Consider the following 144,179-nt stretch of genomic DNA (forward strand, 5'->3'; position numbering starts at 1 on the left):
CGCCCTCCCCCACCCTCTCACGACTTTTCCCCACCCGTCCTTTCAGAGCGTTGGTCACCTACGTCTACAAATCCTACACACTGCATTTCCATCATCCTGCTACTTCTGGGTGGAGGAAAGGGGTCATTTCTTTCTCCGAATCCCGATTTAGGTAAAGTAGCAATCCTGTCTTTTTGCTGCAGGAGACGGGGCGAGGACCTCTCTCCCAGCTCAGGGTCAAAGTGCTAATGTTCAGGCTGAGTCATATGAGCGGCCTATTGACCTGGCACGGTTTAAGCACGCAACTGACAATGGACACAGGAAGTCCGACAACCAATCAGAGCGTAAATATGTGCGAGCATCTTTTTTTCAGGGATAGGTCATTGCCAAGTCCGACCCAGCGGAGGGGCACGACCCGGCTTGAGCAACCAACTCTCAGACTGCGCGGCCAGCCTGGTCCGCAGACCCCAGCAGCGCGGCTGCGAGCGTGTCCCCGTTTCCGCTCGGGCGTCGCTGATTGGACGGACAGGCGGTGGGCGCAGCCAATCCGGAGTGGCATCCGCGTCTCCTCCCCGCCCCTGGGCGTCCCGGGGAGTTGGCCCTGAGGCCGGGCACCAGTGTCGGGGAACAGGCTCGTGGGGTCTGCGGCAAGAGCCCGGGGCTGCGGACACCGGCGCTCAGGCCATGGCCTCCCCTGGGCTTCCCCAGCCCCCCACCGAGGACGCGCCCTGGCCTCTGCGCCTCCTGCACGCGCCCCCGGGGCTGCTGCGGCTGGACCCCACGGGCGGCGCGCTGCTGCTGCTCGTCCTCGCCGCGCTGCTGGGCTGGAGCTGGCTGTGGCGGTTCCCTGAGCGGGGCATCCCCCCGGGGCCCGCGCCCTGGCCCGTGGTGGGCAACTTCGGCTTCGTACTGCTGCCGCCTTTTCTCCGAAGGAAGAGCTGGCCGTATCGCCGGGCGAGAACCGGAGAAATGAATACCTCGGGCCAGGGGGTGCAGTGGCTCCTGACCGACCTGGGCCGTGTGTACGGCAACATCTTTAGCTTCTTCATCGGCCACTACCTGGTGGTGGTCCTCAACGACTTCCACAGCGTGCGGGAGGCGCTGGTGCAGCAGGCCGAGGTCTTCAGCGACCGCCCGCGGGTGCCGCTCACCTCCATCATGACCAAGGGGAAGGGTGAGCTGGGCCGCGCCTTGGGGGTCACGGGCCGTGTGAACGCGCGGATGGGGCTGCAGGTGCGCGGAGGCTGTGGGTTCTGGGCCCCTGCGGCCGCGCACCTGGTCCGCCTCACACCCAGAGGTGGAGGGAGGCGCGCCTCCCACTCCCGGTGCCTTTGAGATCCCTTCCGTCCAGCTGTGATAGGCTCCATCCGCCCCAGGAGTATTCACTCCTTCCCAGAACAAGGCCTCACTCTTCAGGCTGTGTTCCCGACGAGAACCTTTGGCCTGGTTAAAAAGAGAGAGGGATATTTACACCGTTGGCCGTCTACCGTTGGCCATCTGAGTGCAAGAATTTAATGTGGTTATTTTCCCATAAGATAGGAGCCAATTGACAAACCTAATACATAAGGTTCAGAGCCTCACTGATTCCTGCTTATGGAAGTCTAAGTTGGGCAGTTTTGAGGGTTGGTAAACACCTTATCTGCTGCTGTCGAATATCACAGTTGCCCTTTGTTTATCAGTGTTCCCTTTGTTGTATTGGCCGGCACGGGTCCCAGACTATTTTTCCATCTGTGCCAATCCTGTCCTTAACTCAGGTGTTAATTTCAATGTCTTTCCTGCAGGGAGGTTTGGTTTTGTATTTTTTTCACCTCTCTTCTGCTGCAGGTAAGTTAGGCTCCCTTGTTAGAACTTGTTTAATTGCAAAAGAACTTTTCCTTCGCTGCAGTTATCAGTCCTGAGGCCTCAGAATTTTGTAACCTTGGGCTCAAAGGTGTGTCCTCACCACTAGACTGACATCTAGGAGGACAGAGTACTTCCTTATCCTTCCAAGCACACAGTAGCGTAGTAGTGTAGTGTGTGTGTGTGCTCAGTCGTGTCTGTAGCCCACCAGGCTCCTCTGTCCGTGGAATTTTTCAGATAAGAACGCTGGAGTGGGTTGCCATTCCCTTCTCCAGGGAATCTCCTGACCCAGGGGTTGAACACCTTGTCTCTTGCATCTCCTGCATTGGCAGGCAGATACTTTAGCATTGTGCCACCTGAAAGTAGGAGTCAATAACTGTTAAGGAAGCTTCTTGGAATGTGGCATAAAGAGATTCAGGCTTCTTAGACCCTGATGAAGCCAGATTTTTGCATCAGGATTTTAAATGAATAGTAAAGATGACCTTAATATTTTAATGTTTAAAACATTAATTTTGATATTACTGAAAAATAAACTACACACATCATAGCCCATACCTCACCCTCCCCACGTCTTCACACAGCCTGCTGCTTCTACCTGGATTTCTCTTCTGATCTCATGGCCACCTGGAGAACTGCCTGCTTTTCTTCTCTCTCTCTCTCTTTTTTTTTTTTTTTAGTGTGGTGAAGTACAGATAGCATAAAATTTACCATCTTAATCATTTTTAAGCATACAGTTCAGCGGCATTAAGTCATTAACATTGTTTGTGAAACCATCACTGCTATCTCCAGAGCTGTCTTCATCTTTCAAAACTGGAACTTTATACCCATTAAACAAACACTAAACACCCGCTAAACATTAAAGTCTCTAACCTCTGGCAACCACCATTCTATTTTCCATCCTAGGTAATTTATTTAAGTGGAATCATGCAGTATTTATCCTTTTGTGACTGATATATTTCACCTCATCTAATGTTTTAAGGTTCACCCGTTTTGTGGCATGTGTGAGAATTTTCTTCCTTTTTAAGAGTGACACCTGTTCCATTTAATGTTTGCGCTGCACTTTGTTTATCCATTTCTCCTTGATGGAATATTGGGTACTTCTGTCTTTAGACTATTGTGAAAATTGCTGCTTTGAACATGGTATATCTACAAATAACTGCTCAAAGTCCTGCTATCAGTTCTTTTGGGTGTAAATCCAGAAGTGGAATTGCTTGATCATAGGTAACTCTATGTTTAATTTTTGAGTAACTGCCATACCATTTTTCGTAGCAGCTGCACCATTTTCCATTCCTACCGGCAATAACCAGTTTCTCCACATCCTCACCAATACTTGTGCTCTGTTTTCTCATACCTGCTTAAATGTCTCCTCTCTGAGAATATGTTCTATGGCATATTTCTCTACCCTCCCAGGCAGAGGTGAGTTACTCTTTTCTCTGTGATACCACTGTTTTCATTTAAACTCTCATCCCATTCCCTACCAGTCAGTCAATAAGTCTTGTCAGTTCCTACTGCAGCAGATACGTCCATGTGCTGTATCCATTCACTTTTCCCCATCTCCATCTTATCCAAGCTACAATCAGTTCTCATCTCTTACTGCAGAAACCTCTTAACTAGCCTGCTTGCTTCTGCTCCGATCATTCATATATAAAGCAATCAAAGGGATCTCTTAAAAAACATGAATCAGAACAAATCATGTCACTCTGCCACTGAAACCAATTGCTTCTGACCCCGTTCTTGACCTGTATGCCCTAAAGGATCTGGCGTCTGTTTGCCTTTTGGACTTCATCTTTTTCTACTCTCCCTTTGCTTGTTCATTTCAAGTACAGTGTCTGTTCTGGATACCCTAAGCTGATTCCTGGCAAGTTGGTGACTGCCTCAGGCTACTGGGTTTTGTTACTCTTGGACCTGGAGTAGCTTTTTACTTGGCTGACTCTTTCTCATCTCTTAGGTCAAATGTCACCTTTCACTCCTGTTTTAGACATTGACCAATGTCATAACTTAATCTCATTCATATTTCCCTAAACTCATTCATTAAACCTTTTGAAAGCATTTAGCCTATTACCAACCGCACCTACCTCCAGAATGTGACCTCTTTGAGGGTAAAGATTTAGGTCATCTTCTCAACCACTGTACCCCCACTAATTGGCACACAGTAGGTAGTCAAGAAATGAATGAATGCATGCACCCAAGCACCTATTGTTGTACTTACCACATTGTATTGTCACTGTTGATGCTTGCCTGTCTTTTCCTCCTGATTTTTTAAAGGTAAGAATTAGATTTTCTTCGTTGAGGTCCTTCTTGGTGGATGTATAGTTTGGTCAATAATCCATAATAAGGCAGTTTTTTTTTAATTGGAAGATAATTGCTTTATAATACTGTGCTGGTTTCTGCCATACATCACCGTGATTCAGTCACAGGTATACATATGTCCTCTCCCTCTTAAACCTCCCTCCCATCTCCCCCCTCATCCCACCCCTCTAGATTGTCACAGAGCACTGGGTTGAGCTCCATATGTCACCAGCAAATTCCCACTGGCTATCTGTTTTACATATGGTAATGAATATGTTTCCATGCTACTCTCTCAATTCATCCCACCCTCTCGCTCCCACACTGTGTCCCCAAGTCTGTTCTCTATGTCTGTGTCCCCATTGCTGCCCTGCAAATAGGTTCATCAGTACCATCTTTCTAGATTCCAAATAGACAATATTTGTCATTCTCTTTCTGACTTACTTCACTCTGTACAATAGGCTTTGTCTCTTGGAGGAATTAATACTTTAAGTGAAGCACCAAATTATCCCGGACTCTCAAGACGTTCCTAAATAAGGAGGGATCTAATAACAAGCTGTGATTTGACTAATACTTAAAAACTGCTTTATTATATATAATAAGGCAGTTATTGTTATATGTAATATAATAAGGCAGTTATTATACATAAATACATTGTAAGGCTGTTATTATTATACATAATAAGGTAGTTATATATAATAAGGTGGTTGTTATTACATATATAAGGCAGTTGTTATATATAACAAGGCAGTTTTTAAGTATCAGTTGGATCACAGCTTGTTATTAGATCCCTCCTTATTTAGGAAAGTCTTGGGTGCCCAGGATGATTTGCTTTAATCTAAAAGTGTTAATTCCCCCAAGACACAGTTAGGACTTCTCAGGTGATGCTGCTCTGGTGTTCTGGTGGACACATGTTGGGCAAATGTGCTGGAAGAAATTTCTGTTGCTAGTGAAGGTGATTGACAGGAGACGGTAAAGCAAGAACCATATGTAACAAGGGAAATGCTTATGGATTTTACTTGGAATAAACAGTAGGCCATCTGCATAGGGATATGTAGACAGTCAAGGAATCTTTTAATGGAATTGTTTCAAGGGCGAAGAATAAAATGGGAGAAGGTGAATTTTTCTCAAGATGCCCATCAAGGGACAAAGGAGCAGATGAGTTCTGGGTTGACTTCATAGATCTAGAAGTGGATGGCATGGTCAGCTTGCAGGAGATCGGCCACAGGAGTGAAAGGCTGAGAGACTCAGCTCAGCAAGACTTGAGGAGTGCCCAGGCAATCCTCTCTCCCTTTGGTGCTCAATCCCTTCAGTGTTTTTTCCAACGCAACATTATACAATGTGAAATTGTCCAGAAGGAGGATGTGTAGGCCATAAGAGAAGGTGATAGTAGGAACTGGAGACCAATAGTGTTATTAAATGTTTCTTACAAGATGTTTTTTAAAGAATTTTGCTACTAAAGTTGGTGAGACTAGCAGAGAAGGAATGTTTCATGAACAGTGATGTGCTGGAAATTGTTCACTTAACACATTGTCAACGAATTCTAGCATGTAGGGAAGTTATTTATTTGAGTTTTTCAAATGATTGTGCTTAGACAAGTTGATGTTCTTTTTAAGCATAAAAACTATAGTCAGCTAGATTGGCCGTAAAGATGTTCTACATTAGCTATGCCCATCAAACCTACTGATCCATCTGATTCTGTTCCTGAGCAGGAATAGTTAATAAAGCTACAAAGTCAGGTTAAGAGGTACAAACTACTAGGTAGGAAATAAATAAGCTACAAGGGTATATTGTACATCACAAGGAATATAGCCAATGTTTATAATAATGTTAAATAGAGTATAATTTAAAAATACCGAATCATCTTGTATACCTGAGACTAGTTTTGTATACCTGAAATTAATATAATATTGTAGGTCAACTCTATTTCAAATTTTAAAAAGTTTATTAAGTCAGAGCCAAGGCTACCCAAGAAGTACTTTACTTACCAGAATGGCATAGTTTGAAAACCTCAAGGCAAAACTAATAAATGTAAATTATTCCAAAGTGGTATCACCATGGAATACCTGACTGAAACATTTGAGTCCTTCTCCAGCATTTTTCAAGTTATAACTAGAGAATAGAGGGTTTTAGAAGGTCTTTTCCCTCTAGCGGTGAAAATGGGAGAAGGGGCATCTCAGGGTAGCTCCTGATTCTTGGAGGAGCTGGTTCACAGTAAGAAAGAAGAAAGTCAGGCAGGCAGAAAGAAGTGAAAGTGGGTGTGGAGAGAAGGAGTTCTGTGACATTTAGTCCTCTCTGAGGTGGTGATACCCACCTCTTTTTGCTTTTTGATTCCATCCACAGCCTACTTGGCCTTTTTGCCAAACTAACTTGAGGGTATGTTTTGTCATTTCCAAACCAGAGTCCTCAGTTGCTTTGGAGTAATTTTTATTTTTCAGTGTTTTTTATCCCCCTTGAGATGAAGTCTTTGTAGACAACCATTGTATACGTAATGGAAATGTCAAAAAAAAAAAAAAAGAATGGAGGCGTCAGCAATTGGAAGATGTGCCTGAACCTCTTCCACTCTCAGGCTCTAAGCCATTCTGGCTTCCCGACCAGGGTATTTCACAGGGTTTGAAACCCTGATGCCATTAATTCTGTCCATGCCTCTCATCCCTGGCATTCTCAGACACTGTCTCCTTGATCACCTCTTACGTCTTGCACTTCATAACTGTCAAAGTGTTAGTTGCTCAGTCATGTCTGACTTTTGCAACCCTGTGGACTGTAGCCCCCCAGGCTCCTCTATCCCTGGAATTCTCCAGGTAAGAATACTGGAGTGGGTTGCCATTTCCTACTCCAGGGGATCTTACTAACCCAGGGATCAAACCCGGGTCTCCTGCATTTGAGGCAGATTCTTTACCATCTGAGCTACAGGGGAAGTCCTCATACCTGTTAAGTTGTTGTCAATACCCAGTGCCCAAGTACCAGCCTCTCTTGAGAGGGTTCCCTCCTTTTCCCTGCCTTATCTAAACCTGAATTTTTCCCTAAAGATAATCCAGCCCCTCTTTAACTTTCCCCAAGTTCTTTATTTTTCTAAAATGTGCCTTCATATACATCCTTATTTACAAATGAAGTATCACTCAGATGTCCTGAGAAGTGCTGCTTTCACTCAGCTGACGGGGTGCTCTTTCCTCTGTCTACATTAAGACCTCAATAGCTTCCGACATACAACATTTAATACAATGTATCCCAACAGTGGAACATTCAGTATAGTCCAAAATATAGCGTCCAATCCTGTACAGTCCAACAATGCAACATTCAATACCATACATACAAATTATGCAACTTTAGTGCGACCCACCATACAACATTCAATATGCTATGCAACTTCAGTAGAGTCCCGTGTAAAACAGTATATTAGAGTTGTTGATTTATCCAGTTCCTCGAAAAACTGAAAGCATCTTGAGAACAGCGACTGTGTCTTTTAAATCCATATGCCCTTAATAGCTGGCACATAGGGGACTCTAAATAAATATTGGAAAAACTAACAGAGGGCATTTTGCTAGATAAAATGTTTCTAAAATCCAAATGTATGGATTTAAACATGAGTTTAAAGGTGAGAGTTTGAAAGATGATGAGTAGGTGACACAGACTGAGGACCTAACAAAAGAATACAATCCCTTGAGAAATAGGACAGACCGGAGATGTCATGTGTGACATCTTAAATTAGATGGTAGTTAAAATTAGGATAAAATCCTGAAGTTAGAGTCAGAGACTGTATGTTTCCAAGAAAAGAGAAGGGAGCCCAATAACACAGCCTCTGAATGCTGACAGCAGCAAAAGGTTAGGGCATGGTTAAAGACAGGAAGTGTGACTAAGCTGTGGTTCCCTAGAAGATAGTTTATAGGGCTTTAGTAAACAAAGAGAGTCTAGTTTCAGGAATAGTTAATGTATTTTTATTCCTTTTTTGTCTTGAAAATCACACACTACACCAGAGGGACTTTTCACAGAAGCACTTACTCCATCCATGATGAAATGTACCACAACATCTGAAGACAAAAAGCAGAGACAGGATTGGCAAATGACTTCAAAGAGTGGTGGGTGACCACCCTGAAGTTTCTACAGAGGGAGGTACTAGTGGAGTGTGATACAGTTCTTCCTAAGGAATCTCAGAAAGGCTCGGGAATCGGAAGTACCAGTGATCACAGGAGATAGGGATGAGCCAGAGAGCTGAAAACAGCAACTGCTTGAAGTGCATATAAACTATAGTTAGACCAGTTCCTTATCACCACCACCTTCCCTGCAGAAAATAGAAAATAGATGCTTTTGAAGAACTTTGGATTTTAGTGACCTCTTGGTCAGCCAGTGATTTGAAGTAGGGAGGGGAACGAGGGCAGAGAGGTATGACCTTGTACCATGCAAGATGAAAATCTGCCACAATGAGGAGCCTGTGCGCTGCAACTAGAGAGTCGCCCCCACTTGCTGCAACTAGAGACAGCCGGGGTGCAGAAACGAAGACCTAGCACACCCCAAAACTACAGAAATAAAGAGTAAGGAAGGCGTTACATGATGATAAGAGGAACCCTTTTTTTAACCAGGAAGATAAAATATTTCTAAATTTGAATGTAGCTGACAGTGTTGTCTGGCATGTATTAATATATGTACCTGATATATGTACAACATAGATACATAAATTTTTTGTGCATTTTAATTATATATTTTAATTCTTAAAATATTTTTATATACATATATATAGATACATAGATAGACACATAACAAAAACTTACATAATTGTAAGAAGAAATTGACAAGTACTGTTAGAGCAAAATATTTTAACGTTAAGTATTTGAATAGTTGAGAGATCAGGCAGATAAAAATTTGGTAAGGATAAAGAAGATTTGATTCTAACAGTTATCTAGCATTCTTTGTTGGAAAGGACCATACAGGGGCATGCTTAGTGTATTTATCACCTGTAGTGGGTCATTTCTTAGTGCTCTCGTCCTTCATATGAAAGAAAGATTTAATAAGGTCATGTAACAATATGCAAAAATCACTATCTTTTCAGTTTCTTCTTTAGTTTCAAAATGACAATTTTAAAATGCTGAATTTCAGTTGTATTGGATACATGTATATGTATGGCTGAGTCCCTTTGGCTGTTCACCAGAGATTATCACAACATTGTTAATTGGCTATACTCCAATATAAAATTAAAAGTTTTTTAAAAATTTCAAAAAAAAGAGGACCTTATTGCTTATATAAAAATTCTTCCCTACTTTATTTGGAGATTTATTAAAATTGATCACATACTAGTCTATAAAAAGCTAGCCTCATCGATGTAAAAAATCAGCATAAGCCAGTTAACCTAGGTGGCAAAAGAGAATTATAATAGAACAAAAAGTTTATACTTCAAATGCACTGCAGACAATGCTTGTGGACTGCAGCTAAAGCAGACCTCAAAGGCAACTGTAGAGTCTTGAAAAGTGAACGTGTTAGTCTCTCAATAGTGTCAGACTCTGCAACTCCGTGGACTGTAGCCCAAGGCTCCTCTGTCCATGGATTCTCCAGGCGAGAATACTGGAGTGGGTAGCCATTCCCCTCTCCAGGGGATCTTCCCAGCCCAGGGCTGTCTCCTGCATTGGCGTGCAGATTGTTTACACTGACCCACCAGGGAAGCCCTTGTGGAGCCTTCACTATCCTTTATCAGGATGAAGGTCTGAAAATTAGTGGGCTTCCCTGGTGGCTCAGTGATAAAGAAGCTGCATGCCAATACAGGAAACGTGGGTTTGATCACTGGGTCGGGAAGATCCCCTGGAGAAGGAAATGGCAATACACTCCAGTATTCTTGCCTGGGAAATCCCATGGACAGAGGAGCCTGGTGGGCTACAGTCCATGGGGTCCCAAAGAGTTGGACACGACTTAGTGACTAAACAACAGCAACAAAATACAGTAAAGCAGCCTAGAAAGGCTGGAAATGGAGCTGCCTGTATATGGCAAATGCATGACAGAGGCCGTGTTGTAGGTCAGTCGGGAAAAGGAGGAGCTGTTCCACAAATGGTGCTTGATTATCAAAATAGGGGGTAAAGTGGATTCCCTCTTCACAACAAGTAGGAATACCTAACATAAGTATAAACTCCAGGTAGGCTATAGAGACTTAAATGTGCAAAAGCAAAATGTTAGAATTTTACAAGAAAATAGTTGTATTTATGAACCTGTGGTAGGAAGAGATTTTTAAAATAAGATACACGGCACAAACCACTAAGAAAAGGTTGGTAAATGCAACTACCCTCATATTTAAAACTTGTTTATCAAGTAATAGCATGAAAACATGAAAAAAGCAATTCACGTGATAGAAGGCAATATCTGCTTTGCATGTAGAATATGTAAGAAAAAGAAAATTGCACAGTTTGTAAGTACAAGTCACAGAATAGGAAACTTGGGCAATAGCCATATGAGAAGCTGTTCCAACTCACTGTAACAATCAGGGACATGCAAATAAAAATCAGATGAGATGCATTTCAGCCCTCTGATTGGCAAAAATAAAATGTTGATAATTGCCAAGTGATGGCAACTATATGACAAGCGATCATTAATATACTTCTGGTAGGCACACTTTTGGGGTCTTCCCCGCTTTGGAGAGGAGTTTGGCCATATCTAGTCACATTGAAGGTGAATGTATTTTATGACACATCAGTGTACTCTTAGCAATGTTTTCAAAATTCTGATGGAGGGGGAAAGGTACAATTAATACATTTGTTAAAAGTCTTTAGAAATTTCTCTCTGATGTAGCCTTTCTCAGGAAACTACTAGAGAATGGGCTTCAACAAAATACAGGAGTGAAAGAAGAAAAAGACATAGATTCCAGGGAAATGGGTTCAGCACAGGAGGGTCCAAAAAAATTTCTGTGCTGCACTACAACACTTCAGTTGTGTTCAATTCTTTGCAACCCCAGGGACTGTAGCCCACCAGGCTCCTCTGTCCATGAGATTCTGCAGGCAAGAAAACTGGAATGGGTTGCCATGCCCTCTTTGAGGGGATCTTCCCGACCCAGGGATCAAACCCATGTCTCATTATGTCTCCTGCTTTGGCAGGCAGGTTCTTTACCACTAGCACCACCTGGGAAGCCCCTAAAAAAATTCTAGATGATGACAAATGGAAGTCATAAAACACCTAAACAAAAGGCCTTGAAAGAATATCATATTTGAGCAGATGTGTGGAAGATTCCAGGAAGGAAAATGAACCTGATAAATCATTCAAAACGTTTGACCATATGGCTGTTTTTTTTTTTTTTAATTGAGAATAATTTTACATAGACAGTCTTAACCACTGAGAGAGGTCTTTCATTCTCAGCTGTATTCACAGCATCCCAATGTCTGGTACATAGTAGGCATTCAGAAATATTTGTTAAGCATGTCCTTGAAGTTAGCAGGAATGAAGTAGATGAAAAATGGGAAGGAAGGAGGAGAGCTGGCTGAAACAATAAAGCACACCATGGAAAAGAGGAGGATGAAGTAAGTGACGGGAAGCAAGGAATGTTTGAGAACAATTTGATACAACATCTGAGAGCAATTCTGTTGGGTTTGATGGTGAAAGATGTAAAACATAAGTGAGAATCAGATAAGATGTAGTTGTGAATGTCCTAGAGTACAGATGTTTTTAAATTAGGGCTGTTTGCAACAATAGACATTTTAGATTACTTGCCAGTTCTTTGATCCAAGCTTTGATGAGGACTGTTCTAATTCAGTTGGGTCATTGATTTATTCAGCTAATACTTAACAAGCTCCTCCTCTGTATGTAGCACTATGCCAGAAGTTTGGCTTTTAATGATGAGCAAACTCAGATATTGTCCCTGCCCTCATGTGCACTCTTATGTGCTGCTTCTTCTGTTCAGAATGTTTAGAATATGGGTGTACCTAGCTTGAGATATTTTCTAAGTCTGGGTTCACTTTAAGAAAATAAGATTTTGAAATTTATGTAACTCTAGAAATCGAAACTTGTTTTCTCTTATTTCACCAGTTGTAATAATAAGCTTTTTAGCAAAGTTTTCTAATGAAATTAGATATGATTTTTGTTATTAGAAACATACACTATCTGGATAACTAAATTTTGCCAGTTGTTCTTCTTGACTGGTGGTCCTTATCTGTACGTATATGAGCTTTGCACAAGTGACTGGAGAAATACAAGTCCACTTCATGGTTGGCCCTCTTCAGTATTAATTGTCAAGCTTTGCTGTCTCTCACCTTCTTTCCTTGGTTTCCTTTTGCAGGGATTGTATTTGCACATTATGGTCCAGTCTGGAGACAACAGAGGAAGTTCTCTCATTCAACTCTTCGTCATTTTGGCTTGGGAAAGCTGAGCTTGGAGCCCAAGATCATTGAGGAGTTCAGATATGTGAAAGAGGAAATTCAGAAGCATGGAGAAGCCCCCTTCAATCCTTTCCCCATCGTCAACAATGCTGTCTCTAACATCATTTGCTCTTTGTGCTTTGGTCGGCGCTTTGATTACACCAACAGTGAATTTAAGAAAATGCTTAATTTTATGTCACGAGCATTAGAAATTTGTCTGAACACCCAGCTCCTCCTGGTCAACATATGCTCCTGGCTTTATTACCTTCCTTTTGGACCATTTAAGGAATTAAGACAGATTGAAAAGGATTTAACCATTTTCCTTAAAAAAATCATCAAAGACCATCGAGAGTCTTTGGATGTAGAGAACCCTCAGGACTTCATAGACATGTATCTTCTCCATGTGGAGGAGGAGAAGAAAAATAATAGCAATAGTGGTTTTGATGAAGATTACTTATTTTATATCATTGGCGATCTCTTCATTGCTGGCACTGATACCACAACTAACTCTTTGCTTTGGTGCCTCCTGTATATGTCACTGCACCCCAACATTCAAGGTAATAAACAGATGTTTCCTTTATTCATGGCAAAACCAGGATATTTAAATCAGGATCAACAACCTTGGTGATCCTGTGGCTCCTATCAATAAGCAACGTCTTCAGGCTGGAAAACAAAATGGAAATGCTTGCATCTCATAGGGAATTGGTAAGGTGTTAACAATGAAACTCCAAGATTCTAGACAGTGGCTCTATGGTCACAGCTTGCACGCATCTGCTTTAAATCTGATTCTGTGTGAAATCTAGGATGAAGAAAGAACTTTAGAGAAGATTCTTTTAGAGTTGAAGAGTATCATAATCATCTGAACCCATCCATCTTTTTTGAAAATGAGACCAGAGGCCCAGAGTTCTGTGATTTTCACATGGTCACAGAGCTAGTTCCACCACATCAATACTAGTAGGTAGTGAATATCAGTGGAAGTTCACAGTGGAAGGACGGGGAAGAAGTGTATTCATTTTCCATTGCTCCTACAACAAATAACCACACACTTAGTGACTTAACACAAATTTGTTATATTAGAGTTCTGTACATTAGAAGTCTGACACTGTCTCAGTGAGCTAAAATCAAAACATTGGCAGGGCTGCGTGCCTTGCTGGACACTCTGGAGGAGAATCCATCTCCTTGCCATTTCTAGCTTCCTTGGCTGGGCCCCCTTGCTCCCATCTTTGAAGCCAGCAATCTTGTATCCCTCTGGCCATTTTTTGTAGTCACATCTCCCTCTGACTCTAAACTCAACTGGGAAAAGTTCTCCAGTTTTAAAACCCATGTAATTAGACTGGGCACGCCAAGAAAATCCACCATCATCTCCCCAGCTCAAGGTCCTTCATTTAATCAAGGTCCCTTTACCATATAAGATAGCATATTCACAGGTTCTAAGGGATTATGGACATCTTGGGGGACCGTTTTCTGCCTACTATAGATGGGATTTTGCCTACCTACATTCATTAACTATTGATGAGTAGCAAATTATCCCAAAATTTAGCATCTTAAAAGAACCACCATTATGTCACATAGTTTCTGAGGATCAGGAGTTTGGAGCAGCTGAGCCTGGGTGTTCTGCATAGAATTTCTTACAAAATTATCATCAAGTTGTTGGCTGGGGTGACAAATACCTGTAGACTTGACTAGGACTGAAGGATCCTCTATCAAGATTGTTCATCCACATGACAGCTGGTGGGCCTTACCCTTCAGACCTTGACTTGGCTGCCAGCTTCTCCCAGAGTGAATGACCCGAGAGTGAGTGGTCCAGACAAAAGCCATAGTGGTCAACTCTAACCCCAGCTCAGAATGGTCATACCATTACTTCTCCCTATTCTGTTGGTCACAGAGACCAGTTTGGTATCAAGTGGGAGGGGACGGCACAAAGATGTGACCACTAAGAGGTGGGGTCACTGGGGGTCATGTTGAGCTGTCACACGTTGTCACAGGTTTAGCTTAGAGAACTGGCTTAGAGAGCCAATTCAAAGTTGATATGAGAGAGTGATTCAGGCGGGTCCTGAATCCAATGCACCTTCCCCTGGGCCCCTCTATCTGCTCTGCCGTGCTCCGTTAAGAGACCCAGGCTGGTACGGTGTCCCTGGGACCAGCTGCCTCTACTGGGATATCTGACCGGTGCTTCGCTTCACGGAGGCTAGGTCAGGTTCTCCTGCCCACTTCCCAGCTGTGTGGGTGTGGTGATGGGAAGTGTGCATGGGAGGGCAGTCTCTCTTGGCTTATCCTTTGGATTCTGCTTTCCTCTTGTTTTTGTACAGAAAAGGTTCATGAAGAAATTGCAAGGGTCATTGGTGCTGAGCGCGCCCCCTCCCTCACTGACAAGGCGCGGATGCCCTACACAGAAGCCACCATCATGGAGGTGCAGAGGCTGAGCACCGTAGTGCCGCTCTCCATCCCTCACATGACCTCAGAGAAAACAGGCGAGTCCAGGGCCCTTGAGGGGAACCCAGCCCCCTCTCCCAGAGGACCTGAGGTGCGGGTGCGGCGCGGGTTTGGCACTGTCATGGGTGATCAGATGTCCAGGGGATGCTTCAGCCCCACTGTCCCTGTTTGCTGTCCTGGCCGGCGTTCCAGCACTGCCTCCTGGTAAACAGCTCTCCAGCCTTCAAAGCATGCTCAGGTACACTGGTCAGGCAAATTGTGCTGCCACTTAAGGTGGCCGTATTGGCAGATACAATAATTAACAAAGGTCCCTCTCGGTCCTGCTGTTCTTGGCGGTCCAAAGAGCTAGCCTAAATTTGGAATTAAGGAGTTCTGCTGGGAGTTACCCTGCATCGTTTTTTAACAGTTCTGCAACTGAAGCACAAATGGTGAAGGATTAGAAGAGCCCATCTGATTCTGAGGGCACACGTTTCAGCCTCTCACCTGTAGTCACATACACGCACTCAGACTCTGTAAAGGTCCTTCATAGCCAGGGGTTGTCCTCTGGAGACAGCCTGTGATGAAATGGGCTTACATCTACCTAGAAGACAATTGCAGGAGGCAATCACTTATAAATGACATTGGATCACTCAACAGTTTCCTTGGTGGAAATTAGATACGAAGTGTGTGTGGCATCTTTGGGGCATTGCTTAAAGCACATATGATCTTGTCAGCCGGTAAGAGCCAGTGCTGATGTCCTACATATCCCTTTAGTTTTCCTTCATTGCATTGTTGTGTGGACATAAAAGACTCTGTGAGCTGTAAAATTACATATAAGAATTGTTGTTGTCTGAAGTGAAGCGAAAGTCGCTCAGTCATGTCTGACTCTTTGCGACCCCATGGACTGTAGCCTGCCAGGCTCCTCCTGTCCATGGAATTCTCCAGACAAGAATGGAGTTGGTAACTATTCCCTTCTCCAGGGGATATTCCCGACCCAGGGATCAAACACAGGTCTCCTGCATTGCAGGTGGATTCTTTACCATCTGAGTTTAGTTGCTAAGTTATGTCCGACTCTTGGTGACCCCATGGAGTGTGGCTGCCAGGCTCCTCTGTCCATGGGATTCTCCAGTCAAGAATACAGGACTGGGTTGCCATGCCCTCCTCCAGGGGATCTTCCCAACCCAGGGATCAAACCTTTGTCTCCTGCATTGGCAGGTGGGTTCTTTACCACTGAGCCACCAGGGAGGAATTTATAATTTATTTGAAATGCCACATGATTTCTATTTTAATGTTTCTCTGAATTATAATTTTTAATGGTTTGATTGAATTAATTCAACATGCATCAGAGCAGCTCCTGTGCTGTCTTAGGCTGGGTCCAGGGACCATGTGGAGATAATGACAGTTAATAAGGTCTTTTCCCCTGCCCTCAAAGTACCTGAAAGTTTACTCTCAGAAGTTTGCTGCTGTTGCTGCTGCTAAGTCACTTCAGTCGTGTCCGACTCTGTGTGACCCCATAGACGCCAGTCCACCAGGCTCCCACGTCCCTGGGATTCTCCAGGCAAGAACACTGGAGTGGGTTGCCATTTCCCTCTCCAATGCATGAAAGTGAAAAGTGAAAGTGAAGTCGCTCAGTCATGTCCGACTCTTAGCGACCCCATCGACTGCAGTCTACCAGGCTCCTCCTTCCATGGGATTTTCCAGGCAAGAGGACTGGAGTGGGTTGCCATTGCCGTCTCCGTTCAGAAGGTTAAGAACCTAGATATGTAACTAGCTCTTTTTTTCAAACAGTGATGTTTACCGGGAGCTATTAGTAAAAGCATGTTGAATGATTCTGTGGTTTTGTTCTGTTTTAGTGCTCCAAGGGTATACCATTCCTAAAGGCACGATAATATTACCCAACCTATGGTCAGTACATAGAGACCCAGCCATCTGGGAGAAACCAAATGATTTCTACCCTGATCGATTTCTGGATGATCAAGGACAACTTCTTAAAAAGGAAACGTTTATTCCTTTTGGCATAGGTCAGTTAAACTTTTATTTTCTTAATGGTATAATTAAGAAAGAAGTAGAACCAGAAGAATCTTTCATTATTTCATGATATTGTTTTAAAAATGTGTCTTTCTTGACAAGCCAATATACGAGAGAAATAATTTAGATAATGCATCTCCACTATGTTCAGTTCGTATTTTAAAAAATGAAAGCAGTTGATTTTAAATTGTTAAATGTGACTAGACATCTTCCTTTTTGAGTTGTCCAGGTGATTGTTTAAGTCCCAGAGACCTATTAGAGCTAAGGGCAGCTTTCGACCTGCCTGAATGGTGGGTGAGAGGGTGGGATCTCTGATCTCAGCAGTTTACTCTTTTAGGTTCCTAGATGAGGGCAAGGAGGCTTCTTTCTATAGAAAAGGAATGCTCCAGAGATTCTCATGTGATGTCTCTTCTCTTTAATCTTCCAGGTAAGAGCAGGGAAAGAGATAAGTAGGTATGGAGGAGACGAGCTAGCCTGCCTTGTTCGCTCCGTCTCCAGTTTCCATCCAGGATGAGCATAGATTTTTGTGAGTAGGAGTTAGCTAAAATGTGAACTTGGTAAAAATTCTGATCCACATAGACTCTGGGAAGCCCTGGGTTATGTGTGGCAATTTTATTTCAAACCTCTCTGTGTCTGCCTTTAAAACACTCAATTTAGAGTTTTCGTATAAATGTATCCCTTTTGAGGTAGGAAAAGGGGTGGTCTTGTAATCCCTTTTTTCTGGTCTCATTTTTAGGGAAGCGGGTGTGTATGGGAGAGCAGCTGGCAAAGATGGAGCTGTTCCTGATGTTCGTCAGCCTAATGCAGAGTTTCACGTTTGTTTTGCCTAAGGACTCAAAGCCAATCCTGACTGGGAAATATGGTCTAACTTTAGCCCCACATCCATTTAATATAATCATTTCAAAGAGATAACCTCTCCATGAAGAGATGGTGCAGAGAATGTAAATACACATCCTTCTAAACAGATTCTTCTGTAATTGACAGTGGATCTGGCAACTCTGAAGATCTAGGTTGGGCTCAGACTAGAGAGAGATTGGAAAGAGGGGCTTGTGGGACTTTTCCTTTTGGGGGGCGCATTCCTCTGCAGGAAACTTCAGCCATTTCAATAATGCATGTGACTTGGGGGATGGCGACCAAAGTAGTGGATGGGGAAGCAGAGGATACGGATTTTTATGCCCAGCGGGCTCCACCAGTGGGCATTTCATCTCATCTCTCAGTGCCTCAGTCTTTCCACACGGAAGGTGGAGGTAACGAAACCTGCCTTATATCTTGGCATGCATGTGTGCATGCTAAGTCACTCCAGTTGTCTCCGACTCTGTGATCCTATGGACTGTAGCCCACCAGGCCCCTGTGTCCATGAGATTCTCCAGACAAGAATACTGGAATGGGTTGCCATTCCCGTCTCCAGGGGATCTTCCAGACCCATGGATTGAACCTGGGTCTCCTTCAGCTCCTGCATTGCAGGCAGATTCTTTACCACTGAGCTACTGCAGACACTCATCTCGGCTTGAATGATGGTCAAATGCCCCATATCTTTTCTGACATCGCTAAGATGTCTGGAGAACAAATTCGGGAGAAGGAAGACCTACCTGTTTAAGACCCATGGCAACATGAAAGTGGTGTTCAGACTTTTAATACTTCATCAGAGAAGGATGTGGGCTTGAGTGACAATGAATTAGAACTTATCTTGGAACAGAGCTTATGTCAGTTTTAGGGGACTTGTTATCGTTACCCTTTTATGATTTTAGTTTTTACTTTTTGTAGACATAGGATGAAGAGAACCCTTGTTCAGTATGTTGAGGAATGGATATGGTCTGAATGTATATGTCTGCCTTCTATTTCAACTACATGAAGAGTGAGCCTAGATGAAAAAGTGGCTTCATGGCAGGATTCCTTTCTGCTGTGTTTACCCACAAGGATGTAGCTCTAGCTTTTGACTTGAGCCCTGAATAGTGAGCTCAGGAATTTTGATACTGGGATTTATAAGGGAAGGATTCAAGCTGTACTGAATGTTCCTTTCCTGTTCTTCCTTCCTGCCACTAGACCTAACATATCTCATCCTTGAAGACTCGCAAAGACAGGAAGGCATTCTTTTGCTTATTAAGATAACTAAATTGTTTCTTAATAAATAAGCTCTTTCTGAAAGAGCAGTTCTCGAAAAAGGTAATGACCTCTTTCAGGAGGTGTTTGGAAATATGGGGTTGTGTTTTCAGTTATCACAATCATGGGGGTGCTACTGGCCTTTTTTGCTGCCACGAAGCCAGGATGATAAATGTCTGAGCAGTCCTTGACAATGAAGAGCAGACCTGTCCACGGAGAACATGCTCCAAAAGTGGACAGGACTTTCCTTTATTCTCCCATTATACTCTGTATATAGAAGGAATCGTGATACAATATGAGCAGCTGTACTTTCTGAACCTTCCTCATTCTGGCACCATACTTTATGCTTCAGTTGAATACTTATGTAATTCTTACAGACTGTCCAGTAACAGGATGATATTTTGTAGCTGATGAAGGTCAAGCTTAGAAAAGTTAAGGACTTCCTGCTGTTATTAATAAGAAGTACCACTGTTTGTTTCAAACCTACCAGTCTATAACAGGAGAGTTCTTCCTGTACCACTTCTTAGTACCGCCTTGACTAGATCCATTGCAGCCTATCTCTCTGCATTTTCAACATGGATAAATGAAATACATGCCAATCTTTAGGTGCCTTGAGCATCTTTTGTTAATTAAAAAAGAAAAACTAATGAATGAAATGCCTAGCCACTTAGTGTGAATGGAGAGTTTGTTGTGCGGATCTTGGATGGATTGTGTGGATTGCCCTGCGTTGTGAGCAGGGCAGTTTGTTCCTCATTTGGAATTGCATATGCTTTGGAATTGTACTATTAACTTTGCAATAGCAAATGTATTACTCCTCGATTTATAAATACATTTTCAGTATTCCCTAAACAGTTTGCAGCTAATTTGAGAAAAAACTATTCTGTGAGAAATCAGATGTTTATTAAACTTTAAAACATAATGCCTTAAACTGTAGCACTTGAAAAACATCTGTTTATGGCAAATCACTGCAAAGACTGTTAGTGCTTTCCAATGTGTTGATGTTCTACGATTTTGTACTTTATGATTTACTTGAAGTGTAAAAAGAATAGTACTTTGTTTTATAAGTCTGCCTGATACCTACTTTTAGCCCTCATCATGAACATAATTTTTGATGTTTTTATTAAACTTTTAACTGAAACTGTGTCACTTCTGGGTTTTTGGGGGTTTATTTCAGTTGCTAAGCAAAATTCTCTTTTACCAGATGTCAAGTTAGGAAGTGCAAGAGGGACAGACCTCCAGAAAGAAAGAGATGGCCACATATAAGCATGATCTCTAGGCAGAAGGATACTTCTTTTAAAATATGCTCTCTTTTACACCGTTACTCTCAGGGCTGTCTTAAAGCCCATGTTTCTTACTTCCCACATCAAAATCCAGCATGATTTGAAGGATGGACGAATCTGTACAAGCCCCTGGTGGCAAAGTATCAAGTGCTTGTCTCGATTACACTTCTTAGCTCAGGAAGACGAGTTTTTAAAATATCCCACCCTATGGATTTTTCCTCTAGATGAGCCCACTGCCAACCTTTTTCCATGGCCAAGTCTTCCTCCTATAGGTTACAGCTCAGAGGTCACCTCCTCAGGCTCAGCTTCCACTAAAGTCCAATCTAAAGTGGCCTTTCCCGAGAACTCTGCTATAGACTGAATGTTTGTGTCCCTCGCCAAGAATTCATTAGTTGAAATCTGATCCCCAGTGTGATGATATTTGGAGGTAGAATCTTTGGCAGGTGATTATGTCATGAGAGTGGAGCCCTCATGAATGATTAGGGTCCTTATAAGAGCCTGAGAACTGCCTGACCCCTTCTGTTAAATCAGAACAGAGTGCAAAGACAGCCATCCATGAACCAGGAAGCAGGCGCTCACCCGACACTGAATCTGCAGATGCCTTGAGTTTGGACTTCTAGCCTCCAGGAAGGGCTTCCCTGGTGGCTCAGTGGTAAGGAATCTGCCTATCAATGTAGGAGACGCAGGTTTGATCCCTGGGTCAGAAAGATCCCCTAGAGAAGGAAATGGCAACCTACTTCAGCATTCTTGCCTGGGAAATCCCATGGATAGAGGACCCTGGTGGGCCACAGTCCACCGTGTCACAAGAGAGTCAGACACGACTTAGCGACTAAACTACAGCCTCCAGAACCATGAGAAATAAATTTATCTGTAAGAATCTCAAGTCTATGGTGTTTTGTTATAATACCATAAATATATAAAATACTCCCTGATTTATCACTCAGTTTATTTCCTCCAGAGACGACCTCATTATTTACAATTACCCTGTTTATTAAAATCCTCAGTTTCCATCATCTCTTCCACCTCTGGCCAGAGGACCATTGATGCAAAAGTTTTCAGTTTTGATGAAGTCCAGTCTATTTTTTTCTTTTGTTGCCTGTGTCTTCAGTGTCATATCCAAGAAATCATTGCCAAATCTAATGTCATGAGGCTTTTCCCCTGTTTTCTTCTAAGAGTTTTATAATTTTAGCTTTTATGTGTAGGTCTTTGATCCATTTTGAATTGATTTTTGTATATGGTGTAAGGTAAGGGTCTAACTTTAGTGCATGTGGATAACAATTTTCCCAACACTATTTATTGAAAAGGCTGTCTTCTCCAATTAATGATCTTGATACTTTTGTCCAAAATTGTTTGACCATATACACAAGGATTTATTTATTGGTGGATACTTTTTTTTCTTTCTTTCTTTCATTGTCTTTTTATTTTGGCTGCACAGCGAAGCATGCGGGATCCTAATTTCCTGACCAGCGATGGAACCTGCATCCACTGCATTGGAAGTGTGGGGTCTTAGCCACTGGACCACTAGGGAAGTCACTGGATAGTACTTTGAAAGTAATGAATCACTAAACAGTTTTGCACTAACACCAGAATGTTCAGATGAATCAGTGAAACAAAATAGCACATCCTCTACATATAAAAGTGGCATCACGCTGTTCAGTCAGTCGTGTCCAACTCTTTGCGACTTCATGGACTGCAGCACACCAGGCTCACCTGTCCTTCACTGTCTCCTGAAGTTTGCTCAAATTCATGCCCATTGTGTCAATGATGCCATCCAACCATCTCATCCTCTGTTGCCCCCTTCTCTTCCTGCCCTCAATCTTTCCTAGTATCAGGGTCTTTTCCAATGAGCCGGCTCTTTGCATCAGGTGGCCAAAGTATTGGAGCTTCAGCGTCAGTCCTTTCAATGAATATCAGGGTTGATTTCCTTTGGGATTCACTGGTTTGATCTCTTTGCTATCCAAGGGACTCTTCAAGAGTCTCCTCTGGCATCACATTATGAAAGAACAAAATATTTTAAAAAAACACACACAAAAAACAGTGCTAGGGTAATTGGCTGTTGCTGTGTGCGCGCTCAGTCGTGTCCACTCTTTGTGACCCCGTGGACTGTAGCTCGCCAGGCTCCTCTGACCATGGAATTTTCCAGGCGAGAATACTGGACTGGGTTGCTGTTTCCTTCTCCAGGGAATCAAACACGCATCTCTTGCATTTCCTGCATTGTCAGGTGGATTCATTACCACTGGTGCAACCTGGGAAAGGCAATTGGTTAATTACTTAGAAAATTAAACAACTCTTCCCTCTTTTCCAAACACCCAAATTAATCCCAAGAGGTCTAATAAGTAAACATAATACATTTGTATGCATTTCTGAAATATGTTATATGGGAATGGGAAGCGACTTTTCCAAGCATAAAAAAGTTATGGACATTTTGAAACACAGAATTTAAGGTCAAATCTTGTTTCATCTACATTATCCCACTTCCCACCCGCCTCATTCTGTACTGATTTATTAAGAAGCAAATCTCAGATACATCACACGAGCATATTCATAATGTAAAATATGTCTTGCAAGGATGGCTCATCTCGAGTTGTTGTATTTCAGAGAAATATTGACAAGGGGTATAGGTGCTGCAGTGGTAAAGAATCCACTTGCCAATGCAGGAGACACAGGTCCAATCCCTGGGTCAGGAAGATCCCCTGGAGAAGGAAATAGCAACTTACTCCAGTATTCTTGCCTGGAAAATTCCACAGATAGAGGAGCCTAGCAGGCTACAGCCCACCGGGTTGCAAAGAGTCAGACATGATTGAGCACAGCACAGCACAAATATACTGACAAAATAGCCCTAGAAAATATTTTAGAATGTCAAACAGACCAGAAGAATATGGTTATTTTTCTCAAATATGTTTAAATTACTAATGCAACAATGAAAAGAATACTACTAAATGACCTATATTGTATAGTTCCTTCTTATTCAGATTTACTATTCAGTTTTGTTTCTTTAGGTTGTGCCTCATTTAAAAGAAAATTTTCCACAATTATACCAGTTTGGCATTTCTAATACATGACACTAATGATGGACGTTCCGCCACTGAAAACTCTTCTCTGTTATACCCCACTTGGCAGCGTTTGTTCTCACTGTGCTTTTTTTCCCAGTCTGAGTTTGTTGAGCGATCCTCTTCCTACTTGAAATGCAAAGACTTGTAGTGAGTTGTTGATTATTATAGTTTCTGAAAGATACCTTCCAAGGATATTTGGCCCTTTCTATGGTTTCCTTGTATACAAACTCATGCTCATGGGAAAGCTGGTGCTTCAACATAAAAACAAATTAAAACTTCAATAAAGCTGTTATTGTAAAGAGGAAGAGAAAGAGACAGGAACAGTCTAGAGGCATGCCATATGTGACTCTAGACTGGACTAAGTACTAGAAGAAAAAGAACTATAGAGGACATTACTGGATCAATTAGCTAAACTGGATTACAGGTGCCCAAATGGATAGAAATGTTGTATCAATATTAAATTTACTAAAGTTGATAACTATCGTTATGTAAGAGAATCACCCTATCCCTAGGAAACATGCACTGAAATATTATAAAGGACCATGATGTATGTAACTTACCTTTAAATGGTTCAGAAATTATTCATCATATGTATATAAAATACCTATTATAGGTAAATAAATATAGACAGTTGATAAGATAAAGCAATTTGATAAAACATTAGCAATAGGTAAATATGGGTAAGAGGTATATGGGTTTCTATCCACTATTCTTGCAACTTTTCTATAAGTTCAATTATTTCTAAACAAAAAAACTGAAAAGAACATGATTGTGATTATGATTCTCATAAAAACATCCACTCTGATCTGGCTCCTGCCTACCTTCCTTCACCCGAAAGTTCCCTGGGCTTTTGTTATTCATTCTGCATTAACTGTATTTCTAGACCACTCTCTATGCTTCGTTCCTGTACAGGCTACATATACATTTTTCTGTCTGAAATGTGCTTATAACGTCTTCTCTGCTTGAAAACCTTCTAATTATCCTCACCACTCTGCTGTAACACATCCATCATGATGAAGTAGGTTAAGACACCGGTTATAAGCAACAGTTTTGCACTCGGGTAGCCTGGAGCTCAACACCTGTCTCTGTACTCTCTCCCTATCACACATCAGGCAAGTTATTTTCTGCTCTAAGCTTCAGTTGTCCCAGATGTGAAACATATACATTATGAAATATACATATACATTATGAGTATAATTAGGTATTATTATATATAATTAGATGAATATAGTGAATGAATATAAATAAACATATACATTATGAAACAGTAACATTAGATGGGAGTGAATGAGAAGATACACATCACATGCTTGGCACAGAGCCTGGCAAATTAAGCATTCGTTAAATGCTTGTTTTACCCTTGCTTCCTCCTCTTCAATAAAATAATAAATAAATACCTGGCTCTGAAGATCTCAGAAGTATAGTTAGTCAAAATATATTTTACCCTTCAACTCATTTATAAATATTAGGATCTTTATATCAGATAGTTTCCAATTTATAAGCTAGGAAATCGACTTGGTTCTTTGTGGCTAGGATTTAAAGTATTTGAGAAGGAGTAGAAGGAAATAAGTGAGTTTAGAGTAGTGAGGCCAGGATTTGAGAAGTTAGGTCATTATCCTGTGGACAAAGTTTTTAAAAGGATGGGAGTGCAGTGATCCAGTTTATAACTTGAGAAATCAGTCTAAGAAAAATGTGAAACGTTAACTGGGAGGAAGAGACCTTAGTTTCATTAAGGCATGTTAGGAATGGGCTCAGCCTCTACTCGGGAGACAGTGTGAATAAATGCAGAGGGGGCCAAAAGGGAGGACTCCTGGATGAAATCAATGAGGTGGAATTGATGACATCTGACCAACCAACATGGTGGTGAGGGGGAAGGAAAATACTCTTGGTTGATGATCAGGGTCATCATGAACTGAGATGATGAATGCAAGAGGAGGCAACAAGCATTGTGGGAGGAGAAAAATAATAGGTTCAAATTTGGTAAGTTACAGTGAAGTAGCTGAGGGGTTTCCCAGTAGAGGTGATCAGTAGACACTTACCAATGGATGTTTCCATTTGAAAAGCATTGAGTCCACGTGCTGGAAATCAGGATGGTATAAAACACATGGCCGTGTAGAGTGTTCAGGTGTAAATACTGGAATCACTGTGCAAAACTTAATAGCACTGGGGCTAATTAGCAGGAAGGTCTAAAAAAGTTAATCTGCTTAACCTTAATGATTACATCAGTATAACAGTTAAAGCTCCAAATCTAGACATACAGATGTGTTACTGGAGCCCACTCCCCAATTTCTTTCCCCTTTAGCAGCAGCAGCACTTTCTAAGGAGTATGACATTATGAAAGGAGTGACATTAGAATGGATTCAAATCCGAGCCTAGCCAGTGATTAATCTGAGTTACATTTAACAAATGACTTAATCACTCAGAACCTCAGTTTCTTCACCTTTGGAGTTGGATAGCAGTGGTAACCTTAGGGTTGCTATGAAGGGAGGGAAAAAAACACAGTGGTCAAGAACATGAGTCCTTAAAACAGACTGTCTTGGGGTTGAATTCTAATGTGCCATTCATTAGCTGTGTGACTTCAGTTAAGTTTCTGACCCTCTCTGGGCCTCAGTTTCCTTACCTGTAAAAAGGGATACCCTTTCCTTTGCTGTTTCTGAATTAATCGGTGACCGGGCCCATGCTTCCCAATCTACCACTCTTCCTGCAGAGAGAAATGAAGCACTCCCCCAAGAACAGGGTGAAGGTGCAAGTCAAGGACCACAGAAATTGTTACCAGGTGCCCAAAAGCCCAAGGCTGCACTTAGGAAAAGAATTGCAGTTCTGGCGAAAAGAAGAATGACTCTATTATAACTGTCATCTGATCAGGACTGGGCAGGAATAGAGGTCAGTGTGGCCTTCCTGGTTCAGAAGAGCGTAAATGAGGGTTAGATTCTGAGTATGTAACAGCTGGAAAGGCACCTGTCCAGTACTTTCTTTTCAAAGATGAGGACCTGAAGCTCAGGAAGGTTGTCTGCAGATGGTCATACTCCATACCAGGGACTGAGCAGGACTCCTGACTCTCACTCCAGTGCTCCTTTCTTCACATAATACAGACGGCCTCAGATTTGCTAAAAAATACTGTGTGGTTGTTCTTTCTTTTCTGAAGAAAGGAAATCAGAGATCTGAAAACGGACCAATCACCCAGGCATTATGTTTTACATTACACACAGTAAAGCACTTCCCAGGTGGCGCTAGTGGTAAAGAAACTGCCTGCTTGTGAGATCCATGAATTCCATCCATGTGGGGAAGATCCCCTGGAGGAGGGCATGGCAGCCCACTCCAGTATTCTTGCCTGGAGAATTCCATGGTCAGAGGAGACTGGTGGGCTACAGTCCATAGGATCACAAAGAGTTGGACTGAAGCGACTTAGCATTCATACTCATTAAAAAAATGTATGTTGTGATGACAATATAATTAGAATATGTTTGGCTTAGCATTAGACACAACTTTGAAATGAGAACGAAAATCCACTGACAGAATCATCTGTGCATCCTCCTATTCTACCATCCTAGCTTCACCCCCAAACGTATCTAATTTCTCATCCTTTTCACATGGGCAATATTTTTTTACATTTCTACCTTTACATGTGCTGCTTCCTGTGCCTGGAATGCTTTTTTCTTCATAAATTAACTCATCTGTTCAAGTTATTAGGTTTTCTGTGTAATCTACTCATTCCAATTCTAGTCTTGTTGGTTTTTGCAAGAGGAGTCTGGCAGGCTACAGTCAATAGGGTCGCAGACTCCGACACGACTGAGCAACTAACACACACACACACACACACACACACACACACACACACACACACACACACACACACTCTCTCTCTCTCTCTCTCTCTCTCTCTCTCTCTCTATAGCACTTAACAGACTTTATCTGGATGTGACAGTGTCTTCAGCCAATAATGATCTCCTTAAAAATGTCCCAAGCCTAATGGAGTGCTCAACACAAGCACTTCTCCCGTATTTTTACATAATTAGAAATAGAAATAAGATGAAAGCAAAGGAATGGTGAACAAGGGATTCACTATGTAAGTTACTTCCAATAGGAAGAGGCCGACTTTGGATGGCGGGTTGGTGAATCCTCATAAAATATTTCAAAATAAAATTTAAGAATGCCGTATTACTAAGGCACAGTAACTAAAAATTACTCATGCGAGAAGACTGGCCTATTGTTATCAGTTACACTACAAAGGTTGCTCTTTGACTAAACTGTCCACACGTTCGTTCCCTGCATTGATAAAGATGTAAAGTTGAAACGGGGAATTAAAGGTTAAACCTCTCTTTCGCTTAGTGGGCCTGATTTTTACATTCAAACTCGTGTGTCAGTAGACATTGCTTTGGGTGTGAGCACTTTGTTTCCTTCCGTTTTTAGCAGGAACAATACGCACTGGGTTAGAATATTCCCTAGACTTGGTTATTTGGTGACGTGAACGGAAGGTGCTCATTTTTGGTCTCCCCAACACCACTGCCAAATAGCACGTATTTACTCGGCGCCGAGTTATACACTAGGACTAACAGCGAGGATTCAACAAGGCAACACCACCGACTTCCCTTTACAAGCGGCCCGTGGCTTTTCCGAGGAAACGCTTGCCCTGGGCCGGTGCCCGAGCGCTAATCACCCCTCCGCGCCTGGCCTGGCGGCGGTGACTTAGTCCAGGTTCTCGGGTTTTCCAGAGGAGGGCGGCTGCCCGAACCAGCCTAACTGGGCTTGGACGCCGCGCTCGGACGTTCGAACGCCGTCCCTGGGGCCTCGGCCAATGGGGAAAGCGGGCCGCGAGGCCACGCCCCGCCGTCGATGACGTCACGACGACGCCCAGGGCGCGCGGGCTCCTGGGCGCCTGGGCCTCCGCCCCCTGACGTCAGCTAGCAGCTCTTTCTTGGGCTCTGTGCAGGTTGCTTCTCCGCCAGGTCTTGTGCCTGTTGCTGCCTTCGCCTTCTGCACCATGGCTTTCGTAACCAGGCAGTTCGTGCGCTCCATGTCCTCCTCCTCCACCGCCGCGGCCTCGGCGAAGAAAATCCTCGTCAAGCACGTGACGGTCATCGGCGGTGGGTTGATGGGCGCCGGCATTGCCCAGGTGGGCCGTCCGCGGGCACCAATGCCCGCTCGCTTTTCTGCCCGTCCTGACAGGAAGGCGCTGGCGGGCCGTGACACGGAGTGGGGTGTCCGGCCCGAGGCCAGCGCCCACGGAGACTCGGGGAGTCTTCATCGCGACCCTCCCACGTGTAGTTTGAAATTTCTGGGCCTGTGAGTCTCCACTCCTCCGAAGGTCTAGTGTCTTTGGGCCGAGCCTGTTTCTGGGGTTTGCTTCTCGAGACCCGGACTGCGATCAGTTTTAATTTTATCAGTTATTCTGCAGTCGTTAGTTAGAGCAGTTTTTTGCTCTCCTAAATGGTCTTCTTTCTCCCCTCCGAATGTTTCCTTTGCTTGCTGAAAAGAATAGTAGTCAGCACTTCTGTAGCATTTTGTAAAGTTACCTAATCGGAGCATATGAGGCCCTGAGACTTCACTAACAGCTGCACGAGATGTCTTTGACCCAGTGCCCTCTGGCGCTGGGGAGACTGGGGGAGCGGGCGACTGAGGGCTCTGAAGAAGCCTTTAATCTCGCTGCATCTGCAGGACTCTGCCCGGTTCCAGCTGGGCTGTGATTCAGGGTCAGGTGTGCAGTTACTACCTAGGTCCTGGGTTGGGAAGATCCCCTGGAGGAGGAAATGGCAATCCACTCCAGGATTCTTGCCTGGAGAATTCCATGGACAGAGGAGCCTGGCGGGTTGCAGTCCATGGGGTCACAAAGAGTCGGACACGACTGAGCACGCGCGCGCACACACACGCTGTGATACTTGTATTTTTACTTATTGATATTTAGCGGTTATTTTCCAGATCGGATCAGGTAGCCGTGATTTTCATAGCTTAGCTGATAATATTCTCAGCATTTCAGCGCTTTGCTACTTGTATTGTGGGCGGGGAGGCATTTATCTAATTTTTCTTGGAGGAGTACTCAAGTTAAGTGGCTATGATCATGAAAGAGTTTAATTTTTTTGTTTTTTTTAGTGTCTGTTTCTAGCCACAGCGTCTGTTTTCTGTGCTTCCTTTTTAGAAAAATATTTTATTATTATTACTATATACCTTAAACTTTCCTACACTGCAGGTTTTTTGCAACATATTAATTTGATAGCAATTTCTCCTGAAATCTGTATTTCATTAATTTTTTACCCTGAGACGCTCCTATTTCTTCTCAGATCACCCTGTTTATTGTGTACATGCCTGGTGCTGGGTTATGGAATCTTTATTATATGTGAGGTGGGAGGGGTAAGTCCCTTTAACCTTGAAAGTTCCACACTTTACATACTACATGATACTCAAGAGAAAGTTTAGGTTGAGTGCATTTGTATTTCCCTGCTCCACCCAAATCTCCCAATGCCATGAGAGAGAGAGATTTATCATGGGCAGGTATTTGCTTAAAAACCTGTAAACAGCATCTTAGTGGCAAGATATTAGAGTCTAAGCTCCCAATAACAATACAGGAAAGGGGTTAGAAACTATAGTTGATGGTCCCTTCAAGACATCAGTGGAAGAGGTTTAGAAGCTAAGTTGAGTGTCACTTCAGCTTTTGTACAAATTCAAGTTGCTCAGTTCTTGGAATGTTGTATCCATTACTGGCCAAAAAAGAGTGTTATGTTGTACAAAAATGCACACAGGTAGAACCTAAAATTATAAGTATGATGTTGGAGCTTTCATCTGAGAAAGAAGGGAGGAGCTTGACACTGACGCAGTTCAGACTGTGGATCACATTCTTGCACGGTTGGACCAAGGTGCGCCTTTTGCAAACCTAAGGTGTTAAAAAAGAAAGCTATTTACCCCTCAGAATGGAGGTATAATGAAACTGTCACTCAAGAAGTTGATAAAGACCAAAGATTTAAGTAATTCTGTCCTTACATAACAAGGTTTAAAAGAGCCTCGGCCACTGTGGGTGGCAGTTTTAATCCTGTGGAGGGGAACCACCCTTTCCTGAAGGATATCTCTGTGCCACTTTCTGCCCGTTGGTTGGCTTTGATCTGTTTTTGCACTCTACCCTAGATCATGCTGTTTGAGGCGGTGTTGCCTCATTTTTTATGCTCCTTGACCTACAGCTTTTGGTACTGGGTAAATCTGTTTTGCTTATTTAGTGCCATAGACTTATTAGTTGACATATCTTGACTGTAGATTGTATTCAGTTCACTGTGGGGAGCTGGGATGGCGTGCTGGCCTGCCTCACGTTGGCTGTATGGACATGGGAAACGTGCTTCTGTGCCTTATTTTACTAATCTCTAGGGTAGGACCAGCCTCCTAGGAGAGTGGAGAGGGTTAAATGGATTAGCACACATCAAGCACTTAGCCCAGTGGCATTTAGTAGGAACTTGAATGTTAGCTGTCTTGAGGGTTATTACCTTTATAGTGTTACCCTTGTTCTTTTGCCATTGTCCCCTCGCACCATTCCCATCTCTGATCTTGCTGCTGTTGTAGGACTGTAACCTTAAGATGGAAAGTGTTGGTTGTGATTCTGTCCCTTCTTGCTTGATCTTCAAGGTGAATGCCAGTTGGCAATGTAGTTTGTTCAGGGACCTCTGAAGAGAGGGGAGGCATTTTTTATTGTCCTCAGTAAAGCTTTAAAAGCATAAGCACAAAGTAACACCTAAATTACGCCCTTAATTTGCATTTAGCTTCATTCTCCAGAACTCTTTCTGAAGTAGTTTAAATTTTAATCAAGGTGTAGTTCTATTTACATTTTTAATACTTTAAAAATGTCGTTTCTGGCATGTGTTCCAGTTCATGTTGAGTAGGATGAAAAAAAAAAAAAACAACCCTAGATTTTGTGGGAGCCTGACACATTTCTCAAGCAATTAAGCAATTTAAGACAAGTGAGTTCTGTGTTTAATAATACGTAGTTGATCAGAGCACAGACCATATGTATATTTGTTTTGTCCAAGAGTACTTTGCCTGTCATTTTTTTTTTTTGCTTGTTTTAAATTAAAAAAAAACAAACTGATTCATAGTTAATATTTAAGTAAGGTTAACTTGTTTTGTGTGTTCACACATTATTCTTACTTGGGTCTCATTGCCAATTTATCTTCAGCTGGATACTTAGGCCAGCAAAGAAGCTTCCACCAGTAATTGACCCTCGAGTAGGGGATGGGTTGTTTTTTGCTTTTTAAAGAAGGGAAAAAAGAAAGTTATTAGCTGTGCATTTCTTCAATTTGTAGAATGAGTTTAAGCTTTGCTTCCTGAATTGCCTTTTTTTAACATAAGGAGCTCAGAGAGTTTATGGCTTTCATTTAGTTACTGGTGGGCAGCCAGTGGGATTTCTGGGAATGGCATTTCAGGAGTGGACTTCTTGGCTTTCTGGTTTACCTTCATTTTAGTATGCCATACTTTGAGGAAGAGAGAGTTTGCATCTTGAAGGGGATTGGAGCTGGGTTTGCACCCAAAGATTTTTTTTTTGGTCCCTCTTAAAGAGCAAAAAGTGCACACTTTTTCCGGGGAGAACTCCTTAGGCTGTTAAAACAGGATGGGGTTGGGGGAGCCGTATTCTAAACTACAGATATGTTTCCCTGACATTGTATTGCTGAGGGCTCAAGTAGGTTAGAAGTCTTCTCTCTCGGCTCTGCATTGGTTCGCCCATCTCTTTTTCCTGCCCCCCCCCCCAACTCTGAATTTTCTGATGCTGGATAGAAGAACGATCAGAATTGCTTTGTGTTATTCAGCTGTACGTTTCCCCTGTTGCCTCAGTGAGTTTGCCTCTGTTGAAATTTGCTTGAAAGCAGCGCAGGGGCCTAAGAGAAGTTTTAAGATCTCAGGAGACTGGCACCACCATTAAGTTGTAAGCTGTCCTTTGGGACTCAGACTTCTTTATGGAGGGAATAGTTTTATTCCCAGGTATTAACTTCGTCCTCAGGCACATGGGGTGGGTGTGTCCTGAAGTTCTTCCCTCACTTCCTGTGTTGTCACACTGTTCTTTATTGGGCTGTTCTCTGATCTCCGTGATGTACTGGTGACAGTAAAATCAGCTTCTGTTGGCATGTTAGTCTTTGGACTTGGAGTGTGGCTGGGGATACTCTAGAAGAGATAGGCCTGACAGGCAGAAAAGTGAATGCCACGCGGAACATGTTTGGACATTGTGGAGCAGAAATGGTACCTCAGTCAGGTTTTGGGTTTTCTCTGACGTGTCCTGGATGCACCTCACAATTATTTGCCCCTTTCTTGAGTTTCTAATTTTAGTTCCCCGCCCTCCGTCTTCTCCCCAGTTCTGCCTTAGGCACATACCTCACTGCCTGGCTCTCCTGGGTCCACAGGCAGGTGATGCTTCTGGTTGCTGTGCTGTAGCTTCCTCCAGGTTATGCTGAAATGTGTGATGGTTTCTGCTGAGTGTGGTTGAAAGTGAGCAAGCTGTAAGGTGCCTGCTGGAGTTGGGTTCCAGCCCTTCTGCTCCTGGCTGCGGGAATCTTTAGCGAGTCTCTTAGCCTCTCCCCGCTTCTTCCCTTATCAACAGATAATGTTACTTGTCTTAGTGTTCTGAGGGTGGAAATGAGCTAAGAGCTGTGCTAGTGTGTTCAGTGGAAGCTGTTTAATAATTGTTAGCTGCTTTTATGTAGTGTAGATCCATCAGCTCTGATCTGGTGATGACTTCTCTTATTTTAGATTCTTTTAGCAATGCTTGAAGATCTGATCGTGAGCTTGTGAGAGTTCAGACAATTCGAAAGATTTTAAGACTAATTGTGTGGGTTGTTGAGAGATAATCTTAGTGCTTTCTTTACTTGTATTTGGTTATTACAGTAAGTTCATACTCATAGAGCATTTAAATCAGCCTGGCACTTAAAAACCACTACAAATGTGTGGTCTTTTTTGTGCACTTTTTTCCTGTTCTAAGTACTTTAATGTCTCTGTCATTTCATGTGACCATTATAATAATCATCCTAGCAGAGCTGTCACCTGGGCCCAAGGGTCAGAGGCAGAGCTGAGGCTGGAACTCAGGTCTTTCACACGGTTCTGCTGGCTGGAGATTCCTGTGGCTGAGATGACCACAGTCCTACCTGTACCTTTTGGCCTCTACTGTCTTTTGGGGAGAAGTGTGGCCTCCATGGGCAAGGGGCTCTGTGTGTGTCTGGAGTCAACAGTTAGCAGCTTGTCCTTTCTTCAGCTCCAGGTTCAGCTGATCATCTCCATCCTCTGCTACCATCTTTCTGCCCATAATAGACTCAGGCTCCCCTGGCATGACTTCTTTGTTCTCTCCAGCTTTTCCAGAGAGCTTCCTCCCTCTGTGATTGCCACTGTTGACTTTGTGGCCACCTCATGCCCTCTGAAGACGGGGTTCCTGTCGGAATGTCTACCATTTTGCAGAAGGCTCTGAGGAGTGCTCCTGCCTCTGTTCTTTCCCTTCTAATTCCTAGAACAAGGATTGATTCCTGAATTGTTGAGGAAGCATCTTAATTGGTTCATTTCAGCAGAATCTAATAGAGGAAAAAACCCTCATCCTAATAACCATTGCCATATTAATCTTCCTGGAGAATAGTTAGGATTTGCAGCTCTCTTCTCTACTCAGAAAATGTCCATTCTGACAACGTCCTTCTGAGATTCTTAATATAACAGAGCTGGTTGATGCCACTGATGTGTCCATCTATCCCATCTCCTTTCCAGAATTTGTGGGAGATGGGAGTAGAGAGTCCAGGAAGAGAAGTTATTTTTTCTCTCCATCACCAAACCCAGATGCTTATTGAATTTTTTAAAAAATTGTGTATTTAACAGACTCATTTAAAAAATGGAGGCACATTCCTTTGGCTTTTTAGAAATACTTTTTTAGGTATAAAAATCTAAGTTAAAAAAAGAGGCCAACCAATGAACTTAATGGTTTTTAGTATAAACCAGCTGTGGTGGTGGTTGAACACTTCAACAGAAGGCCTTTTTCTGATTGTTAAAGTCAGTGAACACAGCTTGTATTGATGGCAAAGTTCAAGGCATTGCATAACCAGAGATAATCATGAACCCAGACTTGCCAGCTCTGGGAGATAAAACTGATTTATGACTTTTTTCCTCCCTGGATCAAGTCCTGAGAACTCAAGGGCAGGTCTTAATGCAGAGGTGCAGCAGCCTCAGGGGGAGCAGTGACTCAGTGTACTTATTCTGGGTGAACACCTCCTCTGGGTATCAAGAAGTCAGAATTTGGTTGTGGCAGAGGGTACATACAGCTCAGTGGTTTTCAGAGAGAATGTAATGTTGAAATGCAGCCCTCCTGTAGTGTAAGAGCACTTGAAACCCCTCACTGGACCAGTTGCTGCAATTCTCACAAATTGATCACTCAAGTAATAATTCAGAGAAGGGGCTTCAAATCTCGTGGTATGTTTGCAAAAATATAGAAATCCAGTACGCTTCTGCTTGGCATGTTTCCTTGGCCCTGTGACTGGAGTACTCGGGCATTTTGACAAATGTGCTATTTACTGGGCCTATTTTTATAGCTCTGAAGCATCCTTGTCCAAAAATATTTCTCTTTGGCTAAGCCTGCTTTCCACCAAAGCTAGAGAAGTCGTGGAGTTGAGGACATAGCCTTCAAATACATTTTTTTTTTCCATTGCAGACTTCTTGTCTTGGAGGTCTTGTAGTCACTATCATATAAAACTAGAGTCCTCAGTAGATCTTCAGTGGGTTGATTCAGATTCTTGGCACTCAAGTTAAAGTGCCAGGGAAAGTCCTCCTTATTTATTGAAAGTATATCTATGGGAGATGAAAAAAGATCGCTTCTTTTTGTGATCTACTCTTCCACTGCCATCTCCTCGGGAAGTTGGGAATAATTCATTGATTAATTTGGGAAAAATGAGTGTGATTGGTTTCCTTGCATCCAAGACATGTGAAATTCTTTTCTAAGTAAGAACCTTCAATAATGTAACTTTAAAAATCAGGTGTGAATCATCAGTATCACTCTTATCAGCAGTGTTGATAAGCTGATACAAACCACCCCCAGACCTCTTAATGTTACAAGGCAACACTGTGAAGCAGTAGCTTTCACGCCTGGACCAGGGGTCACTGTGATGCGGGAACTTCAGCAGAGCTACTCGGGCTGATTCTAGACCTGCTGGAATCAGCCCTCACAGCACTGTGCTATCCAGAGTCATGGTCCTGTCTTTTGATACACACGTGTGCATGTTTCTCTTGGGTGAAACTGCTGGATTACAAAATATGAATATATTCAACTTCAGTAGGTAATGCTGAACCGTTTTCCAAAGTGGTTATATCAGTTTAGAGTTCTACCATCAGGGTCGGAAGGTCCTCCTTGCTCTGTAGGATTATGTTGTTGTTCCTTTAGTCATTCTAGTAGTTTAGTGGTATTTCATTGTATTTTTATTGGAATTTCCTTTTTACTAATGAGGTGAACCCCTTTTCATATGTTTATTGGCCATATATATTCTTATATAATGTCTTATTAGATTTCATTCCTATTTTAGTATTGTGTTGTACATTTTCCCCTAATTGATTTGTAGGAAATGTTTATGAATTCTGATTATGAATTCTTATATGTATTTCAGATATCTTCAATTTCCTGCATTGACTTTAATTTTCTTTGTGGTTACCATAAGGCTAACATATAGTAACTTGTATGTGTAACAGTCTGTATTTGATTTAATAACAACTTAAGTTTGACCCTATTCTGAAGCTCAACATTAATAACCCTCCTTGGTTTATGTTTTTGATGTCACATTTCACACTTTTTTATCTTGTGTATCCCTTAACTATTCTATTCCAGTAGAACTATTCGAAACCCTAAAGAATGATGCCATCATGGTGTTGCATTCAATATGTCAGCCAATCTGGAAGACCTAACAGAGGCCACAGGACTGGACCTTTTCTTATCCCAATTCCCAAGAAGGGTGGTACTGAAGAATGTGCTAACCATTGGACAATTGCACTCATCTCTCATGCTAGTAAGGTCATGCTTAAAATCTTGCATGCTAGGCTTCAGCATTATGTGAACCAAGAACTTCCACATGTCCATGCTGGGTTTAGAAAAGGAAGAGGAACTAGAGGTCAAGTTGCCAACATTTGCTAGATCATAGAGAAACCTAGGAAATTCCAGAAAAACATCTACCTCTGTTTCATTGACTGTGCTAAAGCCTTTGTGTGGATCATAAAAAACTGTGGAACGCTCTTAAAGAGATGGGAATACCAGCGCATCTTATCTGTCTCCTGAGAAATCTGTACTGTCAAGAAGCAACAGTTAGAACGCTGTATGGAACAGCTGATTGGTTCAAGATTGAAAAAGGAGTACGACAGGGCTGTCTGCTGTCAACCTGTTTTGTTTAACCTATATGCTGAGCACATCATGAGAAATGCTGAACGGAATGAGTTACAAGCTGGAATCAAGATAGGCAGAGAAATATCAACAACCTCAGATATGCGGCTGATACCACTCTGGCTGAAAGTGAAGAGGAACTCAAGAGCCTCTTGATGAGGGTGAAGGAGGAGAGTGAAAGAGCCAGCTTAAAACTAAATATTAAAAAAGCTAAGATCGTGGCATCCCGCCTCATTGCTTCATGGCAAATAGAAGGGGAAAAGGTGGAGGTAGTGACAAATTTCCTCTTCTTGTGCTCTAAAATCACTGCAGATGGTGACTGCAGCCATGAAATCAGAAAACAACTGCTTCTTGGCGGGAAAGTGATGACAAACCTAGACAGTGTGTTGAAAAGCAGACACATTACTCTGCTGACAGAGGTCCATATAGTCAAGGCTATAGTCTTCCCAGTGGTCACGTAGGGTTGTGAGAACTGGACTGTAAAGAAGGCAGATTACCAAAGAATTGATGCCTTCGAACTGGGGTGCTGGAGAAGACTCCTAAGAGCCCCTTGGACAACAAGGAGATCAAACCAGTCAGCCTTAAGGGAAATCAACCCTGAATACTCGTTGGAAGGACTGATGCTGAAGCTAAAGCTCCAGTGTCTTGGTCACCTGATGTGAACAGGTGACTCATTGGAAAAGTCCCTGATGCTGGGAAAAATTGAGGGGAGAAGGAGAAGAGGGCGTCAGAGGATGAGATGACTGGATGGCATCACTGATGCAGTGGACATAACTTGGGCAAACTCTGGGACATGGTGAGGGACAGGGAGGCCTGGCGTGCTGCAGTCCATGGGGTCGCACAGAGTTGGATACGATTGGGTGACTGAACAACAACAATAACCCCTGAACTAATTACAGTAATCATAGCTTTTCTTTTTAACTGCTTTTTTGTCTTTTAACATTCATACTAGCTTTGTAAATGATTAATCTACTACCTTTGTTATATATGTTTACCTTCCTAGTGAGATTTATTCTTTCATATGTGTTCTTGTTACTAATTGGTGCCCTTTCTTTTCAGCTTAAAGTCCCACTAACATTTCTTGTAATACAGATTTAGTAGTGAGGAAGTCCTTCACTCTGAGCTTTGCCAGGAGGATGTTCTTGGTTGTAAGTTTTTGCTTTTGTTTTCAGTACTTTGAATACAGTGTTTCTGCTGTTGGTCTTATTGGGAATTCCCTTGTGTGTAGCAAGTTGGTTTTCTCCTGATGCTTTTAATATTTTACAATATTAATCTTTGTCTTTGACTTTTGACATTTTAATTACAGTGTGTCTTGGTGTGGGTCTCATTTAGTCAGAATCCAGGAGGAGGGGCTTCCCTGGTAGCTCAGCTGGAAAGGAATCCGCCTGCAATGCAGGAGACCTTGGTTCGATTCCTGTGTCGGGAAGTTCCCCTGGAGAAGGGATAGGCTACCCACTCCAGGATTCTTGGGCTTCCCTGGTGGCTCAGACAGTGAAGAATCTGCCCTCAATGTGGGAGACCTTGGTTCGATTCCTGGGTTGGGAAGATCCCCTGGAGAAGGAAATGGCAACCCACTCCAGTATTCCTGCCTAGAGAATCCTCATGGACAGAGGTGCCTGGTGGGCTACAGTCCATAGGGTTGCAGAGGTCGGACACGACCGAGGGACTGGGCGCTAGGCACAGGAGTGGGGGAGGTGGCCCTGGAACGGGTGGTCGTAACCCAGCGTGGTGGTGCAGCGGTGAGGGTGTGTGGGCTGTTGCTGGAACACGGAGGACTCCTTGTTTGGGACTCAGAGGGTCTTGGGGGTGGCAATGTTTAGTTAATGAGGGGAAGTTGGGGAGAAGGAATGGACAGTACAGAGGCCTGGAGGTGAGAGGTGATAGCAGATGTAGGCACCTACACGCCTTGCGGTGGTCTCTGGCAACAGTGAGAACAACAACAACAACATACAGGAAAACTTACTTTAAAATTGTACAGTTCAGTGACATTTAAGTACATGCCTGTTAAATAATAATTTCCCATCTCTCCCTCCCCCAGCTCTTGGCAGCCATCTTTCTACTTTCAGTCTCAATGAATTTGTTCTGGATTTTTCGTATGAGAGAAATCACTCAGTATTTGTCCTTTTGTGACTGCTTTGTTTCATCTGAAAATCTTAAAGTTTCATCTGTGTTGTAGCATGTGCCAGAATTTCTTTCCTTTTTGAGGAATAATATTACAGCGGGATACTTTTACTGGAGTCATATTCCATTGCATGTCTGTAGCACATTTTATTTGCCCGTTCATCCATCAGTGGACACTTGGGCTGCTCCCACCTTTTGGTTTTTGGGGATGCTGCCGTGAACATGGTCTGCAACCATGTTAGAGTCTTGCTGGTCTGCAGCTATGTTAGAGTCTTGCTTCGAAGTCTGTGTTAGAGTTCTTTTGGATATATATCCAGAAGTGGAATTCCTGGATAATATGGTAATTATTTTTAGTATTTTGAGGAACTCTTATAGCACAGTCCACAGGGGCTGCATCAGCAGTGTGCAGGAGTTCCAGTTTCTCCATATGTTTGCTAACACTTATTTTATGTTTTTTGTTTTTGTTCCTTTTTTTTTTTTTTTAAATAATAGCCATCATAGTAGGTCCAAATAGATCAGAGGTTTGTTTTTTTTTTAATTTTAATTTTTTAAAAAAAATTTTAATTGGAGGCTAATTACTTTACAGAGCAGAGGTTTTTAACACTATACTCTGATGGACTTTAGGGTTAGGAGTTCAGTGCAGTTCCTGGGTGGTTCCCAAACCCCTCTCCCCTGACCTATGCTTTATGTATTGCTCTTCTGCATACCTTCTTAGGAGGAATAATTTCATGGCTAAAAAGCCTGAGAACTGTTGCACTGGTTTCCTGCTCTGGTGGTTGATGATCTCTGTTATCTGTAGCTACTAAAGCTGAACAGTAAATGCTTTCCCTCTCCGATCTTGCAGTAGTTGAGACACTAAGGTGCCTCTCACTCTCTCCCCACTGTGATAGAGAAGAAAGCGGCATTGGAGGGAAAGCTGTGTTGTGTGTCTGCGGCCATCCCTGACCTGGCTCACACGTGTCCCTCACAGATGACGGACACACACAGGGTCTGCAGGTCTCTTTGCCCACAGCCCCTTGGATAAATGGTATAGGACACATTGACATGCTGGAGGAAATTAAGCATAAATCCAGTTTTGAAAGTACAGAGGTGGTCATGTTACACGGCAGTTGCCCTCTAGTTCCCCTTTGGCCTGGCATCTCCACCACCAGTGCCAGAAAATGGTTGGTCTGCCCACCAAAATAATAGAGATTTTTTGTGTTTTTTTTTTTTAATGTGGTAATTGACTAAAGAATCCAGTTGTTATTTTTTTTTCTATTCTTTTTTGTGTGTGATTTTTCATAATTATGTTAATAACTTGATTGTGTAAAATTTGTTATAAAGGGTTTCTAGTAGCAAAACCAGTCATGATTTCTTGAGAACTTATTCCTGAGATAATTCACAAATTGAAGATTTTAAAAACTAGATCTGTTATTCATGCATTCTTTTCACGAAGATTAAGTGTACCTTTGTGCTAGGCATTGAAGCGGGTGAGAGGTAATGTGTGGTTGCTGCTCGAGTTGCTCACCATCCAGAGGAGGTACAGGTATGAACAGCTAACTGTCATGAAGGCACAGATGACCTGCTTATCGTATCTGGGGTGTCACCTGATACAGATGAAAGTTTCAGTGGGTTAAATACCTTACCTTAAGATACAGTCTTTAGACACTGAAAATATGATGTTATAGATACATAGGATATATCTTCTTAGGTAAGGAAAAAGGGACATTAAAAAGTATATGTTTAAAGAAAGGCATATGCATGTAACTGCACATATATGTATATGAAATTTGCATTACTGGAAATTTTGGTTGGACTGAAGTTCAGCGTATGACAGAACTGCCCTATGTTGGGCTTTGTGGTAACAGCTACTTTGGATTCTGAAGAAGTGGACGATGTGGCAGGTCTTTTGAAAAGGTTTCTAGCTATTATTCAGTATTTTGAGTTCATCATCAAAACCTGATGGTAGTTAACTTTTCCATATCTAATTTATCTTTCACAGCTGGAATTTCTCTTACATCCTCATTGGTTTATGACCTTTATTCTAAAATTTGTGAGATTTTTGCAACTTGAAATTGCTTACAACCATTTGTTTCTTATTTCTCTCTTATATTCATGTCCTGGGGTTTGGACTGCTGTTAACATCACTAAGTGATCATTGGTAGCTGTGACTCTCACCAGCTCCACACTGTTTTGTTTTTTTTTTTTCTTTCTATATTTAGGGTCCTGCAGGAAGGACCTGCTGTATCTGTAAATCAGTAGAGGCACAAAGGAGTGACTGCCTGTGCTCGAGGTTGACAGAGCTTTCACCGAGGGAGAGAGGGCCTCTTTGTCCGATTATGGGTTGGCATCCGTGAGGCGGAGGCGCTTCCTGGTGGAGGGAACCTCGGGGCAGGGTGGTGGAGCCGGGAAGCAGCCCACGGAGCAGTGTGACGGGGCTGGGGGAGGGCACAGGCTTGGGTCACTCTGCTCTCCGCACCTGGTATTGAGCAGTTAGTTACCGGACAAGCACCGTGTGCAGGTGATGAGTGGCAGGGGCCGCAAGGACCAGATCAGTGCCTGCCACTAAGAGAGTCAGATCTAAGAACAGAGGCCACATGGCACCGTGGACTTTGGCGTCAGGCAGCCTGGTGACAGCAGTAAAAACCTAGCTCTAAGGTTTAAAACAAGAAAAAGGACATGCGTGTGGAGAGGGTAGCTTTTGAAATGGGCCTTAAATGATGAATAGAACTTCTTTGGATGTAATTAGGGCGGAAGTTAAGAAAAAAAAGTGTTGTCCAGCAACGCTTGTGACCCTCAGGATAGTGGTAACATTAATGGAGTCAAGAGAACTGGCTTTAGGGTCACGAGGTATTGACTGCAGGCTTCCCAGGTGGCTCAGTGGTACCGAACCCGCCTGCCAATGTAGGAGACGTAAGAGACACAGGTTCGATCCCTGGGTCGGGAAGATCCCCTGGAGGAGGGCCTGGTAACCCACTTCAGTATTCTTGCCTGGAGAATCCCATGGACAGTTGAGCCTGGCGGGCTACAGTCCATGGGGTCACAGAGCGGACACGCCTGAAGCAACCTAGCACGCCCGCACGTGGTACGGACTGTAGCTTAGGACAGAATGTGCTGCTTTCACAGCTAGCTGGAATCATGAGAATGAGTAAGGTTCCAGAAAGAAAAGGTGTAAAGCCAGAGGAGAATACTGAAGGCAGAACCTTGAGAGATTCCTTTGAGAAGATTGAGAGAATTAATATGGCTAAAAGGAACAGATAGAGATAAGAAATTGGAGAATTTAAAACAGGGGGGCTTAGTTGGCAGTGTGTAGTGCTGTGGGAAAGTAGAAGATGAGGCCGAAGAACAGGCATTGACTTTAACACTTAGAGGACCATTGATGCGTTCTTGCATCCCGTAGTGCTGGAGCTCCACATACAGCTGGGTCCCCCGGTAATTACAGGACTTCTGTAGTGAAGCAAAGTTCAGCTTCAGGTGGCTGACGAAGTTTGTGGGTGTTCCCCCTGCTTTTTAAACCTTCTTTTTAAATGAAGAGGGATCCTAACCTGTTTGTAAAAATGTAGGGACAGGGACACAGAAAAGAAAACCTGGAAATGAAAACTAGAAAGGGGGCAAGTCGTGAGATCCAAAGATGTAATTTTAAAGACGAAGTAAAATCGTTTCCTTTAGAGGCAGTACCTGGATCTATTATTAGGCCTTGGACTCTTACAGAAGGAAGAAGGGGCCTGCCTAGAATAAAATCATTAAGCTGTTGTGATATCCTGGGCACTGTTCTGGGTGCCTAGCATATCACATGTTCTTTAACTCTTAATGCTCTCAGCAATTCAACTGTGTTAACTCTCTTAATCCTCTCAACAAGTATTAACTCTTTTGATCCTCTCAGCAACTCTTCTGCTCCAATTTTAGATGAGGAGACAGCCTATGAGAGTTAAGGAATTTTTCTGTCTCACAGTTGGTAGACAGGCTCCAGAGTCTGGCTCTAGCCCAGTTCAGAGCTGTTTCAGACCGTTCCCCTCGGACCCAGCCATGCCTTGGCTCCCCTTGGAGGCAGCATGTGAGCTCGGGATACAGGCAGGCCTAGCTTCAAAGCCCCTCACATCCAGACTTTGTTCGCTTACTGTTACAGGGCCTCCTCCGAAGGCTATTATGAAGACCGGACAGGATAATTTGTGAGGAGTGAAAGCTGCTGAGAGCAGGGGATTTGTTTTGTTCATCACTTTATCCCGGGACCTGAAACAGGCACCGCGTGGTTTTGAGTCGAGAGGAGGCGGCAGTAGTGAAGGGAATGAATGCAGAGCTGTGCCCTGCGTGCTGCCATAAGGGGGTTCCTCTCTACCCCAGGGGAGCTCAGGTGTTGGGGTGGTGGGGCAAGAGTGCTCACCTCAGAGAAGCCAAAGTTTTTGTGTGGCCCTTGGTCATTTGGTATAAATCATTTTCTAATAATCTGCATTTTCACCCAAACTATTTGAAGGCTTCCCCCACTGTCCAGATTGTTTGTATATCCCAGTACAATTACTTGGCTTCCAAGAAAAACACAGCACTTCTTGTTATGTTTTTTCTGGCTTTAGCCTTCAAACCAGCATGTGGCTGAAGCTATGAGTGAAGATCTAACTACTGGCCATGCTTAAGGTTGCATCTGCTTATTGCGCCAGTCTGGGATGTAGTCATGCAGCTTTCAGGTCTGACATGGATTGCATGGGGCCGAGGGACAGGCTGCCTGCATGCTCACTCTATCTTGATGATAGCCCATTAGAAACAGCAGTAGGGAGGAATACCAACCCCACTTGGAGTAGATGAATAAAATCAGAACACTGGACTCATGCCATGGAAATGTCAGGTATCTGCCACATACCAGGCAGTGGGCTCCCTGTGGTTTGTTTGTTCATTTACTTATTCAGCAGATATACATTGAGTGCCTGCCGAAAGGTTGTTGTTGCGCCATGAAAGACGCTGGGATTCTTGGCCTCTGGAGGAGAAGAATTCTCTCCGGGGCCAGTGACAAGGCTTGATCGCTCAGAGCTTTTGTGTAATAAAGGTTTATTAAAGTATAAAAGAGATAGAGAAAGCTTCTGACATAGACATCAGAAGGGGGCAGAGAGAGTGCCCTGCTGCTAGTCTTGAGCCGGACTTTATACAGCTACTAGCAGGCTGCTAGTTGGAGAAAGGAAGCGTCTCAGAACTCAGAGACTGGCACCAGCCCTCACCCGCAGCACGCCTTTTGGCATAACACTGGCACCGGGCGAGTTGTCCGGGGCCATTAGGCAACGGTAAACACATAGTTCATTAACATAGCTTAAGACATATTTCCATAGGAAAAATGCATTGGTTAGCTCAAGGTTTGAGAAAAGTTAAGGGCAGGTGGAACCACATGTTGTCATGGCAACACAGAAGAAACCTGTTTTTAAATTTGTGTAGAGAGGGGGAAAAAATCTAACACTTGTTTGTTTCTTCCTACTGCTTAAGAGAGAGGGAAAAAATTGTCTGACACTTGCAGCCTATTTCCTCTGTTTGGAGACCCCTGGTCTTCCTGCCTATTACCCTCTCACCACCATGCACCAGGCACTGGGTTTGTGAAGATGAATAGGACAGGAAGTTACCCTCAAGATGTTGCCAACCTTGTGTCTCCTGGGTATGTCTGCAAACAAATGATTGTAAGGGAAGTTCTTTAGGTTGGATGGGGTTGCTGTCTGCAGATGGGTAGAATGAAAATACTGCTTTCATTGAAATTACTTGAAGTGCTAAAATGGTAGTTTATTGCTATGCAGCCAAGAACTTCATCCTAAAATGGATAATATTTCAAGAATTTAAATTTATCTTCTTCATCTGTATTTCCTCCATTCAGTCTTAATTGTATCCCCTTTGGGTGAGGTTTTGTTGTTGTTGTAGTTTTTTTGGCCACGCCATGCAGCTTGTGAGATCTTAGTTCCCTGACCAGGGTTTGAACAAAGGCCATGGCAGTGAAATCTACCTGGAGTCCTAACCGCTGGACTGCCAGGAAATTCCTCACCAGCCATCTCTACTTTGGGTTTAAGCTAGAGTATCTTTTTCTGCCTGTGGAATAGCAATACTATAAGATTTTCTTCGTATTTTATTGAAGCCTTATGAGTAAATCAAGATAAGGAAAGCTAAAGTAGAAAGTGTTCAGAGGGATAACCATTTAGAGCATGCAGTTATTGCTTTCTCAGTAGTCTAGGCATTTTGAAGATCCCAAAATTGTAGAAAATGTTCAAGGCAACAGAGGGAAATTTAGGAAAAACAGTTAAACTAAGTTCCTACAAGAGCAGCCTCTGTAAAGACCATTGAGGCGCTGTGGGGCTGAGGGACGTTTTGCAGAGTGAGGCTGTGATCAGTGACACGCTGGGAAGGTCTGTCTGCTACCTTTCTGAGACTTGGCCCCTCCTTGCACCTCCTGTATATTCTGGTTGATATGGGAAAGTAAACAGACATTTTACGCACACAGTAACTTTGACATGGATCATTTGACATGTGCACTTTGTTCTTCTAGAACATTGCCTAGAAGGCTTTGATTTAATAGCTATTTTTGCTGGTGTCTGCATACTGTATCACCTCCAGTGTGCTTATGCAGACGCGGGATGAAGAAAAGCAATGACTGAATTGCCCAGTGTCTTGTTATGGGTCGAAGTGGGGGTGGGGGAGCCAGGGGTGTTTATCAGAGGACTTCGGATAAGTCCTCATTTAGGCTGAAAATACTCTTGGCCACGGATTTTCCCAGTTGAATTTTAGTGTTCTTGTAAGTCTGTCTTGGTTCACTTGAATTTTTGAGGGTTGCTTCATCTCTTGGTTTGGTTCTGTTTGCAGTTTTTAAAAAAAGCAATCTTAAGCGGATAGCGTTATAGCTTATCTGCAACATAACCAAAGATGCCCTGTGACTGTCACAGTCAAACATGATACTAACTCTGCAAGTGGCTTTCTAGGGAGATGGCGTGATCCCACCTCCCTCACTGACTCCGCTCCACCTCTTTAAGCTTAATACCTTATTCCTTGGGAAAATGGCGTCTTCCAGGTGTACCCCTCCTTCTGGGTACAGAAGGTGTACCCAGCCTTCTGAGATCTGATTCCTGACAGAGTTCTTCACCATGTGGCTTTTATTTTCTTTGACTTCCAACATACGGAGCTTTGTATTCTTGGGTGTTCCCCACCCCCCGCCCCCACCCTGTGTTTTCTCAATGGGATTTTAAAGTTTCAAAACAAAAGGACACTGCTTTAACTTTCTCTTTTTATTTCTTTGGCCACTCTCTGTAGCTTCTGAGATCTTAGCTCTTGAACCTGGGATCGAACATGTGCCTTCTGCAGTGGAAGCACAGAGTCCTAGCCACTGAACCACCAGCGAATCCCTCTGCTGTCTTTCTTTGCCTCTGTTGCCTTCAGCTTTTTCTCTTGTTCCAAATGTGCTTGAATTTTCCTCCCCAATCCCCTGAGGGCAAAAAAGGCTGAGTGATGCTGGAAGTGGACATGAGGGAAAGCGTACTGGGACTGGGCAGGGGGGAATCTGAGGAATCCTGTCTGGCTTATTCAAAGCATGAGCTAGGGCAGAGGTTAAGAGGAACAAGGTGAAAATCACCTGTGTTATTCCAGAGGGACTGTCGCACAGAGGATCTGAGACAAGAATAGAAGGTCCCCAAGCCAGCACCTCTGCTTGCCCCCTTGTGGGGGAAAGTACTCCACTGGTGGTCATCACTCCTCCTTTCAGCTGTTGCGCCTCAGGGGTGCCTGTCTCGGAGCAGTTCAGTTTCACCATTAGATGCATCTGAAATCTGAGATTTGTTTTCTTAGTTTCTATGTCAGGGTTCCCCACCAAATTCACCCCTCTTCTCCAGCTTTGGTGACCTTCTCACCTCTCTCAGTGTTAGGTGCTCAGTCCTGTCTGACTGTTTGCGACCCCATGGGCTGTAGCCCGCCAGGCTCCTCTGTCCATGGAATTCTCCATACAAGAACACCTGAGAGGGCTACCATTCCCTTCTCCAGGGGGTCTTCCTAACACGGGGTCTCCCACATTGCAGGCGGATTCCTTAACATCTGAGCCACCTGGGAAGCCCAGCACTGGCATATAGTCATCGTCATGGCTATAATTTATTATAGCAGAAGGACACAGAGCAGAATCAGCAGAGGGGAGAGTCACACGGGCCAAGGTCTGGAGGAAAGCAGGGACCAGCTTCTTGAGTCCTCTCCTGCTGATGCCCACACAGGACACACTTCATTCCTCCAGCAGCCAGTTATGATGGGTCCTGTGAATGTCTGCCGGGGTGCTCATCAGAGATCCAGAGCCAAGAGTTTTTATTGGGGCCGGTCACACAGGCCCCCTCTGCCTGGCCAGTGCCAAAATTTCAGACTCTCAGAAGGAAAGCAGATGTGAGTGTAAGCCACATTGTGCAAACAATTTAGGTACGTCGAGCGTGGACCCTCTCCAAATGTCCGTCTCCAGACACCAGTGTGTGACTGTGGGCCCATCTCTTAATCTTCTTGTAAGGTTGTTTTGAGAGTTGTTGTCACCCATGTTAAGGATTGAAAGCAGTGCCTGAGAAGAAGTGTGTGTTTAATTACTGTTGGCTTATTATTGTGTTTATGTGGTATTTTCAGTCGAATAGTGCTAGAGTTCATGTAGAGTATGAAACTCTACCAGGTTTTGTTTGTTTGTTTTGGCTGCACTGCGCAGCTTGCAGGATCTTAGTTACCCAACTAAGAACTGAACCCAGGCCCCGGCAGTGAGAGTGCCAAGTCTGACCACTGGCCTGCAGAGAATTCCTATCTACTAATTTTTTTTTTTTTAAATTTTGTGTTTTCTTGCTTTTTTTTTTTTCTTGTTCTAGGTTGCTGCAGCAACTGGCCACACAGTAGTGTTGGTGGACCAAACAGAGGACATCCTGGCAAAATCTAGAAAGGGAATTGAGGAAAGTCTTCGGAAAGTGGCCAAGAAGAAGTTTGCAGAAAACCCCAAGGTGATTTTTTGTCATCAGTATCTTCAATACCAGTTCTCTGACCACTTCACATTTGTGAAGGGGTTCTGGCCTTTGCTTGCTTTTTAAATGTTTGAATTGAAACTTGAGGCCAATAAAACAGGCCTGACTTTAGGCCAGTATAATAGCATAATCACTAAATAGGATAACAGAACAGGAGAAATAAATAGCCACGTTGTTGGTTCTTTTCACCTTGTGGCTATTGTGAATAGTGCCGTAGTGAACACGAGTGTACTGTCTGCTCAAGTCCCTCTTTTCAGTTCTTTCAGGTATCTACCTAGCAGTGTGATCACTGGGTCATACAGCAGTCCTAGGCTTAGCTTTTTGGGGAACCACCGTACTGTCTTCCTCAATGGCTGGACCATCTTACATTCCTACAAGTAATGTACAGAGGTTCCAATTTCTCCACATCCTGACCTACAATTATTATTGTTATTTTTGTAAATCATGGGAGGTGTGAAGTGGTATCTCATTGTGATTTGGGTTTGCATCTTCTTAAAATCTAGTCATATTTTAAAATCAGAGGAGCAGGGGAGGAGACCATTTTATTTTCTCCCTAAAGAAGTCTGAGCAGAATGTATCACAGCAGATTAAGATCTCCTTCACATGTCCTCACTGTCCTTAGTGATTGTGATAGAGAGGAGCTTGCTGTGACAGGGTCTGGTCGGGTGGGATTTGAAGAGGGCTGAGGGAAGCAAGGACAGAGTGAGTGGGATCCAGATGACCCGCGCTCTCACTTGTTCACTCCGCACACCTCTGCCAGTTGTCCCTCTTTGGGCCGAGGCTCTGGGCCCCACCCTGAGGGTAAAAAGGTGGCATCTGTTCTCAACATGATTTGCTCCTGACTGGTCACTCCTCAGGAGTCTGGTCTCCTGGTGTTTCCCACCTCTGCCAGGGACGTGCCTGAAGGGTCAGCTTCCGCTTGCTGAGTTGACATAAACTGTATTCATCCAGCTCTCCACTGACAAGGACAGTTGCCACTGACTACAAGTGGCTGTCGAGCACTTTACCTGCGGCTAGTCCAAACCGAGGTAGACATCAGATTTCAAAGACTGAGTAGAAAAAGAACACAAGACATCTCTATACTGATTACATGTTGAAATGATAGTAGCTTAGATATCTTAGGGTTAAATAAAATTAATTTGACCTGTTTTCACATGTTAAAATGCAACTGATAGAAATTTAAAATCAGCGATCATCTTGTATTACATTTCTGTTGATCAGCTCTGATAGTTTTTTTTTTTTAACTTTTTATCTTATACTGGAATATGGCCGATTAACAATGTTGTGATAGTTTGTGGTGGCCATCAAAGGGCCTCAGCCACACATATACATGTATCTACTTTCCCCTAAACTCCTCTCCTACCCAGGCTGCCACATAACATTGGAACAGCTCTGAGAATTGTTTATTCCTTGATAATTTTGGATGCCTTTGCTGGACCGTTTTGAATCCTCATGGGCAAATTATATCTTGAAGTAAAATGGCAGCTAATAAGGGGACCACCTGTTTCTGCCCTGATTGAGATCTGTTTGTGGAAACCTGGAGGTACAAATGAGGAAAAGACAGGACTGCACGCTCTTCTAGGGCAGAGGCTATGTCTGGTGTGTGCTCTTGAACCACCAGTTGCTGGCACATGATGGGTGATTATTAGTTGATAAACAACTGCTGAGTCAGGCAGCTCTTCCCTGCCTCCTACTAGAGGGGAATAGTCAGCACCACCTCTCAGACTTGTGGATGGGGCTGAGATCCACTTTTACCCTTTTCTGGAAGACAGATCACAGGCTTCCAAGAAGCCCGTCATGGAACAGTACATGGCTGTCTACACAGAGCAGATAGGACAGGCCAGCACCAATGCTGTGAACAAACAGCTCAGTGACCTGAGCAGAGCCGGCTAAGAGCCTAAAAGGTTATGACTGACACACGGCAGTGTGCTGACCAGCACTTGAGGTCGTTCACAGACTGGTTCTTGCCCTAGGGTCCAGAAGTACATTGAGATGCCATCTACTCTAAGAAGATACGTAGACAGTTTTATTTCTCGGAATTTCAGAGCATGTTCAGGTTGTCTGGGGTATTCTGGCCTATCCTCGCCCTCCTGCTTCCTCCCTCCTTTGCAGCGCATCAACCATTTTCCATTGAGCCCAGTGACTGTTCTCTTCTCCTTCCTCCACGGCACTAGGGTGCTGACGAGTTTGTGGCGAAGACCCTGAGCAGCATATCGACCAGCACGGATGCAGCGTCCGTGGTCCACAGCACAGACTTGGTGGTGGAGGCCATTGTAGAGAATCTGCAGGTGAAGAACGAGCTGTTCAAGAGGCTGGACAAGTTTGCCGCCGAGTACGTGATCTCTGGGAGACCTCGTTGGTCCTGGGGGCTCCCTTCCTGGTGCTTGGGCTTTCCTCCTGGGAAGGAGTCTCCTGACACTAAGACTTCTTTTTATTACTCTACAGCTGTTTCCAACACTGTTTCCATTGTTCTCCATCCTCCACCCCCAGTTTGCTTCCTGAGGTGTGGGCTGCCCTGAATCTGATCCTTGTCCCCAAAGGAGGGTAGAGTTTTTCCCACGTGAATTGGAGGGTCCATCCAGGGACAGGTCTTGGTCTCTTGCAGCGTCTGTGTCATGGCCCCTCCCAGGCCAGAGGATGGAGGCGCTCGGTCATGTCCTTAAACGTCTGTGAGCAACATCAGAGCAATTTGGTGTGTCCCCTCTTTTGGATGAAACCAACAGAACAATGTAATTCAAGGAAATACCTTCTGTTTCCATGGTTTTCCAGGATCCTCTTGCTTTGAGCCTTCTGTGGGTTAAGTCAAAACTGTTGGGATCCTTTAAGGAGCACAGAGTTGTTACCCAGCTTCCTGGCAAAGGGTGGGCGAGGAGAGCTAGCCTCGTGCAGGTCAGACACAGGGCCCCTGGCTCAGGACTGTCTGTGGCATCAGCGAGCCGTGCACATGTGCAGCTCTAGTTCTGCCTGTGGCTCCTGGTGATGTTGACCCCTGACATATTCATTCATGCTCATCTTGTGGTTTGCTTGGCCATGTGTCACCCATCTTGATTGGGACTCAAAGTCAGATTAAGATTATACAACAACCGTAATTCTTAGGCAGCCACCAGTGAGCAGTGGCTAAAGAGAGACACTTGCAGACTGGCCTGCTGAACTGACGGCCCTTGGTGGTGTGGTCTGGGGACCCTGACAAAGAGAAGAGGGCTGTCTTTGTGTCCCCTGGGTGTCACTCAGCTGATTAGCATGCTTGCGTACCTTAGGGGTAAAGCATCTGCCTGCAATGCAGGAGACCCAGGTTTGATCCCTGGGTTGGGAAGATCCCCTGGAGAAGGAGATGGCAACCCACTCCAGTACCCTTGCCTGGAAAATTCCATGGACGGAGGAGCCTGATAGGACTACAGTCCATGGGATCGCAAAGAGTCATGCACGCCTGAGCAACTTCACTTCTCTTAGGGGCTGTAGCGCCATGTGACAGAAACCAGACTGTCTTGGTTAGGGGTGTTGGCTAAAAAGGTTTTTTTTGTTTTGTTTTTTAAGGAGAAGCCCCGTTGCCTGGCCTTTAAATCGGCCAACTTGGCGCTTGTTTGAGAAAGGTCACTGTTCTCGTGCCTTAAAGGTGAAGTGCTGTTTATGTAGGAGAGTGTTATGCCCCTGTTTTCCTCCAAGAGTTTTATTGTATCTGGCCTTACATTTAGGTCTTGAATCCATTTTTAGTTTATTTTTGCATATAGTGTTCTAATTTTATTCTTTTACATGTAGCTATCCAGTTTTCCCAGCACCACTTATTGAAGAGACTGTCTTTTCTCCACTGTATATTTTTGCCTCCTCTTGTCATAGATAGAGTGACCGTCGGTGCGTAGGTTTATCTCTGGGCTTTCTGTCCTGTTCTGTTGATCTATAAATCACAGCAAGATCTTTTTCAATCCACCTCCTAGAGTAATGAAAACAAAAATAAAAATAAACAAATGGGACCTAATTAAATGTGAAATGTTTTGCATTGCAAAGGAAAGCATAAACAAAATGAAAGACAACCCTCAGAATGAGGAAAAAGTACCTCCATCAGATGTTATCATGTCCGACCCTTTGCAACCCCATGGACTGTAGCCTGCCAGGCTCCTCTGTCCATGGGATTTTCCAGGGAAGAATACTGGAGTGGGTTGCCATTTCCTTCTCCAGGGGATTTTCCCGATCCAGGGATCAAACCCAGATCTCCTGCATTGCAGGCAGATTCTTTAGTGTCTGAGCTGTCAGGGAAGCCCTATGAAATGTCGGCCATCCAAAGTATACAGACAACTCAGAAGCCCAATATCAAAAAACCATTCAACCCAATGAGAAAATGGACAAAAGATCTAAGTAGATGTTTCTCAGAAAAAGATACAGATGGCCAAAAGGCACATGAAAAGCTGCTCAGCATCACTAATTATTAGAGAAATGCAAATTAAAACTACAGAGAGGTATCACCAGTCAGAATGGCCGTCAAAAAATCTGCACAGTCAGTGCTGGAGAGAATGTGGAGAAAAGGGAACCCTCTCGCACTGTTCCTCGGAATGTAAACAGGTGCAGCCACTATGGAGAACAGTACGCATGCTCAGTCCCTTCAGTTATGTCTGACTCTTTGCAACCCCATGGACTGTAGCCCACCAGGCTCCTCTGTCCATGGGATTATCCCAGCAAGCATGCTGGAGTGTGTTGCCATTTCCTCCTCCAGGGGTTCATCCCAACCCAGGAATTGAACCCCCATCTCCTGTTTCTCCTGCATTGGCAGGAGGATTCTAGAACAGTTTGGAGGTTCCTTAAATAACCAAAAATAGAGCTATCATATGATCCAGCAATTCCACTCCTGGGCATATATCCGGAGAAAACCATAATTCAAAAGATACATGCACCTCAATGTTTATTGTAGCACTATTTACAATAGCCAAGACATGGAAGCAACCTAAATATCCATTGACAGAGGAAAGCATAAGGAAGATGTGGTACATATATACAGTGGAATACTACTCATGAAATTGGTCAGTTTTTTTCTATCAGCATTTTTAAATTGAAGTATACCAGCTCAGTGGTAAAGAATTTGCCTGCATTGCAGAAGACCCGGGTCTGATCCCTGGGTTGGGAAGATCCCCTGGAAGAGGGCATGGCAACACACTCTAGTATTCTTGTCAGGAGAATCCCCATGGACACAGGAGCCTGGCAGGCTGCAGTCCATAGGGTCGCATGGTTGGATATGACTGAAGCAGCTAAGAAGCAGCAGCATAGTGAATTTACAGTGTGTGATTTCCGCTGTACGGCTAAGTGATTCAGCGATACATACATTCTCTTTTTATATTCTCTTCCATTATGGTTTATCGTAGGATATGAATGTAGTTCTCTCTGTTGTACAGTAGCACCTTGCTGTTTATCCATCCTCTGTATAAAACCTCACATCTGTAACCCCAGCCTCCCACTCTGTCCCTCTCCCAAACCCCTGCCCCTTGACAACCACTAATCTGCTATGTCCATGATTCTGTTTGTTTCATAGATAGGTTCATTTATGCCACAGTTTAGATTCCACCTGTAAATGATATCATGTGATATCTGTCTCTCTGACTGACTTCACTCAGTATGATAATCTCTAGGTCCGTCCATGTTGCTGCAGATGGCGTGATTTTCTCCTTTTTTCGTGGCTGACTGTATTCCATCGCATGGCTGTACCGGTGCACACCGCCAGCACACTAGCTGCTTTCACCTCACTCTTCTCAGCTCTTCCCAGATTGCTGGTTTCTTCCCCCTTCCCTTTTTCTCTCCTCCCACTCGCTCCTGATTTCAGGAGGACTGGAGTACTGCCCTCTGGGCAAGCAGGAGCACCCTAATGTGGCCGTGAGGAACCACTGCCCTTCCTGTGCTGTGTGTGGACAAGCCCTCGTGGTGGTTAGAAGAGTTAGGCTGTTTTGTGTAAATTTATCCACAAGGTGGTGCTCTAGGAAAGCTGACAAGTCTTGCCCATCTCTGAAGATTTGCCTGTCATGCCTTTGGCACCCCACTCTACTGAGGTCGTTAAAAATTAACTTTGCTTGAAATCAGCATGGAGTTTTTAAAATTAATAATTTAATATTTTATATACACAAAAGAAGATGGTACTGCTTTTTAAGGAGATTTTATAATAAGAATAGGGCTTTGCTGGTGGCTCAGACGGTAAAAATTCTTCCGGTAATGCAGGAGACCTGAGTTTGATCCCTGGGTCGGGAAGATCCCCTGGAGAAGGAAATGGTTGGAGTAGAAACCCACTCCAGTATTCTTGCCTGGAGAATTCCATGGACAGATGAGCTTGGTGGGCTGCATTCTATGGGGTTACAAAGAGTTGGACACGACTGAGCGACTAACACTTTCACTACAATAAGAATATGTTGAACCGTGTTTATCATGCATATACAGGTATCCTTCCTTCCCCAAATCTACCAGTGTAACCTTAAAACTTCTTTTGGACCATGTTGGTTTTCTTCTGTTTTCATTTTAATTCCCAATCAGTGGGAAAGTAAAGCTTTTCATTTGAGGGGAGATGATTTTAGTTCATGTCAGATGTTTCTCATGGAGGATTCAGGTGTCTTCACAGTTTTTTGTTTATTTTGAGAGTCTGTGATGCATCCTGTCTTTCCTCAGTCTTTGTTCACTTGCAGTTTCATCTTGTGACGGACGTTATTGCCTCCTTGTGTTCTTCACGTACCATATAAACTAAATAATGCAAGTAACCAGGAGAAATTTTGTTCCCTAAAATTAAGGAAGGATTAGCAAAGACTAAGCAGACTTTTGGAGCAAGTAACTTTTAAATTAAAAATTTCAGAATTTAAATGAAGCACATCACTTGATTTCAGCCTAATGTTAGTGAAGTTGTGTCTTTTCCTTGACTGTTTCCAAAGATGGGACTCATTCCAACACTCCAATGTCTTTCTCTCCACAGACACACAATCTTTGCCAGCAACACTTCCTCTTTGCAGATCACAAGCCTAGCCAATTCCACCACCAGACAGGACCGATTTGCTGGGCTCCATTTCTTCAACCCAGTGCCTTTGATGAAGCTTGTGGAGGTCAGTGGGGGTCTGCTTGTGCATGCCTGCTTGCTCTGCCCGCTCTCAGCCCTGCTTCTGAGTGGCACCTGCCCTGCCGCCGGGGATTGCACTGCACGGATTTTAGGGGGAGGTTGGCAGGCTGGTTGTGCTTGTGCTTGGGTTTCTCTAGCCAGAGTCTCCTTTCAGAGCCAAAGGAAGAAACAGCATCTAATTTCTAGGAAGGCGCCTGGGCTTTATTTCTCTGCAGACCTCTCTTTTGACCAGTGGTGTCCAGGAGGGCTGTCAACTGTGTGGATTATCACTTACTGTTTGTGCCGTAGCTGGTGAGCAGTGCAGAGAGAAGCATCAGATTGGGAAGGTAGTACTGAAGACCACTGGCCTGATGAGACCACGGAGGGGAGAACCACACGTGTGCGTGTTGTCTTGTCCAGGCTGGATGAGAAATTTTATTAGAAGCCTGGTTTCCTGCAGGGGCCGCTGTATTTCACTGTCCACTGCTGGTGGGTCACAGTGGTGTCAGCTCCAGGTGACGGGCCTTTGTACTGTCCCCACAGGAGGCACAGCCCCTCTGTGTTGTGACCAGAGCTATGAAAGCAGCTCCTCATAGCCTCGAACCTCCTGACCTCAGCCCCGGTGGGGGAGGGAAGTGGCCAGGGAGGGTTGCTGGGCTGCTGCCGCTGGCTTGCTTGAGACTCAGGTACAAGGGAGGTGGAGTCATGGTGGATAATTTGCACTGAAATGCGGCAACTTGCCTTTTATAGGGGGGCTAATTACAGGGTCTGAGGAGCAGCTTCTATTAAAACAGCATTTGTTCTGAGGTTGAAGAGTTATTGCCGTGCGAAGTGTGGGGGCTGTGGATCCAGGCAGCCCTCCAGAGACTAGCTGGGGCTCCCTGGGAGAGAGTGGAGATGTGGTCTTCCACTGCTGCCTTCTCCTCCAGGCCCCCTTCCCTCCGGTGTCCCCTTGTGTCTGCCACCTCCTGATGCTCAGCCTCTCCGCTCTGTAAGCATTAGCATCTAGTTTAAGCATGACTGAATTTCCTTACAGTTTTCTTTCAGGAACTACTCTGAACCATCCTGTGATAGGAATTCTCTCTTCCACTCTCATTGCTTCTTGGCTTCTTCCAATTTACTGCCAACCTCTAAGGCTGTTTTTGAAGAAATTGAGGAATGAAAGGGGCACAGGGAATAGAAAGCATTTTTCCTTATGCAGGAAAGAGCATGGAAGTGAAATGAAATTTTCCATGTTTTCGGTTACTATATCATGTACCATACGTCTTTTGAAGATAAAGACATATTCCAACTCTAATACTGTTTTCAACTGCATTTACCTGATAATGTCCATTTGTGTCTTTGGAAATATGGTACGTTGATTATTAACAGTTAATGTTTGACAAATGTTAACATTTTCTAGAAAATGTTTTCTAAAAGCCCTCTTCTTTATGCAACTTTTATTCTTAAACTTGAGCATTTGAGAGTATGTCCTTGGTGGTAAACACCAAAATGAATGGTAGGCTGAGCGGCTCTTCTTCTTTACTTGGGACTGGGCACATTTATATGTGTATGTGTGTAATTTTTCAGACCCTGCTTTGGAACAGAATATCTGCAGCACATTGTTGGATGAGTGAATAAATATGCATTCGTCCTGTTAGAAACAAAACAAAACTCCTTCCTGTTGACTCCTTTAAGTCACCAAATTATTGTTAAAACTCCCTGACTCGCAGCGCTTGTCACAGCCCAGTCTGTTTGGTCCTGATGGAGGTGACGTTTCCACGTCTTCTTGAATAATCCTCAGGTTGCTGTTTGATTTGTGATACTGCAGAGCAGTATCATTCCCATTCCTCAACCCCATCTTAGTGGCGCCTTTTTTCTGTTTTCACTCGTTAGCTTCCCTTCTTGCCATAGCATATCAGCACTTCCCAAGCTGTGATCACATTAAAAGGTGGATGATAATGGTCCTCTTCATTTATATAGCGCTTTCCTTCCTGCACAGACACTAGCTCATTACAGCATACAGTCCTCTTAAAGAGGGAAGATGTGTCAGATATCATCATCCCTGTTTCATATGCGAAAGGTGAGGCACCAGGGGTTGCTTTGACTCATCTGAGCTTATATAAAGGGTCTGCTGTAGAGGCCAAGCCTGTTCGGCCTTGACTCTCATTGAAGTCCCTTAACTGGCGTTTAAATTACATATTTAGTTTATATAAATTCTGGGTCTCTCTTCATCGGCTGAAATCTAACTCCTGACAAGCGAGTTCTTTCCTGCCAGCTGACTGCCGGGCGTGGTGCTGGGTGCGGGCCCCCGCTGAGCCCCGCAGCCGCCGTGACTGCTGTGCCCCCCACAGAGGGTCGGGGGCGGCCTGGGCCTTCCCGCGGTGGCGTGCCCCAGCCACATGGGATGAGCCTGTTCTGAGGCAGAGCGAGCTGCTGGCCTTTGGGGCATCTGTGTGGGAGCGGGTGGAGTAATAGCGGGTTACTCATCTCAGAGTCCACAGGACCTTGGTGGCCTGGGCGCATCACTCAGTTTTCCGGGGGCTCCTTCACTTCATCTTTGTACTAAGAGAAGGTGCGTTTTCATGCAGAGTGTTAAAGGCAAGCCTTGTACTCTAGTAAGACTTCCAGTTGCTTCCCTGAACTCATGAACAGCCTCAAGTAAAACCCTAATAAGATCCAGCATTTACTGAGCATTTCCTTGGAGCTGCCCTTAATGCTTTACTTCCTAATCTAATTCCATTCTCATCTCAGCTCCTTGAGGGTAGGTAGAGTGATTTCAATGTTATTACAATTTCTAGAAACATTCCCAGGGTCACAGAGCCAGTAAGAGGTGTGATTGGGGTTTGAACCCAAGTCTCAGTGACAAAGTCTGTAAAACTCTCCTACACACATACACACACATTTTATATCAGTTTTTTTAGCCTTGATTTTGTGTGTTCTGTGATAATCCAGTGTCTTGAAGTGGACATTTTGTTTCTGGCTTGAGATCCTTCTTTTCTGAAACTAAAAATTATTTTTGCCACCCGTGTGGCTGATTTTTCTCAATGTTTCCTTGAACTGTTCTATTGAAATTGTTTGCTGATTTTAGGGTTATAATTTTTCTCTGCTTTGCATTTCCAGGTCATTAAAACACCAATGACCAGCCAGAAGACATTTGAATCTCTGCTAGACTTCAGCAGAGCCCTGGGAAAGCATCCTGTTGCCTGCAAGGTGGTGTATGGGTAGCGGGGGAAGGGTGATTTTTCCGGGACCCGGACTTATTCCAGGAGGGACTCTTCGGCTGTAGGCTGATGTGGGAGAGGGGCGCTCTTACTGCAGGTCTGTCCACAGGCTGTGAAGGGCAAGCTGCATCTAGCAAGGAATCCTGGTGATTATGTGTAAAATCATTCCTGGTGCTCTCACCTACTTTGCTCTGATTACCTTCAGTCTCTGCATTTGCTGTAGTTCCTGTTTAGTTTTCCCCAAATTTAGGAACGGCACTTCTGCATGACCCAGGTAGTTTTTCTGTAAGGCCAATTGTGTCACAAGATGCCATTACAAATTTTTATGATGGTTGGTGGTTTAGTCACTAAGTCGTGTCCAACCCTTGTGATTCCATGAACTGTAGTCTGCCAGGCTCCTCTGTCCATGGGGTTTCCCAGGCAAGAATACTGGAGTGGGTTGTGTCTCCTACGTTTCAGGTGGTGTCCTGTATTGTAGGCAGATTCTTTACTGACTGAGCCACCAGGGAAGCCCAATTATTTGTAAATATGTCATTTATCTTTTTGACCATAATTTAATTTTTTTACATTTTTTAAAGTTTTTATTTTTTAATGTAATTTTTAAAGGTTACTTTGCATTTACAGTTATTACAAAATATTGGCTCTATTCCCCGTGTTGTACAATAATAATACATCCTTGACCTGTCTTGTATCCATTAGTTTGTTTCTCCCACTCTCACCCCTATATGGGGGTCCGTACCCCACCCCCACCCCATGGTAACCACTAATTTGGTCTCTATGTCTGTGAGTCTGCTCTTTTGTTCTGTTCGTTCGTTTGTTGTATTTTTTAGATTCCACATGTAAGTGATGTACAGTATTTGTCTTTCTCTGTCTGACTTATTCCACTTAGCATAGTACTCTCCAAGTCCATCCACGTTGCTGCACAGGGCACACTTTCACTCTTCCTTATGTGGCTGAGCAGTGTCCCGTCGTATAGACACCTTGTCTGCTCACGCCAGTGTCTGCGGATGGGCACTTGGGTTGTTTGCATGTCTTGGCTGTGAACACTGGGGCGCACGTAGCTTTTTGAATTAGTGTTTTTGTTTTTTTCAGATATATACCCAGGTGTGGAATAGCTAGTTGACTGTAATCTTTTCAATATCATTGTGGTTCTTCTCATAGCATACTTTTACTTTCCAAAATAGTCTCAAGCGTGAACTCACAGTATTGTGTTATGAAAGCTCCAGTTGTTTATGAATCATCTGAATAAGTCATCTGTCAGCGTGGACCCCAACAGCCAAAGAGAGCAGACTTAAGCCTGCCAGACCCCTGCATTCCAGGACTGTAGTGTTATATTAGGGAATGTCATTTTTTAACACTCATTTTTTGTTGGTGTAGTTTTATGGTTTTAAATCTTCTGGATTAAAAAATATATATATCACATTAGTAACCAGAGGGTATGGTTTTACTTTGCTACCAGTTTTTGCTTTGTTCATGGCAAGAAGTAGCCATTGTGTTAGAAAAGACATTAGTGTGCGACAAATGAAACGCTAGGTGTGAAGTGAGTGCAGGAACAAGCCAGCGGTGGTCTTCAGCAGCAAGGTCATTAATTCATGGAGTGCGATGAACCATTTTTCCATCAGGATAGCCATGGCAGCTGCAGGCCTGGGAACTGTGGTCTCATGAAACTGCACTTGTTACATCATCACAGAACTCTCTTTTTAGGTGCTACCTTAGGCATTCAGAGAGTCTTTTAGACCCTGATTAACTCTCAGGGTCAGTTATTCAGGCCCTTAGTGAGGCATCCAGAGAGCAGAGGAAATCACATAGAAGAAAGGTCAGCAGACTTTCCTGTCAAGGGCCAGATGGTAGTATTCTAGGTGTAGAGTCTCTGCTGCAACTACTGGATGCTGCTGCTGCAACAGGAAAGCAGCGTGGGCCATACCTGCAAGGAGTAACGTGCGTGTGCTCCGCTAAAACTTGATTTACACAATAGATGTGGATTTGGCCTCCAGGATGATAGCTTAGGAACACCCAGCACAGAAGAATGACATCAATGTGCCTAAAATGGATCTTTCTTCATAGGAAGACTTCACAGGCAAAGTGTGCTGTGAAAAGGTGAAGGCCATGGCCTCGGGCCAGCCTGCCTGGGCCCACATCCTGGCTTTAGCACTAACTGGATGTGTAACCTGAGGCCTGTCTCGCAGCCTCCCTGTGCCTCGGTATCCTCTCCCTCGCACAGAGGCGACAATAGGAGTCATCTCACAGGGTTACTGTGAGGAATAAGTGAATGACTATTTGCAAAGTACTTAGGACAAACAATTCCTGCTATATAATAAGTATAGTATATAAAGTGTGTTTAATAAACAAGTAAATGTGTATGAAAAATGTAAGGTGTATGAGCACGTAAAGTTAAATTGCTTTATCAAAGGGCCGCATCTGTTTACATTCCACTGTTATGAGAGTATCTCTCTGTATCTTCAACAGCATTGAATATCATAATGGGGAAAAAGCCCCTTGCCAGTAACTTTACTGGTAACATGCTATTTTGTTCTACTGAATATTTCTTCGTTTTTTTGTTGTTTAGTTGCTAAGCTATGTCCAACTCTTTTGCAACCCAGTGGACTGTAGCCTGCAAGGTTTCTCTGTCCATGGGATTTCCCAGGCAGGAATGTTGGGGTGGGTTGCCGTTTCCTTCTCCAGGGGATCTTCCCGACCCAGGGACTGAACCCATGTCTCCTGCATTGGCAGGCAGATTCTTTACCACTGAGCCACCAGAGCAGCCTTGTAACGATATTATATGAACACTCCATATATTGTAGAAAATATTTTTCCCAGGCTACTTTCCAATTTCTAACCCTGTGTATGGTGTGGCCTCCTGTAGTCAGGCACCCTACCCTGTCCTGAATTTCTGCAATAAACTTTTTGAAGTTAAAAAACAGGTTTGCCCTGGTTATTATTAATAAATCAGCATAATTAATATAGTCTTGGTTAAACAGATAAAGCCCTTTTGTGCATCTGTGTATTCCTGGGAGGTAGGGTGGGGTGGTTGCAGTGTGTCCAGTGAAAGGAGGAACGACCCTGAGGTCACAGTATGCAGGCAGGCGGGCAGTAAGGGCAATACAGGAGCCTGGGCATCTTCTGTTCAGATGTTCATGGGGTGCTCAGCGTGTGCCTGACACGGGACTCACAGCCTGGCCCAGGGAGAGGGTTTTTTCCTGAGGGAGGGTCACAGCCTTTTGTTAAAAGAGGGGAACTCTGTTTACCTAGGGGAGATCAACTTCCCATAAAAGCCACCAAAAAGTTACCAAGCACGCCTGCCCCACAAGCTCGCAGGAGAGCTCAGTAGGCAGAATCCGCATGCCCACCATCCCTCCAGGAGAGATGGTGAAGTGTTTGAGTTAGGAGGCACATGAAGAAAGGGGTCTTCCGGGGAGGAGTCTTGGTCGGTGAGCTGTGAGAGACCCTCGGTCCATCGGGACCTGCTTGTTTGTTCCGGGCCCTGTCCCCAGCTCCACCATCCTGTGCCAAGCACTGGACTGCACATAGGAAAGAGCCTGAGGAAATCCTCAACAGCTGGGAAGTTGTGCTCCCGAGGCGTGCTCAGGATGGAGTGTGACTTTTTCTAGACTCGTTAAGAAATGCAGGAGAGGAGCGGAGTAAAGGGCCTACTGTTTGAGTGGAGCGTAATAATGCTGTATGCGCAGCATTTTATGTGCTTTCATTTGCCTTCACAACTAGTGAGGTAGAAATTACTGCTCCTGTTTCACAGATGATGAAACTGAGTTTCAGAATGATGCAAGGTCAAAGAGTATTCGAACGTGAGCCCAGATCCACCCGCTCCCAAAGCTGTGCCCTTTCTAGTGACCCAGGCAGTAGGGGCTTCTGGTTACTGTAATAGTTGGTTAAATTGTCGTGTGGCCTAGAAGTGAGGCTGTCTTGGCGCTTTGAAACATTGAAAATGTATAGCTTGATAAATGTGTGTGATAATCCAGGGTGAGAAGGAGCGACCTGGTGACTTACAGAAGGTAAAGTTCACAGAAATTCACTTGTTGTCTGTTTTTCTCTCTCCTCTGACAGGACACGCCTGGGTTTATCGTGAACCGTCTCCTGGTGCCGTACCTCATAGAAGCAGTCAGGCTGTGTGAACGAGGTAGCTGTCCCCACCCAGGCCGTGAGCAGCAGGCCTGTAGTCCTTCTGTGGGAAGGGCTGGGCCCTGTGGAGCAGGAGAGGCACTTCTGTTTTCAGACTCTTGTGAATCAGCCTCACCTTGAGCCTGGTCCCTTTGTCACTGTGTTCCCAGGACCCCCTCGATTCCCTTGGAGGCCTCTGGGGTGACTCGGGACTTCCCACTCCGCCACCTCCAACTACAGTCTCAGCCAGAGCAGTCATAGGCCAATGTGGGTTTATATCCTGGATCTCTGGCTAAGAGGTTTATTGCCTAAAATGATGACAGTGATATAAAAATCACTGGGCTAGGGAACCTTTAAAATTCCCTAAGGTTGTAAAATTGTGACAGGAGATGGGAAATTAGTAACAAGATTGTAATGTGACAGGGAATGTTTCTGACAGTGGTGTCCGTCCTTACTGAATGATGTTATGATGCATTTTTTTTTAACCTTAAGAATGGTCTAAAATGGTTTTTCCTCAATACTGGTAGATTGACAAAGAATGATTTTCCCTGTTGTAGAAATAGACTTGGGACATGATCCAAGGTTAGAAAATGTCATGTATCCTCCTGCCTACCTTCCCTACGGCATTTGTGGAAAGGTAATTGTTTCATCTCTGCTTCAAAGGCAAATAGACCTTAATAAGACTGAATGAAAAGCAACTGTAATTGTTTTCAGTTACTTCATTCACAAATGCTTGCTCCTGAGAATGTCATTTTTGAAACAAAACATTTATACCAGCTCTTCCAGAGAGATGAAAGCATATTTGCTTCCTCAAAATCTGCTTTAAATATTAAAACTTTGCTCTGTGTTTTTTGGAGGCATTTGCCTCACTTTTGCTTCAAGATCAAACCAACACTTCTGTGTTTCTCTATCAACAAATACATCTAATTACACCTCAAAGACAGCATGAAGCGTTTTGCCCTACTTTGAAAGACAGGGGTTTTCTTGGTAATGTAATGTTTTAGAATATAGCATGTGGGTGATCCACCTCTTAATGGATTCTTCTCACTGACACATACTGTCACTTGGATATGTTTTCACCTGAACTGTGTGTCTGGCTGTAAGTTGAAAGTCACTTTCTTGTCTTCTGCTTTCCTCCCGTCAGCAGTGGTCCTTTTCTGTACAGATGGAGTCCCTTTGACCTTCACCATCTCTAGCCACCTGGGAGATGAAACTGGGCAGGGAATCTGAGCCCACGGGGGAAGTGCTCTTAGTTCGCCCTTGGTGCTGCTTGTATCCTGGAGGTGCTGAGTTTTATGAGTGGGTGGGTGCTGTTTCCTGGAAAGCCACACTGTGGTCCGGACTCCTCAGCCTCAGGCTTCTTACTGTGTCCCTTCTGCCACCTCATGGTTCTGCCAGCGGCAAGCATGCTCACATGCCCGCCTGCCATCCCCTTTGCATTCATTTCCTTGGAGTGACTGACTGAGCTGCCTCCATTCTACTTTGAAATCTGAAAGTGTTTTGGATTACCCTCTCACCTGCCATGTCTGTTCATTTGTTACTTGACTCCTCCTGTCATCTGGTCTCCCCATGCCAGTCAGCCTGCCTTTAGTGCGGCTCCTCAGGCAACAAGGGATTCGCACTTACCTTGTGTCTTTTCCAAACTGGTCTCTGCAAATATTGTGTTGCCCGGGAGGGTGAGAGGACCGTGCATCCCGTTTCTGCATGGCAGCAGAATTGGACCATGAAGGCAGCTTAGCCCAGCCCTTTCGGAACTCATGGTGGAGAACGTCTCTGCGTGACATTATCTTGGTTAGCTTATGTGCTCTTAAAAAGAAATAGAGAGCAATATAGACTGGGTGGCATATAAATGACCACAGTTTACTTCTCACATTTCTGGAGACAATAGTCCAAGACTAGGGTGCCAGCACGATCGAGTATCTGGTGAGAGCCCTCCTCTGGCTGCAGACCGCCGACTTCTTGGGTCCTCACATGGTAGAGAGCAGAGCGAGGAAACCAGCTCTCCTGTGACTCTGGGAAGGGCTCTGATCCCTTTCGTGCGCGCTCCACCCCCGTGACTCTTGTAATTGCTACAAGGTCCCACCTCCTTACACCACTGTATTTAGGGAGTAGGGTTTCAATGTGAATTTGGAGCACATAACAACTACTTGATATACCTGAGGTGAGCATGCCTCTAAGCCACGTGGGCAGAATGCTGCTTTGAGCGGTAGGGGGTCATCAGAAGGATGCGTGGGGTGTTAGGACAGACAGTCGGCTCCACCACTGTCCACTCGGGCCTCCCGGGCAGCTGAGCAGCTTTCAGAGCTCACAGGCCCTTAGCAGTGCTTCTGCCAGCTGTCCGTGGGGTCTCGGGTGCACCACTGCCCCTCAGCACTGCTCACTGGCTGTGGGCCTCCTTGCTTCTGGGTCAGGCCTTCCTCCCCAGTGCCTCGCAGCCTCTGTCCTCTCTCCTGGTGCTGTTGGCATTCCCACGATAATCTCGTCCCTGGGGTCGGGGCACTCTCTGCAGACCTCTGAGCAGGCTGGTGACCGCAGCAGACAGCACCTCCTGTCGGACCCACTGAGCGGTCAGAGTCAGCTCTGGAGGGTGGTGGGGCTGCGTGGTTAGCTTTTCTTGGGCGACACCTGGGGTGTCACGAGCCTGTCCCCCAGTCACGTGTGACATCCTGCTCACAGAGCCCCTGCCGTGCTCAGGACACGGTCAGTGGTTCCGTCGGACCCAACCAGATACCATGCCCTCGCCAGGGAGCCTTCTTCTCCTCACCCTCTGCCTTCTTTCTCGCCTCACGCCTTACTCCCACCTTCTCTCAGGGCCCCAAGGGACCGTCCCCAGTGCTCCAAGCTGGATGTAATCTTGGTTGTTGTCATAACTCTGTGCTTCTGCTTCAGGGCACGTGCCTGCTGCATGGCGCATGGCTTTCTTCTCCTGTGCTCCGTGTTCAGTGTTTGGGTCCTCATCTTCCTACTTCCAAAGTGCTTGTGTAAGCCAGGCTTCCGGTAGCTGTTGATGCATACAGGAATGGTGGCTGCACTGCAGTTCTGATCCTGTTGCCTGTGACCCTGGCTGGTTGTTTTGCCAAGAATGGTCGGTAGGTGGTGGTGATGAGCCAGCAGAAGAAGCCTATTCGGGCAGGTCCCCAGTTCCCAGGCCTGTAGAAGAGCTGGGAGTTCACTGAGGATGCTCTTCTTTGTTGTTGAGAGTTAGGGGATGGGGAGGGGGGCCCTATCAACCTTCTAAGGTTGATGCAGAATTTCACGTGTATGCACATTTTCTTTGGAGAAGGTGTCAGATTTTAAGTGCTTGACTCTAAAGATTAGGAATTAATGGTCTAAAGCATGATACCATGTTTAACTCCCACTTGGCATACCAGTCTCTATTGTATATTTCTCTCTCTTTTTTCCCTCCTTTTACTGTCTTACTCAGAACAGAATTTTTAGAATTGTGCTGACTTTGTAAAACTGTTCAGATTTTTTTCCCCATGATGTGCCATGTCTTCATATTATTTTTTAGAAGTAAAATAGTCAAGTGAGTCTCTGAATAACAGTCTTGACTCTAGGGTTTATTGTCTCTCCTGAATATTGATTTGATTAAATGGCTTTAAGGTAAGTTGGAACCATTATGTTGTGAGATTTCTATCCGCAGGAAGCTGATATTCTAATAAGGGGAGACAGCCTATAGCGAGTGAACCAATAGATAACATATTAGGTTGTGACCAATAATCCTTGAGAAAGATAAACATACAGTCTAGGAGGTGGCAGGAGTCCTAGCCTGGAGTCTTGATAGCTCCCAGCTTATATGCAGAGAGCAGGGGAGTCTCTGATGCTCTGACACCTGAGCAGAGGTCTGCAGATATGGAGGACAGGATCCCAATACAAGGAGCAGCAGGAGCGAGCCCCAGGAGCATGCTAGGCTTGCTTCAGCATTCTGGCGTCTGCACCACAGAAGCCTGGGAGCCTAATGAAATCCTCCCAGCAGACTCTTTTATCAGCTGCCATGTTCTTTCTCATTCCTGCTTTGCACATGCTGTTCTTGCCGCCTGGGATGCCCTTCCCTGCCCGCTCTTCCCTGGGGATTCTCTTCAGGACCATCAGGACCCATGCCTGGGTGGTGGTTTTGGTGAAGTCATAGCATTGTGAGTAAACCTCTCCATCTTTGCCCACACAGCCGTGTGAATCTTCCTGAATCTTCAGCACTTGTTAGATGAAAGTTTTGGTTTGCACATCTGAATCCTCCCATTAGATCATGGACACTGCAGTGCTTGTTTTTCTTCATTTCATTCCAAGTCTCTGGTGCCTGATACATAACAGATATTAAACAGAAGTTGAATGAATGAGTGAGGCTGCCTGATAAGGCTAATGTCTGTGTGATCATTTTTACTTTCTTCTGACCTGAAACTCAAATCATTCTCAGGAACCTCTGGTTGACTAATCAGAGGAGTACCGATAAAGTCACCCAGGAAAAATAATTGGTTGGTATTTTAATCATCTTGAACCACCTTGAAATCCTTTGGCATTATCTTAGTACTTCATATGCTTTTAAAAATAGAACCTTTATGCATGTTTAAGTAGTTCTTGTTCCTCATGCCTAAAATATCTGAAATATTTAGGTTGTGACGTCCTCTCTTAAGTTTTTTTAATCACTTTTTAAATTTAGTTTTGTTTTAACTGACCGTTTCTTTATGCTTTGGAACAAAATTCTAGATAGACACTTGTTACAGGCTAGTTGTGTTCCTGATTTTGGAGAAAGGGGACAGGTTGCTCTCTATAAAGACCTTTGGTCCACAGACATTATGTGAAGGATAATACTCCACGGATAAAGCACTTTGGTTCTTGTCTTCGTTTCCTCAGCACACTTTCAAAATTGAGTGGCAGTTCTAAATCAGGTTTGGGCATTTCTTTAAACATTATCTTGACTAAAGAGTTTATATGCATGGGATTCCAAAGGAATGACTCATTACTTACAAAACCAAGAAAGGTAAAAAAGAAAAATATACATACAATACATAGAAAAACATACAGCTTCATTGTTTCCTTTTTAAAAAAACAGTCCCTTTATTAATCACAAACATGCTGTAGTTTTAGAGGATTTTTTAGTAAGTTATTTCAGAGAAGGAGGATCCCAATCCATTAGAAAGTAACTAATGTTTCCAGGCCACTGGGGCCTTCTCTCTCCATGAATGGAATAATAGTGCTTGAGAGTTTACCTCACAGAGTAACTTCATGTAGTAGCTTTGAAAATCTTGTGACCTCTTAGAAAAATCTTACCCAAGCTGGAAATCCTGACTCCAGAACTTTCTTGAATGTGCATTATATGTAAAACACTAGTAATTCCGGGACTAAGCGAATTACGTGACAGGATGATCATGGGAAGGACGGTGGTGACTCAGTGCTGCCCCCTTCTGCTTAGGTGAAGCATCCAAGGAAGACGTTGACACTGCTATGAAGCTGGGTGCCGGGTACCCCATGGGTCCATTTGAGCTTCTCGATTATGTTGGGCTGGATACTACGAAGTTCATCCTGGATGGTAAGAACTGGAATTCTCTGTTGTCTGTCTTTAGTTGAGTTGAGGTAGTCTTTTTCAACTGTGAATTAAATTAAATGCCTATTTAAATAGATAAAGAGTCTTAGTAGACCTTCCAAAGTCCTGTCCCACCAGCTGAAAGATTCAAGTAACATGACAGAAGGAAAAATATGACTGCCTAGTCTCCTCATGAGGCAACTTTTAAAAAATCTTTTCGTTTTGAAAGAATTATAAATTCATAGGAAGTCCCACATTCAGAATATAGCAGACAGGGCCTGTGTACCCCTCTCTGGTTTCCCCTTAGGGTTGTATCTCATACGGCAGCCACAGTACAGTACCAGAGCCAGGAAGCTGGCATTGGTGCACAGTCATTCTGTCAGGCGTCCTGATTTGTGTAGCCACTGCATTCAAGATGCAAAACCACTTAAAAATGTGTGTTCATGTTACTGTAGTGGCTACTAAAGTTGAATGCAGCTCATAGTACCAATTTGTACAAAGAATACCTATGGGAAGGAGCAAGGGGAGGTCCTAGTGGAAGCAAGAACTTCAAAATTTTATGAGGATACAAAATACCAGTAGCAGCAAATTCAGATTCTTAACATGCCCGAAAGTCATTTCACTGTGTCACTGAGGGGTCCAGCCACCAGATTAATGGACACCTTTAGCATCAGCTATTTCCAGGAAGGGGTTGGATGAACTGAAGGGCCATGGGAGAGCTGGGCCTCAAGCGAGACACGGCCCAGTGATGACCCCTGCTTTGAGGCTCATGTTCAGCCTTCCCTCTGCCTCTGCGAGTCTGGAGGCAGAGCATGGGGAGAAGGGTTCCTACTCTGATGTGGGAGAGGCCCACGGGCCTCAGTTATGCCACTTGGGCCAACAGACTCACCCTGGGAATGCCGAGATGTAAAATAAACCCAGCACTTCATCCTAAGCTCTTTTTCCTTCTCTCAATAGGTTGGCATGAAATGGACTCAAAGAACCCCCTGTTTCAGCCCTGCCCATCCCTGAATAAGCTGGTAGCAGAGAAAAAGTTTGGTAAGAAGTCTGGAGAAGGATTTTACAAATACAAGTGAGCAGCTTCTCTGGCTCCAGGACGAAGCCCCGTAAGCACATACCAGCAGCTCCCCAAGTGCCCGCGGGAATGCTCTTTGGTCAGATGTTCCCTCCCACAGCACGATCTGTTCGATGTACATTTTGATTGTAATCTATCTGAATTAATCGTTTACAAGAGTTAGAGTAATAGCAGATTCCTCCATTGAGAAACTAATTCCCTTTCCCTTTTTGAGTCTGTTCATTTCTGTGTATCTTCTAAAAAGCTTTACACCCTTGGTGCCTTGGAGCAAACATTTCTTTTGAACCTGTTGTTTTCATAAAGAGTGCCAGAACCTGAATTCGTTTACTTGTAATGAGAGCATCCTGTGTCCATTGTTGCCACACGGGAAAGTCGCCAGCCACCGACACACCCGTGTTGTCTGTGGAGGGCTGCGAGGCAGCACCTGCCTCTTGCCTTTGCCGGGTTATCTACTGCCTGCAGCCTCAAGCCTTACCCTCCTTCGGGCATGATGTCAGGTATCATGTCTTGATTCCACTCATCACTGAGATGTTGCTGCTGGATTCGTGGGAAGATCTCCAAGTGCAGGAAGATGTTTTGTTCACATCCGAAATCTGAATGATTATTGTCTGTCTCTTTTTTTTTTTGCCCATGAGAAATCATTGCTGCAAACTGACTCTAATGAAATGCCGTTTTTTTAATCTATGAAAATTTGAATTGAAATAAACATGTATAGTTTAAAATCATAATATGTTTAAATGGTTCTAAAAGTAGAGGTTGGTGATTTAGGTGGAAGCTGTGCCGTCTTTGGCCTGTAGTCACTTTGTTGAGTGGTAACGGTGAGGAAGGAGTGGCAGGGGAAGGTGTTTATGTACAACCTGCCTGTAGCTGCCACTCCAGATTTCTTACCAGGAAAGCAGTAATAAAGGCACAAAACCCAGTTTTTAAGGAACATCTGTTTCTTCTTTGCCAACAAAAAGAAATAGTGTAACATAAGCTTCTTATAATCATTGGCTTGAGAAAGTGTCTTCCAGGATAGAATTTTGAGGCTGGAAAGACATCAGAAACCCTGAGGTCCAGTGGCCCCATTAACAGAGAGCTGACGTGATGTGCTCAGGGCGACCAGAAGTTTTGTGACAGAGCCAGGATTAGAACTAGGTTTTGATAAAATATAAGGTAGCATTTTTGAAAATTTCAAATCCAGACTTCCATATAGGACTGTCCCTAAAACGGGCATCCTTGTTTGGAATTCTTGGTCACAGTGCTCATGCTTAAGAGATTGTCCTCCTCCCGTTTCATGATGGATAAAGGGGAGCTTATTAAATTTTTTTACTTGACTCTAACTAGAGCATAATGGAAAAGTAACTATGTACATACATTTCTACCACACATAGAACCTGGTTTAGGAAATTTGTAGGTTATTCTTATATTTCCTAACGAAAAAAAGGAAGCACCTGTGACACCATCACCATTTCCATTATTGAAGGTTACCCAGTGGTCTGACAGCCCCCTGCTCACTCTCAGGCTGGCTCCTGGCCTTTGACAGGAGCCCCAGGCTTAGGAGGGGTGTTCTTTTCTTCTCATCCTCTGCCTGGACTGCCCACAGGATGAGGGCCCTCATCCTGGAAATGGCAGGGCTCACTCCTGACCACTGGATTCCAGGAAAGAGCAAACGCAGTGATGTGGCGTCAGCCTGCCTGGTGTGAGGGTGGGGGTCGCAGCTGGCTTTCCCTGGCTGCGGTTTCTTGGTGTGCTCTCAGCCTGCCAGAAAGTCCGAACACCTGGGCTCTTCATATTCTTTTGTTGTTTTCGAAAATCCTCTTGCATGTGTCACGTTTGGGTCGGGGACGGAACTTTGAACATCTTCTTACACACAGGAGTGGAGAGTGGCTTTCTCAGCCTTGTGCTCCAGCCTCTGCCTTCTCAGGGGAGCACGGCTACTGCCTGCCAAGGGCTGCGAGGGGAGAAGGGTCTTTGCGGTCAGTCAGGTCCCCTGCTTTTAAATCAGGACTGGCTACTGTACAGTCACCGCTTAAACAACATACACTAGTTACACTTCCATAGTTTGCAGATTACACTTTTCACACTTTGAAACAAGCTTTTGTCTTGACCCACCTTGGTTTAAATCCCTTTAACATTTCAATCTAAGTAACCGATTAAGTCTTACCAAAATACAAGGTGTGGCTGTAATTTTGTGGAACCAATTTTCCTGTAAACAGGCACTGATGGTACATAAATATTAATCAAAAGTGCTTTGAACAATGGAAGCATTGCTGCATTTTCAACGCATTTGGTTGTGTAAATTGTTCTTAAAATCACTCAATATTTCATAATCACAGTTTTTATTTCTATGATAGAACAAATTTTAACTCCTGAAAGAAAAATCTAATTCTATTTAATGTTTTATTTAAAATGACCAACTATGGTTGTTGCAGAATTAATTGGTATAAATGATTAACACCAAGGGCTTTGGTATTAAACAGACTTGGGATCTAGTGCTGAGCTCCACTCTTTTACCTATGCAGCCTAACCTTGGGGGGTTACTTGTCTTCTGGAGAGAGCTGGCAGAATGGGCAGAATGATGGGTCCTGTCCCACAAGGTGGCTGAGACTAAATGAGATGATGGATGTCAGGTGTTGAGCTCTCTCCCGGGCTTAATAGACGGATTGCGACCACCTCCCTCCTCTGCGCCCTATTTGAAAGGAAGTCACGGTTCACCTCAAACCTACAGGCTTACAGACAGCCTGAACTTTAACCCTTGGGGGAGTGGGCTGACATTGGGAACAGTCCCACTGGTCTAGTAAAAGAGTCACAGAAGTGAAGTCGTGGGGCCACTTCTGCAGCTGCTCCGGAAGTGCTTCCCAAAGTGGTGGGAGCGGTGCTGGCCTTTCCAGGCTGACCCGGAAAAAGAAACTCGCAGGAAGCGTCCAGCGAGCCGGCGAGGCATCTGTCTCCCAGGTATTTGAAATTTTGTGTTTGGTAGACTGCGGATGATTTAAGACCTCGGAAAAAAGGCTCCTAAGAGAGACGGAAATCAGGGCAGGGGTGGTAAGCGAACAGGATCAATGCGAGGGCCACTGGTCAGCAAGGCAGAGCGAAGGGCAGGCCTCACAAGGACAGGGCTGTGGCGGGGCTGGGTGTCCAGGCCTTGTGCCCGCCAGAAACACAGAGCCTGTTCTCAGGCGAGCGAGCACGTGCCGGAAGGGAAAACCTATAAGACCTCATAAAGAATCACTTGCCTCGATGAGGTTTAGAAGACAGGAAACAGAAGCGTCCCCCACAGACCTGGGGAGTAAGGCGTGTTTGAGCCAAACTTTCTGATCGCAGTGTTTGAAGGGCTGAACTCTGGAGCCCTGTGGAGGTTTCACCGCCTGCTCGTGGGAGGTGGATTTCCAGAGCTTTTCCACTCGTGTTGAAGTTCCAGGGAAGCGTGCGGGTACAGCGGCAGCTTGCCTTACCACATGGATTCGGGGCAGGCCAGGCAGGCAGAGGGGGTGTGCCCCGTTTGGTCCTGTAGACTTCCATCCTCCAGCCGCGTCCAGAGGAGAGGCTGTCCACCCTGAGTGCCCCCAGGTGACACTCCTGCTTAACTGGCTTCAGGGAAAAGGTGATGCGTGAGGGAGGGAAGCCGTCATCCTGAGAGGAGGCCTGCACGCCTGGCAGAGCTTCAGCGGATGCCCGCACATCCTAGGCTGAGAACCTACGCGTGTGGGGATGTTTAGAGAGAATTCTGCTGCCCTTTGGGTGGGGGGGGGGGTGGGGGGGGAGGGGTTGGCTCCCAGGTGGCCCAGTGATAAAGAACCTCCCTGCCAATGAAAGAGACGTCGGAAGACTCAGATTGGATCCCTGTGTCGGGAAGAGCCCCTGGAGGAGGGCATGGCAAACCACTCCAGTATTCTTGCCTAGAGAATCACATGGACAGAGGAGCCTAGTGGGCCAGGGTCTATGGGGTTGCAAGGAGTTGAATAGGACTTCGCAACTGAACAATTTCTGTACAGCAAAGTGATTCAGTTATATATATACATGTACATTCTTTTTTTATATTCTTTTTCATTATGGTTTATTATACAACATTGAATATAGTTCTCTGTGCTATACAGTAGGACCTTGTTATTTATCCATCCTCTATATAAAATCTTACATCCCCTAACCTCCCACTCCATCCCTCTCTGAAATCCCTCCCCCTTGACAGCCACGTCTATTCTGTTTGTCCCTAAGCATGTTTGTTTCTTAGATAGGTTCCTTTGTGTTATATTTTAGATTCCATGCGTTATATCATATGGTATTTTGATTTCTCTTTCTGAATTCCATTATTATGAATAATCTGTAAGTCCATCCATGTTGCTGCAAATGACATTTTGTTCTTTTTATGGCTGAGTAGTATCCCATTGTATATATGTATCACATCTTTACCACATCTTCTTTATCCATTTATCTGTCATTGGACATTTAATTTGTTTCCATGGCTTGGCTATTGTGAATAATGTTGCAATGAACATAGGAGTGCATGTATATTTTTTAATTATCCCATTTTTTTCCTGGATATATGCCCAGGAGTGGGATTGCTGGATCATATGGTAATTCTGTTTTTAGCTTTCTAAGGAACCTCCGTACTATCTTCCACAGTGACTGCACCAACTTGCATTCCTACCAGCCGTGTAGGAGGGTTTCCTTTTCTCCACACTCTCTCTGGCATTTTTTTGTAGACTTTCTGATGATGGCCATTCTGAGTGGTGTGAGGTGGTACCTTATTGTAGCTTTGATTTGTATTTCTTTGTTAATTAGCAGTGTTGAGCATCTTTCCATGTGCCTGCCTATTGGCCATCTGTATTTCTTTGAAGAAGTGTCTCTTTAGGTCTTCTGGAAAATGGGCCATTTTTGTAAGGGGTGCCTGGATGGGTTGGAGCTCTCTGAGATCAGGCACTGAGGAAAGAAGAATCCCAGCTAATTGGAACATTGGAATTGCAGCAGGCACAGCCTGTGCTAGATGCTGGCATGTGGGGAACAGATGAAGTTGTTCAGCAGGTACCTCTGGGCTTTTTAAAGCCCCCGTGAGCACTGCACAGGCTTTGCTTTATGTACAGCTTGATGGCTAGAACTGGGATTAGAGTGAGCTAGATTTTAAAACCGTGGGTTGCCTTTCTCCAATTGAGCAAGATTGATAGGACCTGTCAGAACTACAGGCCACTTTGTGCTGTCAGAACTACAGGCCACTTTGTGTAAGGCTCTATTTTACTTTGCTTGTTTTGTATCTTTTTCCTGATGAGAGAAAATATTATTACAGTGTAGAACATAAGTCAGTGATTCTACTCAGGTCAAATTCTGAGACAATTAAGTTACAAACAGAAGAGACTAACTAATCTACTAATCCCTCTGTGACTACAAAGAGAAACCGTTGTGTGATTGTCTGTTTGTAGGCAGTTTTCTCATTCCATTCAGCAAATAATACATTTCCTACCAGATTTTCCATGTATTTAGTGGAGATCAAAAATTAACTTAGGTGGTAACATCTCAAGGTATTATAGGTAAAGAAAAATAATAAACACAGCAGTATAAATGACACAATAAAATCCAGACTCTGCCCCCTTTGTGTAAGTATTTCCTCTGTCTTTGGTCCAAAACAGAATAGTTAGGTCTGGTTACTAACTGCTTCCATGGATAGAAGAAATATTTTCCCATGTTCTATGGCTATAGGCATGATAAAAACAAAGTATATTTTTACATTGGGGGGGAACCTGTTTAATAATAGATTATGAAGCAATTCAAAGACAAATTCATTTGCTAGTTATTTTGTATGTGTGGAGCATCTCTCATTTTCCACTCGCTGTCCGTTCAGTGAGGTCAGTGAGGTCTTTTCCAGCCCAAGAGGAGGTGTGGACTGAGGGTTGGAGGACACTGTCCAGCTCTCCAAACCTGGGCTTTCCCCACTGTGAACCTCTTTCCATTATAAGAACTTGATATTTAAAGTTTACTATTGGAAGAGAAGGATGCCTGTGTGTTATAACAAATGCAGGTGGTGAACAAGCTTACCAACAGCAAAAAACATTTTCCTAGGGGGCAAGTTATTTCAATAGAGCCTGTGGGCAAGTGCCCAGTAAATAGGTATTGAATGAGTGCATTGACCATTTGTGTTTAACGCTGGTTTACTATGCCTGTGACACTGCTGAGGATCACATTCTTCTATTAGTATTAAGATGCTTAACTTAGTTCAGTCGCTCAGTCGTGTCCGACTCTTTGCGACCCCATGGACTGCAGCATGCCAGGCCTCCCTGTCTATCACCAACTCCCGGAGTTTACTCAAACTCATATCCATTGCGTTGGTCATGCCATCCAACCATCTCATCCTCTGTCGTCCCCTTCTCCTGCCTTCAATCGTTCTCAGCATCAGGGTCTTTTTCAATGAGTTGGTTCTTTGCATCAGGTGGCTAAAGTATTGGAGGTTCAGCTTCAGCATCAGTCCTTCCAGTGAATATTCAGGACTGATCTCCTTTAGGATGGATTGGTTGGATCTCCTTGCAGCCCAAGGGACTCTCGAGTCTTCTCCAACACCACACTTTTCAAAAGCATCAATTCGGCACTCAAGCTTTCTTTATAGTCCAACTCTCACATCCATAATATGACTACTGGAAAAACCATAGCTTTGACTAGATGGCCCTTTGTTAGTCTATTCAATTTCTATTAAAAAGATCTTGTGTGCATGTATCTGTATGTATCCCTAGGTTTCACAGGGCAGCTCTTAAAGTTTCTATGTATGAACAATAACATCCTGTGGCAGATGTAATCATTTGTACAACTACTATGTCATGTGGAATTTCTCTTCTCTCCCTCGTGACTTCTCTCCTTTAAAAGGAAACCTATGCAGACATCTCGTTATTGCTCATGGGCCTCTGATCAGAGGTTTCCATATTGTTGGAACCTTAGACCAAAGTATAGAGGAAAAAAGTGACATTTAGGACAGTGAAACTGTTCAAGATTTCTTCCAGCTAAACAGGTAGTTGCTAGCAACCCTACAAGCAAACAAACTAAAGCCAGGAGGAAAGCACCCCTCCGTGAGGGCCAGCCATAACCTCGAGAAAAGCTGAGCCCCAACAGGAAGGCTGGCCTGTCCTTCTCTTGGCCCAGCTCTGAGCTCACTGCGGGGAAGGAGGCAAAATCACTGCAAGACTGAAGAGAAGCAGGGGCCGGGAGCCCCTCTGCCCTGATGCCCCAGGAGAGCGTCCCCGTTCTGTGTGTGCCTCTCGGGCACTCTGGACTCTCCTGTCCGCAGAAGCAGGACTTGGGTAGAATGGGCCAGGATGGGCACTGCCAGGACATCCACGTTACCTGGGAAGAGTTATTCTGAAGGAAATACAGGAGGGACCAAGTTGTGGAAGAAACAACCGGCTCAGGAGATTCAAACAAGCCATTCTTCAATATCATTTATTCATTTTTTAAATGCAGAGGAGGAACCCGGGAGAGGAGACGTGAGTGGGCTTTGGCTGAGGCTTGAGTCTCACTTGTATCCTTGCTCTATTTGCTTGGTGGACAGACTTTTTACTACTAATCAGTTTCTTTCTAAAACTCAAGAAGAGACAATGTGTTGCTTCTACTGTTTTTTCCCTCCAAAGTACAGTGTCACTTCCTACAGCATTTTCTAGTTAACTCCGGAGAGAACACAGTGGCAGCTTTAAACAGTTACAACCACTTGGTTCATGTATGTTAAGAAAACAGAATTTCAAATGAATATGAAACCTTTAACAAGTAGGTCCCCTGAACATAATAGATATTTTCCCCTGGTTCAAGTTTAGGGCTAAATGAGAAGGGATTGGAGAGGTTCCAGAGGATAGTAATGAAAATGATTAAAGGACCAATGATGAAAGGTTCAAGGAATTGGGATTACTTAGCCTGGAGAAGAGAAATTTGAGGGGTGATTTAATGGCAATCTTCAAGTACAGTATGTGGAGGGTTATTACAAGTATGGTAGCCAGCTGTTATCCAGCTGTATTGAAGGTTGAAAAAAGGAAACAGAACTAGAATTTCAGCAAGAGATTGAAGTTAGACCAGTTGTGTCAGTGGTTCTCAAACTAGCTCAATGGATTGTGGAACCTTTGTGGAAGATCACGAAATATTGATGTTTTAAACTTAAAATATGTAGGATTTGCTAAATCTGATACCAGGCTATATAGTAGTATAACAGAAACTTTTAAGGGAGGGAGAATTATGGACTCAAAGTTGGGAAACTATCGACTTGGGGAGATGAGTGGGAGTTACACACAGGGATGCCTTGACTGGGGGAGACCAGTTTGAGAAGCAGTGGGTCTGACTGGGCGCACCGGCACACCTGCGGAGGTGCCGAGCGCTGACGGCAGAGCCGTCAGGGTGTCCGCGGGCTCGGGAAGGAAGAGCATCACTCCCACCTGAATCCTGTGGCCCCGACCTTTACACCGACCCTGGGAGAGGCAGCGGCAGCGGTCCAGGCCGCGCACACAAGGGCCTCTGAGGACTCAGGGCCTGCGGGTGGGGCGGCCGTGGGCCCGGCCTCACGGAGGCTGCGCCGGCAGGCCTTCTGTCACGAGTTCCAACCAGCTCTGGCCTGGCCTGTGGGTTCAGGTAACCATTACCAACTGTAGATTATCAGGAATTTCACTCTTTAAAAAAAACTTTTTAAATGTTTTATTACAAAGCTTCTTTTAAAAAATGCTCAGCACGTTAACTCAAACTGGAATGACAAACGTTAGATTGACAGTTTGGGGCAAAGGCTGTGCCTTGCTATTTAAAAAAAAAAAAAATGGGTACATCAATGCTCATTTTAACAACTGGCATAAAATCCCACTAATTGGCTAATAAAAACAGATACAAATACAGAACATTTAAAGTAATAACAGTTCAAGTGCTGGGCTTTTTACAACAAGGGTTGAGAAGGGAAAAAATGAAAATTCACTGCAAACTGGTCTGCTGAAAGTATCTGGTAAGGTTTACCATTTAAAAAAAGAGATCATAAGAAAAATAAAGAGGACTGCCAACTGCTACCCACAGAGTGGATTGGCTGTTATGTTTATTTAGTTCTATCAGACACCTTACAAAGACAGAGAGGCCACTATTGTTACAGGTAATTCACGGAGAAGCCACTTAGCAGACGAGATCTCTCTCAGAAGAAGGAGGCTTCTTTTCATTTCGTTTTTATTTCAAACAGTTCAAGATCTTTGAATTTTACTTAAAAAGCTCATAGCTAGCAAAATATACAAGAAAAATAAAAGAAGTGTAAATTAAAAAAAAATTCAAGTTTAAAAAAAGAAGCAAACAAGATAGATCCTTTTGCACTGTTAAATAAAAGCTTGAGAAGAAAAAGAAACATGAAGCCAGGAACAGAGGGAACTCTTCCCCACATCCCTGCGGGGACGCTGACCGCTGCAGCTGCGCCCAGTGCGCAGGCGCTTGGGGCAGGCGGAAGCAGCCCAGGTACTGTCCTTGCCAGAAGGTTGCAGATACGGATGCAGGGTGCTCTGGGAAGTGCACGGCGGAGACGGGAGGAAAGCGGCTCAGCTGGCCCAGGGCCTGCCAGCCTTCTCATGTGCTTTTTAATTTTTCTTTTAAAAAAACCTTGTATGCTTTCTTGTGGAACTTGGCTCTTGCAGTAGATGAAAGGGGGTTGGCAGTGATTGTCTTTATGGATCAGCGTCTCTAGCAGTGACCTCAGGGTGAAGTTGGTGTTATTTCTCCTTTGGGGTCAACTGGACAAGCCGTGGAGACAGTCTGGGTTTTCAACAAGCTTCCATCTCCAGGAGAGGTCCCGGGGTTGCTGCCTTGGCTTTGCACGTTGGGAATGAGCTTCGTTTTCCACCTTGAGAAGGAACAAATAAAATGCTGTTAAGCATTTGCCACAGACCTTTACAGATTTTGAACCTCAGCTACATACAGCACGTCACGTCTTAAGAGCTCTGCATTTAATTAATCCTCTTTGTTGATCTGGTGATAGCTAAGACAGACTGCCCTAAGGTAGCCCTAAATCCTTAGATTACATTAGAGAATAAGTGTACTTTACTGAAGTGTTTACCTTGGTTCCATGTATATGTATATATATGTGTACAGAGTTATGATGTGAAATACACATAATACTTTGGATCATGGTTTTTAAAAATAAATCTGAAAAACATCAGAAGAGAATGGCCAAACATGAACTGTAATGGCAGACAATGGCCAGATCACGAAAGGATCCATCATTCTGAAGTGTTTGGTCTTTTTAGTCCACTGTGGGGAGCCACTGTAGGACTCTGCATGCTTTCGTACATGCCGAGTCGCTCCAGTGGCGCCCCACTCTCTGCAGCCCTGACAGGAGACTAAGCACACTCAAGTGCGTGAGGGCCCCACACCCCCACCACAAGCAGCTATGCGGCCGGGACGTCTTCTGTCCGCTCATATTCGGTCTGAGGTGCGTAAGCTCCAATATTCAGGCTTCAATTCTCAGTGTTTTTTTTTTTTTTCCCCCTTTCTAACAACTGGGATCTCTAATATTACGCTTGGGATGTACACTCAACAAGTATTTAAAGATGTTGCCAATGACAAGAGCATTCAGAAAGGATAATCCCTAAATCCCCAAAGTTTTAACAATCTGAGACCTAGAGTGATTACAAATAAAACATTGCAACAGAATCAGAGACAAAAGGAAAGCAAAAGCACCCCCCAAGTTCAGCTCCTCTGTGGAAAGCATCCAATGCCCCTGCTTTGCAACTGGGGAGACGGCCTCATCCAGCTGCAGGGAAGTCACCTCCCCCACCTGGTCCCCCGGCAGCTCAGACGAATCTTAACTGTCTGTGCTGCAATGTCCTTTTATTAGCAAACGTTTCCTTTAGGAAAAAATTAATTCTAAATAGTTGAGTGCATTCCTTTATGCTTTTTATTTGAGTAGAAAGAAACCTTGGAGAAGTAAAAGGCAACTTTGAAATAATTTAATAATGAGAAACTAAACTCAGGATGGTGACTGCCAATCCGCACAGTGCTGTTCAGAGAAGAGCGGTCCGCAGCCTAGGAGCTGGGAGGAGCAGTGCCGCGGCTGTGGTGAGGATGGCGCAGCCAGGACCTTGGAGGGACGCGCAGAGCGCACAGTGAGTCCCTGCGTTTAGGGCTTTTACCAGCTACCTGTTAGCGTTGTTGTTACGGCGACCACCAGTGCTGTCCCTCAACATGATTCATCGTCACAACTGTGAAGAACTGTTTATCTGGGTGGCTGGTGACACACAAGTCAAAGCACAGCGGGAGGAAGCCAGCCACAGGACGCTGCCTTCAACGCCACGAGGTCTTCAGCGACGATTTCAATTCCTCTCCTACAAGTTTACCCTTCGCCCATTTAACAAGAAAAGCATGCTACAGCTCTGTGGTTTTTAAAAGTTTAAGCAGATGCTTCACACAGGACGACGGGAGCGCTGCAGAGGGCCTGGCTTTCCCCGGAGACGGGGCAGAGCCTGGGCGAGGGTGAAGGCGCTGCCCACAAATGCCCAGTCACAAGCTGCTGGGCACCCCTGACGCGCGGGGCCGGGGCCAGGCTGCTCTTGCTGGTGAGGAGTGCACAGCAGCCGGAGACCAGCTCTGTTCAGAATGGACTGGCCTCAGCAGCCACGAGCACCAGCCGCTGCTGGAAGCTGTCCCCAGCCCAGCCTCAGGCTGACCTCAAGTCACGGGGTGACAGCCTGCAGGCCCTGTGGCGCCCTGGCTCTCCGAGTTGAGCTCTTCCCACCTCACAGCACCCCGAGTGCCCTCTGCCCGCTCCACTACCAGTCCTGGCTGGCCAGAATGACCATTTATCACAAGGTCGCGTCCCTGGAAAGAATTTCGACATCTCCTAATAAAGCCAGTTCTTTCTGTAGTCTCACACTTTCCCACCATTATTTGATTACCTCAGTACCCTCTTATAGGATCCTCCTGGAAAGTTGGTTTCAGAGGTGCTGTGTACAACTGCCAATCAAAAAGTGACTCTTCCCCACCTTGGATGCTCTCCTAATAGTGTAACCAGTGTTTAAATAAAGTGGTAAAGAAACTATCAAATGGGCACCTTATTTGAACCTGGTTGGTCCTTTAAAATATAAGGTTGTCAGGGGAGGCCAATTTTACCCCCAAATGGGAAAAATGGGGGCCTTCCAGTGTTGCTATACAGATATAAAACAGGTCAAATCAAGATTCTTTTCAAGAAACCACAGGCATGAGGCTTGGGAGACTGGAGACTTCCACATCTAAGGCTTCACTGGGGGGGCTGTGGCTAAGGCTGGGCTGGCCAGGCAAGCCCCAGTGTAGCCCAACCCAGCAGCGGGGTCGGTACAATCAAAGCTGCAATTACTGTGCCCGCTTCAAAGGGAGCTTGGAGTCCCATCTTACATATGTCAGGCTTGGGCTCCCTCTGCGAGGAGTCACCACGTGGGCCATTTGTTGAGTGACTCTGAAGAAGGCACAAGAAAACACCCTCCCCCCACCATCCAGCTGAAATCCAGGACTCTCTCCTGGACTGAACTCCAATCTTGACAGAATATCCTGCTAACCAAATGGAACCAGGAGCCCAGAGAGACAGACTTGCTTATTCAGAGCCCAAGTGCTAAAGGAAAATCTTGATTTCAAGATGGACCTGCGTCGGGAGATGGCCAGCAGTGACTGAGGGCTTTTAGGCCTTGGCTTAAAAGATGTGAAGAAAGGGAGAGGAGAATATCTTCTTAAATGCAAATATCAGCCTCTAATGGAAGCCTATTGCTTTGCCAGCCCTTATCCTTGGGGTTCTGTGGCCCAGCCCCTCCCCAGTCTGTCCTCCAGCAGAAGGGGCAAGGAACCAAGCCCATCAGCGGGGCCACGGTGGAGGAGAGGAGGGCTGGCCCGCGACAAGGACCCACCCGTTGAGGGAGCCACGCGGGCACAGCAGGCCAGGAGATGCCTTGTCATGTAACAGCGCCACCGCGTACAGAAACGGCGAGGCACACGCAAAGGTGGTTGGCATAAGAGATCCTTCCCTTCCCAAATGTCCTAGCAAGGAGCAGCAACTTTAAAGTGTTTTTAGTTATGACGTGAAGTTTGAGGAGAGAGCATCAGAGATGAGCCTGTGAAAGGTGAACAGAAGCAGAGACTTTGTAAGGAGCGCCCGCCTCTCCGCAGCACACCACACACCTCCTGCGCACGGCCAAGTTTTCCAGCCTCACCCCCGGGCAAAGCGACAAGCCTGCTATTTCAGGGCAGGCGCCCTTGTGCTGCACAAAGTCGTGTGTGTACGCAGAGAGCGGATTCTAGAGCAGAAGGCGAGCATGACAGAGCTGCCCTGTCCTTCTAGAGAGAACGGAGGTGTTTGCTCATCAGTGACTGGTCTGAGGGTCCCCTAGAGATTTGCTGGGGCTCCTGGTTCCTCGTAGGTCACAGGAGCTGGGGGAGGAGGAAGGGACAGCGTGGGCTGAGCACCGCGGCCCCAGGCACTGGGACAGACACGGTGTGATGCAGTCACGACAGCTCCGCGGACTTTGGCCCATTTACAGAGAAGGACTGGGCTGTGTGAGTGAAAGGCCTTCGCTAAGGTCACTATAGGTGGCAGAATTAGCTTTTGAGCCTTAAACTCAATTTCTTTCCACCATACTGCAGAGCTAAATTATCACTCCTTTTCTTCTCGACTGCCTGCTTGCCCACAGCCATAGCTAGTCAGCAGCACAGTTAGGACAGAGGAGGTGGCGGTGGGCTACATCTAGAGCACTGCCCACCCCAAGGTGATATGCTCTCAAAGCAGGACGAGAGAACAAAGAGCACGAGAAATTAACTGGGAGATTTGAATCTCTAAGATTTAAAGTATAATCTACAAAAGGCAGATTCAGGTCTTTGAAAGGATTACCCAGCATTTGGGTGAAAGAAAACATGATTTGTGGCTGGGAAGGTTGGTGCTCTCTATTCTTTCTACAGTGGAGTTAGTCCTTAAGTCCCAGCATCAAGCTAGCCGGCCCCCAGTCCCCAGCTATAAGCTCTGATGCAAGATGATTCCCAAACTGTGGAGGAAGGAGGGAGAGGTCAGGGCTATGAGGGGTCACTGGCCTTGGGCTTGGACCCAGGTTATATAGACCAAGGCAAGGTCACTGCATCTGTGTGTCGTCTTCCCTTGTGATTATTCAGAATGAATCATTATCCGTGAAAGCAGACTTTGGCAATGTTAAGATGACTCCGAGGCAGGCCTGTAACTATTAATAAACTGCTCTAGGGGACTTTCTTATTTCCATCTGCAGCTATTGGCTTCTCTTCTCATCAGCCCTTTGCCTCTCCCTTGTGAGGATGTACATCACACTGGTTGGCTGAGCTTACAGATCCCACCCTAGACCCTTACCTCCACTGGAAACACTACAGAAATATTCTTGAGGAAAGCTTTGAATAAGAGAGCCTCAAAATCCATTTTATTTCTGTATATCAAAGTGCTTCAGGAGGGCAATATCTATGGAGACTCATATACTCATCTCTAAATTCTTTATCCAGTTCACCTTTTCTCTCTACAAGTTCTCCTACACTGAAGATGCTAACTTCGCCTTCTAAATGTGAGGCAACAGAGCTAGTGCATGCTTTTTTCCTTATTTCTGTATGTGTACGGGTCTGTGAGTCTTAACTATACGGGGCCCGGGAGGTGACAGTGCATTATGGGTTCTGAGCATGAGCTCTGAGAACAGTCAGCCCTGGGCTGGGTGAGCCCCAGCCTTTATCACATCACCTGAATTATCCTCAGCAAGTTACCTGAATGCAGAAACCTCAGTCTCGTCTGTAAAAGAGAAATATCAATAGTACATCATTACACTTCATGATGTACGCTGAGGGGGATGAAGGAAGATAATTACCCATGACAGATTACATGCCTAGCATCTGCACAGTGCAGTGAGTGTTGGTTACTGCAGTGGGTGGAGACGTGAGCTAAACAGAAGCAGAGCTAGGTCTGAGCCTGACACTGCTGCACACCGACCGCACGGCCCTAGACAAATTACTGACATTTTCTTATCCCTCAAACAGCGCAAAGATCCCTCCCCATACAGGGCTGCCACAAAATGGGATGCAGAGGCCTCTGTTAGAGCATCTAGGACAGAATACGTGGTCCAGCAGTGTTAGTTCTGTTTTTGTTGTTCCGACCTCATGTGGCACGTTTGGGGGTAAACACAACTGTTGTATTATTTACAGAATTTCTGGTGGAAAGTTAAGACCAACAGAGAGTTCTGCAAAGTCTCTCTTAGCAAATATCTTATAAAATATCTTCTACAATGTCTACAGAAATACAGTGATACCTGGGAAAAGTAATACCAGAGGGCAGCAAAATTTTGTTGTTATGTTTACAGAGAATATATCTAAAAATTTAGAAAACTTCAGTTTTCTAAATAGTTAGATTTGACTTAGGACTTAAGCAAGAAAGTGGGCACTACTGTTTGACTGAAATGCTTTCATTTCTTCCCCCTCATTCTGTCAAAAAAAAAAAAAAGAGTGACTTTGCCAAGGCAGGATCACCTCAGATTATTAGACTTACTCCTCGGATCTAATACCTGGCAGCTTGAGACCCACAGAACACAGCTGAGGAAGTGGAAGGGCCTTTAGCTCTCACTGTAGTAACAAAAGATTCATGCAAAAAAAAAAAAAAAGACCAATAAAAGGCACATTTACCCTTCCTAATTAGAGCGCCCTCTATACTCCAACTCAGACTCTATTTACTTTTAATGTATATATTATTCAAATAAGCTTTGTTTTCTGGTTCCCAAATCCACAAAATGGATCTGAAGGAACATATTTACTACTGTCAGGGAAAGGTACAGTCCCTAGTCAGAATGAGAAGACAGTAAATTAAAAAGAGCAGATCTTTAGAAATCCCCTATTATTTGGGGTCATTTACAAGTGTCAGACACCATCAATTCCTTGTTACCATATACCATACAGTACATTACAGAATAATGGCATGAGGTATTAAAAAATGTTTAAATTACATGTACTCTGCTGAAGAATGAGCTGTACTCACAAGAGTTAAAAAGTACGTATTTTGATACGTAACAAGTAAACCTAGAGTTCTCTGGGAAACTCTATTATCCAGAAGGAAAATTCTCTCAGTTTCAGACAACTCAGTGAGAAAACATTTTATTATATCAGATTTGTCCAAAACATTTTATTCTATGAACTATTCTTAAGTGCTTGGATCTTAATTTCACAGGTTTCCGTGGACAATACTGAAGAGTGTGTCTCGAGGGTTGTAAGAGCCTTGTTCTTCTGTCTACTATCATTTTTTGATTGCACATGGACTCCTGCTAGCCAAGGGTCCAGTTTCCTATTTGTTTCCCGAGGCAACTTAAACCTGATTTTACCTCTTCTGACCATTAAAGAGCAGCACAGAACTGATGGGAAGGACACTGTAGCACTGCAGAGATTTTCAAAGGTTTCACCACAAGCACGATCCTCTCCCTGGTTCCTTCACCAGTGCACAGCTGCCGAGGTAACATCACCACGTGCGCTAGACTGACAGCCCAGCCACCAGCGTATTAGTGCACCGAGGTGGGCATCTGCCTGCCTCCCTCTTGATTATACCAACGCCAACACACCCCTGGTTTTTTCACTTTCTTATTATCAAAGCCTTCATTTCTACTTTGAGCCTTTGGACAAGCCTTACTGTTTCCTAGGTATTTCCAGTTTTACTAGTCTGTAAACAGTTGGCTTTGCTTTCTAACTCAAGCCAACCTAGGAACAAATACTCAGAGGCTCACTAATAGTTAATGTGGGTGACTACATCTGTCCTCAGGGAACAGAGTTCAGGGCAAAGACTAGGCAAAAGTGTCAAACTCACTAGGGTGAGCTTCAAAAACTGTATGAAGTAAATGTTTTTCTCAAGGACACTCCTGAAAATATTTAGACCTCTCCCTGACTCTCAGGAGGACATAGCCAAGTCTCAGGCTTTAGGCAAGTCTCCTGGAAGACCTTCAGTCAGTTCTGAGGAGGACTCCAGTCCAATCAAATGGAAAGCTAGAAAAAATTTTTTAAAAGATGTAAACCCAAGCACTGCACAATTAACTATTCTGCTGTCTACTATACTAGAAATTACTTCTCCCACACACCTGCTGGCCCAGGAAAATAAAGGCTAAAGTTTTCATTTAGGAAAAAATATTTTAAATTCTCAGTTTAGAAAAAATGTACAAGGTAAAAATTATTCTAAGGCTAAAATCATACTGTAGTGTGTCTGTATATGAGTGCCTGTCTGTATCTCCTGGTGTGCTTAACTCGAGGTTTCTTCTTTTAAAAAAGGTAGCTTGTTTTTAAACTAGCCCTTTGCTGTTATATGATCAAAGGAAATACACTGAGATATCATAATTTCAATCTATATAATTTTAAGATAGTGGACTTTATATATATTTTGCTAAAATAAATATTAGTAAACCAATCAATAATGTTCTTTAAGTTAGTAAACTCAGAATAATAATCTTCTTCACCTTTTCAAAAATTCTTAATTCTTTGCTGCTTCAATTCCTCATGAATCTTAAGTCAGGAAGAAAGGGAAGTATTTGATGATAATCTTTGACTTCTAACAACCTTGAGATGTTACATATTTCAAATCTAACATGTACTAGAATACTAGAAACTCACAGCTTGATCATTGTTCTTTCAAACCCAAGAATTCTTCCGTGACTGGACAGCTCAGGTGTGACTGACTTTTCCAGGAAGCCTTCCTTGATCTTACTTCGATTTGTGTATTAATACTTCCTGTTCTTTTTAACACAGGGTGCTCTATGTGCTTCCCCTCTACTAAAACATATTATTTTGTAATTATTCATTTATATGTCTGTATCCTCTTAAACTGGGAGTTCCTCTGCGAATGGGTAGGGTTCATTTAGCAAGGCACCCCATTGCCTAAAGCAGTTCTTGACTTGCACAAGTAGACCTCACTGGATGTTCACAGCAAAGTGAATGAACAACTGGCGTTTGTGACATTGGCCTTCATGGGAGAATGTATACAGTCTCACGGCCTGGGGCCCTGGCTTCCAGCATTCTCACAAGTGAAGAGTTAGTTAAAAAAAAGCTAAGGATGAATTTGGATTTCTTGAAAGGTCCCACAGCTTGGAAATCACCTCCGATTTGGAGGAATGTCTTTTATAGATCCTAATTCTAATTTTCCTAAAGTTGGCTATAAGATGTTGAGACTGGGTTAATGCTAATTTCTTTGTTTCAACTTGATTTCACCAGAATGACTATTCTTATATAATGCACAAAAATTGAAACGCACAGGCAGATGGGGACAAGGCTGGGTGTATGAAGCAACTCCAGTGGCATTTCCCACCAACAAAGTGAAAGCATTAAATGAAACTCCTGTCTTTTAAGGAGTAGAAACAAGTTCTCAGACAGTTTTTTGTTCACAGAGGAGTCTTTTCCTTATAATCCACCATCCCTTGCTAGTTCAGAGTAATGAGAGCTCCCTAGCATTTGAGCTACACCACAGACGTCTAAGCTCAGTGATCTAATTTAATGGGAATTTCTTTTAAGGAGAACAAGATAATGGCAAGTTTCATTGTACATAGAGAAACCCTCTCAAATCTCTCTTCACGTTGGAGTCACAGCATCTTCCCCGTCTGGGCACTACATTCCGTCAGCTTTGCCTTCCTGCAGGGATAGCCTGACTTCAGGATTTCCCTTCAGAGCTGAGAGCAAGTCCTAAGAGACCTCACACACACTGTGGGCAGGATCGAGCCTAATCAGACACTCCATCTGTCTCGGGCTCCTCTCTAAGGTGGAGCCAGCACAACTGGGACTGAAGTCTGGCAGACAAGAGGCCACGTGACGGCATCAGCATGGAAGCGAAGCCTCGAATAGTGCTTCTGTCACTCGTTCTGGGGGTGGGGAGAGGTGACCTACATAGGATTGAAGAGCAAGCACTTCGTGCACAAGTCGTTTGCAAGATCATACAGGTGCCTTATTAGTTCTACAGAGCCACTCCACTCAGACATAGGATGAGGACAGATTAGGAAGCAGAAAAGCGACGTCGAGTCCCTTTACTAACACCTGGGAGGCAGGGCAGCTCGCGGACCCACAGAGCCACCCGGGAAAAGCTGGGACTGGAGGCAGCTGGGCGTTCAGAGGCCAGTCAACAGCCCTCTTTCACTTCTGCCTTCTGCCGAGGAGCCAGAGGCTCCTGACTTAAACCTACTGCCCCAGATCATCACATGGCACAGAGGGCTAATGTGAGAGCCTGGGTGGCCTCACGCCTAGTCTAAGCTCTTTCTAACAGCAGGATGCTCTGTTGCCCTGGTCTTCCATTTAGAACAGTACACAGGATACCCTCCATGGAAATTAATCGGTGAGTACTGAGTGTCTCCTCCTCAGAAGGCCTTTTATCATCATCAGCCCAAAGCCTACCCTCCAGTCACTCTACTTTATTTGTATTATAGCACTTACACGTTTCTGTTTGTTTTTAATAGTTGCCCTGCCAGCAATGTAAGCAGGGACCTCCGGAGCCTCATTCAATGCTGTATTTCTAGGTATTACAGAGCTAACTGGCATTTATAAAATGCCCAATAAATGCTGAATAGTAACTAAACAAGTCAACTACTACACATAGAAGTTTCCGAATTCTTAAAGAAAGGGGTGAGGAAGCAGTAGGGGTAGTATCATTCCTAATTTGCTGAAATCTTTATGAATGCAAATCTGACCTTCTCTCTGCTTAGTAACTCTTTATCTAATGACTGGCAGTGCTGTTCTCTAAAATAGGATAGTGTGGAGGACAGGACTTCAAAGGCTGCATGCCTGATCCAGCACCGAGAGGGGAGAGGAACACTGAAGACTCTGATTACATGCAGCCCAGCTGACAAAAGCCAAGAATTTTTTTCTTGGGGTGGGGGGAAGGTAAGCTTTGTTGTGTTTTTCTGGAGCAGGGCAGAGGGGACACCCTGACCTTAAAACAAACAGACAAAAAAACAAAAGTGACAAGGAAGCACAATGATCACTGTAACATTATTTTTAAAAAAGGAGATATCTGGGGTGCATTCTAGGACAAAAAGGCATTTAGGGAATTTTCAAATCTGAAATACTATGTAATGTTAATCATAAAGGACACAAAACCAAATATCAAAGTCTGAAGTACAGAAACACATTTTTGCATGATGTTTGAATAGAAACAGCATTGAAGATGGTGGTGCAAACAAGACAGAGTGAATCAGACCATTATCAGTCCTTAGCATGTTGTGCTTATGAGGGTTTTCCATTTAGAGCCAAGCATTAAAGGGGCTGCTGTCCATTCCCAGGTGTTCAGTAATTAAAAGGACAATAGTCTTCAAAAAATAAAATGTGACAAAAAAGGTACAAAAGCATATGTGTTTACTACTAGAACTATTTCTAAACTATGATGCCATAAGTACCCGGGGGCTGGGCCTGTGTTCCTGATAACCAAGCTGCAAGGCCAGCTCAGAAGAGGTCCTCAGTAATAGCTATTAAGTTGAATTAAATATGAACATCAACTGTGACATTTTTCTGATACCTGTTTGTTCACCTGTATGAAAGGCTGATCTTATTTATACTTGGAGAAAAGCCTGCCACTAACTACTAGTTTATAAGACTTTTGATATCATAAAACAACAATGATGAAATTGTGAAGAACTCTGGGACTCTGAATAAAGATGAAGAAAGTCTCCCAGAGGAGAGGACAGCTGAGTTGGGTCTTGGTATGGGGTGGAGGGACGAAGAGAGGCCACTGATGATAAACAAAGAACCCTAAGCGGGTGGGGCTTACTGTTCCCATCTTATAGTGGAGGGAAATGAAGATTAAGAACCTCAAGCCGGGCAAACAGTTGATATAAAATTCATATCAATGTGGTACCAAAATCTCTGCAGGCTTTCCTAGGAAAGTCCATTGAAATTTTAGCACCAGGATTAAGTTCTAAAAGTTTAAGTGGTCAATCTGGTTCTAGTCAAGAATGAAATGACCCAGAAGCTAGTGCTCTACTGAGAAACACCATGCCCAGGCAGAGGAAACGGGCTCTCAGAGCGCAGGGGCAGCGCGCGCAGCAGCCTCCATCTGTCTGGGGGACGCAAGTGGTTTTGTTTGGACAGAGCACAGGCCGCGTGGTTGGAGGTGAGGAGAGGCAGAACACGGAGCCTTGAGGAGAGGGAGACGCAGAGCCACGCTAATCTGGTCTGCACTGTGTCCTTCAGACAGCGGGAAGCACTGGCCCTTTTTAAGTAGGGAAATGACACCATTCGTTTGTGCTTCAGCAAATCCCTCTGAGAGCAACACGAAGAACTGGCAGAAATGAAGTCTGGAAGCAGGACAGTTATCCAAAGGCTATTACAGTAACCCAGATGGAAAGTTAGAGCACCTGAGCTGAGGCTGTGGACTGCTGAGTGTGAGAGGAAAGACTCGAGACAGACCCCAAACATGGAGTTGACGGGACTGGATGCAGGTTCCTAGAGAGAAGAGAATCAAAGGGAGCGCCTCTGAGAAGAACTGAGAATTCACAGACACACTATGAATTCAAAGCCTAGCAAAGAATGAGCTAGTTTACAAAGCCAGGTTTCCACCAGGGCTGCTGGTCACATGGTCAAAAATCAAGTAACTACAAAAAGCAGGAATGAAATAAATTTAGCTATAAAGATAAAAGCAAGATCTAGCAATGGTTACCAATAACGAACTTGATAGTACAATATAGTTAATAAGTCCTGGAGCCATATATTTAAATAATAGAAAAAAAATGAAGCCTCTTTCTCCCTAGAAATAAATACATTACTTTTAAGCCTCTATATATCATCCCAACTGAGAGAAAGTCTCTACAGAGCAAAACCTTCCAAGTCCTGGGCCAGTGTGGGCTTGAGTTCCTCCAGCACAGCCCCGGGTTTGCAGAGTAAGATGCCATTTTGCTGGTTTTTATTACTTGTCTTTTAAGCAGGCAGACTGCCACTGGTTTAAGGAATGGTTGACAAGAGTTAGGGGAAAGGGAATGGAGAAAGATTAAAGGGGCAAAAAGGGGAAGAAGAGAGACACATACTATATTTCAAGTCTATAGCCGGTATAAAAACCATCAGATATTTTAAAGCACTGCTTTGATTTTGGTGGTCTGTCCTCTTTAAAGGGGCAATGCTGAATGGCGCCAGTGTAAGCAAGAAGATTCACAAGCAAGTGCCTCTGTTTATCAATACTGTCAGCAGTAGGACCAGAGGGTTATTCTTACCATGTTTCAGATGTAGGCAGCTGTCATTCTTGGACCTGTACCTGCAGAAAATTGTGTCTTTAACAAATTTTTATTGAAGAGGTTTTTGTACATTCCAAATACGTAGTAGCTACAATATAATGTGGACCTGTTTGCTTTATTTTTTATGGTTCTTATACCAGCCATTTTTATTTGTGCAGTACAAGTAGGGGCCTTATCTTTAATGAAAGAAAAGGGGAGATAAGTAGGACCTCACTGACTGATGCCTTGAATTACTGGACAGGAAAGATAAACCCCAGCATCACGTTTCATATTTTTAAATAACCCCAAACCATAGAACAGATCTCCAGGGGATACAAGGTGGCATACCACAGGGTCATCGTAAAAACTGTCATGTAAGGAATTATGCAACTAGAAGAACAGAAGTGTTAAAGCAAAGAGAAGACACAAACAAAAGCAAAAACAAAACCAAGGGAAAAAGAAAACAATCACAGTTAACGAAGAGGATTCCCAGTAACAGGGCTTGGGGGAGAGATTTTTAGATGTACCTTCACATGGTCACATTTAAAAGAAAGGTCTTTCAAACATTTTAAAAGAACTTCAGGAAGAAAAGCCGAGTTTAGGAATCACAGTATAGCTGAAGAATAAAGCAGTGTATAGAAAGATGCAGACTGCTTTAAAAACGTTCCTCAGAAGCAGGAGAATGGGCTGGAAAGTCACATGGGGCCTACCTGATGTGGATTCCTGCAGCTTCTCTCTCTTCCTCTTCTTTTTCTTACCCTGGAAGAAGACAGGCACACTGTCACAGGCTGCGCTGTGAACACAGGGGTGAACGTGACACAAAGGGACAGGCAGGCAGTCCACCCAGAGGCAAGATGCCTCATTATCTCTGTTTACCATCTGTACCTAGACACCGAGAGCAAGGAAAAATTCTTATCTGTGACCTTTGTCTTTTTAGCTTCACATTTAATGTCATAAGTACTGAGTTGGCAGTGACCACATGCACACAGGATAATGATGTCCTAGGGCTGTGGTGGGCTTCCCTGGTGGTTCAGGGGTAAAGAATCCACATGCCAATGCAGAAGACACAGGTTCAGTCCCTGGGTCGGGAAGATCCCCCAGAGAAGGAAATGACAGCCCACTCCAGTATTCTTGTCTGGGAAATCTCATGGACAGAGGAACATGGCAGCTACAGTCCATGGGGTAGCAGAGAGGTGGACACGACTTAGCAGCTAAACAACAACAACAAGGGCTGTAGCCACAGACACCACGTCCCATTCAAGGAAAGCCCATATAAGGAGGTACTCTGCTACCCCTTTAATTGCTAACCATCACACTTAGAATCCACTTCTGGTAGAGTTGATGATAAATCTTCCTTACTGTGAATTCGACCATCTAATTAAAAATCCACAATGTTAACAGGATCTTCAGCCCCTGTGGCATAGACATGACATAACTGAGACAGCAGTAAAAGGGTAAGACAGAACCTGAGAAAACTCAAAAGGTTAATTGTAAAGACTTATTTATGCCAGCTAAAGACCTTGCTTCCTAAAAGACATAACAACATGAATATGCCTGCAACTTAAAATACATTTCAAAATCATCTTAATCACATATTTACATTTTAGGTCTATTTATACTGGTTTAATTTTCTGTTTTTCTTCACAATTACTTTCCCCTCAAAAATAATTGTAATAAGGCATAGACACAGTATGTATTTCCACTTATATGCATAGTAAATGACCAACCTAGATTAGGATGGTCTTTTCAAATAAGTGTAACAGAACACATATCACATCCAGTTTCTCTGCTGTAATAATCACATTCACAAAAAATAAAACCATAAGATTATATTGAGTATATTGTGTAAATATATAAAAAGTATGTATTTTTATGCACCTCAAGATAGTTTTTTTTCATGTCACATGACCTGATCTTGGGAAAGTTGACTGAAACTGTCCTCATAAACACTAAGGCAAACAACAGATATTAGTAATCTTGGGAAATAGCATACCAAAAATAGTGGAGTCGTCTTTTAGATGATTAAGGTACTCCAGGAAGAGGGGAGCAGATAGAGGAAGAACATGCTTCTCATAGGCATTTACTGTCCCTCTTTCAAATGCAATGACTTATGGTTTTCAGAAGGTGCAATAAGGTAGTTTCATGTACACGGAGCTTTCTTCCTTAACTCCTCCTCCTCCTCCAAGCTCCCATTCACCCTTTTAAGATTCATCTTGTGTCATTTAGAACTCTTCTCTGTGAGCTTCCCACCATAATCTGACTCCTTACAGGGGCCATGATGAGCTGTGTCCCTGGGCCCCTTACCACAGGCTGTTAGCACTGCCTGAATCTCAGCTCATCTCTGCCACCCAGCACATGCCTAGCACGTGCTTAGAACATGCAACTGTGGCCTGACATGTCAGACTAAATGTTGCTTTTGTGAAATCACATGTACTATAGGAATACATCTATGCTTCAAGAGAACTTACATTTATGGTAGACAAAAAGACTTAAGGAGTTTGGATATATTTATGTTAATTAACACAAAAACAAACAATTTCATGTGTAGTAAATAAACTTTTCATGAAAATCATAAATAGTACTGGGGTTTTAAGCACTACATTTAAAAGCCCCAATAATACAAATATAACACTACACCTAAGAATATATGTTCACTGTTGATTTATGAAAACCAGTTACAAAAAATGGAAGTTATAAAAACAAATTGAAGCTATACAATCTGTGATGCCTTAGGGCATTTTAATATAAAATATTGAGATATATATTTAATATGATCTCAGTGAGCATTAAGATAGCATTCTGACAATGAAAAGCTAAGATACAGGACATATATCTTATTTAGACTGTATTCTTGTACTCCTAAGAATACTCTGTAATATCTTTAGCTAAATTGATACCACTTGATTGACTTCTCTTTGCCTTAGTAATTAACAGGCTTATTTTGATTATTATAAAAATTGTAAGTTACAAAGCTGGGGTTTCCTTTCATTCAAAGAGATCCTAAAAATCAGATTGTGCAAACAATTTCCTTTAAAAGTTGTGCCAAGGAAAATCTTTAAAGGTAAATTCACATTACACTGGTCTTCCTTAAAAACTACTTCCTATCTCTCCACATGGAGAGAAGGGTAGAGAGAGAAAAAGAACATGTTTCTTTTATCTCTTTTTATAAGTGGCAACTCACTCTTTAAGGATCAGAAACAGAAACTTCATTCAAAGACATGATATCACTTGTATGTAGAATCTAAAATACAACACAAATGAACATATCTGTGAAACAGAAATAAACTCACAGACATACAGAACAGACCTTTGGTTACCAAGGTGGGTGGGGTGGGGAAGGAAAGGATTGGGTGTTTGGGACAGATGCAAACTATAGAAGATGGATAAACAACCAGGTCCTGTTGTATAGTGCAGGGAACTATATTCAGTAGCCTGTGATAAACCATAATGGAAAAGAATATAAAAAAGTATATATATACACACACACAGACACACATAACTGAATCACTGTGCTGTGCCACAGAAGTTAACACTGTAAATCAACTATACTTCAGTAACATAAAAAGAAAAAAAGAAAGACATTCAACATGCAACACTGAATCTATGTAAATTCACAGCACAGCAAAGCTCTCCCAGGGGGTTCAAAGAAGGAAGACCATTCTTCCCTACAGGCCAACCAGATCCAGAAGAGACCCAGGACAGGGTTAAAGGAGTATACTTTAGGACTGAAACCCTTTAGGTGGGGGATTGATCTTGCCACTTAAAGGGCATCACAGAGGCTGTATCCAGAAAATACTAATTACAGTCCAGAGAACAGAAGCCCAGTTCTGAGAGAAAACTCAACTAAAGCTGTCTTCCTGAGGAGGCCCTGGAAGACTGAGATGGTCCGTCTGGAGGAGGGAAGTGGCATAGACTTTGCAGTCTGGGGGACTTGGGTGTTCCTTGCAGCTTAGCCACTACATAACCCCAGACAAGTTACCTAACCTCTTGACTCTTCAATTTCCCTCATCTGTAAAATGCAACAATACTGTTTATGTCACAGGATTATCCTAAGGACTAGAAAACAACACACAAAGTATTTAAGACAGTTCTAGACAATTGGCATGCGGCAGTTACTAAAACAACCAAGACAGCAATCCAGGAGAGTCGATGAAGCTGTTGCTCCCAAGTCACAAACAGTGGGACTCTTACTTCCTATGTCATACTTGTATCCAATGAGGAAGCTCCAAATTCTGACCAGTAGGGGCTTTTTCTTCCAACATGTTACAGGAGACAATGTGTTCCCAAAGCTCTCTGTGCCTCACTATATGGGATGTATGACCTCATACTTGTGGCCCCACAGGCTCATCTACAGCAATGACCACACGTTAATTTACATGTTGATTCATGACTTCACCATTCTTAAAAAGGACAACTACATCTAATAAGAAGACTGCCCTAGCTGGCACTTTGAATGTTTCACAAGAAACATGAAAATAATCTTCAGATTTTTAAATTAAGAGCTTAAGTGATCAAAAACATTCCCCTCTATAAAATATGATACAACTGATATCACTTACAATATTCTTTCTCAGAAGTAGTTTTTGCTGTATCAAGACAAGAACAAGATGTTCAAGGTATAAAGTAATAAAATAACTGGAAATAAAAATGAGGTGTTTTTTTGCCAATAAAATTCATACAACTTAAAATTATGATAATACCTACTCCATCTAAATAAAATATATAATGGACATCAGGGTATACTAATATGAAACAAAAAAGTGGATTTTTACCTAGTTCTAATTAGTCTGTGGCAAAACAGTCACATGAATACACTGTAATAAGTGTAAAATAACATAATTCTTTTTGGAAAGAAATCTGACAATATATATCAAAAGTCTTTATAATCTGTACTCAACAATTTCACTACTTGGAATCTATCCTACAAAAATAAGTCCTAAATACAGAAAAAAAAAAAACCTGTTATTATGCACAGTTCATTGTAGGATTATTTCCACTTATTAAAAAAAATAGCAAATATCTAAAAAGCAGGGGAAAAATGGTTAATTGTGACATTCACTCAATGAATATTGTACACCTATTAAAACTTACATACAGAAACACTATGCCATAACAGAAAAATGCTTATTGTATACAAGAGCAAGCAGCATGGTACAAAAGTGTATGTATATACACACCCACCCACTCACCCTCAAACACACATCCAAATAAAAATGAAAAAATACGCACAGAAAATATACTGGAAGATAGTTAACTAGTTATTAATAATAATAATCTCATCATTTACATGATGAGATTGTGGGCTTTAAAAACAATCTTTTCACCAACATTTTAATGATAAGGATTTTTCTGATTAAAAAATTTTACTTTAAGATGTCATTAGCATATAGCCAAAAAATTATGACAGTGCAATTTTGAAAATGAAATATAACCATGAAGTCTTTATTATACAGTTCAGTAACTTTCAAAAATAGAAAACAATGCCAGCATTAGTTACACTCTACAACACATTTCCCTTATGAGAGCAACACAGGGAGAGAAAACGTGAGAAGAGAGAGCTGTCGGTGTGTAGAAGGTGCTTACATAATTGTCTCTTGCAGACCAGCCTGGATAGAGCTGCATATGTAGCTGTCTTTCCTTCCGTGCTAATTCATAATATTTAGCCTGCTCTTCACGAGAGAGGGCATGCCACTGAAAAACAAAAAGGACGGAGGGGAAAAAATCAAGTAAAAGCAAAATAGCAATAGTATTATATATTTCATATTTCAGACAGTGAAGAATGAAAATGTTAAGAATGTAAACTTTGATTTTTAAATGGCAGAAGACCACGTGTTGCAGAAATCCTTCTGGAGTTTGGTGGCTGCAATGAGATTCAAACTTTGGTTTTCCTGTCCTGCTCTCACATTACATGAAACCTATCCACGTATCCAAAATGAAATGGCCTCTTGCCCAGCCTTTCTCTTCTCCAGGACCAGTTAAAGAGAATGTTCACCAGTAAGCTTCAACACCCAACTTACCCCTTTTTCATAGCTTGTGGCATATTCTGCCATTGAGTCCAAGTGCTATTTATTAATGCAAAATTTCCACAGGTCTTTTCCACACAGGTATCTCCTCACCTCACATGCACACACTCCCATTCTGTCATATGAGGAATCTGAAACCTTCATCATATGATCCTGTCTATAAAGCCAGACATCAAAAGGCAGTCTGTCTCAGTCTTTTCACCCTTACTTCACACTTATATAAAGACTTTCTGTCCACAGGGAGAACACAGATAACACTGTATAATCACCACGCACGCTTTGTGTTTTGGTCTTCTGACGGAAAACAAGGAGCATGGCCTAAATTTACTCTGACATCTACACTTGCAGACTGTAGGAGCTAATTTGGAGAATGCATCACTTGACACCTTGCAAATTTTCCATTTCCCTTTAGGTAACAGATATTTATAGACCATACAGAGCAAAACAGCAAGGCACTGTTTGGGATTTTAAGCAGCCTGAACCTTGCACGGAATAACTGACTGGTTTAAGATTGAAGAAGGAGTACAGCAGGGCTGTCTGCTGTTACCCTGTTTGTTTACTATACACGGAGCACATCATGAGAAATGCTGGGCTGGATGAGATACACGCTGGAGTCAAGACAGGCAGGAGAAACATCAACAACCTCAGATAGGAGACGATGTCATCTTAATGGCAGAAAGCGAAGAGGAACTAAAGAGCCTCTTGGTGAGGGTAAAGGAGTAGATTCAAAGAGCCAGCTTAAAACTAAATATTAAAAAAACTAAGATCATGACATCCAGGCTCATTACTGCGTGGCAAATAGAAGCGGAAAAGGTGGAAATAGTGACAGGTTTCCTCTTCTAGGTCTCCAAAAATCACTGCGGACAGTGACTGCAGTCATGAAATCAGAAGACAAAGGCTTCTTGGCAGCAAAGTGATGACAAACCTAGACAGTGTGTTGAAAAGCAGAAACATTACTCTGCCAACAAAGGTCCATATAGTCAAGGCTATAGTCTTCCTAATGGTCATGTACGTTGTGAGAGCCGGACCACAAAGAAGGCAGTTCAGTCGTTCAGTTGTGTCTAACTTTGCGACCCCATGGACTGCGGCACGCCAGGCTTCCCTGTCCATCACCAACTCTTGGAGCTTACTCAAACTCATCTCCATCAAGTCGGTGATGCCATCCAACCATTTCATCCTCTGTCATCCCCTTCTCCTGTCTTCAATCTTTCCCAGCATCAGGGTCTTTTCAAATGAGTCAGTTCTTCACATCAGGTGGCCAAAGGACTGGAGTTTCAGCTTCAGCATCAGTCCTTCCAATGAATATTCAGGGCTGATTTCCTTTAGGATTGACTTGTTGGATATCCTTGCAGTTCAAGGGACTCTCAAGAGTCTTCTCCAACACCACAGTTCAAAAGCACCAATTCTTCAGTGCTCAGCTTTCTTTACAGTCCAACTCTCACATCCATAACATGACTACTGGAAAAACAATAACTTTGAGTAGACAAATCTTTGTTGGCAAAGTAATGTCTCTGCTTTTTAATATGCTGTCTAGGTTGGTCACAACTTTTCTTCCAAGGAGCGTCTTTTAATTTCATGGCTACAGTCACCGTCTGTAGTGATTTTGGAGCCCCAAAAAACAAAGTCTCTCACTGTTTCCATTGTTTTCCCCATCCATTTGCCATGAAGTGATGGGACCAGATGCCATGATCTTAATTTTCTGAATGTTGAGTTTTAAGCCAACTTTTTCACGCTCCTCTTTCACTTTCATCAAGAGGCTCTTTTAGTTTTTCTTCACTTTCTGCCATAAGGGTGGTGTCATATGAGTATCTGAAGTTATTGATATTTCTTCCAGTAATCTTGATTCCAGCTTGTGCTTCATCCAGACGAGATTTCACATGATGTACTCTGCATATAAGTTAAATAAGCAGGGTGACAATATATAGCCTTGATGTACTCCTTTCCTGATTTGGAACCAGTCTGTTGTTCCTTGTCCAGTTCTAACTGTTGCTTCTTCACCTGCATACAGATTTCTCAGGAGGCAGATCATGTGGTCTGGTAGTCCCATCTCTTAAAGAATTTTCCATAGTTTATTGTGATCCACACAGTCAAAGGCTTTGGCGTAGTCAATAAAGCAGATGTTTTTCTGGAACTCCTTGCTTTTTCGATGGTCCAGCAGATGTTGGCAATTTGATCTCTGGTTCCTCTGCCTTTTCTAAATCCAGTTTGAACATCGTGGAAGTTCATGGCTCATGTACTGTTGAAGCCTGGCTTAGAGAATTTTGAGCATTACTTTGCTAGCGTGTGAGATGAGTGCAATTGTGCAGTAGTTTGAACATTCTTTGGCATTGCCTTTCTTTGGGATTGAAATGAAAACTGGCCTTTTCCAGTCCTGTGGCCACTGCTGAGTTTTCCAAATTTGCTGGCATATTGAGTGCAGCACTTTCGCAGCATCATCTTTTAGGATTTGAAATAGTTCAACTGGAATTCCATCACCTCCACGAGCTTTGTTCATAGTGATGCTTCCTCAAGGCCCACTTGACTTCACATTCCAGGATGTCTGGCTCTAGGTGGGTGATCACACCATTGTGGTTATCTGGGTCATGAAGATCTTTTCTGTATAGTTCTTTTGTGTATTCTTGCCACCTCTTAATATCTTCTGCTTCTGTTAGGTTCCTACCATTTCTGTCCTTTGCTGTGCCCATCTTTGCATGAAGTGTTTCCTTGGTATCTTTAATTTTCTTGAAGAGATCTCCAGTCTTTCCCATTCTGTTGTTTTCCTCTATTGCTTTGCATTGATCACTGAGGAAGGCTTTCTTATCTCTCCTAGCTATTCTTTGGAACTCTGCATTCAAATGGGTATATCTTCCCTTTCCTCCTTTGCCTTTAGTTTCTCTCCTTTTCACAGCTATTTGTAAGGCCTCCTCAGACAACCATTTTGCCTTTTTGCATTTCTTTTCCTTGGGGATTGTCTTGATCACTGCCTCCTGTACAATGTCACAAACCTCAGTCCATTGTTCTTCAAGCACTCTATCAGATTTAATACCTTGAATCTATTTGTCACTTTCACTGTATAATCATAAGGGATTTGATTTAGGTCATACCTGAATGGTCCAATGGTTTTCCCTACTTCAATTTAAGTCTGAATTTGGCAATAAGGAGTTCATGATCTAAGCCACAGTCAGCTCCTGGTCTTGTTTTTGCTGACTGTATAGAGCTTCTCTATCTTTGGCTGCAAAGAACATAATCAATCTGATTTTGGTATTGACCATCTGGTGATGTCCATGTGTAGAGTCTTCTCTTGTGTTGTTGGAAGAGGGTGTTTGCTACAACTAGTGTGTCCTCTTGGCAAAACTCTGTTAGCCTGTGCTCTGCTTCATTCTGTACTCCAAGGGCAATTCTGCCTGTTATTCCAGGTATTTCTTGAACTCCTACTTTTGCATTCCAGTCCCCTATAATCAAAAAGATATCTTTTTTGGATGTTATTTCTAGAAGGTCTTATAGGTCTTCATAGAACCATTCAAATTCAGCTTCTTCAGCATTACTGTTTGGGGCATAGACTTGGATTACTGTGATATTGAATGGTTTGCCTTGGAAACGAACAGGGATCATTCTGTTGTTTTTGAGACTGCACCCAAGAATTGCATTTCAGACTCTTTTGTTGACTATGAGGGCTACTACATTTCTTCTAAGAAGAAAAAAGAAGGCAGAATGTCAAAGAATTGATGCCTTTGAACTGTGGTGCTGGAGAAGACTCCTGAGAGTCCCGTGGACAGCAAGGAGATCAAACCAGTCAATCCTAAGGGAAATAAACCGCGAATATTCACTGGAAGAACAGATGCTGAAGCTGAAGCTCCACTATTTTGGTTATCTGTTGTTAACTGCTGACTCACTGAAAAAGTTCCTGATGCTGAGAAAGATCGAGGGCAGAAGAGGACGTCAGCGGATGTGATGGCTGGATGGCATCACCGATGCAATGGACATGAACTTGGGCAAACTTTGGGAGATGGTGAGGGACAGGGAAGCCGGGTGTGCTGCAGCCCATGCGGTTGCACAGGGTTGGACACGACTGCGTGACTGAACAACAACACTGGCACTTTGTGTGTGTTTACATAAAACTTGCCCCAGGCCCCCAGTGAGCAGTTTCTCAGTACGTCCTCCTACTTTCCAAATGCCAGGATCTGTTGTCAGCAACTCCCAGACAACTGGCTGCGCTCTGGGGGACCCTCTGGCCAGAGGCGACGGTGCAGGGGCAGTGGCTGTAGGAGGCTGGGGCCGGAGGCCACACCACTCGCGCCTGCACACAAGTGTGCCCGCGCGCACTCTGGGGGAGGCCCGCTTCCTCTCCAGCGCTCCCGATTCTAGGGTGTGCTGCTTCCATTTCACTTCCTGTTAAAGGCTGGGTGGTTCTTTCTCACTCATGTCTACTGTGCATATTGATTTTAGTTACTCTCTTCTTGTTTTTTCAAATGATGGAAAGAAAGATATGACTGTACTGGAAAAAGGAAGGAGAAGTGAGCGAGAGAGGCCAGTGAGCAACAAGAGGCTGTCCTTGAGGACCGCGGTCCAGCGGTCAGGACACAGACCCGACAGCACAATGGGGACGTGCCCCCTCGAGAGCACAGACACCTGCTGCCCTTGCCCATGGAGAGGAGGAGGGCCTCATCTCAAAGAGAGCACTAGAGCACCTGCGGCCTCATCCTGTCCTCCCCGCCAGTCTCCAGTCCAGAGGTGGTGGGACCCACAGGCAGGGCAATGGACTCCACTTCCTTCAAACTGCCCCTTGAAGGCCAGGGCCTCTAAGTTGATAGGACAATGATTTAATTGCTTTAGAAGTGCAGAGTATACAGTTAAGAACCGTGACACTCACTGGAACTTGGCCTGAGCCTAAAGGCAGATCAAGTAATACACTTCAACAAAAAAAAAAAAAAAAGGAAGGATGGAGGGAGGGGAGATGGGGAAGTGACAGAAAAAATACAACGCCTGAAAGAAGTTACCTGACACAATCTTTGTCCCAGCAGAGTAATAAGAATGAGTCAAGTTGAGCCTAAGAAGGCATGTCTGCGGAGCAGTGGACAATGAGGCAGGAAGAGTCTCACTGCTTCTCCCCACTAAATAGGAAAGAAAGGAAGAATCACACTGCCTCTGTCCACTGACAGGAGAGCGAGCGAGAGTCACACCGCCTCTGCCCACTGAACGGGAGAGAGAGGGAGAGTCACACCGCCTCTGCCCACTGACGGGAGAGAGAGGGAGAGTCACACCGCCTCTGCCCACTGACGGGAGGGCGAGCGAGAGTCACACCGCCTCTGCCCAGTGACGGGAGGGCGAGGGAGAGAGGGCGAGCGAGAGTCACACCGCCTCTGCCCAGTGACGGGAGGGCGAGGGAGAGTCACACCGCCTCTGCCCAGTGACGGGAGGGCGAGGGAGAGTCACACCGCCTCTGCCCAGTGACGGGAGGGCGAGGGAGAGTCACACCGCCTCTGCCCAGTGACGGGAGGGCGAGGGAGAGTCACACCGCCTCTGCCCACTGACGGGAGGGCGAGGGAGAGTCACACCGCCTCTGCCCAGTGACGGGAGAGAAAGCGAGAGTCGCTCAGTCGTGTCCAGTGCTCTGCAACCCCATGGACTATACAGTCCATGGAATTCTCCAGGCCAGAATACTGGAGTGGGTTGCCATTCCCTTCTCCAGGGGATCTTCCCAACCCAGGGATCGAACCCAGGTCTCCCGCACTGCAGGCAGATTTTTTACCAGCTGAGCCACCAGGGAAGCTACTTTTCTAAATCTGAGGTTCTAACCTAGAGCCCTTGACGGGGAGAAAAAGCCACACCAGGCACAGTGGAAGAGATCAGCCTACCTTTAAAAAAAAAAAGACTCATCATTAGTATTTAGATAGGTCTGATGCTAACATGATTGGCAAGAGGCAAAGCATTATCAAAAAGGAATGAAAAGCAGACTAAGAGGAAAAAAGATAAGAAGGCTTACTTTGTAAATTTGTTCATTCATTTGATCAATAATCTCTCATACTACTGCAATATGTCAGTATAGAGATATATTTTATCTGGAATTGTAAATAAGACTTATCTCCCAAAATACATGTGGAGGTTGGGTCTTCTACCCAAACAACCAGTTAAACAAGCAGGAATTTTTCAGTTACAGCAGGAAACTTAGGTTGACAAGACCTCAGCTAACAGAACTGAGCAAAAGTCAAAGTGAAAAAGCAGACCACAAACTAAACTGTTTACCTGCCTTTTCAACTGCTTTTAGTTCCTAGAGATTTATAATTCACAGACTCAACAAATGAAACATCATTTACCAGAGTAAAACAGTTAAGTAAAGTTATGATATTAAAATTTTACATTGAAAACAAATGTAAAGTCTGATGCAAGCTAGGAAGACAGTCTTTAACAGGCATTTCTGAAACACATATTGACTAAAAATGTTTTTCCATCTCTTTTGCTTACTGAAAGATTCATCAACTTGTTGGGAAAATACCCATTTGAAGAAACTTAACACAGTTAATCCCAAGATTTAGAAATTCTGGCAATAAATATGCAATAAATGGACTTCCTTTAATAGTCTAGAAGGTCTGAAAAGAAAAACCTTAAAATAGTATTTATGTTATTGTTATTTATAATATGAAGAAAACTGAGTCATTCATATGAACGAACATTTCTATGTTAGAGATAAAGTAAAGGTGAGTAAAAATCAAAAGAGAAAATGTTCCAGGATGAATTTCAGTTCCACTATTAAGAATTCTAATTAACCTAGTGTAAAACTTCATGATTTTAAAGCTAGGAACTTTAAAGAACTAGCAAGAACTATCCTGCCAGAGGGGAGTTATGAAAGGATAGAAAACCTGATCTTAATCAAAGATCTCAGAGACCTATAAATAGAAACAGGTGTCCAAATCAAAGACAGAGAGAGACCCTAAATGAGAACCATCCTTTAGGACACATGCTCTGATCTGGGGATTGTTAAGGGAGCTGAGAAAGTAGCAACTGTTGGAAATGTGCATTAAAAATAGGAAGCATACATCCATATCATATCCTTAACTCTCTTGAGTAGGAAAATAATTCCCACTGGAGAATTTGTGGGAATGGACATTTAACTTGGGGAAAAGAAAAAAAAAATAAGAGTTTTACACAAGCTGAAAAAAGAACCCTTCTTTTCCCTCTAATTTCTTCTTTTGAAGGGTCAGGGAAAATTCAAAAAAAAAAAGAAAAGATGGAAATCACTCATCTGCTATGACCTGGCTTTGAAAATCATTGTAATTATTGTTATTAAGTGTTTAAGAATCCACAGGGAGATAGAGTATTGCACACAGGGCATCAAAAGAGCTGTAATCTACCACCGCATCCTACCCCTGAAACCCTGGTGTCTTGAAGATTGGAAATAGCTGCGTTTTTAATGCCGTCAAACAGGAATCTATAATTCAACAATGCCTGCTCTCTGCCATCTGCTTTCCTCACATGGACTGGAAATCTCCTAATGTTTTCTGTCATGGATGCTGAAATGTATGAGGTTTTTAACAAACATGATGAAAATGATCATCAGCAACAGCTAAAACATGACCTTTAAGTCCCACAAAGGTTGTCAAGACCTTCCTTCTCCTGAATGTTCATTTGCAAACCATGAATTTCTTGAGAGTTTGCAAAACCAAATACACAAGGTCATATTTTAAGAAGTCACCACAGAGTCTGGTGACACACACACTGCTTCGTGTGGGGAGGGTCCACCTTACCCCCTTCATCAGGGGTTAACCCCCACTCATCTCTCAACTACTTTATCAGGGGGCCATTCCCTTAGCCCCACCTCCCTCCATTATTCTCTGATTCTTGCTCTTCATATTAACAGTATTTATCACAATTTTAATTATATATATAATGGGGGATTATTTCCTATCAGTATCCTGTCACAAAACTTCAAGATCTGCAAAGGCAAGGACTACATCTATTTTACTCAGCAACAATTATGTAATGCCTACTACACTGCCTGGCACATAAAAGACACTCATGATACACTCATTTAAAGTATGATAATAGGAAAATAGTTATCATTTACAGGAAATGTTCTAAGTGCCAGATACAACCTCAGTTGTTGATTCAATGCATTATATCATTCCTCCTAAAGGTTGTCATGCTCTTTCTGTTACTCCCCAAGTGACTGGTGACTATACAGATGATTCTATGCCTACCTGATATGTAAGTGCATTTGGGCAGCTCTTAATGAACCAGTTCCACGGTTACCATAAACATTTACCTGCCATCCCACTACTTACCCTTCTGCCTAGAATCTGGTTGATAGCTGCACTTTCCTTTAGAGTACACTCAGCTACGACGTTCGCTCTCATTTCTTTCATGTATAACATAAAAGCATTCAGAGGCTTTTTAATGTGAGGTCTTTTTGGCTCCTGCTCCTTTCTCTGTTCATGCTGAGGCTTCCTAAAAGGTGGGAGTGGGGAAGGGGTTAGACGAATCAGGAAGAGAAGGGAGGAGCGGAGCATCTGCTTGTATCATGAGTCCACCTCAGGCTGGGACCACCCTCTGGGCTCTCTATAAGCCCCCAGGACACTGTCTACTTAAAAGAGTGACTCATCTACTGTTGATAAATAAGGATCCTTTGGTTTGAGAAAACTTACCTATAGCTATAGAAGGGTTTAAACCCAACACAGAAATGGGCTTGTGAAGATGCTGCATCTAGATTTTAGGTGCTCCCTGGTCACCTTAGGAAAAGCTGCACATACAGTGCAGGTAGTTAGTCCTCCTCTAGAACTGACGTTCTTAACTTCTGCTGGCCAGCGCTCCTCTGAGAACCTAATGAAATCTTAAGACTCTCTCCCCCAGACAAATGCACACTGGATTTGCCTGTACTTGCAGGGGTCTTATGGACGATGTTCACATGCTCCCTGCCACTGCCTCCTTCTGCTCCAGTACAAACCCTAGATTAAGAAATTCAATTAATCACTAGTCTTTTGGGAGAATTCAGCTGCGCTGTAACAGCCTGCAACAACCCTGGCCCAACAGGAAATCCTGGGCTTTGGTTTGTCCCCTTCCTTTCAATTCAGTGCTTCCAAAGCCTTGATGCAGATGCAGGGTGGCTCTATTTCTAGAAGGAAATGCACTGAACCCCCCAATCTACTTCACTCTCATGCTCCCCAAGAATGGGAACCCAATTAAAGCCTTGTACTAAATGGCTAAACAGCTCCATTTCTTCAGTCTCTCTGCTCTGAAGATCACTTCTCTTTAGTGAGTTTCCCTTCATCTTTTGAGATCTGTGCTCCTTTTCAATCTCAGAACCAAATCAGAGCACTGAGAATCAAGCTGCTCGGTGTCCTCAGAGGCAGAGTTTTCAAGGCGGAGCTACACTGATTTTCAGGATAACAGAGAGGGGTGAGATTCGACAACAGCAAAGGAGAAGCTGTGGGGTTTAAGGCCTTGGTACCCTAAGGCGTCCCCAGGTGAAGAGAGACGCACTTACACGTGCATTAGGTCGCTGTCAGCGTGGGGGTGTTCCTGTTTGACCTGAGGCGTTACGATGGCTGGATGAGGGATGCCAGTTGTGTGGGGGCCAGGAGGACCGGGAATCATATGATGAGAAAACCTAAAAGAAGGTAAGACGAGAAAACAAAATGTACTGCTGTAGCAAGAGCTGGATAGAATTTTGAAACAACTCAGTAACTGTTATTGGCTGAGAGTAAAAACACATCTTCACACACAGACATATTAACTATAAGAGCAAGCTGATGATTAATTTCTTTCCTTTCTGTATTCAGGTGGAAAATATTTATAATTACACACCACCTTACAGATTTTTTTTTTCAAGCTAATGGTGGAATCTGGCATTTTTCCTGGGAGGGCTCTAGGCAATAGGATTAAAAAAAAAAAAAAAGTGAGTCACTTTTCTTGCAAAGCAGTTTTCAGAGAAGAATTTCAGTAACTACTGGAAATACAATATTTTATTAAGATTTAGCTTTTTAAAATGACCTTAAAATCTAAAGACATCATATTTTAAAATCTCTGTCTACATCCCTAAGTGGACCTTCATATTAAGTCTTCTCCTGTTGGCTTTTTCCCTAATATCGGGAGAGAGCAACTGAGAAGACAAGGGACAGGAAGATTTGCTCAGTCTCTAATTTAATAAGGTTGCCATCAGCATCATCCCAAATAATTTTCTACACATAAAGAAGGTAGTGTCTGAGAGATCCAGCCTCATGGAAAATTGATAACAAAATTAAGGGGAAGAATTTAATTAAAGGGACAGATACAGTTCTGCTTCAGGGTAAAAACTACACAAGCTCAAATAAAGGCTTTTTCCCAGAGTATGCTTATAGAGCATTAAAAAAATCTCAAAATATCCACCACCATCCAACACAAAGGAGGGAAACTGCCATGCAAGAAAAATAAAACAAAGACAGTACTTTCAACAAGCTCTTTGATAAATTTGGATATGCTTTAGAAATTTCTGCTTTCAAACTGTTTTAAAGTAAACATGTAGTTCAACAAAAAACATTCTCAGGTCTTTCATCACCATCTGTACAGTTAATTCCTTCTTCTGGGAAGGAAAGAAAGGACTCTACTTGGATATATAATATTTCAGAAACAAATCTTTAAAAATTAAGGAGGCATGGGAAAAATACAAACATTCGATCAAATCATGATGCTTTGCTAAATGGACCACTTGCAAAAATACGTGATGCTGGTTATTTGCCTATGAGAAAATCCTATCATCACACAATTCTTATACAGTGTTAAAATAAAAAATATATATATAATATATTTTGGAGGAAGGGTATTAATGTCATTCCCTCTCAACCAGCTAGGTGTACAATTTACTGAATAAAATGATTTCTGAAAAAGCTGAAATTCACCACAGAAAACTGCAAATTTCATATGTATATAAAAAAGTTAAGATTCACAACCAGTTACTAACCCAACAGTTTGACTTCCAGCATGTTAATGCTAGCTCCCTTGAAAAAGCCACATTGAACACACAGATGATACACCACAAATGTGTGTGTACATCAAGCACAGGGCATAGAAGCCGTCCTTTCCAGAGGCAAAGCGTTACACAGAGCGGTGTGGCAGCAGACCTCACAGACTTCGCCGGCCCCACCGTGTCCACACAGGGCCTGATTCACACACTAGGACACACGCCCCGCGCGGCCTGACAGCCGTAAGCACCGCTCCTTCTCTTCTCACAGCCTTGGTCCGGGAAGGCTCTGGGCTAGCTGGGCCTTTTCAGACACCGTCACAGGAAACTGAGACAACTTTCCTCACAGGAAAAGAAAAGCCAGTCCGCATTCTCCCGCTGACCCGCCCCCAGCATGTTTTGAATTGAACAAGCTCTTCTTCTGAGGTCCCCTCTGGGGACATTTCTCCTCCCGCCGTCGGGGGGCAGTGAAGTCTTTTGGAGGCACGGTCTCCAGGGTGCTGAGTCCGTCTGCCTGACGGGTGTGGCTGGTGCTGTGGGGCGTGGAGTCTGGCTCCTGCCCGGGACTCCCCAGGACGCCTAGTGTGGGAGCCAGGCAGCCTGCGCAGACAGACGCCGCCCGCCGGGCCGAGAGGCAAGCAGAGGCGCGGGAGACGCAAGCGCGCGAGAGCAGCCTGTCCTGGCGCCGGATCCACCTCCACCTACCTGGACATGGAAGTGTCGACTGACAGTGAGGACGGGTAGGGCTGCCTGAAGCCTCCCGTGATGGGATACACAGGCTGACCTTGCCTGAGGTCACAGAAGAGAGGAACCCATCAATGACAAAACATGAGTTACCAACCAGCAACAAGCGTTTGATGAGCGGAGGCCCTCAACCAGAATCTGGGGAGAGTTACGAGGGCACTGCTTCAGGCACCCAACTGCTCCCCTTCCTCACCCTCCACCCACCCAAGGCATCACCGGTGCCTTGAAGGAACTCTCCCACTGCAGGCCATGAATGACTCGTTTTCTACCCCTGCCCCTCTCCAGCCCCACTGATGCTTTGAACAGCTCTTGCTGAATATAACAGAACCTGAGAATGGTGAACTATTCTATTTAGGTGAATGGATTATCAGAATCTTTCAGACTTTAGGGAAGGGAAGAAAGGAGGAAATAAAAGTTTACATAAAAATGAACAAATTTTTGAAAACCCTGCACCCCACCTCCCACCCTTACACCCATGCTGCAGGCAAGAAATAAAAGATCGATTCATTGGAGTTATTTTCTCTCTGCTCTGAGAATTCCATCTCTCCCTCTGTTTTTCCTACATGTCACATTTTTCATTTACACAGTCTTTATTTCCAGATGCCACTGATGGAACTCAGCCCAGGATTGTTGCCCTTAAGTAGCTAAGTTCAGACAGAATAATTGATGTAGGTTTGGAAGTGTTCGCATAATCAATTAAATTCAAACAGAGTTATTGACTGAGAGATTTAATGCCAAAGAGAAGAGAGAAAGCTGGAATATCCATGGCAGGATAAGTCCTCCTTATGAAGAAGAGATAAGGTAAGGATGTGAGGGAGGGAAACGGGCTTTCACCAGGGGTCTGTAAGGACACAGAGTCAGTAAAGAAAGGAGAGAAAACGTTTGCTGAAGGTGCAGCACTTTGTCCATAGAGTGAGCAGTGGGGAAAGAGGGATGGGAGTGAGGGCAGGGAAAGCTACGTGCTAACAATAAAATGATAAAAATAGGCTCCACTGTATGAAGTGATTCTTTCTTCCCTAAATACATTTCTTTTTCTTTACCTTTATAATTAAAAAAAAAAAAACCTGAGAACAGTGGTATGGATCTTTAAGAAACAACAAAATAGAGAACATTTGGATTCTGAAAGGATAAAGTCCATTCATCAGTTTTTCACTCCTCTGAACTCAAACTGGTGCTTACTTTATTAAAATTCAAAAGATGCTTTTGTATTTGTTACAGTTATTTGTCATTTACATCACTTGCCCATTTATAAGCAAAGATCGATATTCAATATATCTAAGGTTATGCTTCAAAAATATAAGTTGTTCATAAAGAACTAGAAAAGAAAAACCACAGTGAACACTTTGTACAGGCATAGCAAATGCCCAGAGCCACAAATTGAATCCATAAAACTATAAGCTTCAAAGCAAATGCTACACAGTCATTTTCTACACATATTAGCAAACGGACTGAGTCCATTTCAAAGTCTGTATGTTTTTTAATCTTTTAAATTGAAATGAAATAAAGTTAGCACCTTGTGTGTTGAAGTTTCTTCAACTCCACAAGTGTTATTATTCATAAAGCTAATTTCCATAAATGGGGAGTAGAAGAGTATGTGTTCAGACGCCTGGCTGCAGGTTGCAAGAAGGATCTTACCAGCCAAGAGGTGGGGTAATCTGTCCAACACCACCCGGAGACAGGGGATAAAACGTAGGAATCTCGGGAGCTGGCGGATGTCTGGACATGCCTATTAAAAAAAACAATGGAGAGGCAGATTCACAGGACATTCGATTTCTGAGAGAAATAAGAAAGGCAAGAAAATGCATTATGTCATGAGTACTTAAGGTGTAGAATGAGACAATATTTATTTTTCTGATTTAACAGAAGTCAGTTTGTTGTCTTTACTCAAAATTTCAGCATCTAAGAAAACACGTCTGACGGTGGTACATCTTGAGGGGCTCCTAAAACAGTAAATATACTGCGAGTAAAACAGGCATCAAAATGAGTCTATGAAACTACTTAAGTTTGCCCTCATTATTTCACTTCGCTTAGGAAAATGGTAGACAACTGTTTTTGTGTAGAATGACAGCACTTCATAAGCAGAAGGCCTGCCATGGTGTTCAAGGATTAGGTAAATTGCTCTTTTCAGATCTTCATTGGCTCCCTTATGGACACATAGATTTGGGAAATGTGATACCTCAGAGGATCAAAGATTAATTGGAAATAATCTTCAGCCCCATAATGGTCGCACTTGATATGATTCATTTGGTCTCTGGCACTGCAGCTCCAACTAAGCTCTTCATCGGGTTGAGTCCTCTGGGCTCTGAGGTCAAGCTGGTCTGGATTAGTTGTATTCCACAGAAAATGAGTGTGCCACCACACTGTTTCTTGAGCTCACACTCCCTGGAGTACACTACCCTATAACTGTAAAAACCACCTAGAGATTATGCCTAATCCTAGTCCCACTTGACATCTCTGTTTACATCTTACCTTGGGTACCAAAAAGAAGGGGTACGATGCATACATAAAAATGCAAAACAAAACATTACATTCATATTTGGTGGAAAGTGATTCTGAACAGAAGAAAGCCACATGAGTTTCTTTACAGTTAATCTGGCTTTAAAAGAGCATAATCATGTATAAACATATATCCCCAGGTTTAACAACCCGAATATACATTCAGTGGCTATAATTGTATTGCCTAGTATGCAAAATCAGGTGAGTATACAGATGTTCTTTACGTATTCTGCTTTTTTACTATTCAAAATGTCTGTGAATTTCATTTGGATATTAAAAGATATTGAAGGCCTTGAGCATATGGGAATGGCTTAAGAAGTGTTGTCTTCAAAGTTGACGTTAATTTGACTTTGAAGTTAGGACAAACTATTCTTCAACTCTTAGAAAAAGTAGCTAGGAAGGGGAAAGGTCTTTAATCTCTTTTGACAGAGTTTACCTGAGATCATCTCAGGTTTTGCTGTTTTTAAAAGGAATCTAAAATCTTCTTTTTTGGTCTCTTTATCACTTTCAAATTTAATGAGTGTTTTTTTTAATTCCTTTATATCATCAATTCACCAAAAGCATTGCTTACAATAGGACCTAAGGCAGTTCTGTGGATCTACTCTCTCTCACTGAAGCAGAGCCCCTGGCAACTGTTTTTATGGAAGCTGGAAGTTCACTTTAGCAGAGTTACCATAAAAATCTCCCTTTATAAAAAAGCTGTCAATACTGCTTCTTTTGATCACAGAGGAGCCCTTGGGATTTGTTTTAATTTGGGCCTGGGGAGGCAGGGGCACCAGGGGGCCTACAGTAGTGATTCTTGACATAGCAGAATCATAGGGCAGTTTCTCCAACTTGCTGCCTCCCTCATCCCCAGATTCTCCAAGCTCTCATTATGCAGGGGGGTTGCTCAGTCTTGAAAAGAAAAACCTGACCAACACAAAACACTGGAAACTTTGTGGAAACTTGAACTTGAAAATCATAATTAGAGGCTGAATTGTATGAATGGTCTACTTTAACCCCTTTGTTAGGGAGGTAAAGTGACTGTTTACGCACCTAAAAAATATGATTTGTCCTGGGATCTTATCTCTGGGATGCAGAGAAGTAAACTGCTTTCAGTCACATGTCTCTAAGCAGAGGAGCTGGAAACCTTGCTCTCCACACTAGTCTATGTTCTAAGTACACTGAGAACAGTGCATTTGTGATCTGGTGTAGGAATAATTTGACAGAACAAAAAATACAATTTTTTTCATATTTGGATTTGATTTTACTGCTTAAAAACAAACAAGGGAACTACTGTTTACTTAGCACCTGCTACATGCTAGTTCCTATGCTGGGTATTTATTTATTTATTTTTATGCTGGGTATTTAATTTGACTGTTTCTATTAAAATTCTACTCATATTTCAGATAACTTTCTCTCATGAAATATTCTCTAACTTTTGCTGCTGTGAGAAATCTTTCTTTTTAGAATCTACATCATTTTATTTGTACTTTTAACATGGTACTTAAGATGTTCTTCATTATGTTTTACAGTGAGTCTGTGCAAATGATTTCCTGTGTGAGCTTATACACTGCTGGGAAAGAAGAGACCATTTTGTCCCTTATCTGTGTATCAAACCATGGCTGTCTCCCAGAGAAGGCTCTGAATATCATTCTGAGTGACTAAACAAATGAACAAGTGAAACAAATGGACACATTACCTGTGGTCAATACTATAAGCCATTTGCACGTACACACCTGATGTGGCTTAGGTCATTACACGAGCAGAAGAAAGTGGATCTGTGTTTTCTAAATAGCTCACTGTTGTCTTAAGATCCTGTTTCCGGTTTCCAAAGACTCCTAGAAGTATGTGCCTCTCTACCGACTCCTGTGCGACACATCATTTATTTAATGACTGTTTATTGAGCACTTATTACATGGGCTTCCCTGGTGGCTCAGATGGTAAAGAATCTGCCTGCAGTGGGGGAGACCCAGGTTGGGAAGATCCCCTGGAGAAAGGCATGGCAGCCCCACTGCAGTATTCCTACCTGGAGAATCCCCATGGACAGAGGAGTCTGGAGAGCTACAGTCCATGGGGTCACAGAGAGTCGGACACGACTGAGTGACGAAGCACAGCATATGCTGGAGGCTATATGCGGTATATCCTTACATTTTTTAAACTTTTATAAATACAGCTAACATGATTCTGGTGTCAGACTGCATGAACACAGTAGTTCTGCCACTCACTAACTGTATGTTCTTGAGGAAGTTATTTAATTATTATTCTGCAGAATCAGAATAAAAATGAAACAGAGGTTCTGAGAAGTAAATGCATTCATATATAATAAAGAAAAGTGCCTGTTAAGTGCTATGTTGAGTGTTTGCTGTTATTTACAAGGATACAAATACATAAACAGGTACATAAACCCAATATTTCCTAAAAGCTCTTCCTCTTAACATTTTTATCAGACACAGTGAGTGGAACAAAATGATGGACATCAGCTTCCTTTCTTCTTCTTACAACAACCTGCACTCACCATTACCCCAACACTCATGCATAAAAACTAGTGTGATTCCTAACAGGAAATTAACCTAAAGTTATTTTCTTACAAATAAGAATGGGTTCTGCTGACAGACTGTTTATATTTATTGAATAAGCCCAACTAGAGTGAGAGTAAGAACATGATTTTCTTTTTTTTTTTTTAATTTCAGGGGATAAAGCTAACCAGCCTCCCTGGAACTTTGAAATCAGCAGCTTAGTACCACCATGCTATAACCAGTTGTACGTGATAGAACCAAAAGGCCGGCAGAGGCGAGAAGAATAAAGGCAAGAGACCCAGTAAGCCTTAGACTTCTTTCCCTCATACTTATTTTTTGGTGATGACTGTACCCAGGTGGAATAATATAAACTCAAGATCATGTAAATTAATTCTTCCTAAACCAAGGTTTTATATCCCCCTACCTACATAGTGATGGGACACATTAAGTCTATGACAAAAAAGTAATTAAAAACAGGATTTTTATAATAAAACAAATGCAAACAGTGTTATAGAGTAGAATGCAAAAATCACAAATTTTTAGCACAAAATATTACAAGGAAATTTCAAGCAGACGATTTCCAGTCATGCCCACTAGTCCCTCCTCTAGTTCTGAAAAGTCTGTTTAAAAGAAAAGGTTTGAGGAGTAACGATAAGTTACAATTATTAAGGTAAAGCAAGGTAGGGTAGCAGTAAGATATGGAAACAGAAGAGAAAATGCAATTGTAATTGGTAGCCAGTTGGAAAAATGTCTGTTTTAAAAACTAAACTCTCCTAGAATCTGTGAGAGAAAAACTACTGAACCATCCCTGAATTTCAAAATTTTTTATAATGTTATTCTTTTAAATAAGTTCATTTCAAAGTGCTCTGAACAGGAACTGGGAAAAGGTAAATACTATGTAATTGTTATGTAAATAAATTAATTTAAAACTAAATAAAACATACTCTTGGATTCTTTTTGATATAGCCTGTCTGGGGCTTTTATATCTATCTTTAACTGTCATCCGCATCTTTATGGTGCCCAGACATGTATCTCTAGCTTAGACCCTGCTCTGGGATTGTGACCTGCACATTTAAATTGCAGACCTCACATTCCCTTCAGATAACCCAAAGGGACCTCGGCCAAGGTCACATTCTCGAGCTTCCCTCTCAAACTCAGCTTTCTTCCTAAGACGCTTGTCTTAAGTTTCCTTCTCACTACATATTCACAGATCTGCCTCTGTAGTTGCTGATTATTTGGAGGTCCTTTACAAAAGAAGTAGAGGAGAGAAAGGGCTGGAAATGAGAATAAAACAGAGACAAACCCAGAAACATCCGCCACAATGATTCTTGCTTTCTCTAAGAAAACGTACTGGGGCTCCAAGCACGCAAAGTCCTACTAAGTTGTCAAAGAGTTGTCTTTTTAATTAAGGTGGGAAACGAAGATGATATATATTTAACCTCAAAGTGTTCACAGAGGTGGGAAAAACACCCAACCTCTGAACTTCACTGCTGTTTTACACCCTTACTAAATACTGTTGTTAATGATCCATCAAAGATAGGGCTGGACAAAAGGGAGAAGTGCTGGAGATGGCATGTTTGACCCCTTTTACATTCTCTGCCTTCACATGGTTTTACAGGATCTTTCATTTTGAACATCTCAAGATCCTGCTGAGGTCCAAGTGTGTATGTCCACGAAAAGAGCAAGGGCTCCCCTGTGAACAAACTGCCCCTCTCTCAAGGTCTGCTCTAGGATGCTGGGACCAGGAGGCTCGAGAACCTGCGCTTTGTGTCCATCGGACAACCAAACCACACCCTCATGCCTCAGGTTAGAAACAGGCATTTTCATTTTTGAGACTTCTTATGATGCATGTGTCTCTGTAAATGATACAGAAGCAGAACTTGGCTAACAGCATAGAGAAGCAAAATAGGATTCATGTTGCTTTGAATGCCGACCCACTCCAGTATCCTTGCCTGGAAAATCCTATGGACAGAGGAGTCTGGTGGGCTATAGTCCATGGGGTAATGAAGAGTCGGACACAGCTGATCGATCAACACTTAGTCTGTTTTGACTTTAGACAGAAATGGTTTTGTACTTTATGTGTGTGTGTGTATTAAGTCGCTTCAGCCGTGTCTGACTCTTTGTGACCCCATGGACTGTAGCCCACCAGGCTCCTCTGTCCATGGGATTCTTCAGGCAAGAATCCTGGAGTGGGTTGCCATGCCCTTCCTCCAGGGGATCTTCCTGACCCAGGGATCAAACCTCTGTCTCTTAGGTCTCCTGCATTGGCAGGTGGATTCTTTACCACTAGCGCCACCTGGGAAACCCTTTGAATTTTAAATATAATTCTTGTTGAGAAACAACAAAAAGAAAAGAAAACACAACAGGGATATAACTGAAACCAAAGGAAACCACAAGTCTCAAAAATATAACATTCAAAGAAAAACACCTCCTACTTTGTCCCTTTTCTGACTTTTTTTTCAGCATTATTATCAAGACATAGTACATGCTAAAATAAATGAATATGGCAGGGGGCGCTGAGGACTGAATTATTTTCACAGCATATTGGTTTATATTGTGATCATAGCTCTTCAGAGCTGTCACTTTGAAAATGACCCTTCACTATTTTTCCTTTTTTTTTTTTTTTTAATCCCGGAAAAGAAAAGGCCAATAACAAACTCTTGTATGCTTATTAAAAAGTTGCTACCAAATAAATTATTCTTATCTCCTACAAATGTATCATGACATGGGCAGAGTCGCTGGGGAGGGCGCTCAGACTGCTGAGATGAGGCTCTTCCTCATCCAAAGAGGCCGGGGCAGCGAGATGCTCACCTTGTTTGGAGTTGACATCTGATGGGATGTGTGACGGGTGTGATCCTGGAGAAAAGTGCTCGTCGCTGTAGGTGATGAGAGGGGTGAGAGGATGGACCGCATGGGATGGCTGCACCACGGGCACTTTATTTGACTGCAAAGTAACCACAAGGACAACAGTTAATATGGACTCCCAGCTCCTGTCTCCTCTCTCCTCAAAAGTCAACCAAGAATGATCTCCAGACCTAAACAACTGAAATCATCTGCTCTACCCGCTTAAGAGTGTCAGGATTTCCTCATGTTAAGTACTCCCTGAGTACATGAATATCCCACCAAGAAAACGATCAGTTATTTAACCAAGGCCCCTTCGGAGATTTAGGTTGGTCACCCACTCCAGGATTCCATGACATCAATTTTCTATACATACATATTTACACTCTCTTTGGATTATCTCCTTAGCTTAAAGTCAATGAACAGTTTCTGGAGCAAAAGTTATGAATGTTTTAGTAACTCTATTCATTACATATGTTTGGCATAAAATGAGCATTCAATAAACATTATGAATAGATAAATGAATAAATATTCCAACTTAAAAGGCAACTTTTAAAACAACCTAGTATATATAAATTTGCTGTAATGACATCATCTTAGTTTATAAAATTCATAATCCTAGAGTTGTAGAGCAGTAAATCTGGCTCAGCTAGTGAAGAACCCGCCTGCCAATGCAGGAGATACAAGAGATGTGGGTTCGATCCCTGGGTCGGGAAGATACCCTAGAGGAGGAAATGGTAACCAGCCCCAGTGTTCTTGCCTGAAGAATCCCACGGACAGAGGAGTCTGACGGGTCCACAGGGTTGCAAAGAGTTGGACACGACTGAGTATGTGCACATACATGCATGTGCTCATGCACATACTAACAGAACTATACATCTTTAAGAACCAAATTATACCATTTTTTCATCTTCTATAGTTTCGCCAATCAAACATGACCATCATTTATTATTCTTTAGAGCTGCTTAGCTCATCTTCAGTTCCTCTAGTTTCTAAAAGTATTAACAGATAAAATGGAATGTCTAATCTTGGGTTTGGCTACATAATGTGAAATATAGCTTGTAAGAACACTTCAAATTGCTGACATTTATATTTAACATATTTTATGTCTCTTATTTGTTTAAAAATGAATTTTACTATTTAATTTGGAATTCCAAGACTATATAATAGTAACACTTCTTAAAGGTTCAGGTTATTTATTTGGACTTCTGTTTGAAATCTGGAATTCTGTTGTTTGGTTAAAGTTGAATCTCCCTTGCATACTGGCCCCTCAATAAAGTGCTTACTAAGCAAATCAGTAATATAAACAAGACTCAGGCAGTTTAACCTAATTAGGGGATTGTTTTAAAAGAAACTACCCCCCACATACAATTCAACATAATTATATGCACAATATGTTTCTGATTTTAAACTCATCTCCTAATTCAGGCTGTCTCAGAAAAATGTCTATTTGGAAATATAATAATAAGTAACTTGTGAATTTAAAAGGAATAAACTCTAATGAATTCTAAGTATTCTCTAATTCACTAGCTCAAACATGCCTTCACCATGCTAGTTTGAAATAGTCTGTTACTATTCTACAGACTAGAATACACGTGAAATCACTTTCTCCAGAAAAGAATATATTATTAAATTTTCTGTGTGTGAGTCTCTGAAAAGTACACAGTATAAACTGCTTAAAGTGTAGGGACAAATGTGAATGGCTGAGAACCCATGACACAACTGTGTATGATGGCTGCACCTATTACATACACTGATCATGTCACTTTTTGTTGTTGTTGTTGTTTTACAAATTAGGTATAAAAAGTACGTGGTTCCAACAGGAAGAACCATCCTCAGGAAAATTAGGAGTAATTATCCTAGTAACACTTAATTCTCTGCATAGTTAGTAATTCTCTACACCCTATCGTTACAACCTCCACCCAAAGAAACTTATGAAATTAAAAAAAGTGAGGGGGGTAAAAAAATCACTTTTTAGACAGTGATATGCTATCCTTGCTAGATTTTCCCCTATTTTATAATTACCAGCTCCCCTCTAACAGCGGAACTCGCACAGCTCCTACAGCCCGTGGCGTTTATTAAGTGGAGCACCATTATCAAAGCCACACGCTTTTTCTCTACACACCTCTGCACAGACATCTCTGCATATAAATGTGTGAAAGGTTAAAGAAATGTTTCAATGCTTTTCAAGTGTTAATGATACAGTGTGCCCAGTACACAGAATGAGCTTCTCAAATATTAGGAATTTAGAATGCTAGAGGAAGTAGGGGGTGGGTGGGTGTGAGGATATTATTATTATAAACCCTTTTAAATATGAAAGCAAAAATCTCAACACTCAAATGCTAAAATGAATGCATTTCAACTATACTTGAGAATAACTGTTTCGAGTTTCCTTTCAGAAGTCTCATAAGAAGCATAATTGCCAAATGATCTACAAAGATATTTTCTTAGGGTAGTTAAAAAGAGTAAAGCACTGCAGAAATCTTCAGCAAATATATATATATACACATATTTATATATATATTTGATATATATATTTATACACACACACACACATACATTTTACGTGCCTTTCTTATTTTCAGAGCACCACCTTAAGGAACTTGCATTAGCAGGCAGCATCTTCTTAATGTCTGACCTATCCCTCCAGTCATATAGCTCAGAATCTGGTGCCATGAATTTTTGCTAAATTATGCTATCCTTGCTCTCCTCTTAATTTTACGGTTTTCAACACAGATTTGCTTTCCTGTGGGAAGGAGATAAGAAGCTGAGGATTTTAATTTAAGCTCTGGCCTTGTCTTATATTTTGCAAGATGGATAGCGAAAGCAGCACTAGTAGGTGTGTTAAAGCCAGCAAGGATTATGTCCATTTTTGTGGCCAAATAATAAAAGCAATATGAAATCTCAATAATAGGAGCGAGCACAATTCTAAGGTTTAGAGTTTGCCTCCTGCTGACCACCTCCACTGTGGATATAAAAGGATCCTGCCAACACCACACACGCTCGGCACAGCGCCCTCCCAATCAAGTGTCCTCAGCCCTGAACTGTGGGCTTCCTCTGACGTCAGGAGTTACTGTCCCTTGAGACTACCTGCGCACACAAGCTGAGAACCTGGGCACTGCTACTTTGTGTAAGTTTTAAGACAGAAAATATAACCATTGCTTCCCCAACTGCCCTTGGGTTTGCTTTTAATTTTTTCTTTTATATTGGAGCACAGTTGACGAATGATGTTATCTCAGCTTCAGGTGTAGAGCAAAGTGAGCCAGTTACACATAGACATGTATCTCTTCTTTTCCAAACTCTTTTCCCACTTAGGTCATTATGTAATACTGAGCAGAGTTCCCTGCGCTACACAGCAGGTCCTTGTTGGTTATGCATTTGAAATACAGCAGTGTACACATACCAATCCCAAACTCCCTATATAACCATTCTTAATTCTAGTCTTCTAATCGCCAAATAACAATGTGCTGTATATTGGGGAGGGAGGTATGTGAGGACAGAAAGAATAATTGGTCACTTAGTTTCTACAGACAGATTTTTGAAACTGTATTATAATGCCTGGTTACAGGTGTCTATGTGGGCACATGTGTATATTCATTAACACCGAAAATGTGCCAAACGTAATCCAGTGCTGCTGTCCTTGTACACAGCGGCTTCCTTTCTAGGTGCCTGAAGATGGGGATGCAGGTGTTGGAGACACAAAAGAAGTATGTAAAAAACAGAACAAAAAACCCAAAGCAAAGTCTAAAAACACTGCATCAGGTACTACGAAGAAGAAGAACCAGGTGATAGAATAGACAGTGCATATCTGTATACCTTTGTATTATATTAAAGCTGAAAGAAATCAAAAGTTCATTTGGTCCAAGATTTTTATTTGCCAAGACAGGAAGCTGAGAAACAGAGGTCAACAGGGATGGGTGCTCATGCCGTGAATACTGTCAGCACTTAAAATAAGACGGCTCCGCTCACTGCACAACTCCAGGAATACAGGGTCACCTCGAAGACAACGGGAACAGAAACCCCGAATGCACTCAGTCCCGCGAGACCAAGCGGAGGGAAGCTCCAGCTTTTTTTTGGCTCCTGCTCTGCTGGGTCCTGCTCAGCTGGTCCGGCACCAGCGCACCCCAGTCTTCTGGCTCCTCCCCCCACCCCGCCCTGAACGGGAGGGAGGATTCTTTTTCATTCACAGGGACAATCAGGTAAGTCTTAGCTTCCAGAGGAGAATCACCAGATATTCTCAACAAGTGTTCCTTCCTTGATCATCTCAGGAAGACAGAATGCACAATTACTCCAGCTTTACAAGATACCCGGCAGCCCAAAGGCGTCCCAAATCCTCCACGCCTGCTCAGAGAGGGGTTCAGCACCCTGTCTAAGTTCACACAGCGGCACATGGCCGAGTCAGGCAACAGACCCTCATCTACTGATTCCAGCTACACATCCCCGGCAGGGAGCAAAGGTAAAAGATGGAGAGAGCAGGTACTGGGAGGGGAGTACAAAATATCAAGGATGGATTCGAGAAGACAGCTCTCCTGGCTATACTCAGCACCCACACAGGAGGAAGCCTGCATTACTTTCCCAAACTGGAAAACCTACCATCAGACCACCCTACCCATGTAGCACATAGTAATTACAGCAACTCACACTTAGCCAAGTACTTCTTATACACTAAACACTTTACAGGTGCCATTATCCGCCTTTTCCAGAGGAGGAAAATGAAGTACAGAGAAGGTAAATGACTTTCCCAGAGGCCCAGAGCTGGTCAGTGGCAAAGCCAGGTTCAGACGCAGGACGCCTGGCTCTAGAGACCACGTTCATTACCAGTACACCGTGCGGCCTCCCTGAAGAGCCCAGTTCATAAAATCTTGGATGCTGAGTGAACCACAGCTGACAGTGCATGACATCCGTGAAATGAGCGTGTGGTCTCCGTCCCCGGCACAGGAATCACGTCAGACAAAGAGGCACCTCAGCCGAAGTGGTCAGAGCTGCACCCGCTCAACGGCCACCTTTCTGTTGGGGGTTGGAAAACACTCTGAGAAAGCCAGTTTGGCTGCCACCCAGGCTGGTCCCTGCAGGTAAAGACTGCCCTGACATCAGAGCCAATAAAACCCACACCTCCCGTGGACACCAAGTGGGTGCCACTTAGGGACCCTGAGAGCCACCCCCAAAGCAGCATTCCCAGAAATGACCCACTCGCCGCTGGCAGTAACTCGGGCTCTCGTACATGCCATCAGCCTCTGCGGATGTGGTTCTGGGAAGGGCTAAAAAGTAGTTCAGCTTCCTCCTGGCTCAGGCCGTGGGCCTGCCAGTAAGTGAAGTGATTCAGGGAGAAACCTGCGGGCCAGGGAGCCAGTCCCCATTTTTCATGTAACCAGATCTCCACTAAACTCACCATGCAGGAACAGGCTATGCGTGAGGGTCCTGAGTTCCATTTCAACTGGCTGTACATTTGATCAATAGTTGTTCTGGTAATAACTGAAGCCAGGGGAATTTTAACACTCCAACAACTTATTGTGATAAGGAATTTCACCTGGACTGAACTGTTACGGTGGCACTTTACTTTTTATTAAACTCTAAAGAAGTCTGGTGTTCGTGAAATAGAAGCCAAATTATTTCATATCGTGCTATCCATTCCTCTCCTGAGAATCAGCTTCTCAAGCCTTCCCACAAAGAACAGATTTAATTTACCCCAAAAGGACACAATTCTCGTGTTAATGAGAACTCTAAAGTAACCTGGAAAACTTTCCTAAGCTCCACCACAGTAAACACCTGATTCAGATCTGATGTGACTGTCACATCTAAGACCATGACTGGTTGTGATTCAGCAGCTTTCTTTTTTTTCCAGATAATGATGAGCTCCAGGACTTTGCAGACTTTTTCCAGTTCCTGCTCAGTTCTGCTCAAGAATTGAGCAGGAACTGGAAAAACTCTTAAGGTTCACAAAGGACAAATATTTCATGAGCCCAACTTTGGAGGCAAAGGAATAGTCTCTATTGGACATCTGGAATATTCTCCCAAAGAAAAGAAGGAACATGTTGTAGGGAAAGGAATTAACGTGCACTGGACACCCAGGAAGCGCCTTCCTTATAGCCGTGCCTCTGTATCTGTGGCACTCATCCACAGAGGTGGGCGGCGTCATCTCCATGTTTATAGATGAGAAGGCAGAGTCCTTCTGGACACAGCAAAGTCATAACCAGAGGGGAGAGAACTTGTGTTGGCACGGTCAGGCACCCATGTCCTGCTCATCCTGCCCCACACTACTCACCACTCAGCCCCTCTCTCCACTGCTGCTCCAAACCACCCTGCCAGCTGAGTGTGGCCTGCCCTGGGCCCTACGGTAATGAAGAGTCTGGAAAGGACAGTGCGCCACTTGGAGAAGGCTGATGCCACCAGCAGGACTCCAAGCAGAGCACTGGAACTGCCACTAAAACGAAACGGTGTGGCGGGCCCTCCATGTTCCCACTTCTCTATACAGTGATGATTTCCGTATGTTTCCTCACTTAATCCAGAAGTTACCCTTAAGTCAGGCGTTAGGATTTATGTTTTACAGAGAAGAAAACCAAGGTTCTGAGAGGGTAAGTAGTTCATACAAGATCACACAGGATGTTAAGTAGCAGAGACAGGATTTGAACCCAAGTTGGTGACTCTGAAGTCCACAGCTTGTGTCCCAAGGAACTAACAACAGACAGTGCTGGCATCCTCTTGTTGCCAAGTGGATGAAATGAGTAATAATACAGTTTAATATTCAAGTACATGGGAACTGGAGGCAGAGTCCAAATCCCAAACAATCAAATACCTCTCAGTAGCTGTGCTTAGGTACTTCACGTAGTTTTTCAGAATCTCAGTATTCCCACAGGTAAAATCGGTGGAATCATACCTCACAAGATGAAGGTGAGGATTATTGAACAATGCAAATAAAACGCCTGTCAAGTCCTGGAATATATGTTCAATAAATATTTGTGGAATGGACAAAGGAAAGAGGAAGGGGAAAAGAGGGCCAATAAATGAATTACTATGCTCCTCAAAATTGAAACCACTCATCTCTAAGACACAGCACATTTTAGAATTTAGAACTGTGCTTTCTTTCAGGTGAATTACCCCTCAAACTCTCCCTTGTGCAACTGGTTTAATAGAAGACAACTGGATTATTTTTTTGTTTTCTTGACAACTGGATTCTTTTATCTTGCTTTTACATTCAGATCTCCATTTTGATATGTTATCTCGACTGAAGTATAGGAAGACAATCTGACCTCACAGATACATTGTTGAAAGGGAAGGATTATTTTAATAATTTCTTCAGATAATTGTGGATATTCTTCTTTGATACTAAACCAAAACTTAACAAGTGGTAGTTTCTTAAAAGCTAGTTGCAATGTAGAATCAAAAACCTTGTCAATACACTTTTCCTACTCTTTTTTTCCTTCACTTTTCCTACTCTTATGCTAAAATTGATTGTTCTATCAAGCACTTTGAATTTATCCATGTATCATTTTGCACAGGGTATATGGAAAACAGTGTTCACTGAGTTGGCATATTTTGTTATACAATATAAAAATCACATTCATTAATATCATCGCTCATCAGAAAAGCTTGAAGGATTTGAGAATTTATCAAACCATGGGGTTCCCTCATAGTTCAGTTGGTAAAGAATCCACCTGCTATGCAGGAGACTGGGGTTCAATCCCTGGGTCGGGAAGATCCCCTGGAAAAGAAAACGGCAACCCACTCCAGTATTCTTGCCTGGAGAATCCCATGGACAGAGGAGCCTGGCAGGCTGCAGTCCACGGGGTTGCAAGAGTCGGACAGGACTTAGTGACTAAATCACTACCACAAGCAGTAGCTACATGTTTTCTCATATCTTAATTTTTGCTTGAAAACTCAAATTTTATCACTGGCAACAAACGCTATCAATTGTTTTCACTGAGGAGAGAGACCTGCCTTGCTCATTTGTGAGAAAGTATCTGCCAGGTACCGATGTCCAAAGAGCCACAGTCTGTCTGCCAGTTATGCAGTCAAAGGATCAGAGATTTTTTTTTACTGCTTCATCAAGGATATTCCTAAATGACTCTGGCATTTTCTCCTCTAGGAGGGTGTTGTGATGTAGAATTCAATGACTGTTAGTATCATTTGGTGCCAAGGCACCAACAGTTTTACCCACTATTGCTCCTGGGCCATTGATGCAACTGCCACACAGCAGAGAAGACGAACGTGTTGCCGTTGGCCTGCGAGCAGTTCTGCCCTTCAGACCTCCTATCTCAAGGAGTCCTGGGGAGCCATGCATCACACGCTGAGAACCGCGGCCTACAGCGAGGTAGCAGTACAGAGACAGTCACTGATTGTGGATGGTCTGAGCTTACAAGGTGAAAAGTACCATATTTGGTAAGTTAAGTTCAGAAAGAAACTGACTCATGAGGTACAAAGGTAAAGTGCTTTCATGATGTACTAAGTTATCATTTTTTCCTATTTTCTAGTGTTATACAAGAGAAATTTGAAAAGCAAACAATCAAACATAATATACACCACATCTCTTAAAATGACATTAAAATTTTTCACACTCCTTCAACTCTTTTAACTCAATATAAAACCCTAAACTTATGTTCGTTCATTCAACTTGAATTATTTTCTTCAAAGGAATCCTTGATACATACTGCCTGGGAATACAGATTTGTACCCTCTGGTGTAGGACACCCTCGTCACCGTCCCTGGGTACACCCAGTTATCACTGGCTCTGTGCTTGCAGCCCCGGGACAGGATGCCAGGCACTTGCCACACTGGATTGTTACCTCTTGTCTCCTCTCACTAGATAGAGGGTGGGTCTTGGTAACTCATCCCTAGCATCGAGCACAGGTCCTGAAGTGGAGACATTCAATACCTACTTCTTGTGACTTAAACTCTGAATGAGGCTTTCAACACTAAGAAGTCTGTTTAAGAAAGAATTCACACCCTTAAATTAAAAACAGGGATTGATCCTCATGTTTTCTATTGCTGCCTAAAGTTACTGCAAATTTCTTAGCAGCTTAACACATCACAATGTACTGTGGGGGTTTAAATCACAGATTCCATGGGGACCAATCCCGGTAGGGTGTGACCAGGTACTCCGCTCAGGATATCAGAGGTGTCGACCGAGTTTCTGCCTGGAGGCTCTGCAAGCTCACTGCTGCTGTTAGTAGAAATCTGTTCCTTGCGGTGGTCCCATGTCCCTTCTGCTTGTCAGATGGGGCGACTCGTATTCCCTGTCAAGCAGCCCATACACTGACTTCCTCTCCCACAACCACTGGGAAACCTGCTTTCCAAGGGTTCCTGTGACTGTGTCAGGGCTGCCCGCCCCATAACCACTCTCTCGTGAAGCCACCAGCAGTGCAAGTCAGAGAGCGGGTGGAGGATGGCTCTGATCAGCTCAGGGTGCTGCAAGGCCTGATGTCATCAGATAACCCGCTTCACTTTCTCCTTTTTTTCCTCCGTTTGCAAAATGTTATCACCGACTGATTTTCAGCAGATAAAAACAAGGCACCATTACAAATGCTATTATCTGGTGTTACAGTTATTCTGGTTACAGAAAGTTCTGAGATTTAGTTTTGTGTTTTCCTCCTCTCCTTTTTACTTTTGTTAACCTGGGTACTGTGTCGTCAACAGTGTGTTACTCACACACGAGAGCTGACAGGGGTGGTGGCTCAGAGGGGAAGTGTTAAGAGAGGATTCTCACATCTCCCCCTCGCCTTCTCTCAGCGTCAGGGGAATCAGGGAGAACTATGTGCAAGGCAAGTTACACATTAACAACAGGGTCATGGCTTTAGGATCAGAGAACAGCAAGCACTAAACAGAGTTGGGGCTCTGAACAGATTTATTTTGAAGACAATGATAACAACCAACATATCAGATTCTGGACAATTATTTGCCTTTTAAGAAAATTTTTTAGAGAAATCATTATTTTAAGTGCAACTCTTTTATCATAAGGTTCTGTCTAACCTGAAGTTTTCGGCTTAATTATCTGACCCTTTAGGGTGAATAAAGAGTCAGATAACTCCCATACCATTTATTAACCACTAATAATGCACTAAATTCTATAGAAAATAAACATGGTAGAAGGGAAATACATCACAGTTATAGGTTAAAACTTGGATGCCTGGGTGAGAAAGACAAGAGAAGGGACGTTCACTGAGTGTCTACTGTATTCTGGGGATGATCAGTGATACTTTTATACTTGGGATCTCCATATTCAAATAAGGAAACAAACTGAGACTCAAAGTTTAAGTTTTGCCCAAGGTCACACAGGTTAGCCTGTAAACGGTTGAACCTGGATTAAATACAGATCTGTTCTACCCCAAATAGATGAACCGATCACTGTGAATTGCTGAAAAGAATGGCAACAAAGGGCAATAACTCATTCTGGAAGCCTAAAGGGGACCCACATTTCAGTTAACTGGAGTCTATAAATAGATGGACTGGGGTGAAGCTGAGAAAAGATCAGAGTAAAAGGGAAAATGACTTATAATTATGTAAAGTTGCCACATCCTATTATTTGATTTCACAACACCTTCACCACACCCCTAATCCGCTGAACACTGCCTTTACTTTTCATGTTAAAGATTGCTCTTTGAAAAGTAAGAGGAAGAACTAGAGTCGTTCAAGATAAACCAAAAAACAAAACAAACAGGTTTGAGATTTACTGTGCTAGTGGTAAAATACTATGAGCAAGGCCTGACAGTGGCTAAGTCAGAAATTGAATAAAGGGATGAGGCCACAGGTGAAAGGAAGGATCACTAGATTCCGAGGAGGCAGAATGAGAAGGAGGAACCTGCTGGGCTACTGGCAGGGGGAGTGTGGGTTCTATGGGTTGCATGTGTGTACGTAACATCTTACAGAGGAAAGTCATGGGTAGAGCAAGATTCCAATGGATCGTAACATGTTCCGGATCACAGACATCGCGATCTGAGGAAGGCTTTTATACAAAAACAGAAGCACACATCAATGCACTAGGGCGGGAGGTTTCTGTGTGTGCAGGGCAGGAGAGGGAACAGAGTTGTCCATGCACCCGAGATTAAACACTGCTACCCTATGCTTCAGCAATCACTGCATAAAAATCTATTATTATTACGAAGCTGGAGTTTAATCAGCTTGTTGAAAATGGTGTCTGTGTAGGTCACTGGGAAGTAATGGAATGCAACCAAGTCAGTGAGGGCAGCTGAGAGGCAGGGCAAGGGCCTTCTGTGTCTACCACGGAGCGCGTGGAGCAGGGGTGGCAGGCGGCGTCTCCTCTGCAGTCGTGACAAGGCTGTATGAGGACGACAGGCAACAGGGGAGGGCGCCGTGAGGCAACTCCAGGAACCCCGAAACCGGAAAGGGTGCATACTGCTTTGGGGCAAGTGGATCCCCAGAAGTTCTCCTCTAACCTCATCAGCCATCTATTCTGAACAGACTCCAGCAGGTTTTCGGAGCTGGTCTGAGCACAGGCTGGTTAAAGAGACTCTCCACCCACTGCCCGAGGGAAAGCATATGTAAAGAGAAGGTAAGTTCCCACTGTTACCACAGAAGAATCTATTATCCAGTTTCAGGGGGCTGGAAGATTTCCCCACAGCACTCAGAAGAGTGAGCCTGGGTGACTCGAGATCTCCTTGGGGGAGGAGGCAGTGGGGAGACTGCGTGGGGTTGAGGGCAGGGAAGTCCCACAGCTACCCAGGAGGGTAGATGAGTTGATTTGTGCTCAGGCTGCAAATGAAAGGTACAAAATTCCATAGGAGCAAGGGCCAACAGGCTTAAACCTAGTATTTTCATACTGAAAAGGGATCCTTCATACTTAAATTAACTATGAAAAGCATTGGCTTTATTTTAGTTTAAATAAAACTGACTTTTGTTTTAAGATCAGGTTTGAAGCATTTACACACAGTAGTAAGAAGGCTTATGAGCCAATTTTGTCCCACCAGGTGGTCTGATTTCAGTAAGTACCATATGTGTAAAATAGTCTCAGCTTAAAAAAAGAGGAACATTTAAGTCTGTGGCAATTCTCATTTTTCTATAGAATTTGCTTTAGAGTCTTTCAGAAATCAAAGGAAAAACTACAGATTATTTTGGGTTTGGCTACTAACTATATAACTTGAATTGAAAGCTAAAGCTTATTAGGAAAACAACTCATTTTCTATGAATGTATGACTGTCACATTGATGCTCTATGATAAGCATTAAAGCTATTCTATGGAGCCATGCTGTCCAACATGGTAGCCAGTGGTCACCAGCTTCTGAGGGCCTGAAATGTAGCTAGTCCAAATGTAGATGTGCTATCATTATAAAACACTGGATTTCACACATTTACTGTGGAAAAAAGAATGTAGAATATCTCAGCAATTTTTCATATTGATTATATACTGAAATAACATTTTGGTTATACTATATTATATTAAAGTTATTACTAAAATTAACTTTACAAGTTCTCTACTTTTTTGATGGGGCTACTAGAAAATTTAAAATTACATGTATGACTTACAGTTGTGGATTTGCATTATATTTCTAACAGGCATCTCTACTTCACAGTTTGAAAATCTGTAAGTAACAATGCACCTTTCCCTACTATACTCCAATGTGACTTAAGACAAATAAACAAAAAAGGGCATGTTTGTTAACAAAAATTCCTTTTATGGAAAAGGAAACTTATGGATAAGGAAACTGAAAATCAGAAAAGTTTCATGGCAGAGTTGGAAATCAAACATTAGGTTCTAATACCTCATACTGAGGGCCAAGTCAGTAAGTTTAAAACCAAATATTTAGATGACATAATATAAAACTATAGCACTTCATTTTATATAGCACAAAAGCAATTACTAAAGAATATCTATGTTTTATCGGTCAGTGAGCCTTTTGAATAAGTGGTGATTTGCACAGCAGTTATATATAACTTCAACTTGTCAGCACAGATTGTTTTAAAAAACACCTAATACACATTTTCAGACTCATTGCAAGTTAAAGATTAACTCAGTCTTTGATAGGTAACCATCTTTCTCATCTCACATCTGAGTATATTGTCTGAAAAAAAAAAAAAACAAAACCACTAGAATTTATCTTGAGTGAAAATGATGCTATAGACATCACTATTTATAGGATATACTTATATGAGTCAAGGAAAAAGAACCTTTTGTTTTGGATTTGAAGACAAAATCTTGAAATGAGTTGAAACTGAAGCATAAAACCTGAGTGACAAACGAAGTAGATTACATTAAGAGGATTTTATTACGTAATTTGCCACATTTTGATTCATCTAAAAGCCCCCAAATAAGTCAAACTAGAATAGCAAACTTTCCTTGAAAATATTTGTCTCAGTGGTATAAAAAGAGGAAGCAAAATGTAAAGACTCTTTAAAAACTCAGTTCTATTTATTTATTATAAAAGAGAAATATCCTATAGCTGGTGGAACAGTAGAGTAGCAGCGATGACAATAATTATTTTCTGTTGGTGAAAAAGGATACTCCCATGAGTATAAAATCAAAGATAAACTACATTTTGTAGCATCTACTTGAATACTAAATGTCCTTTATGAAATTTATTTTGCATCTTTTTTGGGAAAACTTGCAGATGAACTCAAGGCAGATACTGAATGCCTGACCTACAACCTCTCTCAAGAGCAGCCTAGGTTACTGTTAGTTTATAGCAGTGTGTTGGAGTTGGCTTCTCCTAGCTCTCTAGAGCTGACTGCTATATTTTCAGGAATTTTGAGAACCTGTTAATATTATGTTGGTAGCTTGAAATTGGCCATGGTGGGATTATTTATACCATGAAAATTGGCAAATGTGAAAAGTCAGTGCCACTTCCCCGCAAGCTGGTTGTTAAACACGAAACAGCACACCACTGGCAAACACTGAATCCTTTCCTAAATTGCCAGGTGAAACAAACTTTTCTTTCCTTATTTCTCCTTGCAAGTAACAGGAACATATCCTTTGTCTGAAACCATTGCAGGATAAGAAATTCCAAAAATTATCATTTTATATGATCAAAGGTGACCCGATCCATGTCCCCAGGCCCTGCGAACACTTGGAAAACATGTGGCCACTGGTCATCGATTACTCTGCCTGGTTCCCCACCCCTGGGTCTCAATAGCACTGGGTGTGAGTCAGGAGACAGGAGTGAGAAGAGATTTGTGGAAGATTTGTGGGCATCTTCTTCCTTCTTCTCATGGAAATAGTTCATGTAGCCCAAAAATGTATAAAATGCTTAATGTAATTATTTTTGAAAGTTATCCGTAACAGATGAATTTTAAACAGAAAAGCAAATGAAACTATGTCATATGTGCATTAACAAATGCATCTTCCAGCATGAGGGCAGCATCTCAAAGTGCAACCATCCAGGTCAGCTGCACAGAACTGGTATTGGGCTAAATGCTAATGAAGAGGGAGATGAGAGGCTGCTGTCTTTACATCATGTTCATTCAAGAAGTAGGACATTAATTCTCTGTAGAGAATTGAGAATCAACTTAGGGATACTGGAAAGCAATTATGAGTTTTAGGGAGAAGTATAAAGGAGCAAAAATAATTTAAGGGTTAACTAAGGAATATTCTTAAGACACTCTAGTCTTTGCTTTTAACAAAGCTTTGGCCTGGGTTTCATTCTCATGCAGATCATAATAGCACGCGGGATTTGAAACCGAAAGACCTGGATACTATTCCATGTCCTACCTGCTAATTGCTGTGTGAACTTAGGCAGATGACATACTTTTTTGTTTTTCAGATTGCTCACTAAATGAGGCTAATATTTTCCCCAGCTAAGTCTGTGAAAGGATCATATGAGATCATGCATGGAAAAACACTTTACAAATGATACAACACTATGTAAATACAGTATTAATTCCACTTTGCAAAAAAAGGAAGTCCTTAATCTCATTTCCTACACTGAGAAAGTTATTACCTGAGTCCACATGCACGAGTTTGGTGAATACCAGATGAAGCTAACTTAGAAATTTGCTGAAACAATTAATAATGGCCTCAAAAAATTCTCTCACTGTGTTTCATTTCTGATTTGCAGCCTTAAAAAATCTCTACTCCCTATTAAGACAACTTCTTTGGGGTTTCCCTTGTGGCTCAATGGTAAAGCATTCACCTGCCAATGCAGGGGACGTGGGTTCAATCCCTGATCTGGAAAGATCCTGCATGCTGCATAGCAACTAAGGCTGTGCACCACAACTTTTGCAGTTACACTCCAGAGCCCGCTAGCCACAATTACTGAGCCCATGTACTGAACTCCTGAAGCCCATTCACCCTAGAGCCCATGCTCTGCAACAATAGAAGTCACCTAAATGAAAAGACTGTGCACAGCAACAAAGAGTGACCCCCACTCGCTGCAACTAGAGAGAAGCCCACACAGCAACAAAGACCTAGCACAGCCAAAAATAAGTGAATAAAAAAATTTTATAAGAAAAGATAACTTATTTAAGAATGTTTTTTCTCTGATGCAAATATGCTACAATATGGTCCATCTAAGCGCATGAATATTTCAATTTATAAGTATTTCAATTTAACACGTGTCACCTACTCCATCTGAATACCAATATTTTAATCATGTTTGAAGTTAGTGATTGACCTGATAACACAGAAAGTGCAAATATATATACTGGGGGGCCAAGACAGACCAAAGATGGTTCCCAACACAGGAGGTAGCAAGAAAGGTGAACACATGTGAGGGGTGGGCAGACAGGAATCGGGTACAACAGCTTAATGTTTTTGAGTCTGAGGATGGATTCTTGCCATCAACAAATGATAAAAGTGTGGGCCTGAGTATCTTCAATGCTCACTCCAGCACCACTGATTCTGTGATCCCAAGGGTTCTAAAGCTTTGAATTTCAATACTTTTATATTTTGGAGTTCTGTTTCTTCTAGGAGTAAACAGGAGAAAGGAAGAAGAATGTCAAGAAGCAAAGAAAGAACTGTATGTGATCAGAGATGCCTTATTTACCTGAACATTTAAAAGATCAGTTTGAAGATGGCTCCGTGTCACACTTCTGATTGGGCATGGGCATGCTGGCAGTGTGTACTGGTAATCTGAAGGAACATTCATAGAGCTTACAAAACACATGTACATTAGACGACTGGAGCATTTTAGTTGTCTTTAAACCAATTTCTCCCAGGCCAAGGACCTGTAAGATTGTGCTAGTTCTGATTAAGAAACAGAACTTCCAGATGAGATGAGTCATCCTGCCAAAATTCCACTGAGGGCTCTTCCTTCCTGCGGCAAACACAGGTGCCACTGTGTGCTCCTGCACCCCAGTCTACCTTGCCTCTCCACCACTACAGTAACCTCCAAAGACAAACCCAGCTGACGTAAGAAGTGGCAATCCCCTGTCACTGGGCAGGGAGATGGTGGCCTCCTGACTTAGGAACACAGGCACCAGAAGGCCAGCCCAGAGTCCGCACTGGCAGTCTGAGCTGATATTCAGTACTTATAAGTGCTGCTAGTCACACGGCTACAGAGTGATGGTCCCACAAAGCAACAAACGGTGAAGAACCCTGGCATCTAGACTCCAGGTATCTTTTAAGTACTTTACTGCAAAGAGGATGCAGCACTGGCAGTTTGGTCTAGCTATGAGTAAGCACTCTAAGGAAAGGCTGATATCCTGGGGGCGGGTGGGGGGAGCCCAAACTGTACTATGACAAAACCAATTTACATAAGTTTACAGAATGTCTTCATGTTCCTTGTCTCATCTGGATCTTGGCATCACTCTGGAAGAAAAGTATTATTAATATCCCCATTTTTCAGACAAGGTTAAGAAAGCTCAGGGAAGACCACCACCACAAAGTAAATAAGAAAGGCAGGACTAAATCCTATTTTCTTTCATCTAACTATGATGCAGACCATTTTCTGATTATCCAGTTGGTTAATAACTTCTCTCACTAGGTTGGAAACGTTGACCTGGAGCAGGCCACAGGGCCTCAGACGCAGGCGTGAGAAAAGTCAAGCAAATAGCCAAACAAGAAAGCACCACAGAACCTGCTCCTCCCTCCCCCCATCATCATCTGTGTTTATGTTTTAGGAATGGTTATGCAACATACTAATGAATAGCATAATCAATCAATACATTATCCATGAACCTTGCAATTTCCCAAGCCAAGCTGATGAACAGAACATCAAGGAAAAATATAAGCTATCACTCTATTTAGAAAATTCCTGCCTATAAAACAAAAAATCATCATTTTAGGGAACCTACGTGCCTCTGTTTTTCACCTTCCTTTTAACTTTCAGTTAATGTTAACAAGGGTCATTTCCTCAGGTTCTCAAGTGTTTCGGTTAATTAGTAATGCTTAGGATACCTTCTCAACCTTGATTATTACTGCTAATTCTTGAAAATAATTAAGCTTTATTTCACCAGAGTTTGAATATGTCTATTAAAAAATCCATGAAAATTCATTTTCTCCATCAACCCTATTTAAGCCAGTTTAACAGAGATAACATAAATCATTGTAAATAATATGCTTTCTTGTATTTAACACAACCTAAAATTTTCCTACTCAGCATATTCCTATGTTCAGTTACACTTCCTCTAACAATATATATTAACTTGTTTAACTCCTACTTCCCTTAAAAATGTTTTAATTGGGTGATATTTAGGCCTTTAAAAATATTTCAAAGAAATAGGTAAGAAAATAGTTTTTCAACTCCTCACAGTTAAACATAGAATTACCATATGACCTAGCAATTCCATTTCTAGGTATGCACCTAAGAGAACTGAATGCATATGTTCATATAAATATTATACACAAATATTCAGAGCAGCATTATTCATAATGGCCAAAATGCAGAACAATCCAAATGTCCATCAATTGATGAATGGATCAACAAATTGTGGAACATCCATACAATGGAATGTTATGCAATTAGAAAAAAAGAATGAAGTTCTGATATATGCTAGAATATAGCTAAACCTTAAGAACTACATATGAAGTGAAATAAACCAGCATATTTCTATGAAATGTCTAGAACAGGTAAATCCAGAGACAGAAAGAAAAGTGGTTGTCAGGGGCTGAGGGGAGTTAAAAATTAGGAATGACTGCTGGTAGGTAAGGATCCTTTTACGTGATAGGAATGTTCTGGAATTACACAGTGGTAACAGTTCCACAACTTAAGAGAAAATACTAAAACCCACTAAACTGTACAATTAAATAGTCAATTTTATGTTATGTGAATTATACCTCAATTCAAAAAATAAAATAAAGGTGCAGTAACTGATATGGACTGAATGAAGGCTAATTTGACTACATATGTAAGGCAAATACAAGTGATATTTACTGTGTATGTGTTACACCTCTGAACCTTGTAATTTTACATGCAATGATGACAGGGCAGTCTCAAAAGGCTAAACTTGGAATTATACATAACCAAAGCACAGCCCACAGCATAACACACCGTGTGTGTGTAGGGACACAGATGACACCTCCATAGTCATGTTGAGGACACACACAGCAAGGAGTGAGTCTCCCTTTCCCTCACAGACACCCTCCTGGGCCTTTCTTACAAGCCATCAGGAGGGCTATTATCGGTCCCGCTGTGCCCCTGCCCTTCCAGGACCTCTCTCTGGGGTCGGTCCACAGAAGGCATCAGTCTGACTTTCTGTGAGCACCACTGCACATGGACGCTAGTGACCTGGAGAATTTTCCAGGCATTCTCCAACCTGCCAGAGGATGATTAGGGCCCAGGGAACTGGCACGGACTTCTCAGGCTGCACTCAGCTGCCAGGCAGACAGACAGGCATGCTTTATGGGCGCTGAAGGGAGCATACCTTTTAGACTCAGAATCAGGGCAAGCATGGAGGGAAAGCCTCCAGGGGCTATCTCCAGGCCCAACCAGCAGGCCAGGTTTACAGGCAGCAGAAACCTGGGAAGACTGCATGTGCAACCTGGAGTTCTAAGTACTGTGGCAGATACTTTATACTATACTTAAAAAGGCAGTGAGTTTTAAAGTTACAGGTGTGTAAATAATCCATTGCCATGTATTATCCACTCCTTAAAAGGACTACTGGGGTTATAATGGGGTTATAATAAAAAGTTTAAAGGCTACACTCTAATTTTAAAAAATTGTTTTCACTTCAAATAGTTCCATTTTCCCAATCCCAAGTGGTTTCAAAATTAACTTCAATAATGTTCAAATCATGGTTTTTAACATTGTGTATGAAAATTTTAAGTCTTCTCATTTCTCCATGGAGGATGTGGCCAAATGTTTACGAGAGAACAATGGAAACAGCCCACTCTTCCAATGTGGAGTCTCTGTCAGGGCTCTCATTAGCCTCCCATCACCGGATATGTGCAGAGTGACTCCTGGGCTTGAGATGAAATATTCATTTTATCTCATATGAGAGGGGAAAATTGCCACTTCAAAGTGATCAAGAGGAAAGCAGTTTATTAAAGTGGGATTTGAGAGCTGGAAGAAGCCTAAGGGCTCCAAGTTTGACTGCCCTCAATCGGGCTGTTTGAAGAGTGAGTCGGGGAAAGCTGGGGACGTGGTTGTCTACAGCCGGGATCCAGATCCTTCTCTCCTCCTACGAGAGCACGAAGCCACCAACTCCACCAGAAAGGCTCGAGAGTGAGCCAATCTGGCTCAGGGAATAAACAGTTCAATCAGTTCACTTCTACTCAATTCAGTAAACTTTAAATTGAGCACCCACCATGTTAAGGCGCAGGGCCAGACAAGGAAGGATGGCAAAGGGAGCCAACACAAGAAAACCTCATCTCTGTTCTCAAGGAACTCAGAGGTAAGATCCGTATGTGCGCAACTATAACATGGAGCGTTCAAAGCAGAGCTAGGTCAGTGTGGAGACGAGCGAGTCTAGCAGGAGGCGACAGGATGGAGGGACGGCAGTGACCAAGGAGGCTCAGCAACGAGGGCGCCTCAGAGGAGGCAGAGGACGAGGAGCGGGACCCGATGGCAGGCTGCGTGCGGCGCTGAGGGGCGAGGCCAGGAGAAACCGCCTTCCAGATTTCTACACCAGACGCCTCAGAGAGTGGGGAGGGTGCCTTTGTTGTCGAGGATGGGGTAGGCAAGTGGATGAAGAATGATGTTGGACTCTGTCATCACACACACTTTCTGAGAACATGTTAGGTCCACTGAGGGAAACAAAATGACTACCATGAAGTTCAACTGACCAGGTTCACTCCTCCACTCCCCCTCACTCCCCCACAGCCTCTCAGCGCCACTTCCCGTTACACAAGACCACACGCTCATGTGCCAGTTAGGGTATTCACTTCGTTGTCCTTTAATGAAACAAAATTAATAACAAAGCGATTTTCATGAGGTCACTGGGCTAGAAAGTGATAGAGACAACCCCAGACTCCAAGCGTGGCCCAGGATCTGGGTTCTGGCCCCAGCCATCCTGTTCCTCCATAATGCTACCTCTACTGTGAATGAGCTTCAAAGATCAGTTGCAGAAATAGTACTCATTTTCCCAAGCCCACTTGGAAAATGGTAGAAAAATAGATAAGAAAAAGCGACATCACAAGATCATCAAAAAACACTTGATAATGAATGGCAGTTTGCATATTTGTATTTGCTTTCAACTTTTGTTGAGTGATCAGAGGGGAAACCCACCTGACTGAGTAGGCTGAAAAATGAGGACTAACAGAGGGACAAGTAGAAATCAGACAGCAAGCCAGACACTGACAATGTGTCAGCCAGAATCCAACTTGAGCCTGATTAGAAAATTTAAAAAAAAAAAAAACCCACATCTCACATGCCTCTTATAATAAAAAGGGCACTGGTCTTGGTGAAAAGGCTGACTGGCCTTTAACCTGTCCACTCTGTCTGCTTTATGCCCCATGCCATCCCGCACGGATACAAACACATGCCTGGAAGAGGGGCTGAGGTCAGCGACCTCTGTGGGCAAACCTGACGGAGCTTATGGGCACCGACAGGGAAAGGGGTTTTTAGAAAATGTCCCACAGATTTAACAGTCTTTGTTCTGGGAAAAGTGACATTTCCTATAGTATCTATGAAGAGAAAAAAGACTGGAAACACATGCACTGAAATGCCACCTCAATGTTCACTTGTGACGCAAGAGGTGGTCTTGTCTCTGGTGCTTTTCTGTTTGCTCTAAAATTCCCACTAAGAAAGTTATGTATTAGCGTTACAGTCAAAGAAAAACAGGTTTATAACAAAGTGAAATTTTAGTGTTACTTGAGCCTTCCTGTATAAAAGAAATTGCAGGGACTTCCCTTGTGGTCCAGTAGCTAAACTCTGCACTCCCAAATCAGGGGCCGGGGTTCAATCCCCTGATCAGGGAACTAGATCCCACCTGCTGCAACTAAGAGTTAGCATGCCAACTAAAGATCCCACAAATGGCAATGAAAATCTCACAGGCTACAACTAGGACCCGGTGCGGTCAAATAAATTTTAAAGAATAAAAAAAGAAAGTATATTATGAATTCTATTTTGGAGAGCCACTAAAGTCAGTCTCAGGTGTAAATGTTTAGATTTTTCACAAAAATTTCCCCTATATTTCTGTCAAGGAAATGATCATCTTCACACAAACATACTGAGAACATGAAAATAAAAAAACTGGGGTGTTATGTCCTTTGACTATCATGGAATTCTTCATGGGAAATAGATGGGGAAACAAAGGAAACAGTGAGAGACTTTATTTTTCTGGGCTCCAAAATCACTGCAGATGGTGACTTCAGCCATGAAATTAAAAGACACTTGCTCCTTGGAAGAAAAGTTATGACCAACCTAGACAGCATAATAAAAAGCAGAGACATTACTTTGCTGACAAAGGTCCGTCTAGTCAAAGCTATGGTTTCTCCAGTAGTCATGTATGGATGTGAGAGTTGGACCATGAAGAAAACTGAGCACCGAAGAATTGATGCTTTTGAACTGTGGTGCTGGAGAAGACTCTCGTCCCTTGGACTGCAAGGAGATCAAACCAGTCAATTCTAAAGGAAATCAGTCCCGAATATTCACTGGAAGGACTGACGATAAAGCTGAAACTCCCAATACATTGGCCACCTGATGCAAAGAACTGACTCATTGGAAAAGACCCTGATGCTGAGAAAGATTGAAGGCAGGAGGAGAAGGGGACAACAGAAGATGAGATGGTTGGATGGCATCACCGACTCGACAGACGTGAGTTTGAGTAAACTCTGGGAGTTGATGATGGACAGGCAAGCCTGGTGTGCTGCAGTCCATGGGGTTGCAAAGAGTCAGACACAACTGAGCAACTGAACTGAACTGATCATGGAATTCAATGCTCCACTTTCATTCCTTCCACCCCAACCTCGCTGCCTCCCACTGCCACCTCCCCTGTTATATTGACAAGAGAAAGAAGAAGATTCAGAAAACCTAATACAGGCACAGAACCCATGAGGACAGTTACCACATGAAGGTCTTATACTGGGAGCCAGGATATCCTCAGAAAGCACAACTCTGACAACGCAGAGGCAGGCATCCACAGCCAAGCTGGCTACAAAGGGCCAGCTCCCCGGGAAGGGGTAGGGGAGACAGAGAGCCATGAAGTGAAACTCAGTGGCACCGAATTCTAGAGAGAGCTGCAAGTATTGACTGAGACCCAATCACCTATTCACTCACTCTGGAAAGTGTACAGCTGCAAGGGACCTCAACCGTGCTCTGTGGCTTTATAACAGTGTGCTTCAACTTTGAGGTTTCCTCTCGGAATAGCTCAGATTTTCCACATCAACCTTCAGGTGCTTTGCAAGAGATGACAGTTGTGTAACAAGCCATCACATCATGCTGGTAATGAACAGGTCTCAGTTTATCATCTTATCTGCATCAGTTTGTCATAGCACCTCTTTCTTACTTTCGACTTCTTCCAGATTGACTCACTCACAGCACACCCTTTTCTCCTTGTAACCTGATCTGGTTAAGAGGTGCTGCAGTAATGTTCTACCGGGCTCCGTTTTTCCTACCCAAGTTAAAGCAACAGCACGCGGAACAATTGGTAGTTGCCTTCTGAATGTGTATTACAACACGGGAGATGTCTCATGGCCTTGGCACTGGGACAGTTCCATCAGAATACAAACAGTCACATGGTCAGGAGAAACACTTAGGTGACTGGAAAGACCTCCCACCTCATCCCACCAGTTCTTTCTTTCCCATGAAGTAAACAGGATCACCCGTAACACTTGTACAAATCACTACCTTCTTAATTTATTTATGAGGTACAGTTGCACGAGGTTAGGATTAACTGTTAAATATTAGGTTGGAAAATAAACAGAAAACAAGCAAACAAGTCCTTCCTGTTGAGCTGCAAGTTTCTCTCTCTCTCTTCCCTCGCACTCCTCTCTCTGTTAAACCTCTTAATTACATTAAAAGGATCTGGAGTAAAGATCTTGCTGATAATTAGGGGTGACTTATGTGTGTTTTTCATTATTTGTGAACCAAGAATACAGGATCGGATCCTGACCAAGATGAAATGCAATAGGTCCCTCCTGTCCCCACCTTAGCATACAAACTTTGATGTGTAAAAACCTCCATTTCTACCTAAGGATGTAGTTTGGATAACAAAGGAGGTTGGCAGACAAAAGATAATTTGTTACATCTGCTAGAAGCTACTTCTCTGCTGTGGGCATTCGATCTTTGGGCATATTTGAGTGAGTACCTGTGTGGAAGAACTAATTAAATTGGAAGAAAGAAGAGAAATCCACTCCCTGCAAGGCCATCAACTATTCCCCCTTAGTGTTTTTTAGCCTGAGCACTTCCTCATTGCTCAATTTGTTTCAATACTTAGCAGATGAAAGCTAAATGCTAGTCTGCTGCTGGAGGCTGTCATCTAGAAAGGCCTCTAAGAAGAGAAACAAGTTGTCTTCTAGTATACAAAGGGGCTGAAGTGCAGACTTTGGACCAGACTGATGTCACATCTGTCTCTTAACAGCTGGATGATCTTTGGCAAGTCACTCCATCTTCATGAGCCCAGTTTCTTCACATGGAAAGTGGGAACCAGAACAGGAGCACCCCTAAAAGGCCGCATGAAGAGTGTGTGCATGCTAAGTCACTTCGGTCATTTCCAACTCTCTGTGACGCTATGTACTGTAGCCCGCCAGGCTTCTCTGTCCGTGGGGTTTTCCAGGCAAGAATACTGGAGTGGATTTGCCATGTCCTCCTCCAGGGGATCTTCCTGACCCAGGGATTGAACTACTGTCTCTTATGTCTCTGGCACTGGCAGGTGGGTTCTTTACCACTAGCGCCACCCAAGCCCAGGTGCAGGACTGCATGAAGAGTACACGTGTTAATATTTGCAAGCCCCTTAGAACAGTTCCTGGCTCATGGTAAGTAACTATGTCAATGTCGAACAGAAATAGATGTATGTGAAGCACTTGGAATAGTGGCCAATGAGCATTAGATGCAACAGAAGCCAAAACATCCAGCCTCCTGAACACTAAGACATTCAGAGAGGTTCTAAACTACGGTCTCCCACTGTATACACATAGATTCTTAAAAATCCAGACAAGTCATTTTCCATCAAGTCCCAAGCTCTCAGGGTGGGGGTGCAGGGCAGGAGGAGCAGGTCCATGGAAATACCCAGCCCTATAATTAAAGACAAGTCGCCATTACAGAACGCAGATTTGTTTGAAGTTCACTGGAGCTTTACCAATACAAATTACTTTTTCCCAGTATTTCAAGCAATTATCACTTTTAAAGTCTACTGGGGGGAAGCGTGTGAAAGAGAGAATAATGAGGATTTTGTATCAGAGCTGCTTTTCTCTTCAATTGTTTATATTCAGCAAGGGTGAGCAGCCTCCAGTAGGGAGGGGAGGTGGGGAAGAAAGGCAGGTGGTAATGTTGGCTGAATGGTTTTCTGGGTAGAAAATTAACATCCTCCAAACAGTACGTAATTGTTAAATTTTTCTGTCTGCTATTTTGAGTACAGCAATAGAGGTCACTAAGTATTATAATCATTTCCTTATGGGGGCATGTTTTCACTTTCTAAAATTAACACGTTTCAGTATTTTATACTTGCTTCTCTGAGGTCAGAATTTCTCACAAGCATCACACAGTATGGGTATTTACTATTTGTGCAATGTAATAGCTTCAATCTGCCCCTGGTGATGCAGCCATGTGCCTGCTGCCTAGACGGTTGCTAACAGGATGATTATAGCTGTCTTTGAGACTGACACTTGTGCTACTGGCATTTAATAAAAAAAAAAACCAAAAACCCAAAGGGTGTTATTTTTCAAGGAGATAGACACATCAGTGTTCTTTATTTCTTCACCCTCCTATGAATGCTCCCCTCTCCACTTCCCTCATGAAATCATCAGAGCTAATCTACGCCCCTCACTTCACGTGGGCACTCTGCACAGGCTTCGTGGTGTAGTGCAAGGCTGGCAGATCTGGGTTCAAATCTTGACTTTGCCCTGTTCCTAATCCTTGTCTAAATACTTAACCTCTCCATTTCCTCCACTGAAAAATGGAAATGTTAACACCCAACATTAGTGTTAATGTTAACATTAAGTGTTAGTGTTATGAAAAGAATTAAGAAAAATGTATAGAAAATTCATAGCCCTTAGTAGCTGTTCAACAGGACAAGGCAATCTTTAATATTATTTGAAAACTTGGATGGGTCCTACAACCATAAGACCTCTGAAACTTGTCCATGTTGAGCATTTATTAATTGGAAGAAAGATGAATCTTCTTTCTATGTGCTGAATTTCCTGCAAACTGAAAAAATTCCTCTAAGTTAAAAAAAAAAAAAGTTTATTTATTTACTTGGCTGCACCGGGTCTTAGTTGTGGCATATGGGATCTAGTGCCCTGACCAGGGATCAAACCCAGGTCTCCTGCATTGGGAGTGCAGAGTCTTAGCCACTGGATCACCAAGGAAGTCCTCTAAATTCTTTTTAAACACAATATAGGTCTAATCAACACATTACCATTCCCTCACACAGTGTTTCCATAGGATAAACCAAAGAACATGAGTCACCAAAGGAAGAAGAGAAGATCATCAAGGTGGTGATGGTCTGAGCAGACGCCTACAGAGGTAAATGAAGGACGTCCATCCCTGTGGACTCAACGCTCCACTTTCTTTCCATTTCCATTGTTTTTTTTCCGGAATGTAGCTAACGCTTTGATGACTTCACAAGAGCTGTGTTTTTATCTTGATTCCCAGCATACTGGCCTGTAGCTATTTTTTGAAAGCACCACCTGCTGAATGTACCTGCGGATCCAGCTAATGAACTGCATAGCTGGCTGAGTCACCTCTCAGCATCCAGGCCACTCCAGAGAGTCCCTGCAAACTCCTGCTTGAGGGGAAGACAGGGGGGAAAAACAAGAGATGGCTACAAAAAGAGATTCCCTTCTACAGCTACCAGAAGTATTCCCAGTCCTGATTCTGACACTTATCTCCACCACTTAACAAGAGGGAGAGCTGGGAAAGGATGAGCGAGAGAAGGAGTAAACAAGAAAGGTGCAGCATATGAATGAGTGGCAGATGGATTTAGGTTCTACGCTTAAGCGGGACTATTGGCACTACATCTTCTTACCCACGGTATCAGCACCTAGTTCACAGGCTGTTGAGGATTAAGTAAGCTACTATCAGTTACATTTCTGGATCAGTTCCTGGCTCTTAATACTGACATACATTCATATATGTTAGTTAAATAGGTAAAATGCAAAAATAAGTCAATATTTGCTGCACAGTAACCAAATGTAACTAGTACAAATGGTTTAACAGGAATGTGATTAAGTATGCACACCTCCTTCTACACCTGAGCCCTTTTGTAGAAACAACCCTCTCAGAAACAGTAGAATCAAGCCAGGGTCTAACTCCACACAATAACACAATAATATCTATCCCTAAGACATCCTCCAGAGATCCCCAAAGTACAAGGTTAGGCAAAGTCAAAAACACCCCTGTCAGAAACCACCCTGGTGCGGTAGAAACAACACTGCTGAAGGTAGGAGCCCAGGAATGGAAGCCTGGTATTGCCGTGAGCCGACGGGCTGTGGGGAGATGTTACTGAACTGAAAAATATTCGATGTGTTTAATTAACGATACTGGTGGAAAACATTCTCTTTGTTTAGTGTCACACAGGACCAAAGAGGAAGAAGTACATTAAGCCAGTAAGTCCGCCAACCTGGAACTTTTAATTTGGAAATCAGGAAAAGAGCACATAGGACAGAAACTTTCTGATGAAGGCAGAAAGGAGGCAGGTGGGAGGGCTCCATCCGGCCTCCAAGCGTAACAGGGGCCCTGGGGAGCACCTCCTGAGTGACTTGTCCCTTGACAAGTCCTATAACTAACCTGCACACAAAGAGAACTGTTGTGGGCGTGGAGGGGGAAATGGGGGCTGGAGTCAGGGAGCACCCACCCTGCCACAAGCCTATCACTTGTACAGTCAGGCTCACCTAAACATCCTGTTTTTGCCGCAGATCACAAGCACCTTAACCCAAGTCTGCACCTTGCACTGTCAAAATATCAAAACATAAGACATCTACAAATCTGCTCTTCGAAGAATTCAACAAGATTTCCCTGGCACTCTGTATAAAGGAAGGAAGGGCAGATGCAAAACAGCGATCGCTGTGTGGGGAGGTTGGGGCCATGAATACACGGCAGGGGTGTGTGTTGACAGAGAAAGGGGAGGATGAAGCCACATGTGGCTATTTCTACCCTCTGACCACTGCTGTCACCACCGTTTAGGATAAAAGAAAGGGCAGATTCGAGTTGAAGGTTGGCTTGTTCTACTTTTAGCTGCAAGAGATTTAGCTCTGGACAGTGTGTGCTAAGTCGCTTCAGTCATGTTTGACTCTTTACAACGCTATGGACTATAGCCCACCAGGCTCCTCTGTCAGTGGGATTCTCCAGAGGATCTTCCCGACCCAGGGATTGAACCTGTGTTTCCTGTGTCTCCTGCATTGCAAGTGGTTTTTTTTTTTTTTACTGCTGAGCCACCAGGGA

General features: G+C 43.3%; 3 protein-coding genes and 1 long non-coding RNA gene across 9 annotated transcripts in view; 3 read left to right on the top strand and 1 right to left on the bottom strand.

Moving 5' to 3' along the window:
* The first annotated feature begins 543 nt into the window (after nt 1-543).
* Nucleotides 544-20,111, top strand: LOC122422254 (cytochrome P450 2U1). Its single transcript, XM_043438611.1, has 5 exons — nt 544-1,153; nt 12,347-12,982; nt 14,735-14,896; nt 16,691-16,858; nt 17,602-20,111. The coding sequence occupies exons 1-5, from the start codon at nt 664-666 to the stop codon at nt 17,775-17,777; spliced, it is 1,632 nt and encodes a 543-aa protein (XP_043294546.1). The 5' UTR covers nt 544-663; the 3' UTR covers nt 17,778-20,111.
* An 8,014-nt stretch (nt 20,112-28,125) lies between these two features.
* Nucleotides 28,126-69,412, top strand: HADH (hydroxyacyl-CoA dehydrogenase). Its single transcript, XM_043438454.1, has 8 exons — nt 28,126-28,411; nt 47,578-47,706; nt 49,902-50,059; nt 54,659-54,785; nt 57,881-57,970; nt 62,041-62,113; nt 67,502-67,618; nt 68,570-69,412. The coding sequence occupies exons 1-8, from the start codon at nt 28,280-28,282 to the stop codon at nt 68,686-68,688; spliced, it is 945 nt and encodes a 314-aa protein (XP_043294389.1). The 5' UTR covers nt 28,126-28,279; the 3' UTR covers nt 68,689-69,412.
* A 7,891-nt stretch (nt 69,413-77,303) lies between these two features.
* The window catches only part of LEF1 (lymphoid enhancer binding factor 1), a 118,151-nt gene continuing 51,275 nt past the window's right edge, over nt 77,304-144,179 (bottom strand). For 2 of the 6 annotated variants that reach the window (XM_043438208.1, XM_043438213.1), the window contains exons 4-12: nt 116,290-116,422; nt 110,120-110,210; nt 108,446-108,529; nt 106,289-106,411; nt 105,090-105,252; nt 96,392-96,499; nt 91,519-91,567; nt 90,809-90,849; nt 77,304-78,486 (exon numbers count right to left, since the gene is read on the bottom strand). In XM_043438208.1, the coding sequence (XP_043294143.1) occupies nt 90,815-90,849; nt 91,519-91,567; nt 96,392-96,499; nt 105,090-105,252; nt 106,289-106,411; nt 108,446-108,529; nt 110,120-110,210; nt 116,290-116,422 (786 nt within the window). In that variant the 3' untranslated portion in view covers nt 77,304-78,486; nt 90,809-90,814. The remainder of the gene's footprint in view (nt 78,487-90,808; nt 90,850-91,518; nt 91,568-96,391; nt 96,500-105,089; nt 105,253-106,288; nt 106,412-108,445; nt 108,530-110,119; nt 110,211-116,289; nt 116,423-144,179) is intronic. The other 4 variants (XM_043438207.1, XM_043438211.1, XM_043438210.1 and 1 more) reach the window with 3 other exon arrangements.
* LOC122422035 lies at nt 113,014-115,231 on the top strand. The gene is made up of 3 exons (XR_006263709.1): nt 113,014-113,098; nt 113,653-113,779; nt 115,097-115,231. It is a non-coding gene; the product is annotated as an uncharacterized LOC122422035 (long non-coding RNA).

This window comes from Cervus canadensis, chromosome 19, assembly GCF_019320065.1.
Source record: "Cervus canadensis isolate Bull #8, Minnesota chromosome 19, ASM1932006v1, whole genome shotgun sequence".
In the NCBI taxonomy this organism is placed as follows: Eukaryota; Metazoa; Chordata; class Mammalia; order Artiodactyla; family Cervidae; genus Cervus; species Cervus canadensis.

Coding starts and splice junctions, on each gene's coding strand:
- LOC122422254 (XM_043438611.1), top strand. CDS start 664: ATGGCCTCCCCTGGGCTTCCCCAGCCCCCCACCGAGGACGCGCCCTGG. Junction 12,983..14,734: donor ACTGCACCCCAACATTCAAG/GTAATAAACAGA, acceptor GTTTTTGTACAG/AAAAGGTTCATGAAGAAATT. Junction 16,859..17,601: donor GTTTATTCCTTTTGGCATAG/GTCAGTTAAACT, acceptor TCTCATTTTTAG/GGAAGCGGGTGTGTATGGGA.
- HADH (XM_043438454.1), top strand. CDS start 28,280: ATGGCTTTCGTAACCAGGCAGTTCGTGCGCTCCATGTCCTCCTCCTCC. Junction 54,786..57,880: donor CTTTGATGAAGCTTGTGGAG/GTCAGTGGGGGT, acceptor TTGCATTTCCAG/GTCATTAAAACACCAATGAC. Junction 57,971..62,040: donor AGCATCCTGTTGCCTGCAAG/GTGGTGTATGGG, acceptor CTCCTCTGACAG/GACACGCCTGGGTTTATCGT.